The 132356-nt window shown below is 42.3% G+C and overlaps 1 protein-coding gene across 2 annotated transcripts; it reads right to left on the reverse strand.

Annotated features, from left to right (window-relative positions):
* Positions 1-33554: 33554 nt before the first annotated feature.
* On the reverse strand, positions 33555-117935 carry LOC122563098 (N-fatty-acyl-amino acid synthase/hydrolase PM20D1-like). Of its 2 annotated transcripts, XM_043716524.2 has the most exons (12): positions 117579-117928; positions 95403-95635; positions 92974-93060; positions 88590-88723; positions 78124-78243; positions 72522-72597; positions 60778-60839; positions 54316-54394; positions 47096-47167; positions 44252-44417; positions 39646-39745; positions 33555-34672 (listed from the first exon to the last, which is right to left on the reverse strand). In XM_043716524.2, the coding sequence occupies exons 1-12, from the start codon at positions 117868-117870 to the stop codon at positions 34543-34545; spliced, it is 1551 nt and encodes a 516-aa protein (XP_043572459.2). In that variant the 5' UTR covers positions 117871-117928; the 3' UTR covers positions 33555-34542. The 2 variants fall into 2 exon arrangements, with proteins under 2 accessions (XP_043572459.2, XP_087829634.1); XM_087973508.1 differs by lacking the exons at positions 33555-34672; positions 39646-39745 and adding an exon at positions 39752-40477 and having other exon boundaries at positions 117579-117935.
* Positions 117936-132356: the final 14421 nt, after the last annotated feature.

Genomic DNA, 132356 nt, shown 5'->3' on the forward strand with positions numbered 1-132356 from the left:
ATAATGTTAGAAATTCCAAAAACACTTTGATAAATTAAGCATACTCCTTGGCTGTAAAGTACTTTTGAATATTCTGACCTCCTGAAAGATAGTATATAAAGTGCAAATCTTCCTTTCAGTCTTTCGTAAAGCTGGAAGAATTTATCAATTGCTGTCTTTTGAATAAATGTGTTAAAACTGGAGCCTTTGATATGAGGTCAGCAGGCTGGAATATGTGAAGAGGATTGCATAAATCAGGTACATTCCTGATGAAAGGCTTTTGCCTGAAACGTCGATTTTCCTGCTCCTCGGATGTGCCTGACCTGCTGTGCTTTTCCAGCACCACTCTAATCTAAACTTTAATCTAGCTTCTGTAAATGGTATAAGAAAGACTGAAGAATCACATCATAAGCAATATGTGAGTCTACTTTTAATATTGTGCTGTGAAACCATTTATAATGTTCTATCTTATGGGAAAGTAGTAAAGTGTACTACTATGGTAAAATAGTATAATTTTGCTGGTACTATCTAATATCTTAATAAACAACCAGAAGTTGTTTCTAACATTATTTCAGGACAGAGCAATATCTTTTCAGATATCAGAGGCAAAGGGAACACAAACACTGACATACAAAGCTAAGTGTATCTTTGAGATATTCTTAACTATAAAAGACAAAAGCATTACATTATATATGGTAAAAGAAGCCAGAATATAATACCCTTTATCTAATCATTTAATTTTCACTTTCAATTTCTTCATTTTGTAAATTTGTATCCCCTGATTTTTCAAATCCTTGTGATGTAGAACACTTCAGTCTGATCAGCTTTATCTGAACATAACTCTGTCACTCAAAGTCTTTTCCCTATCCATTGTTGTCAAGCTAGGAATCCTAAATATTTCCTTGAAATTCAGTTGAAGTATGAAATGGGAAGGTTCAAATGTCTGTATAGTCTGGGAAAATTTGAGGTGCTTTGGAAAGGCGCTTTTGTATGTTAAAGCTAGTGCTTTCACAAAAAAGGAAGAGCCTGAGTTAGGAATTAGTCATATTGTACTCGAAGGGTTAATTTTATTTTTCATTCCACAGATACTGCCTGATCTGCTGAGTTTCTCCAGCACTTTCAATTTTTATTTCAAATTTGCAGCATCTGCAGGATTTTGCCTTTATTAAGGGAGCTAGGAGTTCTTGCTCACCAGTTTTATTCAAAGGTGGATTATTTGGTGAGGGAAAAATGACTGGAAAAGTTCCAGAGGTGGGCCATAACATACTTGAAGAGGGTGTTTTTTTTTAAAGTTTATTTTTTGTAATGTATACAATGACATGTCATGATTGTGAAGTAAAAGGACCTATTAGTGCAACATGTACTCAAAGGATTATTTTGTTTGACTTTTGGAATCCATATTAACACATGGATAGAACCTTGATCGTCAGCAACCAAAAACATTAACCAGAGCTTAACTGTCTCCTTGGTGAAGTGTTGTGCAATTCTCAAGAGGTCAGAACATGCTGGGGACAATCAAGAGGTGAAAAGTAACCTTTGTCAAAGGAGAATCTGAGTCATTTAACACTATGAGTATTGCACACTTTGTTAGAACTGAATTATGAAAAATGAAGGTAAGGGATCTGGACAAAAGGGAATGGAGAGAAATACACAACAGCTAAACATACAACAGAAGAAATAGAATGGCTTTTACATTGTCTAACTGGCATACTGGCGATGGTTAACTGATAAAAATGATATAATGCATGAAGTAGAACATAAATGTGACAGAAAAAAAATCAAGTATATTTATAAGACACAGGAGATAATGGATGTAAAACCAAAAGAGAAAATGCTGGAAAATCTCAGCAGGTCTGGCAGCATCTGTAAAGAGAGAAAAGAGCTGACGTTTCGAGTCTAACTGACCCTTTGTCAAAGCTTTGACAACGGGTCAGTTAGACTCGAAACATCAGCTCTTTTCTCTCCTTACAGATGCTGCCAGACCTGCTGAGATTTTCCAGCATTTTCTCTTTTGGTTTCAGATTCCAGCATCCGCAGTAATTTGCTTTTATTTAGACAGTGGATGTAGATTTGCTCACTGAGCTGGAAGGTTTAATTTTTAGATGTTTCATCACCATACTAGGTAACGGCATCAGTGAGCCTCCAGATGAAGCACTGATGGTATGGCCCATTTTCTATTTATGTGTTTAGGTTTCCTTTGGGTTGGTGATGTCATTTCCTGTGGTGATGTAATTTCCTGTGGTGGTGCCATTTCCTGTTCTTTTTCTCAGGAGGTGGTAAATATGATCCAAGTCAATGTGTTTGTTGATAGAGTTCCGGTTGGAATGCCATACTTCTAGATCTATACAGTGTATTCAAAAAGAACAGGTACCCAATGAACACAGTCTGCCGATTTCTCAGCAACAAACCCAAACAAGCAGACAAAACATGTCCATAAACCCAAGCCACTCTCCCCTACATCAAAGACATCTCGAAATGACTGCCAGACTACTCAGACTTCTTGGCATCATGGTAGCCCACAAACCTACCACCACACTAAAACAGCAGCTAATGAACTTGAAAGACCCTCTACAGACAACAAGCAAAACTAATGTCATTTACAAAATACCGTGCGAGAACTGTAACGAACACTACATTGGACAAAAGGCAGAAAACTAGCCACCAGGGTACATGAACATCAACTAGCCACAAAAAGTCATGACCCACTCTCAGTAGTATCTTTACATACAGATGAGGAAGGACACCACTTCGACTGGGATAACACATCTATCCTGGGACAAAGCCAAACAGAGACAGGCGTGAGAATTCCTAGAAGCATGGCATTCCAACCAGAACTCTATCAACAAACACATTGACTTGGATCCTATTTACCATCCCGTGAGAAAAAGAACAGGAAATGGCATCGCCACAGGAAATTACATCACCAACTGAAAAGAAACCTAAACACATAAATAGAAAGCGGACCATACCACCAGTGTTTCATCCGGAGGCTCACTGATGATATTACCTAGTATGGTGATGAAACGTCTGAAAATGAAACTTCCAGCTCAGCGAGCTAACCTACATCTAGAACCTCAACCTGAGCTACAAATCTTCTCAAAACCCGCTAACACAGGAGATTAGATATTAGCTCTGGGACTTAGTCCTGCGCTAATAGGGTGCAACAGAATGAAGATTAATGAGCATTGTTATAAATTGACCCTTCGGGCACAATGACACATTCATAAGCCACAGAATCTGGTTGCTCCTCCATAGGAATCCCCTTGAATGCAGTCATAAAAGCTGGGTTGCTGGCACTTCAAGCACGGGCTGATGAGTAGGCTCAGGAGGGGGCATTGCAGAGAGTTTTAGGGAGGGATTTAGGGTGAGGGAAAGGTCATGGTGATGACACCTGCCTTAGAATTTGGATGAACTATCTTGTTTCTCCTGGCTGCAAAGTTTGATTCTTCTAACAGATAAAATTATTATTCTCTCACCTGAATTTGACATTTGTGAGTACCACTGATGAATCTTGAGTGGGGAAAGGCTCCAGTAAGTGGTCCCAACCTCACTGCCAACTTGCTTCCCTCCCCCATTCTTCAAGACATTGGCCTACTTTTTTTTTAAGAGAATAAATCACTAAATAATACCAGCTCTTTGTATTGCACTTTTATTGGAGATGGAGAAGAATTAAATAGTAATGCTTTGTTCTGCACATCAGACCAGTTGACTTTGCACCTTTTCTGTAGAGATCATGGAGGTTGTCTCCATGTTATTTAAAGGATAGCCAATGGCAGTAGAAGTGTTTTAAATGGTGATTTGGTTCCATTAGTAACCATCTTAATTTGCAGGTCGCTGTCATTGATAGTTCCACCTCATGCAAAACCTTCTTCAATTGTTTGTGTGCTAGGTCCTGAGGGGGACAAAAATAAGTGGAAAAGAAATACAGGTTTCACACATGGTGTGGCAAAATCAGTGCATGCAGATACATATTTCTTGCACAACAAGTTAGTTTAGTAAAAAGCGGTCAATATCATTTTGAACGTAAAGGAACTTGCAGAAAGTTATGAGAGGTTGGCAGGTCCATTTACAAAAGTAATTCCTAATTTAACAAGAGGAAATCACTTTAAAGTTTAGAGAAACTCTTGATGCAGCATTAATTCGTTAACAGGTTTGGTGACATGTGCCTGCTTTTTACTGAGTTTGATTACAGAAGGTAACTTATTAAGTCCGGTGGAAGTTGAAGATTATTTCTTACCAGCTGAACAGTGAACATCTGAGACAAAGTCCCGTATTGTATTTTGTGAAATATTCCTAAATTATTTACCCAGAGTTTGGTTAGAATGAGAACCAGCTACCGCGTGGATTGGTTGATTCACATAGTAACAACACAATTGGGAAAAGTAATTAAGTACATGAGGGAGCAAGCATAGAAAGGTATACTGATAGGGTTAGATGAAGAGGGGTGAGAGGAAGTGCACATGGAACATAAATACCAACATAGAGCAGTTGGCCCGAATGGCCTGCTTCCCTAATGTTAACATGATAAAATATAAGATTATCACTTACTTCAGTGTTATCACATTAATCTTCCCGACTACATCTTTGCAAAGCTGTGACCTGACATACTCTGAGAGCTCCGATGTAGACAATTCATAAAATAAATTTAATGTTGTGGAGAGGAAATCACTTGTCAAGTCCAGTATTCCCAGATCATGACCAGACTTTTTCCTGTGGATTACAATGGTTTTCTTCTCTATTTCCTTGTAAGTTTTCTAATATATTTTGTTGTGACCACATTCTAGTGAGAATGCACCTGGGCAAGAAAGGAGCCCAACATATTGTTAAGAGTCCTAAATATAAAGTGGTTGAACATTTGGAAATTGTTAATGGAGTTCAGGCAATATTTGGAAATCAGAAAGGTGGAGTCATGCAATTGTTTCAAACTTAATTTATGTCTTGTTGTATATTGTTTGATTTCTTTTCCTCTATTTCCATTTCCTTCATTAATTTGAGTTTTTTACTCTCTTTGCTGATGCACCTTTATCCTTCTGCTTGTACAAAAATATTGTTGCGTTTCACTTTGTTGCTCAATTTACTTTTCGCAGAACCTCTTTTCTGGGAATTCATTCACACAACATATTCCATCAAAACTTTCCTATCCAATTATTGCCAGTGATATAGGTTGCGTCCATTTTCATTGGGCCTGTTCTGCTCAGGATTCATTTGCACTTAACCAACAGTTCAACAAGACTCTCCCTACAGCACCCATGGCCACGAGTGATAGATATGTTTATTTTTATCTGCTCTACGTGAAACCGGAGGAGCAGAAGTTCACTTCCAACTTCACATTTGTCGCAATTGGCCTCATGTCTAAAACTTGTGTTCCAACCTCCATTCCCCCGGGTCTTTGAGTCTTTACCAGGGAGGCAAGTGGCTTGACATTTGTAAGCAACTTCAGGAAATGCATTAGTTGCTAGTAACACATACTTAAAATACTAAGACAAAATTCCAACCAGCGTTGTGGGTTGGTGCATGTGGGTGCATGTTGCAGTTTGCTTCAGAAAGTATTATCATCTGAGGCTTTTTCTTCTCTCACTTTCTTCTCAGTTGCTTGCATTTCAATTCCAGTCACTTCCTCTCATTGTTTATCTCTCTGGTCTTGAGTAGTCCTACGTTTAATTGCTTCACATTGATCAATTGTATTTGTGGCTTCAGCTGCTGAGGTTCTAAGCTCTGGATTTCTTCTGATACCTCTCTGCCTCGCTACTGCTCTTTCTACCTTTAACACCCTCCATAAAAACCAAACCTCTTTGACTCTGCGCTGGCAATCTACCCTAATACCTTAATATTGGTTGGTGTCAAAATTTGCTTTTAAAGAATCTTATATGTTTTTATTATACTAAAGGCACAAATATAAATTGTTTATTTCAATTTTCTCAGCTTCAATCTTCCAGGCTGCTGCCTATGCTCCTTCTTCTAAACTTTCTTGTTTTTCCTCTTTGTGCCTGGATGATTTTTATTTTAGTTCTTCTTGGGTGAAGAAGTTGTACCGAATATATATCAACATGTGTTCAAGATGGAAGTTAGGAAATATCTGCTGAAAATAACAACAAAGATTTTATAACCAGGTTAACATTATGACCACATTTTGACTTTCATTTCCAACTCAGTGATGTCCTGGTTAATTAATGCTTTAACTTTGTGATCTGTCTCTCTTGATTATCATTTTGGTGTCTGCTTCCTGCTGAATATGAAATTTTCTTCCCATGTCCATGCAATTTCATGTGACCTACCAAGCATGGTCACCAATTTTTTGAAGTAATTATTACACTATCGTGGCCCTTTTGAAACTAAATCGTATAAATGTCAAAGCAATTCTTCAAAAAAAGAGAACGTCCTGTGTTTAATGATCGGTTACTTTCTTTTGCTGATTACCTCTGGAGTTCCGTTAAGTATAATGATCCCTTGACCTGGAACTTCAAGTTTGGTCAGAATCAGATGATCAGAAAATTAATCAGAGGCTCTAGATTAATACTGAGGTTCTTATCATGACATTACAAACTATATTCAGACTCTGGTGACAGGAAGTCACTTTCACAATTCCAAGTCTATTAAAGCATCTCAAAGTTGACTTTACGCTGGTTGAGTATTAAGGATATTTGGGCAATTAAGAGTAGAAATGCCAAGCATTAACATAAACTCATTTGATTTTGCAAATGCAGTAAAACAACTGGCAGTAAGTTAAGTCAAGCAATTAATTGCAAGATGCAATTAAAGCAAATTATCAACTCAACAATTAGAAGTGAGGCACTTGACCTTTCAAACAAGATCAAGTTTGACACTGGAGACAAATGATGTATTAAAAGGAGAGAGGCAGTCAAGGATTTTCGACCCATGTGTTCCTGACAGCTGGAGTTGTGAAGCCTCTGTAAATTCTGCCTGCACAGTAAACAAAGCCTTATTGACAAAAGGGGGAAGCCAAGGAACTTAGGAAGCAACTCAACAGTTTAAAATAAGCGACATGTGAAGATGGTCCACACAATTAACTGAGAAGGAAAGGCATAGGAAGACCAGCTGATTCAAACGATGACTTCAGAAAGGAAGGTGAATTTGAGTTTCCAGATGTTTGAGAAGGAGACTATATCGACAAGGCCCTCCTTTTCTGATGAGTATTCATGTTTGCTGAAGGTTGTGTGTGTTTTATGAAGGTTTTATTATTTTTCACTAATTTACCTGATGACAATGCTGAGAGGTGCAAAATAGCTCTCCTAATGTCTCTGCTGTACAAATCGATAAGGATCAAGCAGGCTCTGTTTTAATGCCAGGTTCAATTACGTCATTTTTACCAAGTTGACAGTTGGATAGAGTTAGGGTTCTGTGTACTGGGAGCATGAAGCTGGGTTCTTATTGATTACTTGTGCTCACACATATGTGGACATCAGGGGAGATGGGCTTGTGATTAATGCCTTGAAATAAAATAGGCAAACATAAACTCATTGGTGAAGCTGATACATGAATAATGTCCACCTGGTGACTTCTTAGGGGATTATGGTCACCTGTAAAACTGTATCTCTTTCATTAGGGAAGCAGATAGAAAACCTGAAATAAAGTTATGAAATACATAAATAAATGACCAAATAAAATGATATGTCATTGCCATTTAATGCACTAATACAAGCCTTCCCAAGTTGGGGTGGGCACCCCAGGTGTGGTTGCAGACTGAATGTTTGGGTAGCAATGGTTGCTACTGAGACTGACCACATTATAATTGCTGTGTTCCATCTCTAACAGGTCCCCACTCTCTCAGTTCTCAGCAAGGGATCGTGAAAAATGCATGCTTTAAAATGAGCTCACAGAGGGGGGAAGAGAATTGGGAAACACTGCACTAATGGCACCAACCAAAGACAAGGCTGAACTCTTCATGTCTAATTTTGTCTCATCTTCGTTTGGAAGCAGTTAACCAATTTGAAGAGGAGGATGACATAATACCTTGTAACAGAGAGATGGGGAGTAGCAATGCAATCATACTTAAGCAGTCTGTCTACCAAAAATATCACCAAGCCCACAGCCTGAGTGAAAGGTTGTGTTGGATGGGTAACTGGTTTAGACCCTTCAAGGGTGGAAGGTTATTGGTAGCTGGTGGGAGTATGGAGTAACAAGATCAGCTATGACCTTGTTGAATGGCCAAGCAAGCTCGAGGAGACAAGCAGCTTACTCTTGCTCCTAAATCATTTGTTCATATGTATGTTCCTATGGGCACCACAAGAAAGGGACATGGTCCTGGCAAAATTCTGAACTCGATCATGTGAGCTGTACATCCCTTTCACCCTGCTTAGAGGAGAGGTTTGGTCTGCACTCTCAGATCATCTCATGTGTGCCACAATCTTCTTCATATTGACTTTGAATTTTCCAATAGGTGGTCGAGGGAACGGGGTCAAGGGGATGTGTAGAAAGGACACTCACATTTGCCTGTTGATCTAACTGGTCTCCTGTCATCCAACCCTTTCCACTCATTTCCCAGCTGAACCTTGCCCAATACTCTTGGATGGCAGTGTCAGTGAAAGCATTCAATCAATATCAAGTGTCTGACTCGCCATCTTGTTCAGAACCTGACGCTTTGGAAGGTCAGAATAGTGATGGCTCTAATTGAAGCTCCACTCCAGACAGACTGGGTTTCTAACATTACACAGGCAGTAGTGGGCAGAATTATTGACCTGTGCATTATAATTAAGAAAAACCTGTTGTTTTATAATTTGGCTTGTCATCTCTGTTCCTTCTACAGCCTGTATACAATAGAACATTGCATTGACATGACCTTATTTAATTAATCACCCTCAGCAGAGGCCTGTGGTCACTACCGAGATTCATAATTCTCAAGGTGCATCCAAGCAGAAGGCGTGGGAGAGAGTTTAGAGACAGAAGAGCTAAAGGGGCTGTTCTTGTAAACTTTAATGTCACCTTAATACTTGAACTTAGTTCTCAGATTCCATTTGGGAACCACCAGTACTGATGAAGCTGATTCTGCAAATAGTCCCCTGATATCTAAGGAAAAATCCAGAATCTCAGATTCCCAAAGTTGCACTGACACTGTTCCCATCATGGAGGAGATAGTGAGTCTGCCGATGGTGGAGGTCAGACTTGAGAGTGTGTTGCTGGAAAAGCACAGCAGGTCAGGCAGCATCCAAGGAGCAGGAATATCGATGTTTCAGGCCGGAGCCTTTCATCAGGAATGTTTGTTCCTGATGAAGGACTTGGCCCGAAATGTCGATTGTCCTGCTCCTTGGATACTGCCTGACCTGCTGTGCTTTTCCAGCAACACACTCCCAACATTGTTCCCATCATGTTCTATCCAATGAAAAACAAAAATAAAATACGTTGCTGGAAACACTCAGCAACTCAGGCAGTATCTGGAGAGACAGAGTTAATATTTCTGGTCTTTGATCTTTCATGTTTTTGTAAGTGTGTAGTATAGCAGGCAGTACACCTGACCAGATTCCTAGAAAACTGGATCAGTCTAGTAGAGCTGTTTTCCCACAGCTCAGGTTAATATTATCTTTAACCCACTTTAACACTTGGATCAAAAAGACAACTTGATGTGAATAATCCTGATATTGAGTTCTGCTGGTGACTTGGATTAGAGATTTTTTTTATCATTTTCTTTAATGAGTACTGAATCACTGTGCTTGTGCAAGCACATTGTTAACAAAGAGTTTAAGGTAAAACCAGTTTGTTACTGTTGATGCCAAATTAATATAAAATGTCCTCAAGAAAACAATCAAAGTGCCTTGGGCTGTGTGCTGCTTTAAGGCCATATATCATCCGCATTTGGTCTTAAAAAGTGCCAGATTTCCTCCACTTTATCTATTTAATGAAAACTCATAGCAAAGTATTACTTCAGACATTATCTTTTTTAACTTTTTAAAGAATGGATATAATATTTTTAATCTTGTTCCAGATTAAGCATATTCTTATTTGTCAGTATCATATTTGCAAACCCAATAATTGTTGTACCTCTGTCCCACACGTACTCAACTTATTAAATCGAACTTTCGAAGGGAAACAATTAAATGGCTCCCTGCCCAATACCAGGTAGGAAGAAAAAAGCAAGATATATCATTTCAGAAGGTTAAGCGATGATCTCTTTGAAGTCTTCAAGATATTAACAGTAAAAGATTGGGTGGATAAAGATAAACTATTCCCACTCGTTGGGGAATAGTCTGAGAATTAGGACCAGACCATTCAGGAGTGATGTTAGGAAGCAATTCTACACATAAAGACTGGTAGATATTTGGAACTCTTCTCTAGAAATAGAAGTTGATGCTAGATCAGTTGCTAATTTTAAATTCAAGATAAATAAACTTTTATTAGATGTATTAAGGGATATGGGTCAATGGCAGGTATTGAGTTAGGCAACAAAGCAGCTAAGATCTCATTGAATGGTGGAACAAGTTCAAAGTGCTGAATGGCCTACTCCTGTTCCTAATCATGTAGCTTGGAAGTAAACTAGGAACACAATTATGACTTTGTGCTAGGAAGGTTTCAAGACTTGATTTTAGTTTAACTGGTTCAGCAGTGTTGGCGTCAGATGCCCAGTTTACATTCCAAGCTGTGCACTGGGGATGTAAATTTGGAAAAGGATCCATGCAAAATAATTTGCCTGCTCAGAGATATGAGAAATGATGAATACAGAAGAGTCCTTGATCCATTCGGCATATCCCGCAAACCTGCAACATTGTGTGAGGCAAAATACTGATATCTTCACCCACCTTTCAGACATGAAAAACACATCAAAACCCTGCACTCATCTTGGAACTAAAGTTGTTTGGGAAATTTCTTCCACCATTCCCTCAGGCAGCTGGAAGGAGTACAGGAAATCAGTTCCTGTCACACCTTCCTTTTGTACTCCATCCCAGCAGTACTTTTGTACTAAATGATCCAGTTCTCATGTAAGACTACTCAAAGAATTGACATTCACTTCTCAGGTTGGTAGCTTCTTTCATGGGTCTGTTGAATTCCAGGAAAATCCCCAGCTAATTTGATTCTGGCCTTGGACAGATGAAGAGCTTATGCCTGAAACATTGACTGTCCTGCTCCTTGGATGCTGCCTGACTGGCTATGCTTTTCCAGCACCACACTCTTTGACTCTGATCTCCAGCATCTGCAGTCCTCACTTTCTCCTGGCCTTGGACAGGGCAAGTAGAATGGACAACAAATACAAGCCCTGTCTAACTACGACCAACACAGTCTAAATTCATGACCCATGTCACTCGAAGAACAAAGACAGCAGATGCATGGGAATCCTATCCATCTGCAACTTCTCTCCAAGTCACACTCACCAACCTGAGTTCCTTCACTGTCACTCGGTCAAAATCCTCGCACTCCCGGTCAAACACTCTCACTGTCCCTACACCACGTGGGCTGTAGCAGTTCAAGAGGATGGCTCATGACCATCATCTCAAGGTCTGTGGTCACATGAACAAGTAAGAAGAAATTATGTGAAAAATCCAGGGAGTCAGAATGGAAGTGCTGGGTGACATTCTTATCCCATCTACCTGAGTTGGATTTTAATCCAAGCAGCAGTGAGTTGCTATATTTCATTAAACAGTTTCATTTGAAAATATTTGTGATCTTTTCAGGTCTGTCAAGATGACAATGATCATGTTGAAGAAAAAAATAAAATGGATTCACCAAACTACTCAATATTAGGCCAGGTTTAAGAAGCAAATACAGAGTAAATCCTTGCTTTCCTCCAACGGCTGAATTTGGCGTCTCCAATGGTGCCGTCTAGTTTTTCATTGGTACCTGGGAGACGAGCAAAGATTAAGTAACAATGAAATCTTAATGCGTGCAATTATAGCTCTTGCCATTTATCAGTGAGATTCTCAAATAGCTATTAAAACATCAAACAGAGGATCAGACCTTTTATTTTTGACAATAACAGTCTCATTTTTTTCAATCTTGCTGTATTTTCCCAATTTTCTTACCAATGCCTATGTCATTCAGAGGCAGGGAAAATTCAGTCCCAAGCCCCAATTCTGTCCCATATTCAGATATGCAACCACTTCAGCCTCTTAATTGTCATTTTTCAACAGAGCAATTCTTTCCAATTTGATGTCAAAATTCCAGGAGGTTTTGTGCTGAGCACTCTTGCGAACCAGGTTAAACCTCCCCAAAATTTGTCTTATTTCAGTCCTTTCAACAGACAGAAAGCGGCATTCTTTTTGGTAATAGAGAGTTGATTCAAGGATTAAAACGGCCTGGTTCAAACACAGCATGCTGCCTTTTGTTTTTACCAACTCTGCTTTAAAAAGGTCTCAAAATTATAACCTGAGCTAATCTTCATGCTAAAATATGTGATTAACAGGCATAGATCGAGTCATACACTCAAACATCTTTTGCCAGTCTTTTGGAAGGTAAAAGTTCCTCATGTCAATCAGCCCTGCCACAAAATATTTTTGTCCAAAGAATCTAGAGCTAAATATATGCAGAAATTGTAATGTATAGAATCACTACAGTGCGGAAGCAGGCCATTCAGCCCATCAAGTCCACACTGACTCTCTGAAGAGGATCCCACCCCATCACCCTAGATGTTCCATGGCTAATCCACTGTGTGTCTTTGGGCTTTGGGAGGAAACCCACACAGAAATGGGGAGAATGTGCAAACTCTACACAAGTAGTCACCCATAGGATGGGATTCAACCCAGGTCCCTGGTGCTATGCAGCAACAATGCTAACTACTGAGCCACCAATGGTATGAATTACATGTTGTTAAAATATGATGTATCGGTTATATTCATAAAATATTCACACTTTGGTAGGCAATTAACTATTCTGTTTGTGCATCAGCCTTAATTTATGGCCTTTCTTAACCTGATTTATAGTCTCAAAACTAAGAAACAAACCAACAACACTTAATTATCTGTGTGTATGGTTGCAATTTATCCCAAGATCAACACCTAAAAGGAGATTATCTGTTTTTCACCTCTTGCTGTTTGTCAGAACTTGCTCTGTGTGAATTCATTGTACTCTTTCCGATATTATAACAGTGACTACGTTTCTAGAGCACTTCATTTATTATAAAAGATTTTGTGTTCACCTGATATTGTGAAAGGTGCTCCATTTGTACAAACTATTATTTCTTTCTTGATGCAACATTTGGAAACATAGCTCTAATTGTCATTCTTTAATATTGAATTGACGTGCGCACTTAAAAATATCTCAACATTGTCAAATGAATTGGCTTCAACTCTTTCTTTTAACATAATTTGTGACTGGAAAAGGTTTTTAAGACTTTACTGGAAAACACTGCAGAATGTTTAAAAGACATTAGTTTTTGTACATTCAGAAATGAAACATCAGATTTTTTTCATCATGTCTCGATGACAAATCCTGTTTCAACACCAAAATAACACATTTCGTGTCATAGAGTTGTACAGCATGGAAATAGACCCTTCAGACCAACTCATCCATGTCAACCAGATATTCTAAATTAAACGAGTCCCATTTGCCAACATTTGGCTCATATCCCTCTACAGTCTTTCTGCTCAAATGCCCATCCAGATGCCTTTTAATGCTGTAATTGTACCAGCCTCCACCATTTCTTCTGGCAGTTCATTCCATACACACAGTACCCTCTGCGTGAAAACGTTGCCCCTCAGGTCCCTTTTAAATCTTTCTCCTCTCACTTTACGCCTATGCACTCCAGTTTTGGACTCCCAATCCTGTCCAAACTGATCTCAATTTTTTATGAATAATGTTACCATCTTTATTGGTCATTTTTTAGTCAATCTAAATTAAATAACCTTATTTACTTTGATTTTATTATCTGTAGTTCTCTCATTCTCCAGACGGCAGTTACAACATTTAAAAGGCATTTGGATGGGTGTATGAATAGGAAGGGTTTAGAGGGATATGGGCCAAGTGCTGGCAAATGGGACTAGATTAGGTTAGATATCTGGTCAGCATAGACAAGTTGGACCGAAGGGTCTGTTTCCATGCTGCACATCTCTATGACTCCAGGTAGTTGGAGCAGATGTCAGCTTGCTCCATCATCAATAAGACTATATCTATGATATCATATACCACATTACACTTTTATCATTCTTCCTGGTATGAGTGAATTTATGTCTCAGGGCAGTTCCGCAGATGGTATTAACCCTTTGGCACCTCACCCAGTCCCTTACCTTATTACCGGAGAGGAAAAGCCAATCATAATAGCTGCACACTGGCCTCACTAATTCATTATAGGCAATGAATTGAAGCTGAGTTTGTGATCCATTCAACTGATGAGGCATATGAAATGTTCTATCACTTTTTATATTAGCTACTGTACTTGATCCTGAGTTTCCTCAAAGGCTTCCATCTAGTCTCCAATGCACTCCTACCTCACCTTACCCACTGCTGAATCTCCCAAAAATGAATTTTACTCTCTCAGGCTCAACTAAGTCAATAGTTTCATGGCAACCTCCAACCTCTGTAATGTTAGACTCATCAAACATTCAATTTCTTCTGCCCTACCTACACCAAGCCACTTACCAATCATTATTGGTCTCCACTAAATCTCTGTCTCCTCTATTTCATGTTTGAATACACATTTCAATACATTGTTATTTTCTTTGTAACTTTTCCAGTACAACAATAATTTCTCTGATCCTCAGAGTCCAGCCTCTGTCCCATTCCAAGTCAAGGTAAAGTAACCATAGTTTCATGAGGACAGTAGAGCTGCTCTTTCAGTTGAGAGAGATGGTCTTTGTCATCATACACCAACGTCAATCTCAAATTCTTTAAAGGTGCTTCATAGAGGCCAAAGAGGATTATTGGAATTCCAGACAGAGAGAGTAGACGTTAGGAAATATGGTGACAAATGCTTCCATGGTGGTGAGTTTAACCTGAGGGTGGGGTTTGTTTATCTCAGCTAGACAGCTGATTTGTGATGCAGAGTGATGCCAACAGTGTGGGTTCAATTCCTGCTCTGGCTGAGGTTACCATAAAGGACTCTCCTCAATTTCTCACCTCACCTAATGTATAGTGATCCTCCGGTTAAGCCACCATCAGTTGTTTCTCTCTCTCTCTCTCTCTCTCTCTCTCTCTCTCTCTATCTCTCTCTCTCATAGAAAGCAGCCCTAAGGTCCCCTGGGACTATGGCAACTTTACCTTAACCTGAGGGCCACCATGCTTCAGGCGAGGGGTGAGGTTGGGAAGGCAGGACCTGTGTGATGATCTCACTCACAGATTTGTTGGCTCCCATAACCAGGAATTCTTTTTTCCTAAGTCCATTCTTTTCACTCCATCTTCTCTCTCAAGATTGTCCTTAAAAGTAACCTCTTTGGAAGCATTTGTCACCATATTTCCTAATGTCTACTCTCTCTGTCTGGAATTCCAATAATCCTCTTTGGCCTCTATGAAGCACCTTTAAAGAATTTGAGATTGACGTTGGTGTATGATGACAAATTAGTCAAAGAATAAGACAATAATTAGTTATTAATCCAGTTTTTGCTGATTTACCCAGAAGCGCTGGTGATATTGAACTAACCATTTTCCTCTGTACATGGATGTTGACTGGCCTGTGGAGGTTCTACCTTTTTTTGGTTTTTATCTTCGATTTTAGTGTTGGCAGAGTATGGCTCTGTGATGCTCAGCTCAAATAGTCTACCTTTTTTTTAAAGTGGACACACTTTCCTCATTCCTGAAGAAGGGCTCACACCTGAAACGTCGATTCTCCTGCTCCTTGGATGCTGCCTGACCTGCTGCGCTTTTCCAGCAACACATTTTCAGCTACCTTTGTTTTAATGCAAGCATTGAGAATTAATGCAAAGATTCACTTCAGTATCAGCCAGCAACTGATAAGATCAAAGTTAAAATACATTCGAGCCATTGCCTTTAGAAATAGAGTATTCCAATGTCTAAACATACAAAACATTTATATGTTAATGATATCTTCCAAAGTTGGGTAGACAAAGCATCAATAATGTAACAAAGAACATTAAAATCAAACACAACACAGGCCTTAAAGAACAGACTATTCTCTGTCTCTAAGTTAATACTCTGTAGCAGACCAAAGTGTACTTTTATTAATGGCAATCTGATGTAAGGTAAGTACTGAACCTTTTTAATTTAATTAACTATATAATCTCTTTAAATCTGGTTACAATAGTCACCTGCTACCACTGGACCCTTTCAGAAGTAAAATTAGCTCCAGATTTATGCTCTATGTTTTAAGTTGAATTAACTTCTATCCCTTTCCTCTTAAACGCCAGCAGGATCTGTGCTTCCAATGGGAATCATAGACTGCAGTTACACTGTCATTTTACATTGCTAGAAGTAAACTTTGGTATCAGTTTGGTGATTGTCAACGTGTTGGGACATTGTTTTGCACACGACTTTATGATAGGAGACAGAGAGTGATGGGGGGAGGGTTGATTTTTGGACTGGAGGCCTGTGACCAGCGGTGTTCCATGGGGATTGGTGCTAAGTCCACTTTTGTTTGTCATTTATATAAATGATTTAGATGAGAATATAGGAAGCATTGTTGGTAGTTTTGCAGATGACACCAAAATCATTGGCATAGTGGACAGTGAAGAAGGCTACCAAAGATTACAAAGAGATTTTGATCAACTGGGTCAATGGGCTGAGGAGGGCAATTGGAGTTTAATTTGGATAAATGCAAGGTATTGCATTTTGATAAAACAAGGTCAGGACTTATACAATTAAAAGTAGGGCCTTGGTTATTGTTTGAGAACAGAGAGATCTAGGGTTCAGGCACATAATTCTTTGAAGCTTACATCATGTATAGATAGGGTAGCTAAAAAGGCATTTAACATGCTTGCCTCCATTGCTCAGTCTTCTGAGAATAGGTGTTGGGACATTATGTTGAAGTTGTACAGAACATTGGTGAGACCTCTTCTGGAGTACTGTGTCCATTTCTGTTATGGGAATTGTTATGGACCAGGCCAGATCCCTCAAAACATTTCAAGAAGGTATCCCAGACTCTAACTTTGCGAGTTGTTTTAAGCAGGTGTAAAGTAGGTATTCCAGTAGACAATCAGCTGGTCAAATCACTTCATTTTAAACAAAACAGAATTCATTTACAAGATAACTGAATGAAATACAAAGAACAGAAAACAGAATACCAAATATCTTATCCTGTCCAAAAACCCAACAGACTATCCCAATGTACCAATGCTATTCCAAATACTTGCAGCAATCGCCATAAACATCCCTTGGCACAAAAGGTAAAATCACACACAGGGTCTTACAGGATAGACGTTAGAGAGAGAGTACCAGCCTGGAGCTGCTTCATTGGGTCCAGCAGCCTTTCTTCACACTACTGCTAAAAAAACAAACCAGAGAAAAGCTGAGCTTGGAGAACTGGCCACACGCCTTTCATTGTACAACTGTTTTTTTTAAACTTGAAAGCCTCTTACTGAGGCTGTATCTGTTAGCTATTATCAAATTGACCCTGAAACCCTGTACCCCAGACATTTTGGAGTCTGTGTCATTTCAACTACTCAACAAAGACCATGTACTACATAACCTTGTGAAAGGAACAGCTTTATAACTGAATGATATTATTAAGCTGGAGAGGGGTCAAAAGAGACTTACAGTATGTTGCGGGGAATGGAATGTTTGAGTTATAAGGAGAGGCTGGATAGGCTAGAACTTTTTTCACTGGAGTGCGGAAGGTTGCGGGGTGACCTTATGGAGGTTTATAAAATCATGAGGGGTATAGATAAAGTAAATGACAGGTGTATTTTCATTCAGGCAAGGATTTGAAGACTAGGGGTCATATTTTTAAGGTAAGAGGAGAAAGATTTAAAAAAGAAACGAGGGGCAGCATTTTTTACACAGAAAGAGGTTTGTGTGTGGAATAAACTTCTTGAGGAAGTGGTGGATGTAGACAGTGAAGAGCGTTACCTCAGATTACAACAGGATCTGGACCAGATGGGCCAATGGGCTGAGATGTGGCAGAAGGAGTTTAATTCAGATAAATGCGAGGTGCTGCATTTTGGGAAAGCAAATCTTAGCAGAACTTATACACTTAATGGTAAGGTCCTAGGGAGTGTTGCTGAACAAAGAGACCTTGGAGTGCAGGTTCATAGCTCCTTGAAAGTGGAGTCACAGGTAGATAGGATAGTGAAGAAGGCATTTGGTATGCATTCCTTTATTGGTCAGAGTATTGAGTACAGGAGTTGGGAGGTCATGTTGCAGCTGTACAGGACATTGGTTAGGCCAGTATTGGAATATTACGTGCAATTCTGGTCTCCTTCCTATTGGAAAGATGTTGTGAAACTTGAACGGGTTCAGAAAAGATTTACAAGGATGTTGACAGGGTTGGAGGATTTGAGCTATAAGGAGAGGCTGAACAGGCTGGGGCTGTTTTCCCTGGAGCATCGGAGGCGGAAGGGTGACCTTATAGAGGTTTACAAAATTATGAATGGCATGGATAGGGTAAATAGGCAAAGTCTTTTCTCTAGGGTCGGGGAGTCCAGAACTAGAGGGCATAGAACATAGAACATAGAACTAATTAGCACAGAACAGGCCCTTCGGCCCACGATGTTGTGCCGAACATTTGTCCTAGCTTAAGCACCCATCCATGTACCTATCCAATTCCCGCTTAAAGGTCACCAAAGATTCTGACTCTACCACTCCCACAGGCAGCGTATTCCATGCCCCCACCACTCCCTGGGTAAAGAACCCACCCCTAACATCTCCCCCTGCCCTGGTTTAGGGTGCCCTGGTTTAGGCATAGGTTTAGGGTGAGAGGGGACAGATATAAAAAAGACCTATGGGGTAGCTTTTTCTCACAGAGGGTGGTACGTGTATGGAATGAGCTGCCAGAGGAAGTGGTGGAGGCTGGTACAGTTGCAAAATTTTAAAGGCATTTGGATGGGTATATGAATAGGAAGGGTTTGGAGGTATATGGGCCGGGTGCTGGCAGGTGGGACTAGATTGGGTTGGGATATCTGGTCAGCATGGATGGGATGGACCGAAGGGTCTGTTTCCGTGTTGTACATCTCTATAACTCTATGACTCTATGACACTTGGATAGATACATGAATAAGAAATGCTTGGAAGGATATGGGGCAAGGGCAGGCAGGTGGGACTAGTTTAGTTTTCGATTATTGTTGGCATGGACTGGGTGGGCTGACTGGTCTGTTTCCATGCTGTGTGCCTCTGTCTCTGTATTTGGTTAGAAACGCAGATCGAGTTTTTCAGATTTGAATCTCAGAATGTGGTGCAAGTCTGATTTCTTCAAGTTTGATCCCACATAGAAGGATGTTCATTGGCATGTGATTTACTAGAAGCATCAGCCAATAAGGAATGGCTGGTTATCAACACATGAACAAGGAACTAGCATAGGCCATTCAGCCCTTCAAATCTGCTCCACCAATCAATACATTTGTGGCTGAGCTGATTTTAATCTCAAGACTATCTTCCTGCATAATCCCTGATAATCTTTCGTTTCATTGGTAACCAAGAATCTGTCTTAAAACTATTTAAAGATACTGCATCCACTGCGTTTTGAAAAAGAAAATTCCAAAGACTCTCAACCCTGTGGGAGAAGTAAGGTTGTTTAAAATATATCTTGGGGCTCAAAATCAACTCAGGATCCTGATGAAAGGAATGCAAAATAATTTAAGTCAGCGAATTGACAGTCTATCTCCATTCCACTGGAAGACAATCCACTATAATCACACTAATATAAAATTGTCCCGGGTTAGTGCATGCACAAAACATAAAGAACTGCAACACAGCATCTGTAGGCAGTTTGTAATCAATGTGTTCAGAGATGTTTCAAAAACACTGGTGCATTTAAGGATTGGACTCAAGCCTCCTCACTCAGAAATTGGGACACTGCCACTATACTACAGACCTTCTGCTGAGAGCAGTGACAAATGAACATCAGCTTTGGCTCAGTTAGTTTTAGAATACTATACCTTTGACACAGGAGATTGTGGATTTAGTCCCTCTCCATGGCATAAACATTGAAAACTTATCTGACTCACCAATGTAGCACTGTGCAGTCATTTGGATAGGATGCTAAACTAGGACCCTCTCTGCTCCCTCAGGTGGATATAAGATACCCCATGTTGCCATTTTTGAAGAGGAGTGATCCCCAGTGTCCTGGCCAATACTTGTCCCTTAATTCAAGTCACAGAAAATATAGATTATTTGGTCATGATCACATTGTTGTTTATGGGAGCTTGGTGTGTGCAAATTGGCAGCTATTTTCTTCACATTAAATCAGTGACTACATTTCAAAAATACATAATGAGTGGTCATGTGTCATGGAATATCCTGTGGTCATGAAAGGTGCTATATAAATGCAAGTCTATATTTTTAACTGCAAGGCCAAACAAATCAACTTGGACAGTGCTCTGTTTGTGAAAAATCAGTGACAATGGATCCCTGTTGAAGTGGTCCTCTTTTTCCACACATAAAAAAAAGCAGCAAAGTGCATTTATGTAGCACCTTGAACATAATAAAACAACCCAAGGCTGTAAATAAACTTAATTTGGGACAGAGGTACATAAAAGACATGGACAGATGACCAAAAGTTTGTCAAAGAGGTAAGAGATTTCAAAAGCATTTTAAAGGAGGAGAAAGAGGTGGAATTGTGGAATATAATGCTTTGGTAATCAAAGACACAGCCTTCTTTGATGGAGAACCACACGATTTCACAGAGTCATATCTTAGAACCTGTACAGTGTGGAAGCAGGCCATTTGGCCCATTGAGTCTATGCCGAACCTCTGAACAGCATCCCATCCAGATCCATCTCCCTACCCTATCCCTGTAACCCTGAATTTCCCGTGGCTAACCCACCTAGCCTACCCTGAACACGGCAGGCAATTTCAGCACAGGCCAATCCACCCAACCTGCATATATTTGGACTGTGGGAGGAAACAGAGCACACAAAGGAAACACACACAGACAGTCATTCAAGGGGAGAACATGCAAACTCCACACTGACAGTTGTTTGAGGGTCAAAACGAACCTGGGTCCCTGGCACTGTGAGGCACCAGTGCTAACCACTGAGCCCCGTGCTGCCCCATGATGAAGATTATATTTGTTAAAATCTAAGCAATTATTTAGAATATAACTGAACATTTAATTTGGTTTCAATATGAAATTCTGCCATAGTATTCACTAGAAAATAGATATGTGAATCAAACTCACTATTATTTTATTGTACGAGTTACAATCATATTTGAAAATCAATTTTAACACACATGTAATATTACATTTGGCCACTAGAGGATGGTATAAGGTAGCAATATTATAGAAAGGTGAACCAAGGGAAGAGGATTTCAAACATGGGGAACATCATGGAAATCATGAAACACTTCCATAGATTTCAGTTTGAAAATGAATATCTGAGGCTTTCAGCATAAGGAAAAAAGATTGGCTCAATAAATGCTAATCATTTCAATTTTGAGAAGAATTAGATAAAGTTCATGCATCCTACTTGCTTCTACTGGATGTAATTCCTGGGGGATTTGCTGCAGGAACTCCTGTTGTGGTGTTATTGCTCAGGTCTTAGAAAAGCACCTTGAAGGCACTAAATAATCAACAACATATGATGCTCCAGTGTAACAGTCTCCATTTTATCCTCCTGTGCAGACACACAGTTGATCAGAATAATAGCCAGCCTGTTAGTTAGCCATTTAATGTATGTGTAATACAGGGCAGAGCTCGGATTATGTAAGTCTGAGACGTCATATCAGTGTATGTGTTTAGTTGTTAATAAATTTGCAAATATCTGTCTCATGAGCTAATATATAGCTCACCTGCCTTCAATCTTTTTATCCATTGAGATAGTTTTTTTTTCTCCCCGATTTCCAATATTTTGTAACAAGTGAGCAAACGTATTCAAAGAAATTGTGTCAATATTGTCAAGTTTCATAGAGGGTTTCTCTCTGCGAGGCTTAGCAATTTCTCACTATATCATCCCAAACTTGTCTGATCCATAGAAACTTGTGTCTTCTTGTACATGAAAGACAAAATGTTAGCATGCTAGTGCAGCAAGTAATTGAGAAGGCAAATGGAATTTTGGCCTTTATTGCTGAGGGAGGGGGCAGTGGTTTTTTTGGATTTTAAAAATAGGGAAGTCTTGTTGTATTGGAGAGGGGGTTGGTGAGACCACACCTGAAATACTGTGTACAGTTTTAGTCCCCATATTTAAGAAAGGATACGCTGGCGTTGTTGATAGTTCAATAGGCCAGTTTCTAGGATGAAAGTGATGACTTCACAAAAAATAGCAAAACAACTTTTTAAAATTATTTATTTATGGGATGTACGTACTGGTGGCCAGGCTAGCATTTATTACCCAGAGGGCAATTAACAGTCAACCACATAGCTGTTGGTCTGGAGTCACATGAAGGCAAGACCAGGCAATTTCCTTTCCTAAAGGATATCAGTGAACCAGATGTGGTTTTCCAACAATCAGCAATTGTTTCAAATCTTAATTCCAGATTTTCTTATTGAATTCACGTTCTAATATCTGCAGGATTTGAATCCAGGTTCTCACAAACATTACCTGAGTCTCTGGATTAACAGCCCAGATATAGGACCAAGAGGCCACCACCTCTGCTTTAGGTTAAGCCTTTTATATTTCGAGTTTAGAAGAATGAGGGGTGATCTTATTGAAACATACAAGATTCTCAGAATTAAGAGTAGCCTTGAGATGCAGTCTGGATGTTTCCTTGAAACATTAAGACCACAAACGTAACAGCAAAATTCAACCATTCAGCCCATTGAGTCTGCTCCACTGTTCAGAGACTCAGTGGTAGGGACACTGCATTTTGTTTTCTCCTAGGCTGATGCAATCCTCCTGAATGGTTAACTCTCAATTCCTGAAGACTCCAGGACAACCCCTGCCAATGTTCCTTGTTTTAGTTCCAGGAAAATATATTGCTGCATATGGTAATGGTTCTGAATAATATCCATATTACATTGTATGGGAGGAGATATGAATTCTACTCTATCTTTCAGAGGGAAACAGGAACAGCTTCTTAAGGTCCTAGTAATTATGCATGACTCAGTAGTGGTACTTGTTGCTATCATGTAATAAACATTCTTGTTATTGAAAAGGAGTGCCTCTCTTCTATAGATACTCCATGGCGATGTATCCTCTACCACTCACTACCAAATATGCTCAAGTCAAAGCAATGACAAAGGAGGATTGCTGTCAGCAAACCATCTCAAACAACTCTTACCCAGTTGAGGTGGCACATGCTACACGGGACTAAGAGTGGTCATCTGGGAAAGTACAGACCCATAAGTATTGGACGGCTGGATTGCTGCAAGAGGTAGGTAATCAGAGAATTGGTACAGACTGATTCTCCGGTGCCTGGCAGGACCGATAGCCACATCCTGCAATCTCACTGCTTTTGATTCTAATTTGTCAGCATGATCTTTAGGGCTGTCACTCTGGCTTCATTTCGCAGCATCTACTGCCTTGTTCATAAAGCTGAGCAGCAGGAAATGGCAGGGTGCAATCGAATAAGTAAACCTACACTCTTCCAACTTTATGTAATGGCTGAATTATAGGAAAATAGGACTCGGGCGCAAGAGTCCCCATTTTATAAGATGGTGCTTGATCTGATTTATAGCTTCAACTCCATTTTCCTTTTCGGCCCAACAACCCTTGGCTCTCTTGTCGAGTCAAAATCTATCCAATCAAAATAGAATACAGGAACATTCTGTTAACGATTCTAATTTATTCCTTTTCATATTATTGGCACCAAAGCACTTAAAGATGCAGTCTGTTGCTGTTCCAGCTTTTCAGATATTGCTCAAGGAATAAATGCATGCAATAAAACACAACAGCACTGTTTTTTTTTCTGTGGGATTTAACAATCATTAACTGTGTCAATTATTATGAGCCATTGCAGACAGCAAATTTTAGTCTCATCCATATCTCTCGGTAGATTGGAATAACTTTGTTTGTCTGATTATTGAAATACTGATCTGGAAATGTTTTGTGACCAATCACAGCTGCCAGATCAGTTAATCCCATATGCCACTGGTGGATGTAAATTACATTCCTCATTGCTCACAAGTTAGTCTGCATTACTTTATAATGAAGGGCGTGTTGTATAATGAAAAGATATTATAACATTAAACTAACAGTCATGATTCATTGCTGAAACATTTGTTTAGTCTGAAGGCTGTGGGTTTAATTCCTAAATCCCAGAGACCTGAAGCACATAACCAAGGCAGGCAAATGTGAAGACCTGGTTGGCAGCTTCCAGGTGAGATGCCACGTCTTCATGTCATGGTCAATATTTATCCCTCAACCAAAATCATTAATGCACATAACCTGGACATTACTACTATGTTGTTTTTAGGAGTTTTTTTGTGATTGCCAGGTGTCCACATTAGGTATGAGGCATTTCAGAGGCTGAGGAGTTCTTTGGCACATCCTGAGAAGTAATATAAAACAATAAATATTCGTATAAATTATTTATCAAAAGCATTCGATTCACAGACATATTTTCCCTCCTGTAATTTGTTTCTTCCAATGTCACCCTTACTCTATCTGTTGTTCGTGTGTCAGAGTCATACAGCATAGAAACAGACCCATCGGTCCAACTAGTCCATTCTAACCATGTTCCCAAACTGAGTTGGTCTCACTTGCCTCCGTTTGGTCCATATCCCTCTAATCCTTTCCTATTCAGGCACCTATTGTCATGGAGCATGAGTTGTGTTCACATTTCAACACATTCAGAGAGTAGATACGACATAGTCTCAAGTAGGTTCATAAGATTTTGAGGTAGATTTTAAGGAGCAGGTTAGAGGAACGTGAATGAAGTGACATAAGCCAATACTAGAAGGATAATTGTCATGCGTGACACTTAAAAAGGTGACAAGTGATAATCATAGAATCCCTACAGTATGGAAACAGGCCCTTCGGCCCAACAGGTCCACACCGACCTTCCAGAGAGGAACCCACCCAAACTCATTCCCCTACCCTAATATCCTGAATTTACCCCTGACTAATGCAGCTAACCTACATATCCCTGAACACTTTGGACAATTTAGCATGGTCAATCCACCTAACCTGCACGTCTTTGGATTGTGGGAGGAAACCAGGAGGAAACTAATGCAGACAAGGGGAGAACGTGCAAACTCCACTCAGAGTGTTGCCCGAGGTGGGAATTGAACCTGGGTCCCAGGCATTGTGAGGCAGCGGTGCTAACCGCTGAGACACCCCCAGGAAAAGCATCCATTGGATGAAGATGAGGCAGGTAGCTAGATAAATGAATGAGCATCATAGAATCCCTACATTGCAGAAACAGGACATTTGACCCATTGAATCCACACTGACTCTCTGAAGAGCATTCCACCCAGAACCAAACCCTACAACCCTTGCAATTCTAACAAACCCAATTAGCTTGCACATCCCTGTCTGACACTACGGGCAATTTAGCATGTCCTGTCCATCCCAACCTGCACATCCCTGTCTGACACTACGGGCAATTTAGCATGTCCTGTCCATCCCAACCTGCACATTCCTGTCTGACACTACGGGCAATTTAGCATGGCCAATCCACCCCAACCTGCACATTCCTGTCTGACACTACGGACAATTTAGCATGGCCAATTCACCCCAACCTGCACATCCCTGTCTGACACTACGGACAATTTAGCATGGCCAATTCACCCCAACCTGCACATCTCTGCCTGACACTATGGGCAATTTAGCATGTCCTGTCCACCCTAACCTGCACATCCCTATCTGATACTACAGTCAATTTAGCGTGTCCAATCCACCCTAACCTGCACATCCCTATCTGACACTATGGGCAATTTAGCATGTCCTGTCCACCCTAACCTGCACATCCCTGTCTGACACTATGGGCAATTTAGCATGTCCTGTCCACCCTAACCTGCACATCCCTATCTGATACTACAGTCAATTTAGCGTGTCCAATCCACCCCAACCTGCACATCCCTATCTGATACTACGGACAATTTAGCGTGTCCAATCCACCCCAACCTGCATATCCCTGTCTGATACTACAGGCAATTTAGCATGTCCTGTCCACCCTAACCTGCACATCTTTGGACTGTGGGAGAAAACTGGTGCACCGGGTGGAAACCCACGCAGACACAGGGAGAATGTGTAAACTTCACACAGACAGTTGCCCAAGGGTGGATTGAACCCCAGTCCCTGGTGCTGAGGCAGCCGTGCTAACCACTGAGCCTCATTAAAATAAACACTGCCTCACGTTGCACTGGAACCAATCTTTCAATGAACAGATTGCAATGTTAAAATTATTTGCCTGGGGATCCAAGATGGCGGCGACCCAGCAAGTCTGAGTCTACAGTGCTCCTCCCAAGACTTGGGTAAAGTGGGTCACCCACCCACCACACTCACCAAATCATTTATAATAGTTGTTTAATTTAATTAGTTGTTTAATATTAAACTTAAACAATCGAATCTTTAATTAAAATGACTAAAGGGAAGGGAGCCCGCAGCTCTCAACAAGCAGGACCCCCTCCCCCACCCTCTCCAGCTGCAGCAGAGGCGTCCACAGCCACCCCAGGGGACTTACCAACAGTAACAAGCCTTGTGGAGATGATCTCCAAGCTGGACGCGAAGATCAACGCTTTCATCGAGGAGTCCCAAAATTGATGGGACTCACTCTCGGCCGCACTGCAGAAGCACGACCAAGACATTAAAGAAATAGAGCGCCGAGTCGAAGGGGCGGAGTTAAAGGCCGCGACCTCCGAAACTACAGCTCAATCGGCCGTGGATCAGGTCCGGACTCTCGAACAGCGAGTCCAGACCTTAGAGAATTACATTGACGACCTTGATAATCGAGGTCATCGAAAAAATATTCGTTTGCTGGGCCTTCCCGAACGGGAAGAGGAAGGCCAGCTTGCAGTGTTTCTCGAGCAGTGGCTGCCACAGCTTTTAAATCTGGATGCTGGATCAGACCAGGTAAGGGTGGAATGGGCCTACCGGGTCGCAATACGCCCACGCCGGTCCTGTTCCGGCTGCAGAGCTATAGGGAGAGGCAGATACTCCTAGAAGCCTCTAGAAATCTCGGAAAAGACCCCCAAGCTATGATCTATAAAGGATCCAAGATGATGCTATTTCAGGACTTTTTCCCGGCTCTGGTTCGAAAGAGAAAGGCATTCGACGAGGCGAAGAAGCGTTTAAGGGACTTAAATATTCAGTACTCCTTACGCTACCCAGCGACGTTACGCTTTAACCATGAAGGATCCGTATATAAGGATTTGATTTTCTCCCCCCCCCTTGGGGTTGTTTTCTTTTATTATTTTATGTATATATGTGTATGTATGTATATATATAAGCTGGGGGGTTTGGTTAATATTGGTGGGGGGAGGTGGTTACCTTATTCAATTTTACCTCTGTCTCTAGGAGCGGGGTTGTTTTCCCTTGTTATTTTGTATTATTATATTTAATTATTATTTGTTGAGGTGGTAATTTTATAGTTATATGTTTATATATGGTATTAACATTACCAAATATATCCAGGTGTTGGTATGGGTGGGGGTAGGGTGCTCACTGTTAACTCTAGCTTTGTATTATATTTGAATTCTCCTCATTTTATTGAGGAGTGCCTGTGTCAAGGGTGGGGCATTGGTTGGGAGAGGATATGATGGACTTTTGGAGAGGAAGTGACACTTCCTCTGGGAACAAGGGGGAAAATCTCCACTTAGATAAGTTTTATATTTTTTTTATTTAGAAATAGTTTTTTATTGTATTGTTGTGGGTGTATTAGAGAGACTTTATTTTTGTAAATTTTATATGCTCTAAGCTCGGGATGTTCTGGATAGGGTTCCCCCTCCCGAGGGGTCTCGGATTGGCCCAGATGATTATGGTTGATCAGTCGGTTAAGTGGTGCACTTGGAATGTCAAGGGGAGTAATTCGCCAGTCAAAAGGAAGAAAATATTATCAAATCTTAAGAAGGAAAGAGTTGATATAGCTCTCCTACAGGAGACACACCTGTCAGATAAAGAACACTTGAAATTATGACACGGTGGATTTGATCAGGCCTTTTTTTCTTCTTTTAGCTCAAAAAGCAGGGGAGTTGTTATTCTTGTTCGAAAGAATTTCCCTTTCAAAATCCTAAAGCAGATAAAAAATGAATCTGGACGATACATCTTGATTAAAGCCCTCATAAATGGAGAGGAATATGGGATTTTAAATTTGTACTGCCCCCCGGCACACCCCTTTAAATTTATAACGGAAGCCTTTTCAAAATTTTGATGCCCGTCATACAATTATAGGGGGAGACTTTAATTGTATTATGGATCCGGAAATAAATAGGATTCCCAAGAGTACTGCAGGAGTATCTCCCAGATCTAGACAATTGATGGATTTGAACAAAGAATTAGGATTAGTAGATGTATGGAGATGTCTTCATCCACAGGGCAGAGATTTTTCTTTCTATTCTAATCCACATAAATGTCATACCAGAATTGATATGTTTTTTGCCCCCTCGATTTTTTTAAATTCCATGTCATCCTGTAAAATAGGTAGTATAGCAATTTCCGACCACGCTGCTGTATATATGGAAACTAAGGCGAGGAACAATGGGACATCCCCTCGGCATTGGCGTATGGACCCCTTCCCAATGAAAGAAAGTAAATTTGTAAAGTACTTCTCTCAAGAATTTAAAACGTTTTTAGAAATTAATTCAGGTACAGCTAGCAACCCATCAATGATGTGGGAGACCATCAAAGCTTACACGCGAGGCTTGATCATCTCCTATTCAGCGACCCAGAAGAAATTGAAGGGAGAACAACGGCGTCTGCTTGAAGCTCGCTTAAAAGCAGCTGAAACAGCATACACTGATAGACCTTCTATTATTAAATTGCAAAGGATTACAGCTCTTAGGACAGCTCTAAACACTACGCTTACTCAAACGGCTAAGAGGGAAATATTATTTGCAAAACAAAGGTTATATGAATATGGCGACAAACCGGGTAGATATTTAGCATTTCTTGCAAAGAAAAAAAAGGCCCCTCAGACTATTATGTCTATCAAGGAAAGTACGGGTATTTTGACTCATGATCATAAAAAGATTAATGCGATCTTTAGAGAATTTTATTCTGAGTTATATAAATCGCAGGATTGTGAAGATAGGACGAGGAGGATGCAGTCATTTTTAAAAAATTTGACCTTTCCAGGCCTAACTCCGGAACAAGTATCGGTCCTAAATGCTCCTCTTACACTCCAAGAAATACTTGATGCAATTAGGCAACTTCAGAGTGGTAAGGCACCGGGCCCAGATGGTTTTCAAGCTGAATTCTATAAAGAATTTACAGAAATATTAGCTGGTCCATTTATGGACATGTATAACTATGCATATAGTCAGGGCTGTCTCCCGCCTTCGCTGAAAGAGGCAAATATCTCTCTTATCCTTAAAAAAGGAAAGGACCCAGAAGATTGTACATCATATAGACCAATATCCTTGCTAAATGTAGATTTTAAAAACCTTTCTAAAACATTAGCACTGAAACTAGAAAGGATACTGCCACATAATATAAAGGAGGATCAGACGGGGTTTATTAAGGGCCGTAGATCATCCAATAATATTAGAAGGGTTTTGAATATGATTCAAGCCTGTCATCAGGGAAAGATACCAGGAGTAGTAGTTTCATTAGACGCGGAAAAGGCATTTGATAGGGTTGAATGGTCATATTTGTTTTACACATTGGAAAGGTTTGGCGTTGGACAGGTGTTTACCAAATGGGTCTCAACATTGTATAGTGATCCCGAAGCATTTGTAGTTACCAATGGATTAGGTTCGGATAGCTTCAGTGTGGGTAGCGGCTGCCGTCAGGGATGTCCCCTCTCGCCATTGTTATTTACGCTAATAATTGAACCACTAGCAGAAGCTATACGAGCTGATCCTAATATAACAGCCCCGAGGATTGGTACAGGTAAACATAAAATTACCCTTTATGCAGATGACGTTCTTCTATTCCTCAGTAATCCTTTGATGTCCGTACCTCGCCTAATCCAAGTTATTAATACATTTAGCGCATTCTCAGGCTATAAAATTAATTTTTCAAAATCGGAGGCTATGCCAATGGGTAGCCTTGCTATGATACCCCACTTAGCGGACGGATCCCTTTTTCCCTTTCGTTGGTCCCTGGAGGGCTTCTTATATTTAGGCATTTTTATCACTCCAGTATTTGGTCAGTTGTATAAGGCTAATTTTGTGCATTTACTGGAAAGGATAAGGCAGGACCTCCAGCGATGGGGAGACCTTCCAATTTCCTGGTTGGGTAGAATAGCACTAATCAAAATGAATGTCCTGCCCCGTCTCCTATATCCTATGAGAATGCTTCCGGTGATGCTGCCGAGGACGGCTTTATGTTAATTATATGGCTGGCTGGGTTCCTTTATTTGGAATCATAGGCGGCCCCTCATTAAGCTGAAGAAGCTACAGCTTCCACAGACAAGGGGAGGATTGGACTTCCCAGACTTTAGGAAATATCAGTTAAGTTCCCTATTAGGTTACATAGCTGATTGGGTCTTGTCTGATCCACAATCAATCTGGTTGGACATCGAGGCTTCTCAAGTAAAATACCCACTTATTAACCTTTTATTTTCAGACAAGAGGAAAATCATTACAATCACTGTAAAAACCCTATAATACTAAACACAATTAAGGCTTGGAATATAATGCGGCAAAATGAGGGCAACTCACATAAAACATCCCCCTGTGCACCGATAGTGGGAGCATAGGGATTCCAACCGGGGTTTGCAGATGCCACTTTTAAACTCTGGAGATCCAGGGGTATCTCATGTTTAGGGGATCTATTTAAAGATGGGGTCCTGATGTCTTTTGAACAGCTGCGTCAGAAATTCGGATTACCTAATGGAGACCTCTTTCGATACTTCCAAATTCGAGATTATATACAGAAGACGACTACGTTATTAGATAGTCTTTATAAATCAGATAGAGAATGTAGTGTCCTATGACCAGTGGGGGTATCTTCCGTCAGTACTATTTATCATTTACTACATGATGAAGTATCAGGAGATATGGATAATCTGCTTAAAACATGGGATCAGGATTTGGGACTAGAAATCTCTATAGAAACGTGGAATGATGTTTGGGAAAATGCTAGAAGAATTACTATCTGTAACAGAACCCAGGCTATCCAGCTGAAGATACTTCATAGGGCCCATATAGCACCGGTTCGACTGGCAAAATTTAAGGCAGGAGCATCTCCAATGTGTCCTAAATGCAAAATAGAGTTGGGGACTCTTGTACATTGCCTATGGACCTGTCATAAGATCCGTAGATATTGGACTAAAGTAGCAAGTACCCTGACAGAAATTTTAGGAACGGAAATTAAAGTGGACCCTGTATCTCTCCTTTTGGGCTTTTCGAACTTTCCCTCCCTGGACACGTACGGGAAGAGACTATTTTCTATTCTTTCTTTCTGTGCAAGGAAAAATATTTTGGTGAACTGGGTGGCTGAGGGCCCCCCTGGACTTTCAAATTGGCACAGATTAATTATGGAATGTATTCCCCTTGACTTCCTCACAAATATGGTGCACTGAAAGACCGAATTATTTTATAAAATATGGCAGCCCTTCTTGAATTACATAAATACAGATATTTCGGCTATCCTAACAAGGACTTTTATTTAATTGAGATTACAAACCTGGCTGGTCCGGGGCCCCTCGGGGGAGGAATCCCACACGAATACGAGTTTTATTACATCTGACGTTAACACATTCCGAGCATGTAAGAGACTTAAATATACACTCTGGTTAGTTGTAGGTTAGATTAGTAGATAGTTGAGTTTTATTTTTTTTCTTCTTTTTCGTTTTTTTTTGTCTTTTGTTAAATTTTGGCTATTGTATATTTGAGTTAATTGTATATCAATGTTTATATCTGAGAGTTTTGTTTATTTTTGTAAACTTGTAAAAATGTTAAATTTCTAATAAAAATATCTATAAAAAAAAACTATTTGCCCATCAACTTCATACTTTCTTTGTGATGTCGTGGTACAAGATCAACACATTCTTTTTACAATATTGCTGTTGTATAATGCTAACTAACTTGTGAATGAGTTTTCATAATCTGGCCGATCAGAAGATAAGATGAATTATGGAGAAACCTGATTTTGTTTTCACTTTTAAATTTAGTAGCCTAAATTGACCAATATGCTGCAATATTGGACATGATTTTGCATTTCTTTAACCTATGTAGGAACTAATCACTCATCAATAGCTAGTCATTGATGACCGGTTTCCATTAGGGAAGTGCATGAGTTAATGGCTAACCAAGTTAGTGTGAAGTATTGTCAGGCAGCCCCACTTCTTTGTTAAACCGATCATTGCTGGACAAGTATCTACTCAGTTTGTTGCCTATAGATCTCAATCCCCAACAGGTTACAAAAATAAACTTTCCAAGTTATCGCTGTTTTTTAGAAGCTGTTGTAGTGCAATAGTAGTGTCTCTATCTCTGAACCAGGAAGCCTACATTCAAGTCTCACCTGCTCCATCTGTGTAATAACATTTGAATCTCTCTCTCTCTATATATATACATATATATATATATATATATATCTGTCTCTACTCGTGCTTAGTCAGAAGGATAAATGTACCGAGGGCCACTATCAAGGAGGTGATGAGCTCAGAGACCACCAAAGAGCATGTAAGTTCCCCAGTCTGAATGTACACATGTGTATTTCACAAAACTCACTCTACCTCTGCAAGTTTAATGCCTCTGAGAAATGTAGTTGTTGTGAAGTGAACATGGTCTTATAAAAGACCATACAGACCTAATCTCTCTGCCCGATATCTATTCTACGTGCAGCGGTCCAAGATAATGGCTCAATGTCACACTCTCAGTGTATACAATGTTGTGGTTTTGCCAGTAATTACTAGGACCGAAGCACTTTTTTAAGACAAAGACTCCGCTACAAGAGCCTGTCCTGGGACACCACAAGTTTAAATTTGCCTTCACGAAATCTGCCAATGACCACTTTTAGTGATGGTATTGGGAAGAATAGACTGAAGCACAGATAATGGTTACAAGAAATAAATTGCTTTAAGGAATATTAGGCTGAGACCTTGAATTCAGGTCATTCGGATTTTCATGTGCAAGGACGTCAAGCAGGACAATCTGGTTAGTCATGACCTTGTTGAAAGGAGGAGAAGGCTTCAGGGGCTGAATGTACTACTTCTGCTATTATTTCTTATGATTGTTTGATCCGTAATTTTATGATCTATGGAACAAAGATAAGTTTAAAAACAAGCAGCACAGGAAAACAAGATCCAAATGTGCTCATATAAAAACACAGAACTGTGGATGCTGGAAATCTGAAACAGAAATTGCTGGAGAAACTCAACAGGTCTGGCAGAAAGCAGAGTTAATGTTTTGAATCCAGTGACCCTTCTTGGATTAAGAAGCCAAGGAGAGTCACTGGACTCAAAATGTTAACTCTGCTTTCTCTCCACAGATGCTGCCAGACCTGCTGAGTGTCTCCAGCAATTGCTGCTTCTGTTTCTAAGTGTATTCTCTGCCTCAGATATTCAACAATTGGTGTTATTTTACTTTACAGAATAAAACAGCCGCATAATCAGGTTTCAAATATCTCTTTATTAATTCAATAAATTTAATACTGATCTGGCACAAATAAAATGTAGTGTTGTGAACTCACAAGAAAGGCATTGAAGAACTTTCCTGACCCAACGGGCCTCAATCTGCAGCTTATATTTTGTGTATAAATGACTTTTAAATATAGACCTTCATTTTGACTACCCTGAAAAGTTATATAAATACTACTGTGAAAATACCATTAAAATTCTTTCATTAAATATAATTCCACAAACTGCAACACCTGAGAAAAGGTGTTGGATAATATTACTTGCCAAGCATATAAATCTAGAAGGAACATTTTCTTTTGCATTGGATAGTATGCATATATATTCATTTTGATGTATTCATGTGACCATGCTGATTCAATGCAGTTGTAATTTGTAGGTATTTGCAATGGTCTTTTTATTTGTTGCTGTGTTTCATGGATCATCACTGTAGTTGCTGTTGCAGCACGGCTCCACAAGAGGCAATATTTCTCCAGTCCATATGCTTCCTTTTTATCATTCACATTAACTGTCAAATCTAAATGTGTAACTTTCCAGCACCCATCACATATAACACTTCCAACTCAGGGCTGCTGTATTGTACCAGGAATTCGGTAATCCTAGCTGATTTTCTTCCCCCCTCTTTCAAATCCCCGCCACCCACCTTCACCACACTTCCCCCTACTTTTCCAAGTCTAAGCACAGTAAACCAACTCAACTTAAGCCAGAGATAAACCCTGTTTTACACATTGAGACGCTGATGTTTCATGATTCTTATTCCTTACACTAGTTATACTAATTACCCCAACCCATAAACGTCTACAAAGGAAGACGTACCGTCCCAATCTCCTACAAGGTTTTGAGAGAGAAATACATGCGGTTGAATTTTAGTTGGACTTTGTATGGAACATTCTGGGATTACTTGCAACATAAGTTAAGTTGGAAGATCTCAGAGAAAGAAGTCCGTGTCAATCCAGGAACCTTCTACAAGTCACAAGAGGAAATGTGAGAAGGCGGCAGACTGCTTAGATCAGAGTTCTGTAGTAGTCGGAAATAGAATTCCACAATTTCTTCGTAGTTCTTTATAGATATTCTTTCATTCACACCGTGTATCCTAAAGAGACAGAGAGACGAAGATAAAAACAGGTGATAATTTAAACAATTATCCATTGCTTGTGAGAATGGACTGTTATTGGACAAGGTTCCACTCAGCTCCTGACTTCATTACATCGCAAAACTGGAGTCAATGGGAAGCAAGGAGAAATCTCTCAGCTGGCTGGAGGCATACCTGGCACAAACAAAGGTTTGTGTTTGTTGGAGGCCAATCAATTCAGCTCCAGGGTCTCTCTGCAGGAGCTCCTCAGGGGAGTGTCCTAGATCCAACCATCTTTAGCTGAGACCTTCCCTCCATCATGAGGACTGCAGATGTTGGCTGATGACTGCATAATGTTCAGTACTATTTGTGATTCTACAGGTACTGAAGCAGTCCATGCTCATAAGCAGTAAGACCTGGACAATATTCAGATTTGGGTTGGTAAATGACAAATTCATGATACACAAGGACTTAGAAGGATAATCTCTAAGATAAGAGACAATCCAAACACTGCCTCTAGATATTCAGTGTTGGCACCATCACTGAATCCCCCACAATCAACATTCTGGGTGTCAACAATGACCAGAAACTGAACTGGACTCACTAAATAAATACAGTGGCTACAAGAGCAGGTCAGAGTTTAGGAATCTTGCAGCGAGTTACTCACATCCTGACTAATGGAGAAGTGAGGACTGCAGATACTGGAGATCAGAGTCGAGAGGGTGGTGCTAGAAAATCGCAGCAGGTCAGACAGCATCTGAGGAGCAGGAGGTATAAGCCCTTGATCAGGAATGAGGCTTGTGAACCGGGAGGGCTGAGAGATAAATAGGAAAGGGTGGGGCTGGGAGGAAGGTAGCTGGGAATGCAATAGGTACATGAAGGTGGAGGAGAAAGCGATAGGTCAGAGAGGAGGGTGGAATGGATAGATGGGAAAGATGATGGTCAGGTCAAGAGTTTGGGATTGGGATAAGGTGGGGAGAGGGGAAATGGGGAAACTGGTGCAATCCATATTACTCCTGTGTGGTTGTAGTGTCCCAAGGTGGAAGATGAGGCATTCTTCCTCCGGGGTACTGTGGTTAGGGTTTGGTGATGGAGGAGGCTCAGGACCTGCATGCCCTTGGTGGAGTGGGAGGGGAGTTAAAGTGTTCAGCCATGGGGCGGTGGGGCTGGTTGGCGTGGGTGTCCTAGAGGTGTGCTTTTCCAGCACCACACTCTTGACTCTAAAAATTACAAGGCACAAGTCATGAGTATGATGGAATTCTCCAAATTTAAAAGGGTCCACTTTTTCATGCAGAAGGTGGTGCGTGTATGAAATGAGTTGCTAGAGGAAGTGGTGAAGGCTGATATGATTACAACATTTAAGAGGTATCTAATGGGTATATGAATAAGAAGCGTTTAGAGGGGTATGGGTCAAGTGCTGGCAAATGGGACTGATTATTTTAGGACATTTGGTCAGCATGGAGGAGTTGGACCAAAAGGTCTGTTTCCGTACTGTACAGCTGTGATTCTATGACTCGCCTGGCAGAGTGCTGCTCCAATAACACACAAGAAGCTCAACATCATTCAGAACAAAGCAGCCTATTAGATTGGCACCTCAGTTAACATCTACACTCACTGATTCCACCACAAATAGTAGCAAGATACCTACAAGATACACTGCAACAGTTCACCAACCATACCTTCAAAGACAGCAGGTACATTGGAGCACCACTACCTGCAGGATTCCCACCAGGCCACTCACCATCGTGACCAGGAACTATTGCTTCACAGACACTGGCTGAAAATCCTGGAACTCATTTCCTACTAACACTGGGAATGTCTATAGCACATGAACTGTAGCAGTTCAAGAAGACAGCTCACCACCACCTCCTTCAGGGGTTTGAATGGTGGGTAATAAACACTGGCCTAACCAGCAACACCCACATACTGTGAATGAATTTTAAGAAATAATTTCTGCTACAATTGAATGTAATAGCACAGTGTATTGGAGCATTAAACTAATGACCAGAGGTTACTTCTGAAAGGATCACATCTGTATTTCAGTTCCATGACTATGAAATTGCATTCACTATTCAATCACCCCTCGAGTCTCATTTCTGATCAGAATTCCATTGCACTGTTTGTTGATTTCATCCGGTTGCTGAAGGTGTTACTTTGAGGACAACTTTCAGTTCCAATGTTGAACGCTTTTTGTACTGAGTCAGCTTGGAACTGAGAAATCTATTTGTAGGATAGCTCAGTACTCTTAAAGCCCAGTGGGTTGAGTATGGCTGTGTGAATACATCACAAAATTTGATTAAACCACTCATTGCTGCAAATTAACCTAAAAGATGGAATGACTCAGCAGTTCCAAGTTCAAGTTCATAAGAGGTGAAACTGATTTGAGTTACAGGCATCCCCCACTTTTTGGACGTTCATTTTATGCCACTTTGCTTTTATGAAAGACCTACATAAGTACCTGTTTTCACAAATCGGAAGAGAATTTTCGCTTTTACGGAGAACGGCGACATTTTCCAATATAAATTATGCACCTTCGCTTTATGTCATTTTCGGCTTACTAAAGGTTTCCAGGGAACACTAATTTCGGATAGTGGGGGATACCTGTATTCTGTGGGAGTTAGAGAGTGAGTAAATATTGCAGTCTTCCCATCAGGTGGGTGACTGGCCATTTGGGAAGATTTGACAATGGTAAGGGCAAGAACTGTGGCTGATGGGAGGAAGGTTCCCAACATAGTCCAAACATCCACCTCAACAGGAGGCCCCATCAAAACCAACATTCTTATTGCATATAGGGGCTCACGTGGGCTACAGTCCGCCCAGGAAATAGCCCAGAGACAGTTACAGGTAGCAGCACAGTGGGCAGTTTAAAGGATCCACCTCAATGCTGTGGGACTTTGTCCCAGTTATAATGTATTGGGCTCTCTAACTCACACCTGTACACTCACATCATGCCCTCCATCCATGCAACCTCCAGCCTTTCTATACAAGTCCCAAGACCACTTACTTTCTTCAAGCCAAGCCACAAGGCCCATTTACCCAATATATGGGACCAATTAACCCCATAGCAACAATAAGATGTGTTTTTTTAAACAGAAGTGATTTTGAAAATGTCATAAGTTTCCACTTCCTTAAAATAACTGTTTTTTTTACCTACAAACTGAGTGTCAACCATCCTGACCTTTAAGTATCAATAGCAGATACCATGATAATTGTAGAAGGTTAGGAGATGCCTGTCCCCACAATGAAACCAGACAGGTTGGGAGTACCGAATGTGGACCTATTAGCCAACCTTAAAAGGCACTGTTGAAAATTGGAAATCACAGAATTGGCGGGGGGAATGCCAGAATCAAGTGCCAGCCACTATTTCACCCCTTCATAGAGTTTCTCATAATGTCGAGTCTCACCCATCTCGGTTCAGAATAATTTATTAGGGTCCCTGTTCTGGATCACTAAGTGATGATCCCTGTTTAAATTGGATCTGTGAGGACATTGGGCATGTTGATGTCCAGATCAAACAGTCCATTGAAAACATGAGCAGCCAATTCACTTGTTCAGTACCCGTGGATCATAGCTCAGCTAAACAAAATAAAAAACTGCTTCAAGAAGGGCAAGGGGTTGATCACGGTGGAGAAAGTGTATTTAACATCACTCGGCTCAAGAACCTAAAACGTGAAAGAGATATTTTAATCCCTTTGAATATTAGGAATGATGCAGCTGGTGTATGAAGGTGGTGAGCAGTGAGTTAAGGGAATAGCTAACAAGTTAAAGTGGCAGGCTAGGAAGTTCAACAATCTGCTTCTGAATCGGACTCTCCAAAGTCTGTCCATCATCTACAAAGTTAAAAATCACACAACACCAGTTTATAGTCCAACAGGCTTATTTGGAAATACAAGCTTTTGGAGCATTGCTTCTTTATCAGGTGGTAGTGCTCTGAAAGCTAGTGCTTCCAATTAAACCTGTTGGACTATAACCTGGTGTTGTGTGATTTTCAACTTTGTCCATCCCAGTCCAACACCAGCACCTCCACATCATCCGCAAGGTACGTACCAGCAGCATGATGGAGTACTCTCCACTGGCCAGATAGGGAGCAACTCCAACAACACACAAAAAGCTCAACACCAGGACAAAGCAGCCTGCCTGGCTGGCATCACATACACCACCTTAAACATTCATGCTGTCCACTAGCAATGTACAATAGCAGCAGTGTGTACCATCTGCAAGATGCAATGCAGCAACTCAACAAGATTCCTTAGACAGCACCTTCCAATCACATGATCTCTACCACATACAAAGACAAGGATCAGCAGATACACAGGAATACCGTCACCTGAAAGTTTCCTCCCAACCCACATGCCACCTTGATTTGGAAATTTATCGCTATTCCTTCACTGTTGCTGGGTCAAAATTCTGGAACTCCCTCCCTAAGAGCACTGTGGGTGTACTCCACCAAACAGACTGCAGAGTTCGAGAAGGCAGCTCACCACTCCCTTCTCATGGCCATTTAGCGATGGGTAATAAATGCTGGCCTAGCCAGCAACACTCACATCCATGAATTAATAAAAAAGCACATTTAGATATAAGAAACCAATTAGAAATATCATGATAGTTAACGATTTATTAGAAATATGATGAGCAAGAATAGAAAGTCACCAGTGAAGTTAAGATTTAAAACCGCAATTGCATGGAATCAGGAGAATCAGTCGTACATTAAGTCCTTGGAAAGAAAGCACACTATACATCAAACCGATCTGCCTTGTACCTCTGTACAAAGTTAGCAAATTATTCACTGCTTCACTGCGGTAGCTATCATGAATCAGGGCTAACCATTCCCAGAGTGACGGAAACACCTGCTAAGCTTTGACATTTACTGTACCAGCATTCTTCAACATAAGGCAATGGCCAAGACTTACTTAAAAGCAGACAAGCTAGAACTTGGAGGTCTAAAAAAGTTGAAGGGTTGAAATTTGATTAATATTGTTCTGATGACTTCTTACCGAGTTAGATCTTCTTGTTTCAATATCATTGGAATAAATCTGTAGAGTTGCTTGGTCAGTTTCAGGTAGTGTCTGGTATCTGTACTTGCAATGCATAGACCTAATAGAAGTTAAGAAAATAATTAACAAGTACCAGGCTGTGTTCCTCTTAGTTAAAAGTCACACAACACGAGGTTATAGTCCAACAGGTTTGTTTGGAAGCACTAGCTTTTTAAGTGCTGCCCCTTCATCAGGTGGTTGTGGAGTATAAGATCATAAGACACAGAATTTATAGCAAACGTTTACAGTGTGATGTAACTGAAATTATATATTGAAAAAGAATCTGGATTGCTTGTTAAGTCTCTCATCTTTTAGAATGAACATGTTGGTTTCAGTTCTTTTATATGTAAATAGCAGAACATTTAAAAGTTACATTCTTAAGTGAACTTTAACAATGTTTTAAATGAGCTCACAAAATGGCTGATGGCTGTCCCTGACGAATGCAGCAGAACAGAACTGATAGTAACGTATTCAAGGTTGCTGAATGTGCGGGAGATATAGATACATATATACTCGAGTAATAGTCAATCTCATGTAAAAGTCAACTCGCTATTTTTGGCCAAATAACCTGGAACTTTTCATGTATCCCATGTAAAAGTCAACCCTAGTTCTCTACAGATAATAGGTCCACATTTCTGAGTCAATGTACCAGCCGTCACGTCCAGTCTGCTGGTTTTCCACTCTGCTCCCGGTCTTCCTGTGCTCTGGCTGTTGTGTCCCACTCCGAGTTTTCAGAATTACCATAATTCATTCTTTTAATGCTTTATTCATTTAGACATCCATTGGGCTTCTGCTAATGATACAGTATGAATTTTGACAGACATGAATTTCAGCCCCTCAAAAGTAGTATTCATGTAATAGCTGACCTCATAAATATAACCTTAAAAAGTAGTCAAACAAATTTGACTATGACTTGAGAAAAATGGCAACAACATTTAACATATGAATTATTTAGTCTTAACAATAGCAAGTCTCTAAGACATAGATAATAATTTTACCATTTGATTCAGCTAACACATAAGACTTAGATAATAATTTAGTCTTAACAATAGCAGCTCTGTAAGACATAGACCATTTGATTCAGGTAATATATAAAATTTGATTAATCACGAGCAGAATAATAGCAGCTCTATAGCGCATTGATAATAATATTTAACATTATTAAGAACGTTTCACACTAATTAGTTGTTTAATCAATAATTAGAGATCCACATTAGTTATAGAAAAGCATTAAAGGAAAAGATTCAAACCAAATCACAAATAGTTATCAAATAGTTCAATGAAGGCAGTACAGAAAGCTGGTCTCTCTCTCTCTCTTTGTCTCTCGCTCACTTATGAATTTTCTAATGCTCTTCGTATCTCAGTTTTTAGCATTTTGTTACAGGGAGGAATGAATGTTGAGATGAGCAGACATTGGAATGTGGGTTGAATGAACACATTAAGACACAGCTTGTTAGCTAAAGAATTCTAACGTTAGGTGCGACCACATAACTTTGTTCAAAATTCACTGTTATCTCCTGTAATGAGAAAGTTAAAAAGTTCTGAAGTCCAATTAATTGGGAGTTGCAGCTGGCAAATGTTAAAAGCCTTAAGAAAGGAGATAAGAGTCTGGAAGACACCACAAAGGACTGGGGGTGGGCCTCAAGCTTGTCAAAATTTATCTTGCTCAGGCAAGCTTAAATTATACCAGAGAGCCAAATTCAGAGGGACAACTGCTCCGCTGACCAATAGTTATCGGGGATGGGGGAAGTGTGGAAGGAGCGTGCGCACTCTAAGTTTAAATTGTTTAAGTTAAGAAATTCTGAAGCTTTTTGTGCACTTTTTATGCTGTGCTGTCAATGACGGGTAAATCACAATAAAAGGCATTTGAATCCACCCCACAACTCAGATGCTCATTGAAGATATGGATATATAACAGGATAAACAAGGAGAGGAAACCTCTGCTGTGTGTTGTTCATTTAAAAGTAGAAAAATGTTTGCATTTGCTGGTGTTTCACTGAAGAATGAGGGGGAAAAGAATGGGTGCCAAGCCCCATCAGCATATGTTCAGAGAGTTAATCAAAAATATGGCCAAAGAAATCAGTTGTATGGAGTTTTGAAGAAGGAAGGGGATGGAGAAAAAAGTTAAAAATCGCACAACACCAGGTTATAGTCCAACAGGTTTCTTTGGAAGCACTATGTTTCAGAGCGCTGCTCCTTTATCACCTTCAACCACCTGATGAAGGAACAGCGCTCTGAAAGGTAGTGCTTCTTAAACCTGTTGAACTATAACCTGGTGTTCAGTAATTTTTAACTTTGTCCATCCCAGTCCAACACTAGCACCTCCAAATGATGGAGAAGAAGTTCAGGAAAGGATTTCAGACTCTGAAGACTAGTCCTTAAAATATCTGGTGAGTCTTTGAATATATTTAAGGGAGAAGAAAAAGGATTTTTGACAAACAAAAGGGTAATAGGTTATCAGGGCTAAGGAGGAGTGTAGAAATCAGACCAACCATGATCTTATTGAATGATAAAGCAGGCTCAATGGACCTAATCCTGATCTTAATTCGTAGGTTTGTGTATATAGGGTCCCCGATGAGGTGAATGTGTAAGAGACTTAAAATCCCTATGGTGCAGATGGAGGCCATCGGCCCATCAAGTGTACACTGGCCCTCCGAACAGCATCCCACCCCGACCCCCACACACCCTGAACCCTGTAACCTCACATTTCCCATGGCCAGACCATCTAGCCTGCACATCCGTGGACACTACGGAGAAATTTAGTACGACCAAACCACCTAGCCTGTAACTTCTTTGGACTGTGGGAGGAAACTGGGAGAAATCCACGCAGACACTGGGAGAATATAGAAACTCCACAAAGACAGTCGCCCGAGGCTGGAGTTGAACCCGGGTTCCTGGCGCTGTGAGGCAGCAGTACCATCTGCCTGACTTAAGTCGGAGGAATTAGGGAGAGTTCAAGAGAGCCTGCTTTGGGATTATTAAGGTAAAAACAAGGACTGCAGATGCTGCAAACCAGAGTCTGGATCAAAGTGGTGCTGGAAAAGCACAGCAGGTCAGGCAGCATCCGAGGAGCTTCCTGATGAAGGGCTTTTGCCCGAAACGTCGATTTTCCTGCTCCTTGGATGCTGCCTGACCTGCTGTGCTTTTCCAGCACCACTCTAGCAAAGCTACAAATATTTTGTACCAGAGGCTCGCCCAGACTTACCTCCAGTTTTTTCCAGACTTGATTGATGTTTTGATCAAACTGGGGCCTCAACTATAGTTCTGCATTTTCCACACTCGCTGGTAATTTGTGAGCAACATCTCCACACTAATGAATGACTGTGATGCATCAACCCAGACTTCAAAAACACTGCAGTCACAAATCCTGATGGCAATCCCTTGTGAAATTTGGAGGGTTTCTGGATGTTTTATCAGGAGATGGAGAACCTGCAGGCCAATCCCTCTCCCTTCATGGGATTCCAGACGTCATAATTACTTTAATTTAAATGTGATGATAAACCTCTAGAGTCATAGAGTTATAGAGACGTACAGCACAGAAACAGACCCTTCAGTCCAACTCGTCCATGCTGACTAGATATCCCAACTCAATCTAGTCCCACTTGCCAGCACCTGGCCCATATCCCTCCAAATCCTTCCTATTCATATATCCATCCAGATGCCTTTTTGATTAGATTAGATTAGATTCCCTAGTGTGGAAACAGGCCCTTCGGCCCAACCAGTTCACACTGACCCTCCGTGGAGTAACCCACCCAGATCTATTTCCCTCTGGCTAATGTACCTAGCAGCATGGGCAATTTAGCATGGCCAATTCACCTTAACTGGACATTTTTGGATTGTGGGAGGAAACCAGAGCACCTGGAGGAAACCCACGCACACACGGGGAGAACGTGCAAACTCCACACAGACAGTTGCCGAAGGCTGGAATCGAACCAGGGACCCTGGTGCTGTGAGGCAGCAATGCTAACCACTGAGCCACCGTGCCGCCCTTTTAAATGTTGCAATTGTACCAGCCTCCACCACTTCCTCTGGCAGCTCATTCCATAAACATACCACCCTCTGCGTGAAAACATTGCCCCTTGCATCCCTTTTATATCTTTCCCCCTCACCCTAAACCTGTGCCCTCTCGTTCTGGACTCCCCCACACCAGGGAAAAGATTTTGTCTATTCACCCTATCCATGCCCCTCATCATTTTATAAACCTCTATAAGGTCACCCCTCAGCCTCTGACGCTCCAGGGAAAACAGCCCCAGCCTATTCTACCTCTCCTATAGCTCAAATCCTCCAACCCTGGCAACAGCCTTGTAAATCTTTTCTGAACTCTTTCAAGTTTCACAACATTTTTCCGATAGGAAGGAGACCAGAATTGCATGTAATATTCCAACAGTGGCCTAAACAATGTCCTGTACAGCTGCAACATGACCTCACAACTCCTGTACTCAATACTCTGACCAATAAAGGAAAGCATACCAAATGCATTCTTCACTATCCTGTCTACCTGCTACTCTACTTTCCAGGAGCTATGAACCTGCACTCCAAGGTCTCTTTGTTCAGGAATTTCTTTTACCTGGAGCAATGGCTACTTCAGGAAAAATGTTTCCAATGGTTCCTTTGATAACCTGATAGCCGAATGAAGTATCATCATAAGAACTCATGGGGAGCGAGGGATAGTGCTGTAGAACTTCAATTTTCACTCGGTCATCAGAAATAGTCTGCTGAATTTGCTGGAGAAGCTGGAAAGAAAATATTTTTAATGTATATTAACTGATGGAGCTCGCTGGTGAAGGAATTGGGGTCATTTTTAAAACAGGTGGATAGATTCTTGTTCCATGAGAGAATTAAAAGGTTATCAAAGTTAGACAGGAATGTGGAACTTGGAACACAAACACACCAGCATGATCCTATTACTGAATCTCTGCTGCATTGTGATACCTCATTCAACAGTGTGTTCTGTTTTCTGTGCAGAAGTATGATCAGCAAATACCAGTAAGACCATGTAGGGGAGGATACATTACACTGAGACTGATCATCGCACTTTTAGTTGGAATAAATGGATATTCATCATAACGGGGAACCAATTTGCACATTGGAAGGCCCAAATGGAATAATGATAAATGCCCAGTTCCTATGTTTTGGTGATTGTTGGTTGAGGGATAAATGTTGGCTAAGACAACAGGAGAACCCTTCTGCTCTTCAAATAGTGGCACACATTCACAAGCAGAAAGTTGGGAGGGACATCCATAAACAGTACCTTTGACTATGCAGCCTGTCTTCACTATTACACACCAGAGCTTTAGCCTTGACTTGTTACTCATGTACGTGGAGGGAATTTTTAATCCCCAACCTTCTGACACAGAGGTAAATGGGCCATCACTGAGTCAAGGTAACATGTGGGTGGATATATGGCTGTAATGGAACATGTTGCAATTCATTCATTTATTTCTGGATGTTTTGTGGTGACATACTGTAAATAATAGTGAAGCACTGAACCACATCCACAAAGAGATAGCATAGTCTCTAAAGAAACCATTACTGCAGAACATTAAAAGATGGGAGTTGGATTCTCCAAAGCGTCTCCCTAAGACATAGGAACAAAAGTAGACCATTCAGCCCATAGCGTCAGGTCCGCCATTCAATGAGATCATGGCTGATTTGCTAATCCTCAGCTCCACTTTCCTGCCTTTTCCCCACAACCCTTAATTCCCCCATACTGATTACACCATAGGCATTACGTACTGAACATGAATCAGGAACAAATCAATTTAACTCTTCAAGCCCAGTCCATGCTATCTTTCCAGAAGGGACTTGAACCCACAATCCGTGGCTTAGGAGGCCAGAGTTTCTGCTTTAGTGACAGCTAAGTCCTAGATCAATCACAATTCTGGCCAAACGTTAGTGAAAGGAGTTTGAGAAAATTCACCATTTGGCTGACCAACAAATATCAAAATTATTTCAAGGATGTTTGAGTTAACATCAGTCGTAATTATCAATAATTGGAAACAATCAAAATAAGGTGCTGCTGGATGTCTACTGTATCTTTGGAAGGAGATTCAGGTCAAATCCCCACACAGACTGGCTCTGGGATGCAGAGGGTGAATTTGGAGAAGGTGGCAATGCATTAAGTAGCAGCTTGGATGAGCCATGTCGAATTAAGAACAGTGGGCAGGCCCCGGAGACTTGAAGGATACTTCATCATCCTCCTGCACTCAAAGGTGGGCCGCCTCACTGTTAGAGAAGGGAGCTGCTGAGATAGGTGGGGGAAAGAGAAGGTGGTCTCACAATGGAGGTGCCGTCTGAAGAGATTTCACAATGTATCAGCCAGGCTGTCATAAGGTGACCGTAATGGAGGCTGTGTGGCTGTGATGAGTACAGGGGGTGAGCAGGGTTCATTAGTGCCACCCCTTCCTACCAAGATCTGCCAACTCCATCCACTGGCTGTATTGCATCTGAGGTGGGTAAAATTCCAACTGGTGTGTCCAGGGGGTCTTGGGACTTCACGGTGGCTCAATGGTTAGCACTGCTGCCTCACAGTGCCAGGAACCCAGGGTCAACTCCCTCCTTGGGCAACTGTGTGGAATTTGTGCATTCTCCCTGTGTCTGTGAGAGTTTTTCTGGGTGCTTTGGTTTCTTCCCATGGTCCAAAGATGTGAAGGTTAGGTGGATTGGCCATGGGAAATTGCCCATTCTATCCAGGGATGTGCAGATTAGTGGATTGGCCATGGGAAATTGCCCATTCTATCCAGGGATGTGCAGATTAGTGGATTGGCCATGGGAAATTGCCCATTCTATCCAGGGATGTGCAGATTAGTGGATTGGCCATGGGAAATTGCCCATTCTATCCAGGGATGTGCAGATTAGTGGATTGGCCATGGGAAATTGCCCATCTGTCCAGTGATGTACAGACTAGGTGGATTAGCCACGGGAAATGTGAGGTTATGGGATAGGATGATATGCTCTTTGGAGGGTCAGTGTCGACTCAATGGGCCAAATGGCCTGATTGCACATTGTAGCGATCCGATGATCAAGAAATCCTTTAATTTTCTTTGTTGGCTTCCCATTGCTTTTGAGCAGGTGGCTGTTATACCCACCTCTCGCAAACCCTTCCCACACCTCCCCCGATCTTGGCTTCACACAAGCAGAACCAGAACTGGAGACCAGCACGTAAGTCAATGATATTTCAACACCAGCCAATCCGCCTCCAAGTTGTTTTGCTAATCAACCTGTTCAGAGATGTTAAAACACACCTCTGGAGCAAGTGGGATTTGATTTGGGCCTTTTGGCTGGCAGGTGAGGACACTACCCCTGTGCCACAAGAGCTCTTCAATCTGCTGTTAGCCCCAACTCTATAACCAGATGATAATTAAGACTGGAGTTTGCATTCAGAATCATTCTCAATTCGTATTCCAATTACCTCATCCAGAGTGTGGACTGGGTGGAGCCGGAAATTCACGGTCGCCCTCGCGAAAGGAGCGATCACATTCGCCTGAACAGAAAGGAACAAGAATAAGATTGACATGGAATATACAGTGAAATTGCAGCAACTCTTCACTGACTTTCTACACAAGGCAATGCAAACCCTACCACCTGCGAAACAAGATTTGTTCCAACTTGTGACTTATTCTGGATCTTAAAGTTACCATAGTCCCATTGGGCTGCTCTCATTAGAAAGAGTTGACTGGTGGTGGCTTAACCTGAGGGACACCATGCCTCAGGCAAGGAGAGAGATTGAACAGCCATGGTAATATCAGCCAGTGTGGGAACTAACCTGTGCTGTTAGCATCACTCCTCGTTACAAACCAGCCACCCAAGCTAACCACACTAAATAGGACAAAGTAAGCAATTGAAATTGACATTATTGCTCTAATGGTTGGGAGCAGAAGCCTATTTGTCCCACACTGGCAATGTTGCTTCTGCACATGGTTAAACAGTTAGACTGAGAGTCGGTTTCATATCATAGAGTCCCCATAGTGTGGAAACAAACAATTTGGCCCAATAGGTTCACACCAACCCTCCAAAGAGTGACCGACCCAGACCCAATCCCCCACCCTATAACTCTACATTTATCTTGATTAACCTAACCTACACATCTCTGAGCAATTTTAGCACCGCCAATCCAACCAACTTGCACATCTTTGGATAGTGAGAGCAAACCAGAGCAAATGCACACAGATATGGGGCGGGGGATGTGCAAACTCCACACAGACAGTTGCCTGAGGCTGGAATCGAATCTGGGTCCCTGGTACTGTGAGGCAGCAGTGCTAACCACTGAGCCACCATGTTACACGTAGTAGTTGGGTCTTAGTCTTTGATACTGTGTATAATGGGCTACAAGACTGTCTCATGTAAACAGAAATTGTTAAATTCCCAACTAATTGTTTGTGTCCCTATGATGCTGAACAGCTTTCCCTCTCAAACATGGATCCAATTCCCTTTTGATAACTATGACTGAAAATGCCTGTCAGGTAGTGTGATCCAGATCCTAACTAATCAGGGTGAAAAACAGTTTTCCCTCATGTCCCCCTTTGGTTCTTTCGCCAATGGTTTTAAATCAGTGCTTCTCTGGTTGGTGATCTGTTTACCAATGAACATAATTTCTATCTACTCTGTCCAGGCCCTCTCAACGTTTTGAACACTTTCTGAAATATCCCCCTAACTCTCGCCTCTGCAAGGAGAACACCCCCAGCATTTCCTAGAGAAGACCCCCACCCCTGGAAACATTCTCAAATTTTCTTGCAACTGTCTGAAGACCTGTTAGGTCCAGAAGTAGATAGAATATTCCAGTGTTTTTAATGAAGGGCACCAATGAGTGAGCCCAGAAAAAGAACAAGGATGAGAGAGAAATTTTATTTTCACTCATTTGCGAGATGCAGGTATCACTGGCAACGATTTCTTGCCTATCCCTAATTTCCCAGACTGCAGTTAAGAGTAACCACATTATTGTAGGTCTGGAGTCACGTGTAGGTCAGGACAGGTAAAGGAAAACGAGTGAACCAGACCAGGTTTTAAAACAACTATAGAGTCATACAGCGTGGAAAACGTCTTATTTGATTAATGTTTAATTCCCAATTTCTATTGAATTTAAATTTCATCATCTGCTGTGGTGGGATTTGAACATTAGCCTGGGTTTCTGGACGATTAGACCAGTGGCATTAATACTGTCTTCCCAAAATTAAAGAGAAATGAGAGAAAAACTGCGTGAGAAAGCAAGATGAAAGTGGACCAAATGAGAGAGAAATTGAGAGAGACACACACAAAGAGAAAGCACGGGAGCGAAAGAAAGTGCTGAGATAAATTTAGCGTGTTGACTCAAAGCTGATGACAGCTGCATGTTTGAACAAATCCCTTTATGAAAACCCAGAACAATAGAGAGATCAGCATGCGGAATATTGTCTCTCACCTAAAGCTTATCCATCAACCTGGTTTTGAAACAAGTCAATTTTTAAACAGCTTGTAATATTCCTGATTGGATGAATAATAATTAATCAAATATCTAAACCAGCTCTTGCTACAATGATGCTTGCTTCAAATATGCCAGAGGCTTTCGATTCAGGGATGCAAATTGTTCATTTCTAGGTAAACAAAAATATCTAGGCCAACGATCCTGGTGACTGGGATCTCCGACAGATCATGTTCCTCTGATATTAATGCTTACGTTTCACATTGTTAGCAAATGTTTCCAAAAACATTCAACGCACATCTCTCTGTAACACTGAACCTAGCAGTCACTCAAGGAGGTTAAAAATATGGGAGGAGGAACATTTTTTGAATCAGTATTCTTTCTTCACGTTAGAGAAAATAACTCACCTCAATTTTTTTTAATGCTTTCTTTTTGTGAGGTACAAATTTTTATCACTGCCAGGGTTTATAGAAATTTATTCTAAGATTGTCAAATTTCTAGAACTGTCCTAAAACCCTGTATCTTGCTATCTATTCAAAGATAAACTGTAGATGCTGCAAAACTAAACTTATTGCAGAACATGCTGGAAATACTGACCTAATTTGTATTTGTAGCATTTTCTGTCTCTGCTCTTGGACACTGCAGTAATCAGTCCTGGACAAGGAGCATAAAAAAATGTATGGCCTTCATCTAGAATCCCCACAGAGTGGAAAGAGGCCATTCAGGCTATTGAGACTGTACCATCCCTCTGCAGAGCATCCCTACAGCTAACCCACACATCCTTAGACACAATGGGCAATTTGCCACAGCTAATCCACTTCACCTGCACATCTTTGAACTGTGGGAGGAAACCAGAGCAAATACATACAGACACAGGGAGAACATGCAAACACCACATAGATAGTCACCTGAAGCTGGAATAGAACCTAGGTTCCTGGGACTGTAAGGCTAAAGTCCTAACCACTGTGTCAACATGCCACTCTACTTTAAGCTGTCCTATTCGGTGGACTTGTAGAAGGGAGATTCTGTCCCCAATCTGACGAACAGGAACATTTATTAATATCATACACTGATGTGGGTGGAGACAGCATTCATAGAACACTGCAAGTTCCACACTAGGCCCCAGTGTGTCCCCACCTCCGCAGACATCACTGAGGATGGAGAGACTTTCTAATCTATCTGTTCAGAAATGTCATTACACACTTCTAGAGTAGATGAGACTTGAAGTCAGGCCTCAGAGGTAGGAACACTATCGTTGCACCATACTAGCCCGTCCTCACCAATGATATATGGCTTTCACGAGCCATTATCCTGCAGTGGGCTCACACATTGAAAATAGAACCATAGCGTACAGGAGCAGGTGTAGGCCATTTGGCTCTTCAAGCCTGGACTGCCATTCAGCATGAGCATGGTTGATCATTCGCTTCAGCACCCTGTTTCTACTTTCTTCCCATATCGTTTGAGCCCTTTCGCTCTAAGAACTAAATCAAACTCCTTTTTGAAAACATTAAATCACTTTCTGTGGCAGTGATTTGCACAGGACTCACTGTTCTTTGGGTGACGAAATGCCACCTCATCTCCATTCTAAATGGCCCATTTCCCAGTCACTGTTCTCATATCTACCCTCTCTAATCCCATTAGAATTTTATGGATTTCTATGAACTGTCCCTTCATTCTTCTAAATTCTAGTGATGAGAAGAACATAAGTACGTAAGAATTAGGAGCAGGAGTAGGCCGTCTGGCCCTTCGAGCCTGCTCTGCCATTCAATAAGATCATGGCTGACTTTTTCTTGGCCTCAGGTCCACTTAACCACTCCCTCACTGTAACCCTTAATTCCTTCATTGTTCAAAAAAAACAATACACTTAGCTTTAAAAACATAGTCCTAACCATTGCATTATCTCCCTGTTAATCAGACACACCACCCCAGGAACCAGTCTGGTAAATCTTCGCTGCATTCCCTCTATAGCCAGAACATCCTTCCTCAGATAAGGAGATAATCTACATGCATTTCTCCAGGTGTGGTCTCACCAAGGCACTGTATAATTGAAGTAAGACACCCCAGTTTCTGTACTTTGTTATGAAGGCCAACAGTAAATGTAAAGCCTTGAATAAAAAGAAAATGGACTTTCCTTTTCCCATCCCCACTCCACAGAAAGGATCAATGAAGGCAAAAAAACCCTGAAAAAAATCCCTCAAAATTCGTCCATGGTGCTATATTGATCAGGCTTTACATTATATTATTCCTACTTAGTCATAGAGGTGTATAACATGGAAACTGACCTTTCGGTCCAACTCGTCCACGCTGACCAGATATCCCAACCTAAACTTGTCCCATTTGTCAGCACTTGGCCCATATTCCTCTACACTCTTCCTATTCATATACCCATCCAGATGCCTTTTAAATGCTGTAGTTGTACCAGCCTCCATCACTTCCTCTGGCAGCTCATTCCATACACGTATCGCCCACTGTGTGAAGAAGTTGCCCCTTAGATCCCTTTTATATCTTCTTGTATGATGGAATCTCCCCTCAGCCAGGAACCAGTATAACTCTCCTTTGTAGATACACAGTGACAGAACACTCGCCACATGATCCATGGAATATAGTGGGAGCCCCAGGTTCAAGTCTCACCTGTTCCAGAGGTGTGTAATAACATCGGCGAACTGGTTGATTAGGAAAATCGATTAAATAAAAGACTCCAGGGAATGTCCCTGACTGTATCCCATGAATTTCACTGATAGGTTTATTGGGCTGCATTCTATCCTCTGCATTATGTTGGCAGGACTTATCAGGGCAAGCAAGCTCATGAGAAGCTATAAGGCTGCAATTGACAATGACTTCAACCGGGTTAATGAGTAAAAGGTATAGGTTTGCCCAGAGTGCTCATGTGTGGATATATGGTGCATGTAGGGGATTGATTAATAGAATGGATGTTCCACTTGCTCTTTCTTGGCTACGAAGAGAATCATGGGACGTGGTAAATGGGTCGGAAATGTGGAGTTAAGGTAAACAATGCCACTTGATCAGAATTCCATCCACCCCATAAATATTTTTGATGCCTCCATCACTGGCAGAAGTGGCAGAGATCCGTGCCACCTACAAGGGGCTTGCAGTGCAGTAACTCATCAAAGCTCCTTTGACAACACATTCCAATCTAGACCTCTGAAGGGTCAGCAAAGGCAATAGACACTTTGGAACACCACTGTCTGCAAGATGTCCTCCAAGTCACACACCGTTCCTTCACTTTCACTGAGCCAGAAACCTGGGCATCCCTTCCCAACAACACCAGATGGACTGCAGTGATTCAAGAACTTTCTCCACCTTCTCAGGGCATTTATTAAATATCTCATTAATAATTTATCGCAATTCACTCAAATCTCATGGTGATGTGGCCACAGGAGAAAGTGAGGTCTGCAGATGCTGGAGATCAAAGTTGAAACTTTATTGCTGGAACAGCACAGCAGGTCAGGCAGCATCCAGGGAACAGGAGATTCGACGTTTCGGGTACAGGCCCTTCTTCAGGAAGGAATCTGATGTGGCCACAGTCAGATTCATTTAAAATTCCTCAGGGGCTTTGACAGGGAGGATGTAAAAGATGTTTCCTTTCGTGGGAGAATCTTAAATATATGGGCCATTAAGTAATTTAAGACAGATGCTGATAATTTTTTTGTTGTTGTGAATCTTTGGAGCTCTCTTCCTTAAAAGGTGATTAAAGTTGAGAGTAACCAAATTCCTCAGACATATTAAAATAATCTTAAATGACTGTTTTGACTCATTATAACATTTTGCTCTTTAAAGCTGCATTGTAAGGGGAGGTGATAGCCTCGTTGTATTAACAGTCATCTGTTAATTCTGACACCCAGGTAACATTTCAGGGACCTGGTTTTGAATCCTGCAGAATTTGCATTCAATCAGAATCTGGAATTAAGAATCTAATGATGGTGACAAATCCATTGCTAACCATTGGAAAAGCCCCATCTGGTTCACTAATGCCCTTTAGGGTAGGAAACTGCCATCCTTACTTGGTCTAACTTACATGTTACTCCGGACCCACAGCAATGGTTGATTCTTAACTGCCCTCTGGGTTGGGTAATTAATATTAGCCAAGCCAGTGACGTCCTTATCCCATGAATGAATAAAAATGAAATAACGTGCAACTTTTTGGTTCATATGATTTTATAGGTCAGAGGAGATAGGCCACAGTCAGATTCATTTAAAATTCCTAAGAGGCTTTGACAGGGAGGATGTAAAGGATGTTTCCTTTAGTGGAAGAATCTTAAATATATGGGCCATTAAGTAATTTAAGACAGATGCTGATAATTTTTTTGTTGTTGTGAATCTTTGGAGCTCTCTTCCTTAAAAGGTAATGGAAACAGTCTTCAAACACTTTTACAGCCTAGATATAGAGCAAAAGGGGAGCGGTATGGTAATATCCATGGACTAATACTCCAGAAGTATGGGTTCAAATGCCACTGGGTAGCTGTTGAAATTTGAATTATGTTGGTAAATTTGATGTTGAAAGCTAATCTTAGTAATATCGATTATGAAACTATAATTTGTTGACTGTTATGTTCTATGACTCTATAACTCAAACCATTAACTCTGATTTTCTCTCCACAAATGCTGCCATATCTAATTGGGGTCACTCATGCATTTCAGGGAAGGGAACCTGTCAATTTGTTTCAGAGAATCATAGAATCCTTACAGTGTGGAAGCAGGCCATTCAGCCCATCAAGTCTGCACTGATCCTCTGAAGAGCAGCCCACACAGACCCACCCGATCCCTGGCCAATCCACCTAACCTGCACATCTTGGATCGTGGGAGAAAAATGGAGCACATGGGGGAAACCCATGCAAACATAGGGAGAATGTGTAAACTACACAGACAGTCGCCCGAGGGTGGGATTGTACCTAGATATCTGGCGCTGTGAGGCAGCAGTGCTAACCAGTGAGTCACCATGCCAACCATTGACATGCAAATAGCAAATACCTCCAGACCCTCAGCAACATGGTTGACTCTTAACTGCCCTCTGAAATTATCTAGAAAGTGACTCAGGTCAAGTGCAGTTAAAATGGGAAATTAGTGCTAGTCTTGACAGTTATTTCCACATCCCACATTTTTAAAAAAAGTGACAAAAGCCAAATGCAGTTGAGAACAAGTATGATAAAATGCCAAAATACACTTTTAAAAAGAAAGCTCCTGATTTGCGAAATTAAGTTGTGGATTTTTTTTACCTTAATCCCAGCATAAAACTCTGTAACTGCAGTGGTCGTACGAACCAGACTGTTTGTACTTGGTTTCTTCTCCATCATTCTGTTCAACAGAGGAATAAGAGAGAAAGCATTTGGTTTTAAGCGTTTTGTTGCATGTACTCCAGCTGTACTAATTTAACAGGAAAGGATGCACTGTGGCACCTCATAGGAAAGTGAAAGATAGGAACATGGTTAAATTATTCAACCCCTTGAGAGTGTTCTGATGTTTAATGAGCTTATGTCTCAACTTTTATAGCAGATCCACTTTCCTGTCATTTTCTCATTCCCCTTGATTTCTTTAATAATGTGGCCGGCACGGTAGCACAGTGGTTAGCACTGCTGCCTCACAGCGCCAGAGACCCGGGTTCAATTCCCGCCTCAGGCGACTGACTGTGTGGAGTTTGCATGTTCTCCCCGTGTCTGCGTGGGTTTCCTCCGGGTGCTCCGGTTTCCTCCCACAGTCCAAAGATGTGCAGGCCAGGTGAATTGGCCATGCTAAATTGCCCGTAGTGTTAGGTAAGGGGTAAATGTGTGGGTATGGGTGGGTTACGCTTAGGCGGGTCGGTGTGGACTTGTTGGGCCAAAGGGCCTGTTTCCACACTGTAATGTAATGTAATCTAATCTAATCTATTAATCCTCTCAGTATTGAACTTGCTCAACTACTGACTATACCATGGTTGGTCTGGAATAAAAAATGCCAGAGAATTCCTAACTTGTGCAACTTTCTGGCTCGTATGTTTTTATAGGTCATAGGGATTGGTCAGGATTTAATGATGTGGCCACAGTCATATTCATCTAAAGTTCCTGAGGGGTTTTGACAGGGTGGATGTAAAGGATGTTTCCTTTAGTGGGAGAATCTCAAACATACGGGCCACAAAGTAATTTAAAACAGATGCTGATAATTTTTGTTGTTGTGAATCTTTGATGCTCTTTTCCTCAACAGGTGATGGAAATAGTCTTCAAACACTTTTAGGGCCTAGGTAGATATAGAGTCTTGACCAGCAAGAGAGGTGAAAGCATTCAGGCTTGCCTGAATGTGGTATGCAAATCAGCTCAGCGTGATCCCATTGAAGGCATGAAGGATTGAGTAGTCTACATTTCCTCCCATCTCCATGTTCTAAGGCATACTTTTTATGAAAAATGTTCTCTTCAACTCAGTCCAAAATGGCTGACCTCTTTTGCTGAGATTGCAACCCCCTATTCTAGAACTTCATCCATGGGGCAGCAGCCAATGTCAGGCTCTCTTGGTGTCTTCAGTGAAATCAGCTCTCATTTTTCTAAACACCAGAAATATTCAGATGACCATTCAGATCATTCTGCTCGACCCCTCCTCAGAGGACAACCCAGAATCTCAGCAAAATTCCTTCACGAGCACTGACCTCCCATATGACCATGCCCCTCGCATTAGAAGCAGCAATTGTGTCAGAACAACTCTCATATCCCAGTGCAAGGCTCACACAATCTCTCAACCTGGATATATATCACTGTTCCCTCTATTGTTATTGAACTAAACTCTTTGAATTTACCGTCATTTAAATAGTGATAATTTGGGGAGTAGCCAAGGGATCTGGGAGTCCTTGTACACCAATGATTAGTAAGTTTGTGGACAACACAAAGATTGGGCAAACTGTGGATAGTGAGGAGGATTGTTAGAGGATACAGATAGACTGGAGACTTGGGCGGAGAACTAGCAGATGGAATGTAATCCAGACAAATATGAAGTGATGCATTTTGGATGGTCTAGTGCAGGCGGGAGGTATACAGTAAATGAGAGAACTCTTAGAAGCATAACATACAGAGAGATCTAGGTGTATAAGTCCACAGTTCCCTTAAAGTGATAACACAAGTGGATAAGCTGGTCATAAATGCTTTCATCAGTTGGGACATAGAGTATAAAAAAATTGGCATTTCATGTTGCAGCTATATAGAATTTTAGTTTGGCCACATTTGGAATATTGTATCACACTCCCACAAGGATGTACAGGCTTTAGAGAGGGTACTGAAAAGGTTTATTGGGATGTTGCCTTGTTTGGAGGGTATTAGCTATGAGGAGAGATTGGACAAACATGGTTCATTTTTACTTGAATGCTGGAGGCTGAGGGGTGACCTGATGGATGCACGAGAGGCATGTTTAGAATGGATAATTGGAATCTTTCTCCCCGGAAATGCTAATCACTCGGGGACATAGATTTAGGGTAATTGGGGGGGACTTTGAAGGAGATATGACAGAGGGCAGTGTCTGGAATGTGTTGTCAGGAGGTGATGGAGGGAGATACAACAACAAAGTTTAAGAGGCATCTTGAGAGATACATGAATAGGCAGGGAATAGAGGTAGGAGAAAGTGAGGTCAGCAGATGCTGAAGATCAGAGTTGAGAGTGTGTTGCTGGAAAAGCAAAGCAGATCAGGCAGCATCCCAGGAGCAGGAAAATCGACGTTTCAGGAATGAAGGGCTCCGGCCAGAAACATCAATTTCCCTGCTCTTCGGATGCTGCCTGACCTGCTGTGCTTTTCCAGGGAATAGAGGTATACAGACTGTGTCGAGAGAAAAGGTGTTTAGTTTAGAAAGATGCCATGTGTTGGCACAGGCTTGGTGAGCCGAAGGGCCTGTTCCTATGCTGTACGGTTCTTTGAAATATTACAGGCAGCTGCAGCAAGCTGTTTGGAAGGCAAGTGGCATGTCGCCCTTCATTGTGAGAATAGTGTTCAGAAATAGGGATGTCTTCCTGCAATTATAGTCATGATTTGGAGGTGCCAGTCATGTCACACTACAGGTGACCTCACTGCATTGCGTGCGCACACACACACTCCTACAGACCCATACCCTCACGCAGACTCTCTCTCTCATATGCTCAAACCCGCACACCCTTGACACTCACACCCACGCAAGCACCCTCTCACAGCCTTTTACACTCACACACATACACATCTATACAGTCTCACAGACATTCACATCTCCCCCCACCCTACCCCCCCACCACACACACACACACACAAACATACACACCCACAAGTTTGTGGGGTGAATTTGTACTTGCAGAATTACATTTCAGTTTGCTCAAAAACTGCATGAATCCATGTAAATCCCTTTTTTAGAAATAGGATCAGTCTGAAAATTGGGGTAGAGACAGACAGACTTTAGCCTCACACCTACATTATCCGAGCTGACATGGCACCTATTGTTAAAGTTCACTGGAGAACATAATTTTCAAAAAGTTTTTTTTAGATTACATACAGTGTGGAAACAGGCCCTTCGGCCCAACAAGTCCACACCGACCCGCCGAAGCGCAGCCCAGACCCATTCCCCTACATTTATCCCTTCACCTAACACTAGGGCAATCCTGAGGAAGGGCCTGTGCCCGAAACGTCGAATCTCCTGTTCCCTGGATGCTGCCTGACCTGCTGTGCTGTTCCAGCAATAAAGTTTCAACTAGGGCAATTTAGCATGGCCAATTCACCTGACCTGCACATTTTTGGACTGTGGGAAGAAACCAGAGCACCCAGAGGAAACCCACACAAACATGGGGAGAATGTGCAAACTCCACACAGTCAGTCACCTGAGGCGGGAACTGAACCTGGGTCTCTTACACTGTGAGGCAGAAGTGCTAACCACTGTGCCACTGTGCCATTCTTGGATTTACATATGAAAGAACTGAAACCAACATGATCATTCTAAAAGGTGAGACTTAACAAACAATCCAGGTCTTTTTCAATATATCATTTCAGTTGCATCACACTATAAACCTTTGCTATAAATTCTGTGTCCTACGATCTTATTCTCTATGACCACCTGACGAAGGAACAGTGCTCCAAAAGCTAGTGCTTCCAAATAAACCTGTTGGTATTGTGTGATTTTTAACTTTGCATTTATAGTGACTTGGTGAGACTGCACCTGGAGTATTGAGTGCAGTTTTGGTCTCCCTGCCTTAGTTGGGAGATACTTGCCATAGAGGGACTGCAGCAGAGACTCATTGGGCTGACATCAGAAATGGCTGGACTGGCATTTGAGGAGAGATTGGTTCGAGTGGACAATTTCGAAGAGTGAGAAGTGATTTGATTGAAATACGTAAAATTCTAACAGGGCTGCACAGAAGCCGGGAGGATGTTCTTCCCTGTTTGGGGAGTTTAGAGCAGGGGTTACAGTCTCGGGATGTGGAGTAGGCCCATTTAGGACTGAGGTTAGAAAATACATCTTCATTCAAAACAGATGTTCAACATATAGAATTTGTTACTACAGCAAGCTATGGAAGCCAGATCATTGAGATATTCAAAAAAGAGATTAATAAATATTTGGATATCAAAGGCTTCAAGGGTTATGGAGAGAAAGGGGAATATGGCGTTGGGAAAGGTAAGCCACGATCAGGTTGAATGGCAGCGCAGGCTCAAGGGCTGAAAGGCCTACTCCAATTCCTAATTTCTATGTTGTTTTTCCAGAAATGATGATTGCATGGGCTCAAACTGAGGGCTGGGGAAATGATTAAAGTTTCAACGTCACGGTGGGAAATCCACTTGTGGTCAGGCGGCTAGCAGCAGAAATGGCTACGAGACTCATTAAGAGCTACAATCAAGCATGCTAGGAACTTTGGCCAAGCTAGTTTAAAACTGCAGTCGGGACATGTTGGGTCCTGTCCTGTAAGCTATGACCTGCCGGTTCCTGTTGACCAAATAAAGGAGGTGCCATAGTGGTTTGACAAACATACTGGCACCACTATCACCTTACATGGAGAACGGTATAAAGTTCTCCAGAGGAGCAGGAGAGTCGAAGTTTCAGGCAGGATCCTTCATCAAAAACACACTCTATCCACGCTTTTCTTGAGTGACCCATTTCTGGTGGTATGATAGCCGTATCCACTAGATCCCATCTGGAATTGAATATTGGAATTAGGTTTTGGTCAATTTATTGGCTGAGTGCCATTGAAGTTTCTGGAAAGGTGAGCACACTTTGGGATAAAGTTAATTTTCCATTGTGACCGCTCGAGACCCATATTCGTAACGTTTGTTCCCCTGATGTGATTGTCAGAGAGACAAAGAACCATAAGGCAAACATCTGCACTGGGGGCGGAGGTTGGCTGCTTCATTTGAATCGGAGTGCTATTTGTTTCAAGCCAAGTTTTTCAAGTTAAAGTTAGGGTTACTGGTAAATGTGAATTAAGTTAAAGTGAAGTTAAATGAAGTGAGCTAAAGATGAAGTTGAGTTAGATGAGGTAAAAATTAAAGGCTGCAACGAATATGTTTTGTATTGCTACCTAGAGAGTTAAATAAAGGGTTTGTGTTTAATTAAATTCTGAAGTGACTCTCTGTCTTTTGTCTGTCATACATGGGAAGAACACCTGGAAGAAGTTTGAATAACTCTTTCCGATAACACACTGCATGGTTTTTTTGCTACAGCAGAAGGCTATGATAACACCAGCAATGTGCCGCTCAAGGAAAGTGTAGATAGAGTGTGTTCTTGAGTCCCGACAAAGGGTCCTGCCCGAAACATCGACTCTCCTGCTCCTCTGATGCCACCTGATCCTGCTGTGCTTTTACCAGTTCCACATTTTATCGACTCTGATTTTCCAGCATCTGCAGTTCTCACTATCTTCAAGTTAGGTAATGAAGTTCAGAGGGAGACTGTTGTGGAGTATAAAACTGACCATGAATCGACAGTTACAACATTTAAAAGACATTTAGATAAGCACACGAATCAAAAGTGTTTGGAGGGATATGAGCCAAGTGCTGGCGGGTGGGACCAGTTTAGTTTGGGATTATGTTCAGCATGGACTGGTTGGACCGAAGAGTCTGTTTCCAGGCTGTATGACTCTATGACAGAGCCAACTGGCTGATTACTGCTCTCCTTCTTTGCACTGCTTCCATTTTGTTTGGGTTAGTTATTACCTTTCTTCAGCTTCTCCTGCCAACCACCATTCCTTTCTCAATCCCACTGCATTCAAATCTCTCACCACGGCATCCTCTCATCTGCTGTTTGGTCTTCCTCCTCTTCCATCCTGGCAATCCCGCCTCCATCACTACACGTCCTCTCACACTCTCTCTCCCCATAGCAGGTGACCACAACCATTTCAATCTCTCTTCAGCCGCTTCACTCAATGCTCCCACAATCTTCACTGACCTCCTGAGTTGCTAGTTCCTGATTTTATCTGTTCTCAATATTTCACACATTTGCCATCTCAGAATCTGCACCACATTATTTTCCATTTACTGCTTTTGTTCACATCTTCTTGATATTACTGCCTTTCTGTTTTACAGAGCGAGGTCTGTTTCTCCACTATACATTTCAGACAGATCATTCAGTCATCTTGCCTGTGCAGATTTTTTAATAGACATTTTTAATACATATTTGGAGCAGGTGGGATTTAAATCCAGACCTCCTTGCCTCAAGATAGGAACACTGTACCACAAGACCCTAACTCAATCATATTTTGTGTCATTTTGTGATCATTACCTACCTGCTAACAATTGGAGAAAACAGCCACAGGTTGGCCATGACCATGTTCAGAGGGAAGCGTAGCTGTAAAACAGGAAGGAATGACATTTAAGATGACAAACATTCCCAGTGTTAGTAGAGTTTGTTACTCCATCTGTCCCTGTGTACTACCACAGGGGCTCTAACTATGCCTTGGACTAACACTGGCTTGAATCATACCTTGTACTAAGGCACAGACTCTGTCAATACCTGGCACTAACATGTGGACCTTGTACCTTTTTCTCCCGTGCAAAGCCACAGATTCACACTTGCAGAGCTCCTTCAATGTAATAAAATATCCAAAAGCACTCATCCATTTGCACCATGTTTGTTTGATTGCACGTTTTAATGATGCTTATGTATAAAGGTCCCAGAGAACCATGGAGCTGCTCTCTCATGAGACCGACATGACTAGTGCTGAGTTGAGCCTTAGATCAGTCTGCCTCAGACAAGGGGAGAGTTGGGAAGGTGGGACTTCATGGTAACCTTTTACCTTTATGATGTGTATCATTAAATAATGCATAAGGTCTCATTTTTAGTGTTTAACCAGTTAAATTCCACACTCTAGAGTTCCCTCATTTTGTTAAAATTCACTCCTGTTCCGAGTTATCCTTGAGAAAGTGGTAGTGAGCGGCCTTCTTGAACTGCTGTAGTCCATTTGGCGCAGATATAGCCACCTGAATGCAGTTAGAGAAGGAGCCCCAGGATCTTAACACCATAAGATACAGGAGTAGAATTAGGCCATTCAGCCCATCAAGTCTGTTCTGCCATTCAATCATGGCTGATATGTTTCTCAACCCCATTTTCTGCCTTCTCCCGATAAGCCTTGATTCCCTCACTAATCAAGAACCTATCTGTCTTTGTCTTCAATACACTCAATGACTTGTACTCCACGGTCTTCTCTGGCAATGAGTTCCACAGATCAACCATCAGCTGGCTGAACAAATTCCTTCTCATCTCAGTTCTAAAGAGACATCTTTCACTCAGACACCATGCCCTTTGGGTCCTAGTCTCTCCTACTAGTGGAAACATCGTCTTTACATCAAGTCTATATAGGCTTCTCAGTATTCTGTAAGTTTCAATCAGATCGCCTCTCAATCTTCTTTACTCCATCGAATACAGATCCAGAGTCCTCAAACCATTCCTCATATAACAAGTTCTTCATCCCCAGATCATTCTTATGTACCTCCTCTGGACCCCCTCCAATGACAGCACATCCTTCCTTAAATATGGGATCCAACACTGCTCAAAATATTCCAAATGTGGTCTGACCAGAGCCATATACAGCCTCAGCATTACATCTCTGCTCTTATATTCTAGCCTTCTTGAAATGAATGCTAACATTGCATTTGCATTCGTGACTGCCAACTGAACCTACATGTTAACCTTAACAGAGTCCAGAAATAGAACTTCCAAATCCCTTGTGCTTCAGATTTCTGAAGCCTTTTCCCATTTAGAAAGCAGCCTACATCTTTATTCTTCTTACAAAATGCATAACCTCACACTTCCCCCATTCCATCTGTCACTCTTTGCCCACTGTCCAAGTCCTTCTGCACACTCCCTGTTTCCTCAACACTACCTGACTGTAACTTATCTTTGTATCGTCTGCAAACCCAGCACAATGCCCTCATTTCTTTCATCCAGATTGTTCAGTATAATGTGAATAGTTGTGGTCCCAAATTAACCCCAGAGGAGAGATATCCCCTGAAACCCACTGATTCCAGTTTTGCTTGGGCTCCTTGCTGATACACTGGGTCAAATGCAGCCTTGATGTCAAGGGCTGTTACTCTCCCCTCCCCTCTGGAATTCAGCTCTTTTGTCCATGTTTGAACCAAGGCTGCAATGAGGTCAGGAGCTGAGAGGACCTGGTGGAATCCAAACAATCACTTTACTCTGATGTAGACTGACAGGGTTGTAATTGATTAGATTGGACTTGTCCTGCTTTTATGTACAGGACATATCCGGGCAATTTCCCACATGTTTGGGTAGATGCCAATGTCGTCACTGTACTGCAAAAGCTGGGCTTGGGAAGCAGCAAGTTCTGGAACACCAGTCTTAAGTACACTTGCCAGAATGTTGTCAGGGCCCGTAGCCTTTGCAGTATCCACTGCCTCCATTTTGTGATATTATGTGGAATGAATAGATTTGGCTAAAGATTTGTATCTGTAATGCTGGGCATCACTGGAGGAGGTTGAGATAGATCATCCACTTGCCACTTCTGGCTGAAGATTACTGTGAAAGCTTCAGTCTTATCTTTTGCACTGATGAATTGGGCTCTTCCGTCATTGAGGCTAGGAATAGTTGAAAAGCATCATTCTCCAGTGAGTTGTTTAATTGTTCACCACCATTCACAACTGGATATGGCAAGAGTACAGAGCTTGGTTGCAGATTGTGGAGTATAATTCTGCTGCTATTGGTGGCTCACAGCACGTCATGAATACTCAGTCGCGATTTGCTAGATCTGTTCAAAGTCTGTCCCATTTAGCATGGTGATACAACACGATGGAGGCTATCCTCAATGTGAAGGTGAGACTTTGTCTCCACAAGGACTGTATGGATCAGATCTGCATTTAAAGATGAGAAAGGGTTTGGCAAACATGAAGGGAGTCCTTCTGCACTGCAGCATTCAATGACAGTATTCTGGAGAATGGAGCTGAAGAATCAGGGTGGAAGTGATGCTGGGAGACTGTGTGTGACAACCAACTGCCTTGCTGTTGGTTTTAAAAATTGGGAAACCTTAGTGGTTATCATGCTACACAGAAAGTTGCAGTTTCTCTGTGCAACGCAGCATTCTAAATTCACACAAATTAAACAAGCTAAATTTTGCTGTTGGAACAGCAGCCGTAAAGGAAAATAAAAATCATCTGCACCACACCCATACCCTCACCACAGTAAAACCCCAGCAACTGTCATAAGAGCAACCTATCAAATATCGCACTCGGTATTCTTATCATTATTGCTGGCCATTGTATGAAATGAAAATTGGTTTCACAAGTGACAGGAGATGGTCATTTTGACAATGAGTGACAATATTAATCACTACCCTCTGATCCTCAATGGCATTGCTATTGCTGTTCTCCACGATCAACATCCTGTTGATAACCATTGACTGCGAACTTAAGCAAATTAGTGACATAAAGCACACGGTTTCTAGAGCTTATAGGAGCTGAGTTTTCTTCTGACTCCCCAGTGTTTCTATGACCAACAATACACAAGTCAGGACTGAAATAGAGTATCTCCGGTTCACTGGCTAGCTGTGGTTTCAACAACTCCTGAAAGCTACATTCTATCAAGAACAAAGCAGTATGCTTCACTGGCATCCCATCCATTGATTCAAACCTTCACTCTGTCTACCAAAGGCACACCCTAGCTGGAAAGTGTACTGTCCATAAAGGAGAAAGTGAGGTCTGCAGATGCTGGAGATCAGAGCTGGAAATGTGTTGCTGGAAAAGCGCAGCAGGTCAGGCAGCATCCAGGGAACAGGAGAATCAACGTTTCGGGCATAAGCCCTTCTTCGGGCTTATGCCTGAAACGTTGATTCTCCTGTTCCCTGGATGCTGCCTGACCTACTGCGCTTTTCCAGCAACACATTTCCAGTACTGTCCATAAAGGTGCACTACAGTAACTTTGGCTCATTTGAAAGTATCAACAAAACGAGTGACCCACCTTGAAGGATAAGAAAAGTAAGGGTTTTCACCCTTCATGGTTTTCCACTCTCCTCATAATCATGTCCACATTCTCCTTTAATTTACATACCAGTCGGGCTTGGAGGTATACCTTTCATTGCTACAGGATTAAGATGTTGAAACTTCATTATGAACAGTAGTTTGGGAACACCCTCACCCTCATCCTCACCTTTGCTGGAAAATTAGGGATGAGTAATCTCACACTGGCAACATTTGCATTGCAAAAACAAAACAAAAGTAATGCATGGTTTAAAAGCTGGGGTCATGATTACACAAGTGTAGTGAAATTTGGCAGGATTCATAGTGACTGTACGTGACGCGTAACATGTTTTCAACATTCACTCTGTGGATCACAGCTTCCAGATCTAACTTGCAAATCTCTATTTCAAAAACAAAAGGACAGCGTGCCTCCAGAATCTCGCACCCATGCAAGGCACTTGGGTATATCATGGGCCAGAACCAATTATTGGCCATCAAGGAGCTAGGAAGTTAATTTGCAAAAGAAAAAAAATCATTCCACAGAGGCCGGTATCCCATCATGTACCACAGTCCTTGACTTTAGTACTGCCTTGTAAATAGTCAGGCACCAGCGTGCCAGTATCACTGACACTCACCCTTTTTGTATGGCAGCCAGGGATCCCTGATTGGACCAGATTAACAGCCCAAATCAGGGAATTCATAATGTATGAGGCTCAGCTGGCTGATCTCGTTCCAATCACTACAGCAGAAATCCAAGCAAAATGTATTAATTAATTAATTAATTTCAGTCTTAAATTAGCTTGTGGCTTATTAAACCTAGTGCCTAATGCTGCCAACAGGGAGAGTTTGGAGTGACTCCAAATGTGTGGTGTTGGAAAAGTCCAGCTGATCAGGCAGCATCCGAGCAGCAGGAGAGTCGACATTTCAAGCATAAGCTCTTCATCATCAGGTGTTGTTGAAACCACAGCAAACCGGAGAGTACTCCATTACAGTCCTGACTTGTACATTGTTGGTCATGGAGAGACACTGGGGAGTCAAAAGAAAACCCAGCTCCTACAAGCTCTTCCTAATGAAGAGTTTATGCTCGAAACACGAACTCTCCTGCATCTCGGATGCTGCCTGACCTGCTGTGCTTTTCCAGCGCTGCACCTTTTGACTCTGATCTCCAGCATCTGCAGTCCTCACTTTCTCCTAGGTGACTCCAAATGGATCATGATATCAAACCAGATGGAGAACCAGCCTGGAGCTGTCATGTTTCCTAGAAACTACATTGCAAGGCTGGGAAAATGACATTCCTGCCAAACAACGGTGAGGGGTTTCGTCTTTGCTACTCGAGTGACCTCTTGATCTGATGTGAAGTTGTCACCCACCTCATTTTGTTTGGCCACATTCTAGACCCTTCCAGTAGATAATATCATGCTCAGAGAGATGGATGGGGGTGAGGGGGATGGAGGGGGTGGGAGTAGGGGGATTTGGACTGAATGCCATGAAAACTAAATTAACATTTCAGCATTACAAATGAAACTCTACTCAGCTATTCATGGGGGATGGTAACATCCTTGCTGGGACTGAGGTGAATGGACGATGTGAAAGAGTCAGAATAATCACAAGTGGGTAATTATTTAGAAATACTTTGCAACTCAGTCTCCAAAAGCATAAAATGTACAACTGAAGATTTTGTTCATACAGTTAGAGGTGTACAATCAGAGATCTGCAGCATGGAAATAGTTCCCTTTTTCCACTGAGTTCATGGCTGATTAAAACAACACCTGACTATTCTAATCCCATTTTCCAGCACTTGCATTCTTGCATGTCTTGGATATGCAAATGCACATCTAAATATTTCTCCAATGTTATGTAGGTTTCTGCATCTACCACCCTTCCAGTCCTGAGGAAGGGTTACACTTGAAACGTCAACTTCTCCACCCCCTGATGCTGCCTGGCTTGCTGCGTTCTTCCAGCCTCCTGCCTGTCTACCAGCCTTACAGGCAGTGAATTCCAGATCCCCATCACCCTCCAAGTGCAAAGCTTTCCTCATTTCCTCTAAACTTCCCACCCCTTCTCTTAAATCTGTGCCTCCCTGGTCATTGATTCCTCCACCAAGGAGAAGGATCCTTCCTGTGTACTCTATCTGTGCCTCACATAATTATATACATCTCAACCACGTCCCCCCTCAGCCTTCTCTACTCAAAGGAAAACAACCCAGGCTATCCAATTTCTCCAGTCTAGGCAACATCACGGGAAATCTCCTCTCCATTTCCAGTGATATCACATCCCTCCTACAATGTGGATTCCAGAAGTGCTCTAACCAAGGCCTAACCAACGTTTTATACAGTTCCCGCAGAATCTCCTTGCTCTTAAATGCTAAGTCTCAGCTAATAAAGGCAAGTATCCCATACTCCATTTTTAGCCACTTTATTCACCTGTCCTGATACCTTAAGGGACCAATGTATATGCACACCAAGGTCCCTCTGAATCTTGGTGTTTCCCTGGATCCTATTGTTCATCATTTATTCCCTTGCCTTGTTTGTCCTGCACAAGTGCATCACCTCACCTTTATCTGGATTGAATTCCATTTGCCACTGATCAAGCCTATCTCATCAGCACATCTGTACGCTATGTTTCTCACAGTTTACCACTCAACCAATTTTTGTATCATTGGCAAACTTACTGAGCAACCCTCTTGCATTCAAGTCTAAATCATTTATATAAACCACAAACACCAAGGGCCCCAGTACAACCCCTGTGGGACCTCATTTGGCACAGATATTCTACCAGCAAAACACATCTCAAACCTCACTCTCTGCTTCCTGCCACTCAGCCAATTGTGGATGCAATTTGCCAAATTTCCTTGTGTCCCATGGGTTCTTATATTTGCTATAAATGTCCCATCCTGGACGTTATCAAAAGACTTGCTGAAATCCAAGTAGCATCAAAACCATCGCTGTCATCGACACATCTGGTCACCTCTTCGAAAAATTCAATCAAGTTGGTAAGACCCGACCTCCCCTTAATAAAACCATGCTGATTGTTCTTGATTAATCCCTGGCTCTCCAAATGCAAATTAATTCTTAAACATACTATTACATAATGTGTTCAAGCCAACCAGTGAGACCTTTAATATTGATTTGTTCAATCACATCATTACTGTAAGATCCAACTGGGAAATGGGCAGTAAACCAGGTTTTTCAATAGCCACTAATTTCTAACAAATGTTAAAGGTACACCTAATGTGTAAAGTCAAACATAGGATAGATTGAGAAGAGAGTGAGGACTGCAGATGCTGGAGATCAGAGTCGAGAGTGTGGTGCTGGACAAGCACAGCCGGTCAGGCAGCATCTGAGGAGCAGAAGAATTGACGTTTCGGGCATTCCTGATGAAGGAATGCCTGACCTGTTATGCTTTTCCAGCACACACTCTCAACGTAGAATAGATTAAGTTATGTTTCCTCAAACAGACAGTGTAGCACTTCACTGAAATGCCTGCTGAGATGACACACCAAAGGCTCTGGAATGGATTTTAAGTACTCACAACCTGTAGACCTACAGTGAGAATGTGGCCACTCAGCCACTATTGGTCTGATAGACTTGACGAGATAGAAGCACATTAAAAAGGAACTGAGGGTCGTCGGAGTGAATGCCCACAGGTTCTTGAAAGTGGCTAGAACGGCTTGGAATTCTATTCCACAGTGAGCAGTGGAGGCTGAGCTACTGAATATTTCCAAGACAGAGTTGGGCGTATTTTTGAGTGAAGAGCAGCCATAACGCATCCCTGGACGGCAGGTGATGAAAGGAAAAGACCCTCTCCTAATCTAAGTGCTGCCAACCAGGTACTGTTGAAAGGAACCAGGATCAGAAAATTTCAATCAACAAGGCTTAGAATTCTGAAAGTGACCATTCAATTACCAACTTTTACACGACTGGTAACATCCACCGTTTTACTATGCACTCTTCATGAACGGTTCAGAGATTGATCGTCTTTATAACCTTTGTCTTTTTTTCTTCTTAATCCTAATCTGTGTGTATGCATGTGTTGTGCTATTATTTCTTCTCATGGTTAGTAACAAATAACCTCATCCTTTTTTTAACTAAAGGGAGCCTGGTTCAACTGGCCCCATTTGAAGCATGCATTCATTTGATCTAAGAGAAAGGTATCCCAAACTTTTTAAATTAACCTTGTTATGACCAACCAGAGGAGTGGATGAATGAAAAGGGGGAGCCAGTGTATCCTTCCTCAGCCAGAACTTTAATGGTTTGGGGTGTCCTGTCTGCAAACCGTAATAAACTGAGGGACATTGCCCCAGGACCGATCATAACAATAGCTACTAGTCAGCCATTGTGGATACAATGGGCCAAATGGGCTTCCTTTTCTGTGTTAAACGTTTATGATTCTAATTTCATATTTTGCTAAATATATCCGTATCATTTATTTCTAGGCCATACTTAGTTTCTAGTTACAAGGTTTACACATACTGGGCTGAAAAATGTATCCAATTGACTATTACTGGGGGATCACTAATGCAAAAAAATTTACGTATTTCCTATAATTACTCATAAAAATGTGCTCTGTAAGGATACAGACAGCAGTAGGTGCTGAGCTGTAAGTTGCAGATTTCCATAAAAGAAACAAAACCGATTTCATTGAAACACAAACGCTGCAGTTCAGGGAAATATTACTTTTGCTCTTCATGGAACCCAGTTTGAAAACATCAATGTGCTGGGAGCTTAATGCTAGAAATACAGGAAGTAATTTTCAGGAATTTGCAACATGGGATTTTTCAGAAAGATAAGATAACTTAATCCTGAAACACTGCATTGAACTAATTTTCAACATGTTTCTGGTGGCCATTTTATTCTAATGCAAACCAGCTGACTCCTCGTGCAGCTGCATTGCGCAAAGATAAAACGTTTTTTTCAGAATGGGGTTGTACATATCGTGCTTCAAACCACTTCACATCTCTGATCTTTCACTGCACGATTAAAGTATAAAATCTATGATGCCGAGAGCCAGAGTCAATGCAAACATTACAGATGAAAAGAAAACTATTATTGGAATTTCTGTGGTTTTTTGTGGAAGTTCTTTGTATGTCTGATAGAAAAGTCAGTCATTGAAAAAAAATAGCACAAATGGCTGTTTGCATTCCTTCCCTGACTTACTAAATTGTGATCAAGGTTATAAGATATTCTGTTGAAATTCCGCCCCATTTCAGAACCCACATTGACAGTATTTTTCTCTTTTTAAAATCACTCTATAGCAAAGATGAAGGCAGTCTGTAGACAAATAGAAACAAATTATTGGAGATACTCAGCAGGTCTGGCAGCATCTGTGGAGAGAAGGCAGAGTTAGCATTTCTTCAGCAATTTCTGTTTTAGTTTCTTTCTCTATTCATTCATGGCATGAGGGCATCACCAGCATTTATTGCCCCATCCGTAATTGCCTCGAGGGCAGTTAAGAGTCAACTATATTGTTCTGGAGTTACATGCATGTCCGACCAGGTAAGGGTGGCAGTTTCCTTCCCTAAAGGACATGAGTGAAACAGATGGATGTTTCTGACAATCAACAATGATCATCATTAGACTCTTAATTCCAGATTTTTATTGAATTCAAATTCTGCCATCATCAGGAAGGGCTTATGCCCTAAACATCGATTTTCCTGCTCCTTGGATGCTGCCTGACCTGCTGTGCTTTTCCAGCACCATACTCTCGACTCCGATCTCCAGCATCTGCAGTCCTCACTTTCTTCGGATTAACAGCCTGGCCATAATGCCACTAAAGCTGTCACCATCTCCTTCCAGCATCCACTTTTCTTTGTATCATGTTCGTTTAGACAAATAGGTTGCAGAAGTGGTGGCAATGGTAGTGGACATAAGAGCCTAGGTAGGCCATTTGGCCCATCAATTCTGCTCCGCCATTCTATGAGATCTTGATTGATCTGATAATCTTCAATTCCGCTTTCCTGCCTTTTCCCCATAACCCTTGATTCCCTCACTGATTAAAACAAGCTTCAATGAAGAAAAAAACTGTAGAAAGTTGCAACACAAAGGGACTTGGGGTACTTGTGCACAAAACGCAGAAAGCTAACGAAAGGGGGTTGGGACACCAGGCAGCAGGTCTTATTGCAACTGTACAAGGAGCTGGTGAGATCAGATCTGGTTCCTTATTTAAGGAAAGATATTCCACTGGAGGCAGTTCAGAGAAGGTTCACTAGGATGATCCCTAGTACAGAGGACTGTTTTATCAGCAAAGGCTAAACGGTTAGTGACTCTACTCAATGGACTTAAGAAGAATGAAGAATTTCATTCAAACATATAGGATTCTCAAGGGGCTTGACTGGGTAAATGCTGAGCGGAGACTTCCTCCGATGGGAGAGACTAAGACCAGACGATTAGTTTCAGAATAGAAGAAACCAACTTCAGACTGAGATGAGGAAGAATTTGTGGGGGCAGAGTCCTTGTGTATATTTAAAGCTGAAATAGATTGTCGATCAGTCTAAAATGAAGGGTTACAAGGAAAGGACAGGAAGGTGGACATGAGGAATGTCAGGTCAGTCATTATCCTATTGAATGGCAGAACAAGCTGAGCGACCTACTGCTGTTCCTATTTCTTATGATCTTAAGCTTGTGGTAACTGGCCTTTCGCTTTATTTTTGTCGTCATCTCTATGGTGGCATGAATGAAGTCAAGAGCTCATCCTGTGAGGAAGTTGCCCAGAAGATATCCCTTTAAAACAAAAGCCAACTTTACATTTACATTGCCTATTACCCACTTAATTTGTATGAATCACAAAAAGCTAGCATTCACAATGACCCTTACATTCCTCTATGTTGCAGCTTTCTGCAATCTTACTCCATTTAAATAATATTAAATTTCTCTATTCTTCACACCAAAGTGCATAACCTCACATTTTCAAACATTTTATTCCATCTGCCTATTTTTTGCACACTTGATTAATCAGTCTATACTCACTTGTGTCATCTGCAGACTTGGTGATAATACATTAACTTCTCTCAATCAAGTCAATAATGTACTGCAAATAATTGTGACTCAGTACTGATCGTTATGGCACTCCGCTAGTTAAAGGTGCCTTCCTGGAAATGCCCCCCATAATCATAACTCTCTCTTCTACTGTATTAGCCAATCCTCTATCCATGTTAATATCCTACATTCAATAACATAGCCTTTCATGTTCTTAAGTAGTCCAATGTATGGTACTTTATCGAACATCTTCTGAAAAGCCAAATATGTAACATCAACTTCCCCCTTATCTATCCTGCTTATTACCACCTCAAAAGAATTCTAATTAATTTGTCAGGCAGGATTCAGACCAAAATTAAATTATCAAATGTATTTACTGGTTAAGTATTTACAAAAGACACCAGTAACTAACATTCTGATTTTCACAACAATTCACTCTATACAAAACAACATATGATCAAAACTATTTTGACTGCATCTCCAATTATATATTACATGGACAATGATATAACAGATTTGTTCTGCTGCCTTAGGCTATTTACCAGAAATCAAAGCAAGATCTAGAGATCTGGGGGAGTCCCATATATAGCAATATATAGAACATATAGTATGGATGCTGGCCATTTGGGTCAACTGTTCAATGTTGGTATTGATAAACTATATGAACCTCCTTGCACTCCACCTACCTAACTCAGCCTAATTCCAGAGCTAAGCATAGGCAAGGCATTCTGACAAATCTAACACGCAGCAACTGGTAGTTGGACCAAAGCACAAAGTTAAACTGTGAGAATAGTTATTGGCTTTCATCGCATCCCTGCAATAGGTTGAACAGTGGTAACTGCAAAATTACTGCGCCGTAATCTTCAATCATCAGGACAAATGATGCTACCTGGTGTAGTTAACTAATACATGCTTTCACGTGATACTTCTCATGACTGAAAGCAAAAAGACAAAAATCACTGTCTAGAAATACAACTGTATTTAAATCATTGTCTATTGAAATAAACACGGCAATGTTCCTGTCTGAAGCATGATAGATTAGGCCTTCTATCGCACATGATCAACATTTTTTGCAGACAAAAACATACCTGAGGACTCAGGTGTTCAAATAATCCACGTTCTGGTCCTTGTCCAAACATTCTGGGCATTGGGTTCTTTTCCAGTCTAGAAATAAGGAGAAATAGGTTTAGGCATTCTTACAAAGTGCTGTTATAAATATTGGCGGACCATTGCTTCTTAGAATGTCTAGGAGAAAGTGACGACTGGAGATGGTGGAGATCAGAGTCGAGAGTGTGGTGCTGGGAAAGCACAGCCGGTCAGGCAGTATCCGAGGAGCAGGAGAATCGACGTTTCAGGCATAAGCCCTTCATCAGGAATGAGGTTTGTGGGATGGGGAGGGCTGAGAGATAAATCGGAGGGCTTCATTCCTGATGAAGGGCTTATGCCCAAAACGTCGATTCTCTTGCTCCTCGGATACTGCCTGACTGGCTGTTCTTTTCCAGCACCACACTCTTGACTTAGAATGTCTACATGGCTCAAAATCTTTGGTCTTATAATTCTGAATACAGAAGGTCTGTTGGTCATTGGCCAATTTTTCTTACATTGAATTGTTGAGGTGTCAAAGAATTTCCCAGGAATTGCATTATTGACTCATTCAATGTGAGTCTTAAGTATTGGGTAAAGTTAAATCTTGGGTTATCTATGCACATTTTATGGATTTAGAGGAGGTTTCGTGATGTGTTTGAACCATGGTTCAATGAGTAGCTCCCAGTGGGTGGTGAGTGGAACACCCTGTGTTAAGCAAACAGATTGGGCTGCAATATAATTTTCAGCGCAGGCATGAGTGGGGAGGCCAATACGATTTTGTCACACAATCTGGGATCAGAACTACCCAGAAATGGAAGCTGGAGACCTTGTGGTGTTATCACTAAACAATTAATCCAAGGTTCTGGGGACCTGGGTTCAAATCCCACTAGGGCAGGTGGTGGAATCTGATCCAATAAAAATCGAGATTCAAGGATCTAATGTTGTTCATGAAACTATTGCTGATTGGTAGGAAAAAAAAATCTGGTTCACTAATGCCCTTTAGGGAAGGAAACTGCCATCTTCACCTGGTGTAGCCTACATGTGACTCCAGACCCACTTCAATATTTTTGACTCTTAACCGCCTTCTCAGTAATAAACACTGGCCTAGCAATCAAAGCCCAAATCCAGTGAATGAACTGGAAAAATAAACATTTAGGAAGTTGTTGACTTCCTTGTCTATTGAAATGAACTCCTCCAGGCCCTAGAAAAAAACTTTGAGATTTCCTTATCCAACTTCCTAGCTGCCCCATTGCCAGCTATGTTGGCCTTCTGTCCTACCCCCATATCTGACTCCTCAGGACCATTACTCAAGAGTGACTGCTACCCAAAGCCCTGCTCCTGCCGGTAGACTGGGCAGGGACCTCTGGCAGGATCAGAAGATCCCGTGCAAGGTCTGAGTCTTCATTGGCAGTGCCTCGGGATGGACAGACAGTTTAGAATTCATCTAACCCCACTGCCCTCAATGGTCTACTCGCCCTAGCCTGAGCTAAAATCAGGATTTCTACGTTTAACTTTGTTTTTAATCCCAGTCTCTGGCCGTACAGAGAAGGAAACTCCGCAGGAGCAAAAGCAGTTTTGAAGGGAGGACTTTCTAAGAACTCAACCAGAGGTCAGTGATTGTGGATCCCACATCTTTTCTTTCATCCCACGAATGGTTTTTCATGTCCTTCCTGTCCTTTGATTTTTAAGTGTGGTTCCCCCCCATTGGGTTGTGGGCATCTGTAAATTTTGAACGCTGTGCAGCACGGGCAACATCAAGCAGAGCAAATAGTTCAAGAGATTCCACCATGAATACTTATTAATTGACTCATGGCTGGTGGTGCAAGATGGATTCACACAGGAATGTGGGCGGGCAGGAGTGGAGCTCTGACTCTGGGTGCATTTGGAAGGTTGCCAAAATGGGTGCAAAGACAAAACTTAAATTTGCATAGCATCTACAGACATTCTAAAGTGCTTCGCAGCTAATGGAGTGCTTATGAAAAATGTTGACACTATTGCCACGTGGAAACATAGCAAACAACTTTGCACAGCAAGATCCCACAAGCAGCAATGAGCAGAAAAACTGTTTGCATGACTTCTAGTGAGGGATAAATATGAACCAAGACACTTAATAATTAGCTCCCTTGTCTTCTTCAAAACTATGTCGTGTTAGTTTCTCCATCCACCTGTGACAGCAGATAAGAACACAAGAACTAGGAGCAGGAGTAGGCCATTCGGCCCCTCAAACCTGCTTTGACACTCAGTACAATCATGGGTAATCTCATGTGGGCCTAATGACGGTCCTTTGCCCGAAATATCGATTTTCCTGCTCCTCGGATGCTGCTTGGCCTGCTGTGCTTTTCCAGCACCGTACTCTTGACTCATGTGGGCCTCAACTCCACCTTCTGGCCTGTTCCCCATGACCCGACAACCCACCAGTCCTTAAAAATCTCAGTAAATTTAAGGAGGGAACAGACACTGTCCCAACATCCATCACATTCTGAGTTCTTCGGATACATAGACCTTTGAGAGAAGTTTTAAAACCCTGTAACTATAACCTCTTATATAAGAGAGAGTTAAGGGGCAACTTTTTCACGCAGAGGGTTGTACGTGTATGGAATGAGCTGCCAGAGGATGCGGTGGAGGCTAGTACAATTGCAACATTTAAGAGGCACTTGGATGGGTATATGAATAGGAAGGGTTTGGAGGGATATGGGCTGGGTGCTGGCAGGTGGGACTAGATTGGGTTGGGATATCTGGTCGGCATGGACGGGTTGAACCGAAGGGTCTGTTTCCGTGCTGTACATCTCTATGACTCTATGACTCTTGTTCGAGATTGCCCCATGAGGAAACATACTCTTCACATCTACTTTTTCAATCCCCTCTAGCATCTTATCACAGAATCCCTACAATGCAGAAACAGGCCACTTGGCCCAACAAGTCCATACCAACACTCTGAAGAGTATCCCATCCAGACCCATTCTCCTACCCTGTTATTTTACATTTCCCCTGACTAATGCACCTAACCTACACATCCCTGAACACTATGAGGCAATTTAGCATGGCCAATTTGCCTAACCTGCACATCACCGGACTGTGGGAGGAAACTGGAGCACCCAGAGGAAATCCACGCAAACATGGACAGAATATGCAAACTCCACACAGACAGTCGCCCAAGGCTGGAATTGAATCCAGGTCCCTGGCATTGTGAGACAGCAGTGCTAACCACTGAGCCACATACGTCTATTAGAACTCCTTCTATTCTTCTAAACTCCAGGGAGTATAGACCTAAACTTTTCAGTTTCTCTTCATAAGACATCTCTGGAATCAATCTAGTGAACCTCCACTGAGCTGCATCTAATACAACCACATCACTCCTCAAGTAAGGGGACCAGATTAGGACAAGATGCCATTGTCAAACTGATTATGTTATTTGCCCACATTTAGTTCAATTATTTTCAACTTTTCATTCAATCTGGGACTGATGTGTGGAAAAAATGCGTTCCATAAAATGCTGTTCTTTCTTAATCTTTACTTAAATTTCCATCTGAGGAAAGTAATATCAATAAAAACAGGACAGAGGTAACACTAAACCACAAGGATAGGAAAGGAGTTGTTAGAAAGGGAGCAACATGCAACCCTCTGCTCATCCAGGTTACAAGAGGGGACATGACAGAGGTGGAGAACTTAAAATGCAGAAATTTTAAGAAAAACTGAAAGAACTACAGATAATGGAATCAGAAACAAAAACAGAAATTGCTGGAAATGCTCAGCAGGTCACCTGAAATGTTAACTCGTATTTCTCAGGGAATGTAGGCATCACTGTTTGGGCCAGTATTTACTGTCCATCCCTAATTGCCCTGGGCAAGGCTCACTGTTACCTTAAACAGAGGAAAGAAAGAGAAAGACAGAGAGAGATCAAAGGTATAGGCAAACATAGAGAGAGAAGTAGAGAGCGAGATAAATACCTGGTAGTAAATGAGAGGTGTACATGATTGAAACTGGGTTGGCTGCACAGGGAGCAACCCAAACAAGACAGGACCTGGACGTGTAGTGGCTGTGGGGGGGTAGTAACCGATACGGAGAAGGGTGGTCACATTCAAAAATTGTTAAACTCAATTTAGTTTACTGGCACGGTGGTTCAGTGGCTAGCATTGATGCCTCACAGCGCCAAGGATCTAGGTTCGATTCCAGCCTCGGGCAACTGTCTGTGTGGAGTTTGTATACTCACCCTGTGTCTGCATGGGTTTTCTCCGGGTGCAGTTTCTGGTTTCCTCCCAGAGTTCAAAGATGTGCAGGTTAGATGGATTGGCCATGCAAAATTGCTCATGGTGTTCAGGGATGTGTAGGTTAGGTGTGTTAGGCAGGGGGGGTAAATGTAAAGGAATGGGCTTGGCTGAGATACTCTTCGAAGGGTCGGTGTGGACTTGTTGGGCCAAAGAGCCTATCCCCACACTGTAGGGATTCTATGAAGTGTTATTGTCAAGTTGTTAAACATCATCCCAGTGTCCGTTATTGTCAGAATTTTATACAGTTCAATAACATCCCCTTTCTTCTAAACTCTTGACAGGTTCTGAACAGCGTCTAGATTAGAGTGGTGCTGGAAAAGCACAGCAGTTCAGGTAGCATCTGAGGAGCAGAAAAATCGGCATCAGATGAATCATCGATTTTCTTGTTCCTCAGATGCTGCCTGACCTGCTGTGCTTTTCCAGCACTACACTTTCGACTCGAATCTCCAGCATCTGCAATACTCACTTTCGCCTAATAGATCATAGAATCCCTACAGTGTGGAAGCAGGCCATTCAATCCATCAAGTCCACATTGGCCCTATGAAGAGCATCCCACCCAGACCTATGCCACTATCCCTATAACTCTGCATTTCCCACAGCCTGCACATCCCTGGATATTACGGGCAATTTAGCATGGCCAATTCACCTAACCTGCACATCTTTGGACTACGGGAGGAAACCCTTGCAGACACAGGGAGAATGTGCAAACTCCACACAGGCAGTTATCGGTGTCTGGAATCCAACCTGGGTCCCTGGCACTGAGAGGCAGCAGTGCTAACCACTAAGCCACCGTACCATCAGAGTTTGGAAAGCCAGTGAATTAGATGCTGGATAAATCAAGCTTAGAAGTGACCAGCTGTGCATTCAGCTTTATTACAAATTTAAATCAGTTAGACAACTTCACTAAGATCAAACATGTCACTGACAGGAGATAAGTTGCATTGAGACTAAAGTGAAATAATTTGAGAGAACAAGGTGCTTTGAAATTGATCTTCACTTAAAGCATTCTCCTCTCACTATGTAGGGAGGGAACTGAATGGAAAGAAGAATCTAAAAATTATACGGAGGTGGAAAAGCCATACACTAAGTATCCAGAAATACCATTGGAATCTGAAGAAGTTCTGAAGATGGAATTCTAAAGAAGCATCTCTGGATCTGAAATGTTAACTCTGCTTTCTCTCCACTGATGCTGCTAGATCTGCTAAGTTTTTCCAGCATCTGCGGTTTTTAAAAAATTTTTAACCATTGGAATCATGTGATACTTGCATATGTACTGAAAAATGCTCATTGAGAGTGTGTGAAGTGATGTAGCTCTGTGTACAGGTCTCATACTCACTTGGACACTGCAGCTGCCAAGATTCCAATGCTGGTCTCCTTTGGTGGCATTGAGGAATGGCCAGTGTCCACACTCACACTCAAACTAATGGTAGCAAATCCCTTTTCAGAGGTAGCTATACTGGAGAGAATGAGAGAGGTGATATTTTTAAATTTAGATTTCAGTTCATTACATCCATGTAAAACCAAGAGCAAGGAAAAACATGCATGTTATCTGCAACAGCGATTTGCATTGATGTAGTGCCTTTGACTCAGTAAAATCTCTGAGGTACTTCACAGGAACACTTACCTTCAAAGTTTGTGAGAAGATTTGTAGCTCGGGTGCTCGTTGCTGTGGTTCTGTTTGCCGAGCTGGGAATTTGTGTTGCAGATGTTTCATCCCCTGTCTAGGTGACATCCTCAGTGCTTGGGAACCTCCTGTGAAGCGCTTCTGTGATCTTTCCTCTGCCATTTGTAGTGGTTTGAATCTGCCGCTTCCGGTTGTCAGTTCCAGCTGTCCGCTGCAGTGGTTGGTATATTGGTCCAGGTCGATGTGCTTATTGATTGAATCTGTGGGTGAGTGCCATGCCTCTAGGAATTCCCTGGCTGTTTTCTGTTTGGCTTGTCCTATAATAGTAGTGTTGTCCCAGTTGAATTCATGTACTTGTCATCTGCGTGTGTGGCTACTAAGGTTGGCTGGTCGTGTCATTTCGTGGCTAGTTGGTGTTTATGGATGCGGATCGTTAGCTGTCTTCCTGTTTGTCCTATGTAGTGTTTTGTGCAGTCCTTGCATGGGGTTTTGTACACTACATTGGTTTTGCTCATGCTGGGTATCGGGTCCTTCGTTCTGGTGAGTTGTTGTCTGAGAGTGGCTGTTGATTTGTGTGCTGTTATGAATCCTAGTGGTCGCAGTAGTCTGGCTGTCAGTTCGGAAATGCTCTTGATGTATGGTAGTGTGGCTAGTCCTTTGGGTTGTGGCATGTCCTCGTTCCATTATCTTTCCCTTAGGCATCTGTTGATGAAATTGCGCGGGTATCCGTTTTTGGTGAATACATTGTATAGGTGTTCTTCTTCCTCTTTTTGCAGTTCTGGTGTACTGCAGTGTGTTGTGGCCTTTTTGAACAGTGTCCTGATGCAACTTCTTTTGTGTGTGTTGGGGTGGTTGCTTTCGTAGTTCAGGACTTGGTCTGTGTGTGTGGCTTTCCTGTATACCTTTGTGGTGAATTCTCCGTTCGGTGTTCTCTGTACCATCACGTCTAGGAATGGGAGTTGGTTGTCCTTTTCTTCCTCTCTAGTGAAGCGGATTCCTGTGAGTGTGGTGTTGATGATCCGGTGTGTGTTATCTATTTCTGTGTTTTTAATGATTATAAAGGTGTCATCATTACAAAGGAAGAAGAACACCTCTGCAATGTATTCACCAAAAACGGATACCCACGCAATTTCATCAACAAATGCCTAAGGGAAAGACAATGGAATGAGGACATGCCGCAACCCAAAGGACTAGCCACACTACCATACATCAAGAGCATTTCCGAACTGACAACCAGACTACTGTGACCACTAGGACTCATAACAGCACACAAACCAACAGCCACTCTCAGACAACAACTCACCAGAACGAAGGACCCGATACCCAGCATGAGCAAAACCAATGTAGTGTACAAAATCCCATGCAAGGACTGCACAAAACACTACATAGGACAACAGGAAGACAGCTAACGATCCGCATCCATGAACACCAACTAGCCACGAAACGACATGACCAGCTATCCTTAGTAGTCACACACACAGATGACAAGTACATGAATTCGACTGGGACAACACTACTATTATAGGACAAGCCAAACAGAGAACAGCCAGGGAATTCCTAGAGGCATGGCACTCATCCACAAATTCAATCAATAAGCACATCGACCTGGACCCAATATACCGACCACTGCAATGGACAGCTGGAACTGACAACCGGAAGTGGCAGATTCAAACCACTACAAATGGCGGAGGAAAGATCACAGAAGCGCTTCACAGGAGGCTCCCAAGCACTGAGGATGTCACCTAGACAGGGGACAAAACGTCTGCAACACAAATTCCCAGCTCGGTGAACAGAACCACAACAACACTTACCTTCACAGATTCCCTACAGTATGAAAACAGGCCCTTCGGCCCAACAAGTTCACGCCATCCCTCCGAAGTGTAACCGCCCAGACCCATTCCCCTACATTTACCCCTGACTAATGTACCTGACACTATGGGCAATTCACTTGACTTGCACATCTTTGGACTGTGGGAGGAAACCAGAGCACCCAGAGAAAGCCCATGCAGGCAAGGGGAGAACATGCAAATGTCACACAGACAGTCACCCGAGGCAGGAATCGAACCCAGGTCCCTCGTGCTATAAGGCAGCAGTGCTGATCACTAAGCCACCATGCCACAAAATTATTAAACAAAAATGTGACACCGAGACACATAGGATGATATCAGGAAATGATTGAAAGCTTTGTCATCGAGGTAGGTTTTAAGGAGCATCTTAAAAAGGTGAATTATTTTCAGTGAGATGATGTATTTCTGCTTTGAAATGCACATCTCAACATCAGGAGCTAAAACTTACTGCAATGACTAAAATGGAGGTTGTTTGGTAGCTGCCACTGCATCAGGTCATAGAAGTCAAACTGAGGGATTTACATTTCAGCAACAGAACAAATTTCCCATTTTGCCTCAGGACATGCCTAAGCACATGACAAATGACCAAATGTTAATGCATGTCTAAACTAAAATAGCGATTAAAACAGCAGACATGTGGGTAGGAGTGTGTTTGTAACTACCCTGGATAACAACAGGTAGATAGTTTGCCTCTTTGCTACCTTTCTCCACCCTCCTCTCTGACCTACCACCTCAACCCCCACCCCCATTCACCTATTGTATTCTTTGCTACCTTCTCCCCAGCCCCACTCCCCCCATTTATCTTTCCATCCTGGAGGCTTCCTGCCTCTATTCCTGATGAAGGGCTTTTGCCCGAAACGTCGATTTCCCTGCTCCTCGGATGCTGCCTGACCTGCTGTGCTTTTCCAGCACCACTCTAATCTAGACTCTGGTTTCCAGCATCTGCAGTCCTCATTTTTGCTCAGCCTTATTGATTGAGGATAAAATATTGACCAAATTTGTTGGGAGAACTGCCTGATTCTCAAAGAGGATCCTGTGTATCCACTGCAATGGGGATGATGAGGCCTTCAAACTGCATTGAAATATCAGCCTGAGCCCAACTGGTTCACTTGTTATTTTTAGATTCATTTACAGGATGTGAGAATCACTAGTTTGGTCAGCATTGACTGCCCATTGCCAATTACATGAGGGTAGTAACTACATTTCTGTGTGTCTGCAGTCATATGCAGCATTCCCGCTAATTTATTTTCCTGTGCATGCGGGCCTCCATCTGAAGAACTCTAACCCTATTGTGCTGTGAATGGCATCAGCGGACCCCATCAACATGCATGGACCCACAGGGTAGCTGTGCATGTGGGCAGACATGCAGCTTAGAGGGTATGTCAGTCAAGTGTAGGTCAGATCAGGTTTGGAGTGCAGACTTCCTTCCCTGAGGGACATTAGTGATCCAACTGGGTACTTGATGGTTATGAGGATAATATCAGACTAGCTTTTAATTTCCAGATTTTTTTTACTGAATTCAAATTTCACCATCTGCCACCGATTTGTACATATGTCTGGAGGACTTTAACCTGGAGTTCTGGATTACTAGCTCAGTGACATTGCCATTATCCTTCTATTATCACTTTCACCCCATGAAATTTTAGATACATCACTGCAAGGAGACATTCTGGCCAATACAAGTGGGGATAGATGGATGATGTGGCTGGCTTCAGACCTCATTTCCCAGTTCATTGACTTGCTGGAGGGGAGGGGGTCAGGCCACAAGGTCAGATCAGTGGGGGTGGAGATGGAGGTATGGGCTTCCCCTACCTCAGAGCTCCAAAAGTAGGGTTGGAAATTGTGGCGCTGGAAAAGCACAGCAGGTCAGGTAGCATCCAAGGAGCAGGAGAATCGACATTTCAGGCATATGCCCTTCATCCATTCCTGATGAATGACTTGCCCGCAATGTCGATTCTCCTGACAGGCTGTGCTTTTCCAGCGCCACAATTTTGGACTCTGATCTCCAGCATCTGAAGTCCTCACTTTCTCCTTGTCTCTAAGCAGGCTCAAGTCTTGCAGGTTATCACATTCTTGAGATGTTTGCCAGCTGGTATTAAGAGTTCCATAAGCCACCAGAAAGTCCCAGTGAACTGATGGGCAGCTTAATCCTGATTTCTCCAACTGCATCTCACTTTTCTGACACTATGACCTATACTGTACTCCAGCAGGACATGATTGCTGCCTGGGGGGTTTACAAAATCAATGAGGCTATCCACTGGAGTTTGGCAATAACACACAACATTCACCTCCTTACAGTGAATGCTCTAAAGAAAGAAATAATTTTCAGAGCCTTTTCAGCACAAGGCATTGAGCACTCAATACTCTACATACCTGCAGCATGTACACAAGGTTTTGCAAGGCAGGCTGTTTAACAAGGCAGCATCTCAAATTTCCAAGGGGGATTTGCCAGAAACATTGGGGGAAATCCCTGGAGTACTTTCACCAAAGTCGTGGTGATGGATCTGCAGGGAACGGGTTTTGACAATCCTTATCCCGCAATGCAGTTACAACATAAAAGCTGAGGTACTAAAGGTTGTGATTGTGGGGCTTGTCCCATCATTTCACCACAATTCAAATTTTAGCAAGGCTCTGCCTGTATTGTGGTAATGTTTTTATTCACTTGTGGAACATAGGCATGACTGGCAAGGCCAGCATTTTTTATTGCCTGTTTCTAGATGCCCTTGAGAAGGTGGTGGTGAGCTGCCTGCTTAAACTGCCACAGTCCATTTACTGTAGGTTGACCAACAATGTCCTTAGAGAGGGAATTTAAGGATTTTGACCCAGCAACAGTGAAGGAGTGGCTGATATATTTGCAGGTCAGGATGATGAGTGACTTGGAGGGGAACTTGCAGGTGGTGGTGTTCCCATGTGTCTTACCCTTGTCCTTCTAAATGGAAGTGGTCATGGGTTTAGGAGGTGCATCTAAGGATCTTTGGTGAATTTCTGGATATGCGCAATATCCAATCCTTCTCCTGGTACTAGGTTGAGCGATGCTAGAGGATATAGTGTAAACACATAAACAGTGATCAATTGGGCCAATGGCCTGAGGAGTGGCAGATGGAGTTTAATTTTGATAAATGTGAGGTATTGCATTTTTATAAAAAACAATGAGGGCAGGACTTATACAGTTAATGGTAGGGCCCTAGGTTGTGTTGTCAAACAGAGAGACCTTGGGGTTCAGGCACATCATTCTTTGAAATTTGCATCACAGGTAGACAGAGTTGTGAAGGAGACATTTGGCACACTTGCCTTCATTGCGCAGACCATTGAGTATAGGATTGGGAAATCATGATGAAGTCCTATAGGACACCTTTGGAATACTGAGTCGCCCTACTGTAGGAAAGATATTATTAAATTAGAGATAGTTCAGAAAAGACTTACCAAGATGTTGTTGGGACAAGAGGGTTTGAGTTATAAGGACAGGCTAAGATCTTTTCAATAGAGTATAGGAGGTTGAGGGGTGACCTTATAGAGATTTTTAAAATCATGAGGGGCGTAGATAAGGTGAATTGGAAAGGCCTTTTTGCTTGGGTGAGGGAGTTCAAAACTGGGGGCATATTTTAAAGGTGAGAGGAGAAAGATTTAAAAGGGACCTGCGGGGCAACATTTTCACACAAAGGGTGACTTGTAAGTGGAATGAACTGCCAGAGGAAGTGGTAGATGCAGGTACAGTTACATTTATAAGACCTTTGGACAGATAATTGAATAGGAAAGGTTAAGAGGGATATGGGCCAAACGCAGGCAGGTGGGACTAGTTTACTTTGGGAAACTTGGTCAGTATGGCCTAGTTGGACTTAACGGCCTGTTTCTGTGCTGTATTACTCTATGACTGTAATTACTCTCAGATAGAAAAAAGACAGGAATCTTGCTCATTACATTCTTCAGTTAGCATACCAATCTTCCAAGTGTGGCAGTACCTTTCCTGATCAGAAGGCAGGCATTTTAAATTAGGCACATAAAGTAGTTTCATAATTTTAGACTAAATGCTGAGCCGGCTGAAGTGGGATGGCAAAGTTGGCCCAGTGTCTACAGTCTGAGCTTCTCCATAGTTCAATGCATAAAATTGATAGTTGCCATGAGACTTTAAGGAATCTGTGTGTTTGAGTTCTAACCAGTCTTGATAGGTCCTGAATAGTTGCTTCAGAAGAGTGAAGGCAGTGGAGATGTTTATCTGGCAATTATTTTTTGAACTTTATGACCAGAATGTTTATGTCTTGTTCTGCGCTTCCAACATTTAGGTGTAATTATATAGCCTTATAAGATGGTGCAAGATGTCTAAGGCATTCCTAAGATTCCAGACTGTCTTAAACCATGGTCAAGAGCGCGCTGCTGGAAAAACACAGCAGGTCAGGCAGCATTTGAGGAGCAGGAAGGTCGACCATCCCCCCCCCCCCCCCCCCCCACCCCCATTTATCTCTCAGCCCCCTTCCTCCTTCCCAGGTTGATTCTCCTGCTCCTTGGATGCTGCCTGACCTGCTGTGTTTTTCCAGCACCACACTCTCGAATCTGATCTCCAGCATCTGCAGTCCTGGCTTTCTCCTGTGTCTTAAACCATGCTCAAGCTCAAGGCTGACAAGCAACATATGCAGAGACTAATGAGTTATGAAAGCATAAGTAGTGTGTGTATATCACCACAGCAGGACGATGAACCTTCGGCCTGACCTTTTGGGTATACAGACAATCTTGCTTTCACAAAACATTAGGCAACCTCCATTAACTGATATTTATGTTTAGACTTCACTTTAAGAAAACAGAGTTATATACAAAACAGCCTTGATGGTTGTTGGCATCACTCTCTGGGGCTCCTAATTCTTTTTTTAAAGGACAGTTGCCGTGAGGTCTGTGTTCCCCCAGGGGCAGAGGTTTTACCACTTTATGTCTTTCCATATGATTTCTAGTTGAGTCAGTTCGCCAGGATTATGGAAAGAGGCTGTGACTAGATTAGATTAGATTAGATTAGATTAGATTACTTACAGTGTGGAAACAGACCCTTCGGTCCAACAAGTCCACGCCGACCCGCCGAAGCGCAACCCACCCATACCCCTACATTTACCCCTTACCTAACACTATGGGCAATTTAGCATGGCCAATTCACCTGACCCGCACATCTTTGGATTGTGGGAGGAAACCGGAGCACCCGGAGGAAACCCACGCCGACACGGGGAGAATGTGCAAACTCCACACAGTCAGTCGCCTGAGTCGGGAATTGAACCTGGGTCTCTGGCGCTGTGAGGCAGCAGTGCTAACCACTGTGCCACCGTGCCGCCCACAAACTAACATTTCATTTGTCACTGACCTGGAGACATGTGGCCAGAAAATGATACAATCCCAGACAATAGCTGAGATTACTAAATCATTATGTTGATGCCACAGCCAATTAAAGACACATCATGATCAGAGATAAATTCCAGTTGAATTTATTTCAGGTTTAAACCTGTAAACAGGCTTTCAGTTAGCCAGGGGAAGGATTGGAGACGGAATTGACATTTGTTTGTTATGATTCCCTTCAAGGCCAAGAGTATTTTTAAAAGAATAAGAGCTAATCAAGTGTGGCGCTGGAAAAAGGAGAGCAGGCCAGGCAGCATCTGAGGAGCAAGAGAGTCGGCATTTTGGACGTAACCCTTCGTCAGGACTGGGGAGGGGGAAGGGGGCTGAGAGATAAATTGGGGGGTGGGGTGCTAGGGTGAAAGGTTATTGCAATGGTAATAAGTGGGCGAAGGTCAGAGGTGATTGTGATAGGTCAGTGGGAAGTGTGAGCGGATAAGTGGGAAGGAAGATGGACAGGTAGGACAGGTCAAGAGGGCAGAACTGAGTCGGAGAGTTGGATCTGGGATGGGGAGAGGGGAATGGAGTTTTCGAAACTCAAAGAGTTCAATGTTGAGTCCATGTAGTTCTATGCTCCTGAGACGGAAGATGAGGTGTTCCTCCTCCAGTTTGTGGGTGGCCTTGGTTAAGCGGCGGAGGAGGCCCAGAATGGATATGACATGAGGGGATTGGGATGGAGAGTTGAATTGATGGCCACAGGGCGGTGGGGTTGGTTGGTGTGAATGGACCAGAGATGTTCCCTGAACCATTCCACGAGTTGTGCTCTGTCTCTCCGATACACAGGAGACCACATAGAGAGCAACTTATGCAGTAAATGACGTTCGAGGATATGCAAATGAATCTCTGCCGGATTTGGGATGATCCTTTAGGCCCTTGGATGGAGGTGGGGGGGGAGGTGTGGGCACAGGTTTTGCATGTCTGACGCAGCAGGGGAAGGTGCCAGGTGTGGAGAGGAGGCTGGTGGGACCTGACGAGGGAGCTGCGGAGGGAAAGGTCCCTGTGGAATGCAGATAGGGGTGGGAAGGGAAATTTATTTTTGGTAGCGGGTCTGACTGTAGGTGGTGAAAGTGGCAGAGGATGATACGCTGGATTTGGAGATTAGTGGGGTGGAATGTGAGGATCGGGGGTGGGGGGGTCTATCCAGAAAACCCCAGATTTTATTTATCAAAATGACTTCACACCTATACATTACACTGTTCTTTAAGTCAACATTCCATTCTTCCAAAATAAGTCCAAAGTGACTCTTAATTCCAAGGTAAAACTCCAGAAATCTCTTCCATGATCAGATTTTTCCTAATGAATTCTCCCTCAAGGCAAATCTTGTAAATCTTCCAACCTGTCTCAGCTCCCCATAAATTAGTTTCTTCCCCCAGTCTGAAGGTGAACTCTCGCTCGAATTCCTGGGCAGTGATCCAGAGACTCTTAAGTCTTCAGCTTTTCCCCTTCCTCTCCTGGATCTGAGCAGACTAAGTGAGCCTGAGTGTGTTTGGGGTTATTTTAGCTATTCTTCCTCTCTGAAAGCTCAACAGGACAACATAAGTTAGTTGGGACGTCTCCAGTTAGAAATGTTGATGAACTATCTCAGAAGACCCATTTTTTTTCATCTGTTAACTAAACGAACAGTTTAAAAATACAATGTTTACAACCTGACAGAATCAATAAACACTTTTCTGGGACTTTGGAGATTAATGGTTCATCCACTGTTAGCATCCAGGCTACTGCCCTTGTCTCCAAAGATATCAATTTGCATCTTCTTCCCATTAAACAGTCTGGGTCCCCTTTAATTTCTAACAATCAAATCAGATTGACGTGCTTCAGTGCAAGGTCATCCGACTTGGTTTTATTTTAAAGTTAATACAGTCCCAAAACATAATCTCAAAGCTCACAACTATATAACTAGAATAACAAAGTGCGATTGCCATCCTGTTAGACAAGGCTTCATCCTTAATAAATCTGTCTCTTGAGGATAGGCATTAAAGGTGATTATGTCAGCCCCTTTACATGACAAGAACAAATATCTTTTTACTTCCATATAAATATACAGACTTATAGAAAAGAGAATTTGTAGAGTTAATATGTGAAGAATATTTAGTGCATCATGTCCTCTGGGCATTTTCTTACCTGTTTCATCAGGAAAGGGTCTGTGGCTACTTACATACCAAGGTATTTTGCATTCTGTGTTTATGTAGGTATTTGCCGCCTGTGAAAGATATATTCTTTTGGCAACAAAGAAACCTTGGGTTGCAGGTTCATAGCTCCTTGAAAGTGGAGTTGTGGATAGACAGGATAGTGAAGGTGGCATTTGGCATGCTTGCCTTTATTGGTCAGTGCATTGAATATATTGGGATTTCATATTGGGGCTGTACAGAACATAGGTTAGGCCACTTTTGAAATACTGCATTCAATTCTGATCTCCATGCTATCGGAAAAGTATTGTTAGACTTGAAAGGGTTCAGAAAAGATGTACAAGGATGTTGTCAGGATTGGAGGGTTTGAGTTATAGGGAGAGGCTGAATAGGCTGGGGCTTTTATCCCTGAAGTGTTGGAGGCTGAGGTTGTAAAATCATGAAGGGCATGGATAGGATGAATAGCCAAGGTCTTTTCCCCTGGGTAGGAGAGTCCAAAACAAGAGGGCATAGGTTTAAGGTGAGAAGGGAAATTTAAAAGGGACCTAAGGGGCAACTTGTTCACTCAGAGGGTGGTACGTGTATGGTATGAGCTGCCAGAAGAAGTGATGAAGGCTGGTACAATTACAACATTTAAAAAGGCATTTGGATGGGTATATGAATAGGAAGGGTTGAAGGGATAGGGGCCAAATGCTGGCAAGTGGGATTGGATTAATTTAGGATATCTGATCGGCATGGACCGAAGGGTCTGTTTCTGTGCTGTACATTTCTATAACTTTATAAGTCTATAACCAACAGGACATGATGCTGTTTGAGTTAGGGCAGCTGAGACACTTACATTGCAGCATTTTTGTTCAGCCCTGGTACGATTCCACTGAGTATAAACGAGCCTTCATCCAGAAGAAAGGAGAGTTTTATTCCTCTGGACTGTAGAACTGTTGCTATGTTTCTAGCTCCATTGTTTCCCCCAACCTATAGGCAAGAAAGAAAGGCTTGCCTTTAAACAAATCCTTTCACAACCTTGTGACTGTTGCCAAAGCCCTTTATTGCCAATGCAGCGGTTTTGGAAATGTAGCAATTGCGACAATTTGCAAATTGAAAGTTCTCATTAGTAGCAATTCTTGCAATAATTGAATATGATGGTTGGTTAAGGGATAATTATTGACTGATAGGATTGTAACCTCCCTTACACTTCCAATAATGGCATAAAACCTTTTACACTCACATGAGAAGACCCAGTTTAACAACTCACCTGGATGACAGCACACTCACTTAGTACTGCATTGTCACCTTGGAGTCTTTATCTGAATTTACAGTCATTTTATTCATTCATAGGATGTGACCACCACATATTATCCAGAGGGCAGTGAAGAGCACTGTGGGCCTAGAGTCATAGAATTCTGACAGCATGGAAGCAGGCCATTTGGCCCACACTGACCCGATACTTGCTTTGCATGTTCACTTCGCTGTGACATTAACATTAGTGGCAATATGCTTCGCGGTTAATATTAATGTTGGGAGACTCACATTTAAACATGGGACAGTCTTATGAAATTCAGCCTCGTGCAGCTAGGGATTGATAGGATGCCAGCAGACCACATTGTTCAGATGGAAGTAATCTACAGTGCATGATGATGAGTTCTAAACTGCTTTCTGCACTTGTAATAACGAGTTCCAGAACATCCAAATTCATGTGCAAATCTATTATGTAAGAAAGCCCCTTTCTTTGAAACTCTGGACCAAACTGATCTCCTCTGTTAAAAGCAAATTACTGCGGATGCTGGAATCTGAAACTAAAAGAGAAAATGCTGGAAAATCTCAGCAGGTCTGGCAGCATCTGTAAGGAGAGAAAAGAGCTGACGTTTTGAGTCTAACTGCCAGACCTGCTGAGATTTTCCAGCATTTTCTCTTTTGATCTCCTCTGTTCTTGGATAATTTACATATTGAAAAGCTGCCTCTTCCATTGCTCCTGACTCACTGTCATTTATTTAAATATTGACTCATGGGATGTGGGTGTTGCAGGCTGGGCCAGCATTTATTGCCCATGCCTACTTATCCTTGACAAGTTGGTGGTGAACTGCCTTCTTAAACCAGTTGATGTAAGGGTATACACGATGCCAGTAGGGAGGTGGTTCTAGAATTTCGACAAGATGACAGTGAAGAAACAGCATTGTATTTCCAAGTCAGGGTGTTGAGTGACTTGGAGGGGGACTTGCAAGGAGGTGGTGCTCCCATGGTCATGGTCATGGGTTAGAAAGTGCTGTCTAAGGAGGTTTGCTGAATTTCTGCCATACCTCTGGTAGACAATACACATTGCTGCTGCTGAGCACTGGCAGTGGAGGGACTAAATGTTTGTGGATGTGGTGTCAATTAAGCAGGTTGCTTTGTCCTGGATGGTGTCAAGCTTCTTGAGTGTTGTTGGAGCTGCACCCATCCAGGCAAGTGGGGAGTATTCCATCACACTCCTGCCATGGGCCTTGCAGATAATGGACAAGCTTTGGGGAGCCAGGAGGTGATGTTCTCACTGCAGGATTCATAGCATCTGACCTGTTCTTGTAGCTAATGTTTATATGTCGAATCCAGGTCCATTTCTGGTCAATGTTAGCCCTCAGCTTGTTGACACTTGGGGATTCAGTTATGTTAATGCCATTGAATATTGAGGGGTGATGGTTAGATTCAGGATACCCATTTTATTTCAAATTATTAAGGCCTCAGGCTTATATTAAGTGCCCTTTGCCCTTTGGAACAAACAGGGGGCAAAAAAAATGGGAAATCTGAGAAACGTCTGTCTCCAAGTCCATTAGCATCAACCTTAAAGGAGAGAAGATGTTGTATCATTACATAGCTCCTTATTATGTCCTTAAAACATTTCACAGCATTTTATTCAAGCCCTTAAGACATCTCTAAAACCTTCACGATATTCTGGCCTCTTGTGCATTCTCAGTCACAACGACTTCAAGAAGACAGTGCCAAGTTGTTAAGACTCCAGGTTTGGGAATACCTTCCATGCACCAACTATCTACTTCACTTTTGACTTTATGATTAGCCTTAAAGCCTGCAGTTTGGGTCACCTGACCTAGTAGCTCCTTATATGGCTCAGAGGCATACTTTGTTTTACAAAGTGTTCATGTGAAGCACTTCCATACATTTCATGTTGTGTTTTATTTGTACTGAAGTATTATTACTGGAATTTTATTGGTAAACAGAGAAATCAATTTGTAGGCAGAATAGCCTGACAACTAAGCAACTAAGTTACTTCTCAGTTTTACATCCTCCTTTTCAAAAAATCCATTGAAATTTCAAATTCCATCAACTAGGGCCTCACTCTAACCCTGGTTCTGACACTGCAACTCTCTTTCCATGCTGTACTGAAGTAACAGTTTGGCTATAAAGAAAATTGTTTTTATAAATCTGTGCAACTTGTAAATGCTGATGCTCAAAAGGACTTGGACAATCACGCACAAGGAAAACAATGTTAGTATAAAGCTAGAGTGCTATTGCAATTATACAGGGATTTGGTGAGATAACATCTAAAATATTATGTGCAGTTGTGGTCTTCAATTTAATGAAGGGAATACATGACTTGGAGATAATAGTGAAGGTTCACTAGATTGATCCCTTTAAGGAGAGGCAGGCAAGGATGCTTTGAGGCATGGTTTATTGGCGAGACCAAGCAGATGCTTTGACAATGAATGAATGGACACTGTGCAATAATTGTCAGGGGGGATGTTCCCTCCCAGTTGGGGAACACTTCAACAGTCAAGAACATTCGGCTTTGGATTTTCGGGTGACTGTCCTCCAAGCCAGATTTTGGGATACAGAACAATGCAGAGTCACTGAGCAGAGGCTGATAGACAAGTTCAGTACCCATGGGGATGGCCTCAAACAGGACCTTGGGTTCATGTCACACTATAGGTGATCCCCTACACACACACACACACTGTCTCATATAAACACACTCTCTCAGAGACACACACGTACACACCCTCTCTCTCCCTCTCTCTCTGTCTCTCACTCTCCCTCCCCTTCACACACATATATGTCAATGGGGTGAATTTGCATTTGCAGATACATTCTATTTATTCCAAAAGCACACAATCTGTAGGCAGTCAGTCCATGTGACATTTTATAAATTCCTACTTTGGAAAAAGAACCAGTCTGACTCAAGGTTGGAATGCATTGTCTGAGCTGAGATGTCACCTTTTTTTATAAAACCTTAAGTTATCTCGGGAATGCGACTTGAAAGAAGTTATGGAATTTACATATTAATGAATTGAAATCTGCAACTCATTCTCAGTGATTAAGACATAACAACAATCTAGGTTTGATCAATACATTGCATCGGTTGTATGACACTTTGATCTCTCCTTATAAATTCTGTGCCCTATGATCCTGCCCCACTAGCTACCTGATAAAGGAGCAGTGCTCCAAAAGCTAGTGCTTCCAAATAAACCTGTTGGACTATAACCTGGTGTTGTGTGATTTTTAACTTTCTCCACCCCAGTCTAACACCAGCACCTCCACGTTATGTTGAAGGGCTGAGTAAACTGGATCTATATTCTCTGGGGTTTAGAAGAATGAGAGGCAATTTCATTGAAAACATTCAAGATTACAATGGGATGTGACAGTGTAGATACTGAGGGGACACAGTTTCAAAATAATTGGCTGATCATTTAGGATTGAGACAAGGAGAGACTTTTCCATTCAAAAGGGTTGTGAAATTTAGAATTCTCTACCCGAGAGAGCTGCAGATTCTCCATCATTGAATAAATGTAAGGCTGTGACAGACACAATTTAGGTCTCTCAGGAAACCAAATGATATGAGTAGGGAGTAAGAAAACAAAATTGAAATAAATATCATCCACTGAACGGCAGAACAGTCTTGTGGGCCATATATTCTTTTCCTGCTCCTATTTCTTTTGTTCTTATCATATTTTTCTTATTCTAGGAGCTTTCTTATCCATCAATTCTGATGAAAGATTGATACCTCAATCATTAATATGTCCCTTCCCTCTTCACATATTCATGACCCTTGCAGCACTTTTTTAACAAACACCATTGCCAGAATTCTTTCCCACCCCCCCTCACATGCAGCATTAGTCCACAGAAACTAACTTTGCAATACAACATCCTGGTCATCACAAAAGAAGACCCAAAGCATTTGTTCTAGCAACAGAAGCAAGGCCCGCCCTCCCCAAGTTCAGCACTTGATCTTGAGTTACCTCTTCATCATGTCCAACTCCAATGTAGAACGATCGACAGGGTTTGTAGCCTCGTTTCAGTAAGAATTCCAGAGCTTGGAGGATTCCCTGTGGAAAATAGAATACTTAAATACATAAGCACCAGCACTGGGGTTTTTCTCTCAATAGATTCTGGATATACATTGTGACAATTAAGTTTCAAACATTGGGAGAAACCCTGTAACTAGGGACCCACAGGGTCCGTGATTCTATCCAGCATATCAGAAAATGCTACAACACAGGATTAGGAAGTTTCATACTTAACACGATGCCCTTCAGTAAAACTGAGGTGCCCTCATCACCAGGGTGCAAACCTGGGCAATACTTATGGCATCATCTTTGCCTGCTCAAAAATCACATTATCCCTGTCAAATAGAGTCATAGATAGAGTCATTGAAATGTACAATTCCCTGGTTGAGTCCAATGGAATGCGAATCATTAGGTTTGAAACTGGCTTCATTGCAAGAATCACAGGAGATGCTATATTTATTCACATCATCAAGGCTTCTTGCATGTCACCTTCCAAACCTCTAACCTCTACCAGGGTGACCTCTGACAAGGGAACACCATCATCCACAAGTTCTTCTCCAAGCAACTCATCAGCCTGACCTGGAATTATATCATCATTCCTTCACTGTAGCTGGGAGAAAGTGAGGACTGAAGATGCTGGAGATCAGAGCTGAAAAATGTGTTGCTGGAAAAGCGCAGCAGGTCAGGCAGCAAGAAAGGAGCAGGAGAATCGACGTTTCGGTCATGATTCCTGAAGAAGGGCTTATACCCGAAACGTCGATCCTCCTGCTCCTTTGATGCTGCCTGACCTGCTGCGCTTTTCCAGCAACACATTTTTCACTGTAGCTGGGTCAAATCATGGAGCTCTTTACCTGACTGTGGGTCTGCCACAGGACTGCAGCAGTTCAAGAAGACAGCTCACCACCACCTTCTCAAGGGCAGTTAGGAACAGGCAATAAATGCTGGTCTTGCCAGCGATGCCCACATTCCATTTATAAGTGAAAACATAACTCATCAGGGTAAAATCTCAAAGAAACAGAAATTTTGTAAAATCTGACAATCCATACAATATCAGACAATACAGACTGTATCAGTCAGATCATCCAATCCATAAAATCCAACACAGAAGCACTATTATAGTTAAACAAAACAGCTCTGACAGAAGTAATTCAGACCATTGTGTCTCTGAACAACAATTCCTCTATGACTCTCTGACTGTGAATGTCTTGATTAAATCTTCACAAGATCGTTTTTGCTCCAAGGGGAACAAACCTAATTTTTCCAGTCTCTTCTGACTTGCCCTCACTCTGTGCTGCTGTATTCAACAATGCACCATGCACTGCCTTTCCTGTTTATCCTCCTGAACTCCACATCTCATACATACCGTACATTACAAGGTAATGGCCGAAATGTGTGGCAAGCAAACTACTAAACAACACTACGCAAGTCACAGCTCAGTCTGTGGGAGAAACTAACATTAGACCAAAGAATAGCCTGAACCTGCTGCTGACGTCACCAAGAGTTATACAAAACCCCACTTTTAGAACCAGTCTGTCTCTGTAAAAATAGCTTATCATTCCCCTCCCCCCACCCATGTGTAAATTGAAGATTTACTAAACATTTTAATTACGCAAATAAATGTTTACGACTTTTTTAAATTCTACACATAAATTAAACAGTTACTCAGCTTCCTTTTCTTACTCCCAAGGTTAATTTAAACATTTACTTATTTTATCTGCTGGATAATTCATTTGAAAATATCCCAAACAAAGTGGTAGAGGCAGGTCCAATTCTAACATTTAACAGACATTTAGTTGGGTACATGGAAAGGAAAGGTTTAAGAGGGGTACGGACCGAATGCAGGCAAATGGGACTAATTTAGTTAGGGAAATCTGGTTGGCATGGAGGAGTTGAGCTGAAGGGCCGGTTTCTATGCTGAATTGAGTTGAATTGAATTGAATTGCTGTATGACTCTAAAACAGTTCCAGAGTTCAGCAGATAGAATTCCTCTTTCTTGTGTACTTTATCCCAGGCCTGAAGTTGAAGCCAAACTCACATCACACAGGGCCAACAGATTGCCTGACTAATTGATACAAGTGCAGAATTAAACAGCTTTATTTCATTATTGTGAATATGACCACAATAAAAGTCAGCTGCATTTCTGGAAGTGATGTTGTAGGAAAGTTATATCTAAGAAAGGAAACTCACTGAGTCGGGCAGATGTTACAGCTGAATTTTCCTTGCACAAAAAAATGACAAAGGGTTCCAAAATAGAAGACTCCACAGAATGAAATGGTAGGTTTGCCATGAGACCTAATACATTTTTCAGAGTTGAATCAGGCAGTGGGTTTTAAACAGTTTGCAGGAAATTGAGCTTAAGGGAAAACTTCAGGCAACAATACCATAAGAGATGCCTTGTCATCCATAGATCCGCGTCCATAAAGATAGCCATCCTTTTCCTCTGCAGAAAATGGTGGAACGTCCCACTCTTCTTCCAAGGCAGGGACCACATCCAGGTGGGCAATCAGCATGTACGGCTGGAGACTGTCATTTGATCCACGGACAGTAAACAAGTGACTGTAGTTAGCGATAATCTCATGTTGTACAAGGTTCGAGGAGAACACGGTCGGAAATACTGCCAAAAAAAAAAGAAATGGATAATGTAAGCAGGTAATGAGCAGATGGGGACTTCGAAGTTTTAAAAAAATCCTGGTTATTGCAAACATCTTTGTGAAATGAATGCTGGATACAAGACCCATTGTAAGTCTGATGCAGAATTTGAAAATGCTAGTCATTGGAGAAGGCGGGAGAATGGGGTTGGGAAACAGATTGAATGGCTGGGCAGACTTGATGGACTGACTGGCCTCATTCTGTCCCTCTCCCTCTCATTGTCTTTAGTGACGAGAATCATTTCTTTGCTAGTTCCTTTGACTAGCATTGATAATGTTCATTGGTAGTTACTTGTAGAACCTAAATGTTGGGTATTAACTAATTTGCAATACGTCTTACAGCAGAACATTTCAGATATGACATCCACACTGAAGATGTCTGTTAACACTTATTCGCTCTTCAGAGATTCTGCCAGACCTTCTGAGTTTCTCCTGTGCTTTTTTTATTGTTATTTTAGAAATGTATTAGATCTTTATTGCAGCACACTGGCAGTGTCGCTACCTCTGAGCCAGAAGTCCTGGATTCAAGTCCCACCTACTCCAAAGGCCTCCATGTGTAACATGTCTGAGCAGGTTGATTAAAAGTATCTATAACGAGTTAACTTACACTGCTTTAAATACATCAGCCATTTCTACACATGTTCTCAACTTAGACTGCTTAAGAATTTCTGGAAGCTTCTGTTTCCGTCAGCTCTCTGAGGCTACACTCAGGCTTAAATTGATCAGCACGGCGGAAATAGATCAGCCAGCTGACCAACACAGAGCAATTTAATCATTGAGCATTTGCATTAAACAGGCATAAATGATTCACTTACATAGAATGTGCTTCTAGCCAGATGTTTACTGTGACTTCCTGCTTATAACGCAAGCTCAATACCCAGAATATCGTGTCCAGTTTTGGTGTCTTTATCCAAGGAAGGATATATTTGACTGTGAAGGAGTCACAGGGTTTGCCAGGCATTCTTTTAGGAGATTGAAGAAACTGGATGTTTATTCTCCAGAATTTCAATGAAGAGAGGTAATCTCATTTAAATTTACAAGATTCTTATAGGATATGACAATGTGGACATAGATGGGATATTTTCTGTGGCTGGCGAATCTGATAACAGCGGACATGGATTCTGAATAAAGGGTCAGGCCATTTAAGACTAAGACAAGGAAGAATTTATTCACTCAGCTGGTGGAGAACCTTTGGAATTCTCTACCCAAGACAGTTGAAGCTCAACCATTGAGCATGTTTGCGACAGAAATTGGTCGATTTTGCTCTGTAGGGATAGCATTTAGAACAAAGAAAATTTACAGCCCAGGAACAGACCCTGCGGCCCTCCAAACCTGGGCCGATCCAAATCCACTGTTTAAACCTGTTGCCCAATTCCTAAGCATTTGTATCCCTCTGCTCCCCACCTACTCATGCATCTGTCAAGACGCATCTTAAATGAATCTACTGTGCCTGCCTCTACCACCTCTGCTGGCAACGTGTTCCAGGCATCCACCACCCTCTATGTAAAGTACTTGCCACATGTATCCCCCTTAAACTTTTTACCTCTCACCTTGAAAGTGTGATCTCTCATTATTGAATCCTTCACCCTGGGCAAAAGCTTATCTCTATCCACCCTGTCTATACCCTTCATGATTTGGAGACCTCAATCAGGTGCCTCCCCAACCTCCCTCCTTCCAATGAAAACAATCCTCACCTACTCAATCTCTCCTCATAGCTAGCATCCTCCATACCAGGCAACATCCCCACAAACCCTCCCTGCATCCTCTCCAAAGCATCCACCCCTACCCCGGCAACACATTTAGGTAGTTTTGTTCTCGATAAAATTCATTCACAGAATGAGGGCATCACTGGCTAAGCTAGCATTTATTGTCCATCCCAGAGGACAGTTAAAAGTCAACCATATTTCTGTGGGTCTGGAGTCACATGTAGTGCAGACCAGGTAAGGATGGCAGTTTCCTTCCCTGACTGCTATGAGTGAACCTGATGGGTTTTCCCCAACCATTGATCATGGATTAATGGTCATCATTAAACTCTTGGATCCAGATTTAAAAAAAAAAATTGTATTCAAATTTCACCATCTACTGTAGTGGGATTTGGACCTGGTTCCATGGGACATTAACTGGATCTCTGGATTAACAGCCTGGTGATAATATCAGTAGGTCAGCACCTCCCCTATTGTCATGATCCAATACAATGGCGGAGTGGGCTCAACATGTGAATGTTCCTATGTTCCCCTATTTAACCTAAATAAAACAGGGCGGCTCTTGGCCATGTTAACCCACACAGCAAACTGATAACTACATGAGATTCTCACAGCCTATTTCAGAAAGCAACATACAATTTAACTTACATGCTATCACTCAATAAACCATAATACTTTCCAAATGAAAGTAAATAAAATTGTCTTGACAACAGAGTGGGAATGACGCACAAATATATAAATTTATACTTTAATACAGTCAATTCTGCTCTCATACGGTAGTTCCGTTCTTGTGCAAACCCATGTTATAAGAAAATCGTGTAATAGCAGCACCATTTAAACTAATGGGGCCAGAATCGCATTATAACCAATACAAACTTTAAATGCTACAGAAGCAGTGTCCTCAGTTCATCAATTGTGTTGTAGTGAATTTGCATTAACGAAATGCGCGTTATAGCATAACAATCTGTATAGGGGCATTTGGCACAGACACTGGCCCATCGGCCCAACCTGTCTATACGAACCAGATTTCCTAAACTGAGCTAGTCCCAGTTGACTTTGTTTGACCCATGTCCCTCTAAAGCTTTCCTATCCATGTACCTGTCCAAATATCTTTAAAATGTTATCATTGTACTCACCTGTGTCACTTCCTCTGGCAGCTCGTTCCATGTATGCACCACCCTCTGTGTGAAAATTTGTCCTTTTTAAATCTTTCCTCTCTCACCTTAAACTTATGTTGTCTAGTTTTGGACTCCCCTATCTTGGGGAAAGGACCTTGGCTATTCATTTTACCTATACCGCTCTATAAGATCACCCCTCAGCCTTCTACACTCCAAGAAAAAATATCCCAGCCTATTCACCTTATAACTCAGACCCTCCAGTCTTGGTAACATCCTTGTAAATCTCTTTTGTGCCCTATCCAGTTTAATAACATTGTTCCTCTAGCAGGGCAGTACAACTTACATGAAAAACTTAATATGTTTATAAATCTATTAAGATATGAAAGGGCACTGAATTTATAATTAAGATGTAAATAAGGGGAAAGAGTGGCTGAGTTTTGTCCAAAAGCTCATATCACAATGGTGGGCTGAATAGGCTTCATTCTATGAGTCTAAGATTAAGAATCATATCAAAATCTGCAGCCAGCCAAGTTGGTAAGTCAAAATATTATAATATAATCAAACCACTTACACCAATTAGAATACAGATTGCAACTCCAGTGCTTTGTTGCGGGATTGGAGAAGTACAACAAAATTCCAAAATGAAAATTCAGACCATTGTTACTTTTCAAGCATTTAGCTGAAGATCACCACAGTCAGGAGACTGCCTTCTATGGTTGTACATGTTTTGGGGATGGAAGGAAAATGTTCGTGGTGGCATTACCCAAACTTCAAATTACATTAAACTTCCAAAAAAATCTCACCATTAAGAGTTAACAATAATATGATAAGTTTTAAAAAATGTGTCACGTTGTAAAATCTCTGAAGAGTCGCACAGAATGTATGGAACAAAACAGGCCATTCGGCCCGAGTTGTCCACTTTAGTCTTAATGCTGACACAAGCCTTCTCATACCCTGCGTCATCTGACACTCTTCACAATCATTCTATTCTTTTCTCGTGCGTGCTCCCCTTGTGCTTCCACCATATTTACCTCAACTATTTTACTAAGCCAGTTCCTCATTTTAAACATTCAAAGGCTAAAGATGTCCCCGCTAAAACCTTCATTGCACTCATTAGTGGCTGTCTTACATTTATGAAAAAAAACCTTTTGTGGGAAAAGGAGAGAGAAAAGAATGTTATTAATTTAATATAACTCACATATTCACACATTATATTTTGATGCAGTGTGAGCCTCTTGGTTAATAATTCTGCTGTCTCTGAGACATTAGGGTATGAGTTCCAGTCCCAGCACAGAACTTAGATAAAGTCCGACATTCCAGTAATGAATGAATAAAGATGTTATCTTTTGGACAGTATGTTAAACTGAGGCCTTGACCCCTCTGTCCTTGACATACTCCCTTGAAGCACAGCAGCGGTGCAATACACAGTGAGATAGCCAATATTTATCCTATCGAAAGAAACAGATTGTCGTGACTTTATCAGTTTGCTGTTTGTGGGAGCCTGTTATGTTAACATTTTGCTGCATTCCTGACACAAGTACTTCATTGGATGAAAAGTCCTTTCAGATGTCTTATTATTTAAAAACAAATCTTATGGTGGCACCGCAGGGTGTGGAGTGTTTTATTTCCCCCTCCAACTCTATTTTGATTTAATCCCTGCCCTCCCTTTTACTTTTTTGATCACTTAGCATTGCCCATTACTGAGAAGGGCTTGTTACTGGCCACTCGGGGTGTTCCCTTTCTACCTGGTGGTGGAAAATGAATAAAGTTTTCTGCACTTGATGTTTTTTCTCTGTGTCCAACACCTGCACACACAACATTGATGCTGGGGAAAATAAGCACTACCGCTGTTTGGCGGTAATGTTGGACGTGGCATTATATTAAATAAAAGAAAGAAAAGAAAATAAGTAAAAATATAAATAAGGATTTAGAATCTCCTCAGTTCAGGGGATAAAGAGAAAATATATAAAAAAGGAATGTCAAATCTCCAAAAAAAAAACCCAAATCTTATTTAAATACAAATCCAAAACTTAGCTACCCCCTTCCTTTAGAAGGATAAGATATACCAGAATGAAGGATTTGCTAAAATATTTTCCAATTCATCCTTTTTAGATATGTTTTGGCACACCTCTGGAGCAGGTGGGAGTTTGACGCAGGCATCCTGTCTCAGAGGCAGGGAGATTACCACTGCACCAAAACAGTTTCTGTTAGATATTTTCTAACTAGTCTGTTCAGGGCTATCACTACACAACTCTAGAGTAGGTGGGACTTGAACCCAAGTCTTTCTCAGGGACACTGCCACTGCACCACAATAGCACTATGATGCTCTGCTCATTTTAAAAAAAAATACAGAAACCAAAAGTGCCATTAGACACAACTAAACTTCTCTCCCTTATTGCCAAATCACTGGTGGCTTTATTTTATCAATTAACCACCACTAGTCAATCACCTGTGTTTTCCAATTGATTAACTTACAAGCAGAGCCCATGAAGTGAAACAGGGCTCTGTAACTGGACCCTATTAATTGTTTTCAGGAGTTTCAACTCAGAATTAGTAATCACTGCTGGCACATGTCAGGAATTCTGATTCCTGAAGAAGGGCTTATGCCCGAAACGTCGATTCTCCTGTTCCTTGGATGCTGCCTGACCTGCTGCGCTTTTCCAGCAACACATTTTCAGCTCTGATCTCCAGCATCTGCAGCCCTCACTTTCTCCTTGGAATGTCTTTGGCTTGCTTCTTGTTATTCCATCTGCATCCCTTCTCTTTTAGCCACATTTGGTCAAATTGCCTGTCCTTTTCACAGATCGACGTCAATGTTGATCTTCACAGTAACATCACCGGGTGATAAAATGCTTCATCCAGTGACAAGCAGCAAGTGAAGGACCTCCCGCAGGAGACTGACCAGCACGCCACACGAAACAGAAACCTCCCTTCTGCACTTGGGCGGTAACCAAATATGAAACAATTCTAGTTTGGGCTGGAATGCAACTTTTCATCTCACTTCACGTAAAGTACGATCAGTTGGGATTTATCACCATTTTGAGGATGTTGCATTTACGCAAATTCGTCATACAATAGCAGGAAGGGCAAGGATTCTGGGAAGACCCATCAACTATTTCCTAGAAATAAGGAAATGTAAATATTTCTGTCTTCTACATTTTCTGTATTGTAAAGCTGAATTAGTCATTGGCAAGTTAAAGATGTTATTTCCATGCATTTAATCCTAATCTGAAGACAGCAAAGTAAAACGAGCTTGTTTTCAGAAACCAATACAAAGTATCTCTTTCATAATTCTAGGATGGACTCTTGAACATGATGTTATTCCAGGCTTTACAAACAGTTTACTGGTTCTCTATTAAGATGATGGCAGAATGAATCTTATCACTTTTCCTCAATTTCATTCTGCCATTGAAAAATTGCATGTTTTCAAGTTTACTTGCATAAGTGAAACTAGGTTGTTTTGATTAGCTATGAACACCGGTGGCACAGTGGTGCAGTGTTTAGCATTGCTGCTTCACAGTGCCAAAGTCCCAGGTTTGATTCCAGCCTTGGGCAACTGTCTGTGTGGCGTTTGCACATTCTTCCCCCTGTCTGTGTGGGTTTCCTCCCACAGTCACAAAGATGTGCAGGCCAGGTGAATTGGCCATGGTAAATTGCGATGCATTAGTCAGAGGGAGGAGGTGTCTGGGTGGGTTGCTCTTCGAAGGGTCATTGTGGACTTGTTGGGCCGAAGGGCCAGTTCCCACACTGTAGGGAATCTAATCTAATCATTCAGCTGTGAAATCAGATTGTGATTCTGCCATGTTATGAAATTCATTGACAAATTGAGGTGGAATGTAAGCACAGATTGTTCTAATATGGATATGAATGGCAGAATAAACTTCACAGTCTGCAACTTCAGAACAGCTTACCCAAAGAGACCTTGGATATCTATATGTCTTAAGTATCTTGGCAGAGAGGGAAATTTGAACCATCTTCCAAGGTTCAGAGACAATACAGTGAATCTAACGTTGCAAAGTATCTTAATTACACATCAATTGCGTTTTTAAAAGTGTTCAGATGCTGAGTATTTATTCTCATGTGTACATTCATCCTCATTTGTGTTCCTAAATAACAATTTGAGGTGGTTCCTGCTCAGGTTCTGTCTGCACTTCAGCCCCACATTCCTGATTGTTGGCCACTGCAGAGTGGGAGGCAATTAATCCCCACACCCAGGGTATGTTTTGGGGACCTGCGTTCGAATCCTACGAGGGCAAATGGTGGAGTTTTAATGCAACTTTTAAAATTTGGAATTGAAGATCAAAGGATGACCATGAAACTGTTGCCGAGTGTTGGAGAAAAACCCATCTGGCTCACAAGTGTTCTTTAGGGAGGGAAAGCTTCTGGCCTTCTTGTGATACCAGACCCACAGCAACGTGGTTGACTCTCAACTGCCCTCTGGACAATGAATGCTGGCTTAGCCAGCAATGTCGAAACATGTGGCGCTGGAAAAGCACAGAAGCTGAGGAGCAGGAGAGTCGACGTTTCGGGCATAAGTCCTTCATCAGGAATATGGCGGAAGTGGGCGAAATGGGGCTAGGAGATTAATAGGAGGGTGAGCATGGGGATGGGGGTGAAGGTAGCTGGGAAGGTGATAGATGGATGCAGGTGGGGGTGATGGTGAGTGGAGGATGGAGCGGATAAGTGGGATGGAAGATGTGCAGGTAGGTCAGGTCAAGAGAGCGGAGTCGAGTTAGAGGGTAGTATCTGGGATGAGGGGGTAGGGAAGATTTGGAAACTGGTGATGTCGACATTGATGCCATGTGTTTGGAGGGTCCCAAGGCAGAAGGTGAGGTGTTCTTCCTCCAGGCATCAGGTGGCTTGGATTTGGCGGTGCAGGAGGCCCAGGACTTGCACATGCTTGGAGGAGTGGGAAGGGGAGTTGAAGTGGTCAGTTAGAGGGCAGTGGGATTGTTGGTGCATGTGTCCTAGAGATATTCCCTGAAACATTCCGTGAATTGGCGTCCTGAATCCCCAATGTAGAGGAGATCATGTCGAGAACAATGGACAGAGTAGATGAGCTATTTGGATGTGCAGGGAAATCTCTGCCAGATGTCAAAGGATCTTTTGGGGTCTTGGAGGGAGGTGAGGGGGGAAGTGCGGATGCAGGCTTTCCACTTCTTGTGACGGCAAGGGAAGGTGCCAGGGAGTAGAGGGTGGGTTGGTGGAAGGCATGGACCTAACAAGAGGGTCATGGAGGGAATGGTCTCTGCAGAATGGGGTATGGAGGGAAATATCTCTGCTGGTGGGGCATGACTGTAGGTGATGGAAATGGCGGAGGATAATATGCTTTATCCAAAGATTAGTGGGATGGAAGGAGCAGGGGTTTTGATCCCTATTGCAGTTGGAAGAGTGGGGTTAAAGGACAGAGGTGAGGAAAGTGGAGGAGATGTACTGGAGGGCATTGTTGATCATGAGGGAGGGAAAATTGAGGTCCTTGAAATAGAAGGCCAGCTAGGATGTCCTGGAATGGAATTGCTCTTCCTGGGAGCAGATATGGTGGTGGCAGAGGATTTGGGAGTAAGGGATAGCATTTTTCCAGGAGGGGTGGTGGGAGGAGATGTGTTCCAAATACCAGTGGCAGTTGGTGGATTTGAAGTCGATGTCATGTTGAGTCAGTCGCAGAGAGGTCCAGGAAGGGGAGGGAAGTGTCCAAGATGGTCCAGGTGAACTCAAAGTCAGGGTGGAAGGTGTTTGTGAAGTTGATGAACTGTTCAAATTTCTTGTGGGAGCACGAGGTAGTGCCGATACAGTCATCGATGTAACGGAGGAAAACGTGGACGGTGGTACCAGTGTAACTGCAGAAGATGGACTGTTCTACATATCCTATGAAGAGGCAGGCATGGCTGAGGCCCGTGCGAGTACCCATGGATACCCCTTTGGTCTGAAGGAAGTGGGAGGATTCAAAGGAGATATTGTTGAGGGTGAGGACCAGTTCTGTTAATCGAATGAGTGTTTCAGTGGAGGGGTACTGGCTGGGACGGCAGGAGAGGAAGAAACAGAGGGCTTGCAGGCTTTTGCCACGGGGGATGGATGTATATAGGGAATGGATGCCCATGGTGAAGATGAGGCATTGGGGGCAAACAATGCTCTCATCCCGTGAATAGACAGTAAAAGAAAGCGATGGAAATTCCTCCTATGGGTCTGCTCCTGAACCAGGTCTGATCGCCTGTCTTTTGTGGTAACATTTGCATTGAGGTTTCCCTAGAAAGAGGACAGTGTCTCCCTGGCACACTTGAGATCTTTCATGACTGGTAGTGCTTTGGTCAGCATGGTGGTTCAGTAGCTAGCATGCTGCCACACAGTGCCAGGTTTGATTCTACCTTTGGACAATTGACTGTGTGGAGTTTGCACATTCTCTCTGTGTCTGCATGGGTTTCCACAGGGTGCTCCGGTTTCCTCCCACAGTCCATGGATGTGCAAGTTAGGTGCATTGGCCTTGCTAAATTGTTCCGTATTGTGCAGGGATATGAAGGCTTGATGGATTACCCAAGGTAAATGTGGGTTTACGGGGATAGGGTTGCCGGGCTGGGTCTGGGTGTGATGCTTTTCAGAGGGTCGGAGTAGACCCAAGGGGCTGCATGGTCTCTTTCTGCACTGTAGGGATTCTGTGGTGAATACACTGGGACTATGGTTCATCATCAGCACCCAAACCCCAATTACTACTATAAACTTTGAAATTTTCCTTTGCGATATTGATTTTTTTTACTGTACTGTTTTGAGTGATAGACTATTAAATACAATTAACAAGTGATATTATTTTGCAAAACAAAGTATACAAGAGCATATGAACTTTGTAATTGAAAATGTATATTATGTAATGTGTCTATAAATAAAAGCTTTTAGCTTTAGCTAAAACTTTAGTTAAAAATAAAGACTTAGTTCCTTTGCGTTCTAACAGAGCATCCATCAATCTATAATGTTGAAGAAAACCATTCCATTATCTTGTTTGACTTATGAAGCTAAAAGGTTGTTGTGAAATTGTTATCCATTATTAAACTTCCATTCGTAAAATATGTTAAAGCGACGGCAATTCACTTATTTATTTCAGAATACATACTCATGGAATTAATAGATAAAGTTAAAAAAAGTGACAATTTTGCAATGCTTTGCTTTTGAAATCGTAACTTTCAGTTCACTTACAGGATGTAGTTCGTTTCAAAACATAGTTCCTTTGCAAATTCTAAGTAACCTTAGCAACAATCAGACATTTAGCATGTCTCTAGAGTTTTGAGAAGTTGACTTAGTCAACATTTTGACTATTTGCTGTAAGTAAACTTCCTTTTCCTCACTTCACTACCCAATTTATGTGTATTTAGAAGCTAAGGAAACCCTAGGGCAGCATTTTCAACATAATGTTTCACCCCACCCACAGATACTTCCTGAGCTGCATTTTAAATTTCCTTTGTTACCCTTTGGCCGAGGCTCTCTTTGATGTCACTACAACACACCCGTCAGTAAATCCTACAAAATGGTTTCCTGCATCATCTGGAATCCTGATTAGGAACATGTCTAGCCTGTGGAAACTTGGCACGAGCACACAGCTTTTCCAGCAACTGCATTATTAGCAATATCTTCACGTACAGCATGGAGAAAAATGTTACAAGGTGCTTTGCAGATATCAGAGCAGACCCACAGACTTTGAGGGGGAAGAGAGGAGAGTTGGGTAAGGCATGGCCAGATACGGATTGCGAGAAACTCTCACATGAGAGGGTGACAATATGCTGAAATGCTGCCTCCCCACCCTCCAGTCAGTGAAAGTGCTGGTCACCTCTGGTGACTTACAGTCCTGTGCTGTCTGATAGCTCCAGGCTCAATCTTCTCATGCAGCTGTAAAGTCAGCAAAACAATTAATATGAGGTGTCTTTATAGTACCAGCAGCACCTATTTGTACGAAGCTCAGATCATGCAAAAGACCTGTTCAAGAAGTATTTTCCTCCCAAATTTGTCTATGTCTTTACATATTCTTTTCTTCTATTTGGAGCAGTGTTCTTTTAGAGTAACACTGCTTAAAAGTCCTTCACTAGCAGGCATTTACTGACCCCCATTTATACTCATTGTTAACTGGACATGGTAGAGGCAGGTACAATTACAACATTTAAAAGACATTTAGGAGAAAGTGAGGACTGCAGATGCTGGAGATCAGAGCTGAAAATGTGTTGCTGGAAAAGCGCAGCAGGTCAGGCAGCATCCAAGGAGTAGGAGAATCGACATTTCGGGCATGAGCCTTTCTTCAGGAATGAGGAAGGTGTGCCAAGCAGGCTAAGATAAAAGGTAGGGAGGAGGGACTTGGGGGAGGGGCGTTGGAAATGTGATAGGTGGTAGGAGGTTAAGGTGAAGGTGATAAGGTGAGGGTGATAGGCTGGAGTGGGGGTGGGGGTGAAGAGGTCAGGAAGAAGATTGCAGGTTAGGAAGGTGGTGCTGAGTTCGAGGGTTGGGACTGAGACAAGGTGGGGGGAGGGGAAATGAGGAAACTGGAGAAATCTGAGTTCATCCCTTGTGGTTGGAGGGTTCCTAGGTGGAAGATGAGGCGCTCTTCCTCCAGACGTTGTGTTGCTATGGTCTGGCGATGGAGGAGTCCAAGGACCTGCATGTCTTTGGTGAGTGGGAGGGGGAGTTGAAGTGTTGAGCAATGGGGTGGTTGGGTTGGTTGGTCCGGGTGTCCCAGAGGTGTTCTCTGAAACATTCCGCAAGTAGGCAGCCTGTCTCCCCAATATAGAGGAGGCCACATCGGGCGCAGCGGATGCAGTAAATGATGTGTGTGGAGTTGCAGGTGAATTTGTGGCGGATATGGAAGGATCCCTTGGGGCCTTGGAGGGAAGTAAGGTGGGAGGTGTGGGCGCAAGTTTTGCATTTCTTGCGGTTGCAGGGGAAGGTACCGGGAGTGGAGGTTGGGTTGGTGGCGGGTGTGTACCTGACGAGGGAGTCACGGAGGGAGTGGTCTTTTTGGAACACTGATCGGGGAGGGTAGGGAAATATATCCCTGGTGTTGGGGTCCGTTTGGAGGTGGCAGAAATGACGACGGATGATACGATGTATATGGAGGTTGGTGGGGTGGTAGGTGAGGACCAGTGTGGTTCTGTCCTGGTGGCGATTGGAGGGGTGGGGCGGGGCTCAAGGGCGGAGGAGCGGGAAGTGGAGGAGATGCGGTGGAGAGCATCGTCGACCACGTCTGGGAGGATATTGTGGACCCTCCAACCACAAGGGATGAACTCAGATTTCTCCAGTTTCCTCATTTCCCCTCCCCCCACCTTGTCTCAGTCCCAACCCTCGAACTCAGCACCACCTTCCTAACCTGCAATCTTCTTCCTGACCTCTCTGCCCCACCCCCACTCCGGCCTATCATCCTCACCTTATCACCCTCACCTTAACCTCCTTCCACCTATCGCATTTCCAACGCCTCCTCCCCCAAGTCCCTCCTCCCTACCTTTTATCTTAGCCTGCTTGGCACACTTTCCTCATTGCTGAAGAAAGGCTCATGCCCGAAATGTCGATTCTCCTGCTCCTTGGATGCTGCCTGACCTGCTGCGCTTTTCCAGCAACACATTTTTAGCTTTAAAAGACATTTAGACAGGTACATGGATAGGAAAGGTTAAGAGAGACATGGAGCAAATGCAGGCAAATAGGGTTAGTTTAGTTTAGAAAATGTGGTCAACATGGACAAATGTTACCATGCTGTATACCTCTTTTACTCTAAGAACATTATGCCTTTTAATTGCATATTCAAAGACTGTCATCCACTGTTATTGCTTAATAGAATAGATTAGACTTCTGGGAATTAAAGACAGCTGGGTCTCACCCACCACCCAATTATAATGTTTGTTCGAACACACCACCCTTCAATCTCCATCAAGTTTTGTTTTTATTTTGGCTGCCTTTTCTGAAAAATGAATGTTTCCTTTCAGCAGCATGAGGTTCCAAAAGTAGTATGAAAGTGAAAGAGATTATCTTTTGGTACAGTTAACAAAATATGGACTTCAGAATATCTTAAAAATAGGCAAATATCTACACTGCTTCCCGTCTCAAGATTGTATGACAGTTACAACCATTTGGATTAGTGGTGCTGGAAGAGCACAGCAGGTCAGGCAGCATCCAAGGAGCTTTGAAATTGACGTTTCGGGCAAAAACCCTTCATCAGGAATAAAGGCAGTGAGCCTGAAGCGTGGAGAGATAAGCTAGAGGAGGGTGGGGGTGGGGAGAATGTAGCATAGAGTACAATGGGTGAGTGGGGGAGGGGATGAAGGTGATAGGTCAGGGAGGAGAGGGTGGAGTTGGTAGGTGGAAAAGATGGACTTCAACAGTTTCCTCATTTCCCCTTCCCCCACCTCACCCTAGTTCCAAACTTCCAGCTCAGCACTGTCCCCATGACTTGTCTGGACTTGTCCTACCTGCCTATCTCCTTTTCCGCCTGTCCACTCCACCCTCTCCTCCCTGACCTATCACCTTCATCCCCTCCCCCACTCACCCATTGTACTCTATGCTACTTTCTCCCCACCCCCACCCCGACCCTCCTCTAGCTTATCTCTCCACGCTTCAGGCTCACTGCCTTTATTCCTGATGAAGGGCTTTTGCCCGAAACGTCAATTTCGAAGCTCCTTGGATGCTGCCTGAACTGCTGTGTTCTTCCAGCACCACTAATCCAGAATCTGGTTTCCAGCATCTGCAGTCATTGTTTTTACCTAGTTACAACCATTTGGTCCATCTTCATATTTCTGTTCAATGCACACCACCTTCAAAGATTAGATTCCGAACACCGTGGAAACAAGCCCTTCGGCCCAACAATTCCACACCGACCTTCGAAGAATAACCCACCCAGTCCCATTTCCCTCTGACTAATGCACCTAACACTATGGGCAATTTAGCACGGCCAATTCACCTGACCTGCACATCTTTGGACTGTGGGAGGAAACTGGAGCACCTGGAGGAAACCTACGCAGACACAGGGAGAATATGCAAACTCCACATAGACAGTCATAAGGTTGGAATTGAACCTGGGACCATGGTGCTGTGAGGCAGCAGTGCTAACCACTGAGCCATCCATTGGATAGCTCCTAGGGAAGGATAAAAAAAATGAACGCAAAACCTAGGAGCAGGAGTAGGTAATTTGTCACCTTGAGCCTCCTATTCAGTAGCTGATCTGATTCTGGCCTTAACTTTAGAATATAAATAAAAGAGCAGGAGTAGGCCATTCAGCCCCTTGAGCCCATTTCACCATTGAGGGAAGAGTCAGACGTTGCCTGATGGAAACATCAATTATTGCTTGAATAATTAAACGATTTTCTGCTTAGAGCTGGATTCTAAGTGAATGCTGAGCTGTAATGCCTGCAGACAGGCTCCAGAGAAAGCAACAGCCTCAGACAAAGTGGGTGAAGTGAATAGAATTTGTGCAGCATTCTATCCATGGTGTTAAATTTCCATTCGCATGCTGTTTTACTAATTGTTACAGGGGTACAAAGCTATCGTGCTGGAAAATGGTAGTTGAATCAATGGATGCTTGATCACAGATGGGTCTAAGGGTCTCTGTCTCTCCTCTAAAAACTCTATGACTCTAATATTTCTTTTGGGGAAGCAGCCTGGGCAGCCACTTGCAAACTACGTGCAGGATTCAAGGATACAAGACAAAACTTATCCAACTTATTGTTCTACATCCAAAAACATGCAAATCAAAGCTGCATGATTCTCTCCTCCCCCAGTGCCTCCAATAACTGCCCCTCCAGTCTTCCTTCATGACTCAGAGCAGATTCGGCTGATCAGCCCTTGTACTGCCCCTCGGCACTAACTCCAGAGATTGGAATACTCTCTAGTTTCCGGCCAGCAGAGATGAGTTTTGTATTACAAGTACAGTCTAAACAAAGCATAATCAAATTTGATCAGGACCTCTTTTGGCGTTTCTATCTGCTTTTCTTTGTCGTTCAAAAATTTCAATGTTTAGTCAAAAGGATGTCAATTTATTAAAACCAGCTGGTAAAAATACGTCAGACACTTTCCATGATTTTTCATGTTCACGTTTCAAGTGGAAAACTTCAAATTATGCAATCAGAAAGCCTTGCTGAAACAAAATGTTCTGTCACATGAGCTTTGGGTGAGGAGAGGTATAATACATTCCCATACCTGCCAGCTTGAAAAACTAGTGAAAACTTCAAAAAAAGCTCATGATTTCTATACATCCTTATGATGTTACATGACAACAAATAGATTTACTGAAAGAAAAGTGGGGCTGTACATTATATGGGGTAATGCTTGTCGCATTACATAGACTTGTTACGTCAGGGTCTGAGTTTGTTCTATATGGACTTGGCCTCCTTGTATACAGACCAGACCTGTGCACTAAATTTAATCAACATCCATCACCTATTGGAGTTTCTTTGGAATGGATAAATAAATTGAACATAAAAATTAGGAGGGGAAATAGATAATTTGTAACATTGAGCCCTCTGCCCCATGATCAAAAGAATAATGACTGATCTGATTCTGGCCTTAACATTTGAATATTACAAAGTAGAGCAAGAGTAGGCTATTCAACCCTTTGAACCCACTCCACTATTCAGTGAGACTATGGCTGATCTTTGACTTCAACATTATTTTCCTGCACCATCCGTGTATACCTAATGTTCTTTAACATGTAGACATTTTAATCTCATAGTCAACAAGTAAGTCTTGCAAACCCTCTGGGCTAGACAATTCCAAAGATTCACCACCCTGAGTGAAGAAATTCCTCATCAGTCCCAAATGAGCTACCCCTTATCTGAGACTTTGCCACTTGATTGTAGATCACCCCAAACCAAGGCGGGGGGGGGGGGGGGGGGGGGAGAAGGGGTATCCTTCCTGTATCTACCATGTTGAGTCCTGTAAGATCTCGACATGCTAGAATAAAATCACCTCATTCTTCTCATCTCCAGAGAATTAAAGGCCCAATCTATTTAATATTTTCTCATGGGACAGTTCCTCCATCCCAGACATTATTTGGTGAACCTTTGTTGCCTTCCTTCTATGGCAAGTCTGTTTTTCTCTAGGGAAACAGAGAAAAACTGCTTACAATACTTTAGGTGTAGTCTCACCAAGGATCTACATAATTGCAGTGAAATTAGAGTTAACGCTTTGAGTCCAGTGACCCTTCAGAAGTGTTCTGAAGATGTGTCACTAGATCCAAAATGTTAACTCTGGTTTCTCTCCAGAGATGCTGCTAGGCCAATTGAGTTTTCCAGCAATTTCTGCTTTTGTTTCTGATTTCCAGTATCTACAATTCTTTCTGTTGTTTACGTAATTGCAGTCCTATCCTCAAATCCTCTTATAACAAGTCCAGCATATCATTTGCTTACTTATTTGTCTGCTGCACTTGTATGTTAACTTTCAATGACTCATGAACAAGGATACCCAAGTGCCTTTGAAGTTCAACACTTCCCAGTCTCTCTCCATTTGCATATTTCTATTTTTTTTTACCGAAGTGGATAACCTCATGTTTTTCCACATTGTATTCCATCAGCCAGAATTTTGCTCATTCACTTAGACTCTCCAAATCCCTTGCAAGTGTCTTCATATTCTTCTCACAACTCACCCTGTCATCTAGTTGTGTATCATCTGCAAGTCTGGAAATGTTACATTTCTTCCCCACATCCAAATCATTGACATAAACTCTGAATAGCTGGGACCCCTACAACAATCCTTGAGATATGGTACCAGTTGTCACAACTTGCCAACGTGAAAATAGCCCATTTATTCAGACTTCCCACTTTTCTGTCCATTAACCAGTTCTCAATCCATATCAGGACATTTCCCCAAATCCCTTGTGCATGAATTTTGTTTACCAACCTCTTGCATGCAGATTCATAGGACACCTTCTGATAATCAAAATATATATCAAATGTATATCTTAACTCTTCTACAATCTCAATAAGCTCCAACTGGATTGTTAAAAATTATTTCCTTTTCATGAATTCCTAAACACCCATCTTCATTTTCTTGTCTGCATGCCCATAACCCTTGGCTTTTTTGTTAATCAAAGCTCTAACTCACTCAGTTTTGAATACATTCAATATCAGCACAAGGTAAACTAAAATGTGACCTCAAGCTGAGGGGATGGACAGGAAAGGTGACCATCCAGTGTTCTGGGGTACCTGTCTTGTACGCATTGGTTAGAATACTTCAAACAAGTGATTGACTTTGGGGCCACTTTGTCCCCTAGAATTAAATTATATTAACAAGTGTTTGGAGACAAAGAGGGAAATTCTTGTCAGGAAGATGTCTTCTTCAGATGGAAGGTGGACCATGAATGATGGAAGAAGACTGGAGGAAAGAATTCCTTCACACTTTGCTGGAGTACAGAATACTGTCATTGCAAATTAGTGAGTTCAACACACTGTGTGCCAACCATACACTTGACCGTCTATTTTTGGTATCTCTGGCTACAGGCTCCAATATATTATAAGCTTCCCCTGCTCACCGAGGAAAAGATTTCCATAGACTAGTGAACCTCAGAAAATGTAGTTCCTCATCACAGTCTTAAAAGAAAGGGATCTCTAATTTTTAAACCTTTACTCCGAATTTTAGCCTGATCCATAAGGAGATACCTTAACTCCATCAAGTCTCCTCAGGATTTTATCTGTTTCAAAAAAAACTTTTCATTCTTCTAAACCCTCATCAGGATGGATCCAAACTGCTCACATTTTCCTCATCAGATATCCCCATCATGCCAAGAGTCAGTTGAATTAACCTTCACTGAACAATATTACCCCCATTAAAATGGAAATATATTCTTCTCAAGGAAAAAGACCACTGTACATAGTACTCCTGATGTTCCTTCACCAAGTTCTAGTGCAACTGTAGTAACATTCTCCCACTTTCATTCTCAATTTCCCTGTTAATAAATGGCATCATTCCATGTGCCTTCCTAATCCTTGCTGCACCTGTAACTACCTTTTGTGATTCATGTAAGAGGACACCCAGATCCCTATGTACAATCTTGCTCAATATAAGTAACATACTGTTTTTGTGTTCTTGCTGCATTCCACATTTTGCTCTGTCTGCCAATGTTTTGCCTGTGAGTTAACCTGTCCAAATCCCTTCACAGAGACTATGTCCTTGTGACAACATACTCCTTAGTTACCTTTGTGTCACCTGCTAATGTTGGTATTATCAATTCAGTCGCTTCATCCAAGTCATTCAGTTTTGTTATTAGTTCACGCGATGACTATTGCCATAATTTATTGCTTATTAAATTGGAAATGTCTGTAGCTGAGGCGTCAATACTACTCCTTGTGGCATGCTAAAGCTTGCCAACTTGAACACAGCCCAGTTTCTCAACTGCTCCCCTTCTTATTAGCTAAACAATCTACTATCTGGTGTTAATGTCATTACATACCACATGAGATGTTACTTTGTGTAGTGACCTTTGATGTGACACCTTATGAAATACCTTTTAGAAATCCAATTATATCACATCCATAAAGTTTCTCCTTTATTCACCTTGCCCATTTAGCATGAGACCAAGTTTGTTCTGCCTTTTGTGTTGACTATTGACTGACTTGCTGCTTAAAATTTCATTCTCTCTCCCCCTTCATTTTCCTGACATCCAGTTTCTTTCTGTGTCAATGTGCCTTTTGTACATTAAAATAGTAACAGCTTATTTGCAGTGACAGAAAAACCCAAATAAAAGGCTGGAATGGGACCCGGGTTCGATTCCAGCCTTGGGTGACTGTGTGGAGTTTGCACATTCTCCCCATGTCTGCAGGGTTTCCTGCGGGTGCTCCGGTTTCCTCGCACAGTCCAAAGATGTGCAGGTCAGATGGATTGGCCATGCTAAATTGCCATAGTGCCATGCGTCTGGGTGGATGGGTTACTCTGAGGGTTGGTGTGCACTGGTTGGGCCAAATAGCCTATTTCCACACTGTAGTGAATCTAATCAATTAGAAATTTAATAATGTCTAAATAAACAATTGCTTAAAATTTACTTGTAATATCTTGTAAGATCTACATTCATCAACAAAGTACAGATACCTGACGAGTTTTCAAGAAGAAACTAGTCAGTAATAAATAGGTCCTATAAATTTCAGCTGAGTGACAGGGGAAAGCGTGATGATTGGGTATGTTTTGTGTAATTTAATAACGTTTGCAGAAAATAAAACCACACTGCCTCATTGGATGATCACAGATGAGCTAAATCAGCATGCGTTTTTCAAATGAATGCAAGTAGTCAAAAACTGAATTCAAAATGCTGTCAGTGTAAAATAAGAACAATTTTAATGATAGTGTTGGTTAATTTACCCTAAAAGTCTATTCTAACTATAGCATGGTACTTCTGCATGGCCATAACCATGTGGGCGGCACGGTGGCACAGTGGTTAGCACTGCTGCCTCACAGCGCCAGAGACCCGGGTTCAATTCCCGCCTCAGGCGACTGACTGTGTGGAGTTTGCACGTTCTCCCCGTGTCTGCGTGGGTTTCCTCCGGGTGCTCCGGTTTCCTCCCACAGTCCAAAGATGTGCAGGGTCAGGTGAATTGGCCATACTAAATTGCCCGTAGTGTTAGATCAGGGGTAAATGTAGGGGTATGGGTGGGTTTCGCTTCGGCGGGTCGGTGTGGACTTGTTGGGCCGAAGGGCCTGTTTCCACACTGTAATCTAATCTAATAACCCTTAAAGATTTCAAACCTACCAAATGGACACAATTTCCCCCTACTTTAATGTTGTCTATAAGATATTTTCCTGCCTTTCACAGATGGAGATTTCTCCTCCATCATCTTCTAATCCATACAAGACTTCTAAATCTTTACACCTGCTTTTCTGAAAGGGATTCTTGCTTGATTGGTTATGCCTGGCATCCACCTGAATGGATCAGAATCTATTGGGGACTGAGACAGCAGCATCTGATGAAATAGAATAGAATAATCTTTACTGTCACATGCACTCTATTGAGTGCAGTGAAAAATTTGTAATGTCACCTCTCGACACTATATTAGGTCGTGTGTGCCGAGGTACAGATACTTTGTGTTGTCACAGAATTGAAATAGTAAAATAGAATATTAGTATGGAGTTGGAAATGGCAGTGAAAATCAATCAGAAAATGGAACAATCAGACATTGTGGCAGGGAAAGGAGTGTGGCATTGCAGAGGTTTGTTGGAAATTGAATTGGGACCATTTGTGTTGAAGGAAGGGCGGGTCAAGGATTTCACTCTACAACAATTGAGCTGAATGGTTCACTGCAATAGCTCAGAGGTGCTTAAATTCCTGTTGGGTTTTAGCAAACAGAAATAAAATAAAACAAAGAACCGCGGAGGCTGGAGATCTGAAATAAAAACAAAAGTTGCTGGAGAAACTCAACAGGTCTGGCAGCATCTGTGGAGAGAAAATAGTCCAGTGACCTTTTGAGTTCTGAAGCCCTGAAATGTTTACGGTTTCGTCTCCACAGATGCTGCCAGAAATAAACAGGCACTGGATCTGCAAATATGTCTGTTGTAAAGCAGAGGAATTGTTTCTATACTGTCCAATAGTATTGGAATGGTATTATGGACCCTATTCTTATTGGTACGTAATTATTCCTAGGTACTTCATTGAATAGCTGCCTAGAAATGTCCTTAGAAACTATTGTTAGAATCTCTCCCAATTTAATATTTTGTTATTATAATGTTTTTTGTAATTTTCCTTTCATATTGCTTAGCAACTTTTGTGTTATTAAATATTTCCTTTGATTTTCTGCTTTCTAATCTTCTCCATAGTAGTAGACTTATGCTCTCTCTCAGGCCAGTTACTGATGTCCATTTGTGATAGAGCGCAAGCCAAGAGCCTGGTGGGCATCCCATTTTAGAGAAATGTGTTGCACCAAAGTTGAATAATGTGATTGAAAGGAAGAGCAGGTGAGAAAAGAACCTGCTGCTGGCGTAGAGCTTCACAGAGAGCATGAAAGATCTGTTCTCTGACACCAGTTAGCTAAGATTTTGAAAACACTAAATGCACCAACATAGGATGATTGAGAAACTCTTAGCAATTTCCAGTTACAGCAGCCTTTCCCAAACGTTTTCCCTTTGTGGCCCCATTTTGAGGTTTGAAAACAGTCACAACACCTGGGTGGGTGGTGAGGTTGGGAGAGGAGTAGACACCATTAGAGAAGGGGAAAGTGAAGGCTTGGCCAATGCTGCCTTGGAGCTTAATCCCACTTAGGGTCCTGGTCACTGCTTTAGGAAATTGTGACATGGAAATTAAGGGACTTGGGGCATGGACTCATTGTGATGGCTGTGTTGGATGTCAGTTCAACCAAACCCAGCATGAGTCAGCCAGAGCATGTAAAAAAACATTGAGCATTATCATTACATTAAACATTGTCTTTGCAAAGTATAATTAGACTCTGCTCTGCCCATAATCTACAATTATACTTGTAATTGTGCATATTCATGTTTGCAGCTGGCACCCAGTCAGACATCCGCCCCAGTCATACATTCAATAACATTTTCCCAACATAATCAAATATTTAAAACACCTACCATCAGCATAATGCCTTGCACAAAGGTGTAAGCAATTCAAATTTTCTCTTACTTTAAACGCTGACCTTAACTTATTTGTGAGCTCTTGCACTCAGAAATGATCCCGGAGGTTCCAATTTGAGCAAAAAAAAAAGACTGAGGGAGAGATGGCGGTTTAAATAACTGGATCAGCCTTCCTGGGGCTATTATTCTGGGGATACAGATTCCAATCCAACTGTGCCAGCCACTGGAATTTGAATTGAATTGATAAAAACTCTGGAATTTAAAGCTAAACTCATTAATAATGACAATGTGACTAGATTATGGCCAGTGACCATAGTCAAAAATTCAATTTATTGCGAGGCTATAACTCCCCATTGTACTCTTTTGTCCTTGAAGTGCATTAACTTACCGGGCTATTGTAATTTGCAAACCCACCCACCCATGACAGCGAGGAAATCTCTGAAATTCCTCACCCAGCGACCCCCCCAAAAGCAAAGGAACCCTACACTGAGTAAACCTTAACCAGGAATCCACTGGATCCAGACTCAGTTACCCTCAAAGTCAACTTCATGCGAGCTCAGGGCAGTACAAGGTACCTTCAGGCAGAAAGTTTCCAAACTCTTCCAGGGAGGAGCTGTCAAAGTCGGTGGCGCCGCGGTTCACAGTGGGGATGCGAAGTGCCCCTTTCAGATTGTCCAGAAGTCGTGTCCTCTCGGTCTTGCTGAAGTTTGCTGCAAAAGCTGAGTCAAAGGAGCTGCGGTCCTGGTTGCCGGCTGCGCTGAACATGTAGGTCCTGATCAACAAAGCGCTCAGAAAGATTAGAAACACAGACAGCAGAACTAGCAGGATGATCAGGGTGACTTTAATCTTGCCTTTTGTATTTTTCATCTCCCCTTCCAACTTAAAAATAAAACAAACCTCCCCCCCCACCCCCCACCTCCACTTTCTCCTCACTACCTAGTGAGTAGTGGCAGACTGGGACTCCCGCAGTTCTGTGCAGACGCAGCTCTCTATCTCTCTCTGCCAACTGCAGTGCTCTGGGGGAAGTGTAGTTTCTGTTTGAATGGAAAAAGAACTGCAGTGCTATCTCACACCCTCTCTCTCTCTCTCTCCCTCCCATTCCAGAGCACTGCCCACCCCTCATTGCCACCATCTCTTTCTCTCTCACACACACATACACACACAAAAAATTTAACATATTGCTACAGAAACCCTGATAGCACTTGTGGGCAGAGACTAGATTAGAGTGGGTGCTGGAAAAGCACAGCAGGGCGGGTAGCATCCGTGGAGCTGGGAAATCGACGTTTTGGGCAAAAGCCCTTCATCAGGAATCCTCACTTTTGCCTGTGGGCAGAGAGCAGAGTTAATAGTTGAAGCCCAGTGACTCTGCAGAAAGGACAAAATTCAAGGTGGACCCTGCCAGTGGAGTGCCACACTGTCGGTGGTGCCTTTTTTGCAGTCTCAAAATTGTTACAGCACAGGAGGCCGTTCAGCCTATCACGTCCATACCTGGCTGTCTGAGTGAGCATTTGGATTTAGTGGCATTCTCCCAACCTTTTCACTGTAACCCTGCTCGTTTATTTCTATTCAGATAATCAGAGTCATAGAGGTGTACAGCACGGAAACAGACACTTCGGTCCAACTCATCCGTGCCGACCAGATATCCTAAATTAATCTAATCGCATTTGCCAGCACTTGGCTCATATCCCCCCAAACCCTTCCTATTCATATACCCATCCAGATCCCTTTAAAATGTTGTAATTATACCAGCCTCCACCACTTCCTCTGGCAGCTCATTCCATGCACACACCACCCTCTGCATGAAAGAAATTGCCCCTTAGGTCTCTTTTATATCTTGTCCCTCTCACCGTAAACCTATGCCCTCTAGCTCTGGTCTCTCCCACCCCAAAGAAAAGACCTTGTCTACTTACCTTATCCATGTCCCTCATGATTTTATAAACCTCTATAAGGTCAGCCCCCAGCCTCCAATGCTCCAGTGAAAACAGCCAGAGTCCTTGCCTGTTCAATTTATATGGACTGAAAGGAGGGTGGGGGCGGGGGGGGGGGGGGGGGGGGGGCAAGGGGGCTGAGAGATAAAAGGGTGGGGGGTGGGACTGGGGGAAGGTAGCTAGGAATGCGATAGGTTGATGAAGGTGGGGGGAGATGGTGATTGGTCAGAGAGGAGGGTGGAGCAGATAGCTGGGAAGGAAATTGGGCAGGTAGGACAGGTAAAGAGGGCAGTGCCTAGTTGGAGGGTTGGATCTGGGATAAGGTGGGGTGAGGGGAAATGAGGAAACTGGTGAAATCAACATTGATGTTGTGTGGTTGGAGGGTCCCAAGGCGGAAGATGAGGGGTTCTTCCTCTAGTTGTCGGGTAGCTAAGATTTGGCGGTGGAAGAGGCTGAGGACTTGCATATCTTTTGCCTCCTCCACCGCCAAACTCTAGCCACCCGACGCCCGGAGGACAAACACCTCATTTTTATTTAAAATGCTGTCAGTTTCCATGGTGATCTGACTTTTGTTACAGTGCCTCCTAGGGATAGCTTTCTGATTTGATTCAATTTGGTTTAAGCTGTTCAACTGTATTATTTATTTAAAAGGTAGAGAGGAACATGGGTAGCAACATTCTATCTTAACCACCCAGTGCCCAATGTAACATTTGGTAGATTATCTTCCTGAAACCAGAAAGACTGATAATCCCATCACTTTTGACCATCCCAACTCTGCAATCTCCTCCATCTTTACAAACACCTGAGAAATCTATATTGTTCCCATTCATGTCACTTTTGCTTTCATCACTTTCTTCTCCCTGCCTGTCTTGGCTGTTCTTTCAACTATATAGATGCTAAACTAGGGAATTCCCTTCCTAAACTTCTCCACCTCCTTCTCCTCCTTTTAAGATGCCTTGATAGCCCTTCAATTGGCTGCAATGAAATTGTGATCAATATGTGGCTTAACATGGGGATTGGTTAGCTCATTTGGCTGGACAGCAGGTTTGCAATATGCCAACAGCATGGGTTCAATTCTTGTCATGGCTAGGTCACCATGGAGGGTCTGCCTTCTCAAACTTGCCCCTCACCTGAGGCGTGTGGCCCTCACCAACAACCATCTCTCTCTCTCTCTCTCTCTCTAGTAAGTGAATATGTCTCTGGAATGTAGCACTGTTAGGACATTGTACTATGTTACAGGGACTATATAAATGCAGGTTGGCATGCTGGCTCGACCTGTTCCCTTATGCTTGCTGGACACGTATTATGTCGAGAGTGTGGTGCTGGAAAAGCACTGCTAGTCAGGTAGCATCCGAGGAGCAGGAGAATTCACATTTCGGGCATAAGCCCTTCATCAGGAATGAGCCTTTCTTCATTCCTGATGAAGGGCTTATGCCTGAAACGTCGCTCTCCTGCTCCTTGGATGCTACCTGACCTGCTGTGCTTTTCCATCACCACACTCTAGACTCTGATTTCCAGCATCCGCAGTCCTCACTTTCTCCTGGACATGTTCTATGAATGACGTTCAACCCCATTATCTTTGATTGTCACCTCTACCTGATGAAATTCTCAGGAGACATCGCAACCATTTCATTAAATGCTGTTACTTAGGAGACATAATTTAAACCGCACCAAAAGAACAGCCAGATTGTTTGGGGCTGAACATCTTTAAATTTCTGGATGATGCCACAGCCGAGGTTTTGGGGTGCAGTGGCAATGTCCCTTTCTTATGGGCGGCACAGCGCCAGAGACCCGGGTTCAATTCCCGCCTCAGGCGACTGACTGTGTGGAGTTTGCACGTTCTCCCTGTGTCTGTGTGGGTTTCCTCCGGGTGCTCCGGTTTCCTCCCACAGTCCAAAAATGTGCAGGTCAGATGAATTGGCCATGCTAATAGTGTTAGGTAAAGGGTAAATGTAGGGGTATGGGTGGGTTGCGCTTCGGTGGGGCGGTGTGGACTTGTTGGGCTGAAGGGCCTGTTTCCACACTGTAAGTAATCTAAAGCTCTGGATTTGAATCCCATGACAGGTCTTTCTTGTTCGTGGGAGGCGCATTTGTACCCCAACCAAACTAGTCACTTGCCAGCCTGAAATCCATTCCATTTTGACTGTTGCCAGGCAATGAGAATGGATGAGTTTCCTGGTCAGCCATCCTACTGAAGGCAATGGTAACTGACTGTGGAGTTTTGGCCATGACGGTGGACCCAGTGGAATAACTTGCCTGATTCTTGGAAATGCGAATGGGAGAAAAGGCAGGTGGTCATAAGGTTATAGTTAAGCAGAAATATACTTAGAATTTTATATAAGAAATCTTGGAAACGTATTGTTGTTACTTCAGTGTCACTGGGCCAAAATCCTGGAATTCCCTTCTCAAGGGCATTGTGGGTTTACATACAGCACATGGACTGCAGCAGTTCAAGAAGACAGCTCACTCCCACCTTCTCATGGGTAATAAGAGGTGGGCAATAAATGCTAGCCAGATTCGAAACAGGAGAGTTGCTGTTTTGAGCATAAGTTCTTCCCCTGATTCGGATTCTACCTGACTGGCTGTGCTTTTCCAGCGCCGCACTCTTCGACTCTAACCTCCTGCATCTGCAGTCCTCAATTCCTCCTAATAAATGCTAGCCAGCCAGTGACACGTGTGAAAGAGGCAAAATTCCATTGCATGGCTCTTCCAAGTCATATTTTGCAATACTTACTGAAGTATACAAAATGTCATAGCAACAGCATTGTGGTAATCTAATTGCAGTCATCAAATCAAATCAATATTTATCTTAATTTGTCATTTAAATTGAACTCAGTATTGTTGCCTGCTTTTGTTTAGTCGCTTTGGTTACTGTCATGTTTTTATACAACAAAGCTGCATCACCAGTCATTCCAAAAGATTGGCTACAGCAGCAATGATTCATTTGGAAGCATTTTAAATTATTTTTATACAAGATTACTTTTGTCTCTTTTATGTAAATTACAACGAAAATCTGATTACATCAGGAACTTGATAATTGGTCCGACTTTTGATTAATAGTTTGAACTTATTATTTCAAGTTCTGTGGTTTCTCATGCAATTGAGAATCTATTTCTGTCCTGGCTAAATTCTCTCACAATATTTCTTCTTGCATCATGTCCCAGATCCTATGATCCTGCACATACCAGCCCTTGTCTCATTTCCTGGTCTCTGTACTTAAACATCATTAGCTGCTCCTCCTACCTAATACTGGTAACTGTCCCAAACTTCATCCCTACTTTAAACACAAGATTCTAAGCTGATACAGGGAGTCCCCAGGTTATGAATTAGTTCCATTCTTGACTATGTTCGTAAGTCAATTTGTACGCAAGTTGAAACACAATAAAAAATAGCTGTCATAGAAACAGATTTTGCTGGAAAAACTCTGGCAGCATCTATGGAGAGAAAGCAGAGTTAACATTTTAGGTGCAGCCACTCTTCAGAACTAAAATAGCTGTTCATAAATACGAGAAAATATTTGCAAGTCAGATCTATAAAATTAATATTAATACACTCCTGTATGGGATCTCATTTGTAAGTATAAGAATTGAGTATAAGAGTCAGACGCTCATAAAGTGGGGACTGCCTGCTCTCCTAATATTCGTGATGAAGATATGTTGTACTGTTGAGAGTTCAGTTTTCTGGATGGGATGTCAAATCAAGATCCTTTCTGCTTTTGGAGGTGGATCTAAAAGGGCATCATTTCTGGCCAATATTTATCTCTGGATCAACATCAATAAAGTATTCTCATTGCTGTGTTCCTTTTTATGGGAGCTCGCTGTGTGCAAATTGATTGCCACATGATGATAGTGGTCAAACTTCACTAGGTACTAAATTGGTTAGAAAGTACTTTGAGAAGTCTTGAGGTGGTGAAAAACTTTAAACAAATTCATATCTTTCTTTTCGAAGATCCTTGGCATTTTCTCTCCTGTTAGTTGTCAATCCATGATTAATAACATGCTCTGAAGCATCTCTCTATACTTAATAGGCGAATGGTAAATTTCCTGTTATAAACATGTAATAAATATCCTTGAAGTTGCCATAGCATTTCCTCCAAACCATACACCATCTTGACTTGGAATCATATCACTGTTTCTTCACTGTCGCTGGATCAATACCCAGGAACCCCCTTCCTTAGCAGTGCTATGGGTGCCCCTACACCACATGGACTACAGTGGTTCAAGCAGCTCACCATCAACCACTCAAGGGCAATTAGAGTTGGACAATAAATGCTGGTGGAATCAGAGACACCCACATCCTATGAATGACCAAATAAAAAAACCTCAAATTATTGTACTCTCTGGGAGATTACAGCAGTAGATTCTGAACACTCCGTGGAAATTGGCACTCATTAGCTATTTCCTTAGAAGAAAGTAAACATTGGTGGTTACAGGACAAATGAATCAATAGTGATTGCGTACATATGTGTGAGTACTGGATGTTTTCAGAATTTGCTTTGGCACTTAACAGCAATAAAAGCAATGGAAAGCTCATGGTGCAGTGAGTAGTGTCCATGTCTCTGAGGCAGCAGCTGTCAGTCAAGGATATTCATGATGGGGTCAAACAGGTTGATTATCAACCTGCAAATCCTCCCAAAATGCCTGTGGGACAGGTGCAGGAGAGCGTATTGTCCAGTCAAAACTGTGAGGTACTCACAGCTCAACAGCTTCCTCTTGTAAAAAGGCTCCACACCCAGATTCTTCCCACAGGCGCCACTCTGTAGCAAGCATCCCCTTTACTTCAAGGGAGCACAGGGAGATTGATACAGCAAAGGGAACCCATTTGACCTATCATGTCCTGCTAGCCCTCTCGCCATCCTCCTGCAAACCTTCCTCCGTGTATCTGCCCAATTCCATTTGAAAGTTATTGTTGAATCTGTCAAGAAATTAATTCTAGACCAATAGAGCACTTACTGCTTGAGCAACTTCCTTCACATCTTAACTCGTACTTTACCAAAACACATCTTTCCTTTTCATTTAACAGAGATCTTATCACTTTTTGCAATGGGATAAAGTAGTCTTGCAGGAAGAATTACTTTAAAGGCCTCTACATTACTTACATCCCAAACAATTTAAGCTCTTTTCTTGAGTGTACCGTAGCATGAGAAACAACATCTGTGGATATTTTCAGAGAATTTGCACTGTAAATATATCATGAGGTACATGATTGGACGAAGAAAACATTGTTGCTCTCAGTACACAAGGTACCTTAATTTTGAAGTAAAATATATCTAGTTGTCAACTGTCACCCCACAGGTGCAAAATGTCAACAGAGATCAACATTCTACAAAGCACAATTCATTAATGCAACAGAAGCTTCCTATTTTTCAGTCACCTTGGTAGGTTAAAAACCAACGCTTATCCTTCACATGAGGATTCAATGTAGGCTATGTGCTTGTCCTATTCCTGATTCTCTTCACAACAACCATTATGGAATTATTAGTTGCATATATCTGCAAGCACTTGCTTTGTTCTATTACCCAAAGTACAGAAAGAGAAGTCTTGGTTCATGTCTGATGGTTGTAGGTACGCTTAGTAAGGTTGCAACTATCATCTCAGAGTGCAACGGAACCTTGATCAGATGGGATAATGGGCCGAGGAGTGGCATATGGAATTTCATTTTTATAAATGTGAGGTAATGCATTAATGTAAGACAAATCAGGCCAGCATTAATAGTTAATTGTAGGGCACTGGGGAGTATTGTCGAACAAAGAAATTTAGGGTATAGGTGCACAGTTCTTTGAAAGTGGAGTTGCAGATAGACAGGGTGGTGAAGAAGGCATTTGGCATGCTTGCCTTCATTGGTTAGTGCATTGAGTATCGGAGTTGCACCTGTACAGGACATTGGTTAGGCCACTTTTGGAATACTGTGTTCAATTCTGGTCTCCCTACTCTCAGAATGATGTTGCGATATCTGAAAGGGTTCAGAAAAGATTTACAAGGATCTTGCTGGGACTGGAGGGTTTGAGCTATAGAGAGAGGTTGAATAGACTGGTGCTAATTTCCCTAGAGCATCGGAGACTGAGGTGTGACCTTACAGAGGTTTATAAAATCATGAGGGACATGGATAGGGTGAGTAGCCATGGTCTTTTTCCCCAGGGTAGGGGAGTCCAAAACTTCAGGGAAAGATTTAAAACGGATCTAAGTGGCAACGTTTTCACGCAGAGGGTGGTACGTGTATGTAATAAACTACCAGAGGAAGTGGTGGAGACTGGTACAATTACAACATTTAAAAGGCATCTGGATTGGTATATGACTAGGAAGGGTTTAGAGAGATATGGGTCAAATGCTGGCAAATGGGATTAGATTAATGTAGGATATCTGGTTGGCATGGATGAGTTCGACCAAAGAGTCTGTTTCTGTGCTGTACATCTCTATGACTTTATAAATGGGACTTGATCAGTTTGGGTTGTCTGGTTAATGTGGATGAGTCCTACTGAAGGGTCTGTTTCTGTGCTACGTGACTCTTTTGGCTATAGTTTAATCACTTAATGCCATTCTCCTCTATCTCCCTGTAATCCTACATGTTGCTCCATTTCAACTACACTTTAACCCACTTTTGAATGTCTCAATTGAAATTGCCTCCACCTTGTTCGTAGGCAGTAGAATCCACATGCTTATCACTAACCACATGGAAAAGTTTTTTGTCTAGTGTTTCTTTGACTTCTTTCACCATATATTATAAAACTGTTTCCTGTTGTTCTTAATCCTTTTACGAGTGGGATCAGTTTCTCCCTATTTACTCTGTCCAGAACCCTTGATTAGGACCACTCAGCTCCTGACCTCATTACAACCATGAATCAAACATGGACTGAAGAGCTGAATTCCAGAGGGGAGGTGAAAGTGACAGCCCTTGACATCAAGACCACATTTGACCAAATATTTCATTTAAGAAGCCCCAGAAAATCTGGAATCAATGGGAATCAGCTGAAAAACTCTTAACTGGTTATAGCCATTGTTAGCTCAAAGGAAGATGTAGTTATCGGATGTCAAGTATCTGAGCTCCAGGACATCTCTGCGGCAGTTCCTCAGGGCAATGTCCAAGGCCCAACCATCTTTATATGCTTCATCAATGACCTTCCCTCTGCTGTAACGTCAAAGGTGGGGATGTTCAATTTGTCTTCACATACAGCAATACCTGGACAATATCTAGGTTTGAGCTGATATGTGGCAAGTAACATTCATGACACACAATTGTCTTGCAATAGCCATCTCAGATAAGAGAGAAGTTAACCTTGATGTTCAATGGCATTATCGTCACTGGGTCACCCTATATCGACAACCTACGGGTTACCATTGATCAGAAACCAAAGTGGACCATTGCTGCAAGACCAGATCAGAGGCTGGGAATTCTGCAGTGAGTCTGAGCCAATCTTCCGAGTCCCCAAAGCAGTACCACATCAGCTTCTAACCGGCTAATGTAAATTGTATCTGATTACTTACATGCAATTAATTACATCCCCACACCTGCTTGAGGGCAATTTCAGATGAGCAATATACGGTGGCCTAGCTAGAGACACTCCCATCCTGCAAACAAATTAATAAAACGGCCCCCTGCCAACACCAGGATCAAGCCTGGTAAACTCCTGACAATTACATGTGTTAATGAAGGGTGAGAGGAGGTGTCACAGATTGTTGACGAAAAGCGGATAGTTGGTGTTAACTTAGTTCCAGGAAAAACAAAGTGCTGAGTCAGAATGATGAGCCTTTTCCAAATCCGTATTTACATGGTGCACAGTTCACTCTATTAGCCTAATGGGGAAGGGGAGGAAATTGATCCAATGTTTTAAACTCAAGTGTGGTTTTCAAGATGAATGGATTTGTGGGTAAATGCAGACCTGAGTATAGTGCTGAATAACAAAGCAATTGAAGTCAGAGCAATCAGGGCTGACTTGATTAAGCTGCACAATATTTTGAATGGTCTTGTCATGATGGTCGTGAAGAGGATTTTTCCTCTTGTAAGTTTGGAACTAGGAGCACTGGTTTAAATTTTAAAGTCATGCTTTTAGGATAAAGCTGAGGAGAATTCTTTTCTTTCAAAGGCTGCTGCAACTTTGGAACTCTCTGCCTCAAAAAGTACTCAATGGGAGGCCTCATAGGAATAGGAGGCGGCTTCATAGGAACAGGGGGAGGCCTCATAGGAACAGGGGGAGGCCATTCAGCCCATCAAACCTGTTCCACCAATGAGATCATGGTTGATTTGTGGTCTAACTCCATATACCTGCCTTTGGCCCATATAACTGAATACCTTTTGCTTAACAACAATTTATAAATCTCAGATTTAAAATTAACAACTGATCTAGCGTCAACCACCATTTGTAGAAGTGAGTTCTATGCATGTACCAGTCTTTGTTTCTGCAAGTGCTTCCTAATATCTCTCCTGAATGGTCTGGCCCTAAGTTTTAGACTGTGAATGATCTTCGAATTCATTGACGTGTCATTGAACATTTACAAGGTAGCTGCAGATAGATTATTCTTCTTCAGTAAGTGAATCAAAAAATATCAAGAGGAGATGGAAGTGTGGAATTTTAAACAAACAGGTTAGGCATTAACTTATTAAAGGGTGGAACAGGCTCGACGGGCTGAATAGCCTACTTGTGCTCCTAGTTTGAACATTCATGTGCAACTATTGTGCTAATTTGAATACTGAATTGTGCTGATCCAGTATAGGAGTGGCCCCACAATTAGCCACACTCTGTTTCCCTACTCCACCCAGGGTGGGAAGGGAAGCTAAAACATGAACTGAGGTTTCCACATTTAATTATTCCAAATTGGGCAGAAAATTGAGTATTGAGTGGAGTTGGAACTGTGGTTGACTATGAGGTCCTCCAGGGTCAAACAGCCCACATTCTCATTCTGGCGATAACCAGTTAGCTGAGATACCAGAGGATTCTCAGCACCAACAGAAATGCTCACTTGTGTGGCAGTCTTCTCAGGATCAAGGATGATGAGATTCCACTTGAGTCCTAAGTGCTTGAATATGGCTGGAGAGACTGCTGGGTAATCTGCACTGACCGTACCATATCCTAGTGTTTCATAGAATCCCTACAGTGCAGTTAGCTAAACTTGCACTAAGCCTTTGAACAACATCCCAACCAGGCCCACCCCATCCCTGTAACCCACAATTCCCATGGCTAACCCACCCAGTCTGCACATTGCTTGACACCGCGGGGCAATTTAGCATGGCCAATTAACCTAATGTACACAGTTTCGATCTAGTGACATTGAAGGAGCGGCAATACATTTCCAAGTCAGGATTGTTGAGCAGTTTGGAAGGGAATTTGTAGGTGTTCCCATGTGCCTGCTACTTTGCCCTTCCAGGTGATTGAGGCATGGATTTGGAATCTGCTGTCTAAGGAGCCTTAGTGAGTTTCTGCAGTGCATTTGCTACTACTGAGCGACGGTGTTAAAGGGAGTGGGTGTTTGTGGATGTGGTGATAATTAAGCAGCTGCTTTGTCCTGGTGCCAAACAACTTGGATGTTATTGGAAGTATGTTAATCCAGGCAAGTGGGAGTGTTTGATTACAATCCTGACCTGTTGCAATCCTTTTGCAACACAGAAGTTGAGTTATCCATTGCAGAATTCCTAACCTCTGTCCTACTCTGGTAGCCACCGTATTCATATGGCTAGTCTAGTTCAGATTCTGGTCAATGGTAACATCCAGGATGTTGATCGTGGGACATTCAGTAATGGTAATGTCACTGAATGTTAAGAAGAAATGGTTTCATTCTTTGTTGCTGGAGTTGGTAATTGCTACGTAGGGTGTGAATATTACTTGCCTTTTGCCAGCCTAAACCCAGATATCACCCAAGTCTTGCTGCATTTGGACATGGACTGCTTCAGGGACTAAGGATTTGGTGCTGAACACTGCATAATCACTGGCGAACATTCCCACTTCTGATCCTATGGTGGAGGGAAGATCATTAATTAAGTAGCTGAAGATGGTTGGGCCTAGGTCACTACCCTGAGGAACTCCTGCAGCGATATATTGGAGTTGAGGTGACTGACCTCCAACAATCACCACCACCTTCCTGTGCTCCAGATATGGCTCCAACCAGTGGAGAGTATTTCCTCTGAATCCTATTGACTTCAGTTTCGTTAGGTTTCCTTAATGCCACACTTGGTCAAACTCCCTGTGTGATCTTCATTAAACCAGAGATCTGACAGTAATGGTAGAGTGGGGTATGCCAGACCATGAGGTTGGAGATTGTGTTGGAGTACAGTTCTGCTGCTGTTAATGGCCCATCACACCCCATGGATACCAAGTCTTGAGTTGCTAGATCTGTTCAAAGTCAGTCCCATTTAGCATGCTGATAGCACCACACAACATGATGGAGAGTATTCTCAAAAAGAGGGTAACACATATTCAACCTCATCCTCACATCTGCCATGGATAGATGTGTCTGTGACTGGCAGATGTGAGGATGAGGTTGAATATGTGTTACCCTCTTTTTGGTTCCTTCATCAGCCACCACATATCAGTGCTGATGCTGCTGAGTCACGTTTGGTGATGGATATTGAAGTCCTCCACCCAGAATGTATTGCGCAAGCTTGCTACCCTCAATCTTTCCTTCAGGTGGTGCTCAATATGGAGGAGTATTGCTTCATCGGCGGATAATCTGCAGGCAGCCTCCTTGCCTGTGTTTGAGCTGATGCCATGTGATTTCTGGAGATAATGGTGACAACTCCCTTCCGAATGTGTATTACTGTGCTACAACACCTCTGCTAATACCTCAAGACATACCCAGAGATGATGCTGATGGTATTGTCTGGAAGGTTTGATTCTGTCAGGCTGTTGTTTGATCAACCTGTGAAGCTACTGGAACCCAGTGTTAGTAAAGAGGACTTTGCAGGTTCGATAGGGCTGAGTTCACCATTGTCCTTTGCAGTGGTGCATCTGGTTTCATTTCTTTTTTGATGCTTTTTAAGCAATTAATACAACAAAACGTCTTGCTAGGCCAATTGAGAGGGCATTGCTGTGGATCTGGAGTCACTCACAGGCCAAAGGAAGTAAGGTAAGAACACAGATTTCAATCAACAATGGTTTCACCAACATTCTTAGACCTATAATTCTAATCTTTTGTTTTTAAAAATAAAGAAAGTACTTCGGTTTCAGCATCTGCTAAAATAAGCAGTGAACCCAGGTCCCCAGAAACATTACTTCACTCTCTGGACTAGTAACAGTATCACTAGGCCATCACATCTTCCATATATACATGCACCATCTTCTGTCCCATGACCTGAATTGTCTGTTCAGTTGGTAACATTATGCCTTTCAGAATTCCCATCTCAATCTTGACAAGCCTGCTGTGTGAAAGCCAAAAAAGGGTAGTATTGAGGACTCCCATAAGTGCTGCTCAGTATGACGGTGTCAAATAGTTAGATTACCTACTGTATGGAAACAGGCCCTTCGGCCCAAAAGTCAACCCTGCCCCTCCGGAGAGAAACCCACCCCCTTATGATCCACCCAACACTACGGGCAATTTAGCATGACCAATACACCTAACCTGCACATCTTTGACTGTGGGAGAAAACCAGAGCACCTAGAGGGAACCCACACAGAGAGAATGTATAAACTCTACACAGACAGTTGCCCAAGATAGGAATTGAACCCAGGTCCCTGGCACTGGGAGGCAGCAGTGCTAACCACTGAGCCACCATGCACAACAGTTCAGGAAGCAGGACTAAGACCTAACATCCAAGTTCTCCTCAGCTTCTGTGTAATAATTGTTGTGGTTCTGTTCGCTGAGCTGGAAGTTTTTGTTGCAAACGTTTCGTCCCCTGGCTAGGCGACATCATCAGTGCTTGGGAGCCTCCTGCGAAGCGCTTCTTTGATGTTTCCTCCGGTGTTTATAGTGGTATAAACCACTATAAACACCGGAGGAAACATCAAAGAAGCGCTTCGCAGGAGGCTCCCAAGCACTGATGATGTCGCCTAGCCAGGGGACGAAACGTTTGCAACAAAAACTTCCAGCTCGGCGAACAGAACCACAACAACGAGCACCCGAGCTACAAATCTTCGCACAAACTCTGTGTAATAATGTCAATCATGGCAATGTAACACATTCGTGGCTAACATGCAATTGGCCTTATCTTGCTAATACCAAAACTCTTCTAGTTAGACTAGAAAGTGAATTTGAGTTTAATTTATTGTTACCGCATGTACTGAGATACAGTGAAAAGTGTTGTTTTGTATGTATACAGGCAGAGTTTACCGTACAAAATGCATCAGGGTAGCAGAACAGAGTGCAGAATATAGTGTTACTGTCACAGAGAAGGTGCCGAAAGAAAGAGATCAGAATGAACACTTGAGACATCCATTCAAAAGTCTGATAACAGCAGGGAAGAAGTTGTTCTTGAGTCTACTTGTACATGTATTCAAACTTTTATACCTTCTGCCTGATGGAAGAGGGAAGAAGAGAGTACAACCGTGGTGGGAGGGGTCTTTGACTACATTGGTTGCTGTCGTGAGCCAGTGGGAAGTGGTATTCTTTGGCAATATCAGACCAAGCAGGTCCTCCAGATATTTAAAGCTGCTGGTGGAAGCAAACCTCTCCCATGTTGAGGTATAGTGCAGGGACCTGGATTCAATTCCAATATTAGATGTGACTGTGTGGAGTTTGCATATTCTCCCTGTGTCTGCGTGGGTTAAGAGGCCCTCTTGTGGTGCAGTAGTAGTGTCCTAACCTCTGGGCTAGGAGGCATGAGGTCAAGTCTCATTTGCTCCAGACGTGTATTTTGGAGCTCTGAACAGGCTGATGAGGAAAAACAAGTTACATTTTGAGGGGGATAAAAGCAGCTGGTTCATCTTTGATAGTTTGCATTGCCCATAATGGGCTTTCCTTGTGAATACTCAATTGGATACCAAGGTATTTTTACTGCTGGTGGTTACTAGTTACAAAAATGGTCAAGGGGCCCTCACATGGCCCTACCCCTGGACTGAGAAACCTGGGTTCAAAAGTCCCTCTCGCTTTACGGGTATGAAATAACATCTCTCACTTTTATTTATTTATTAGAAACAAGGTTAAAAAATAGTCATGGTGATTCTGGTGATTGAAAGGCATTCAATTCTGCGTAGAACCCCCCCCCCACACACACACACCTGGTTCCAATAATGGGCTTTGCATGGAATTATGGAATTGACCGTATGTATTCTTAAGGGTGGTGAATAATAGCTAAAAAAAAATCTGATGGCACAGTGATACTTTGTTGGTGGGAAAAGCCATTCAGTTGTGCATGCAGAAATGGGTGCTTGAGATGCAATGGTAGTACTGCTGCCTCTGAGCCAGGAGGCCTGGGTTCAAGGCCCACCTGCTGTGAACAGGTAGATTTGAAAATAGTTATGAAGGGTGAACAAAGGCCTTTGTGGTAAAGCGAGAGTGTCCC

Source organism: Chiloscyllium plagiosum, unplaced genomic scaffold, assembly GCF_037043375.1.
Source record: "Chiloscyllium plagiosum isolate Xiang-an unplaced genomic scaffold, Cpla_swu_hap1 HiC_scaffold_26, whole genome shotgun sequence".
NCBI lineage: Eukaryota > Metazoa > Chordata > Chondrichthyes > Orectolobiformes > Hemiscylliidae > Chiloscyllium > Chiloscyllium plagiosum.

Bases quoted from the DNA above. Each gene is read 5' to 3' on its own strand.
- LOC122563098 (XM_043716524.2), bottom strand. From the start codon at position 117,870: ATGAAAAATACAAAAGGCAAGATTAAAGTCACCCTGATCATCCTGCTA. The intron at 93,061-95,402 runs GTATTGTTGCCT...TATTTTCCACAG, and splicing joins ATGACAAGGCATCTCTTATG to GGAATCCTCCAAGCTCTGGA. The intron at 44,418-47,095 runs GTAATTGGAATA...TTTTCTTTCCAG, and splicing joins CAGTCCACACTCTGGATGAG to CTTCTCCAGCAAATTCAGCA.